Source organism: Diadema setosum, chromosome 2, assembly GCF_964275005.1.
Source record: "Diadema setosum chromosome 2, eeDiaSeto1, whole genome shotgun sequence".
Classification (NCBI taxonomy): Eukaryota; Metazoa; Echinodermata; class Echinoidea; order Diadematoida; family Diadematidae; genus Diadema; species Diadema setosum.
The window spans coordinates 24572527-24692719 of NC_092686.1; the positions used below are offsets into that span (position 1 = coordinate 24572527).

General features: G+C 38.2%; 4 protein-coding genes and 1 pseudogene across 5 annotated transcripts; 3 read left to right on the forward strand and 2 right to left on the reverse strand.

Moving 5' to 3' along the window:
- Positions 1 to 13000: 13000 nt before the first annotated feature.
- LOC140246240 (acylamino-acid-releasing enzyme-like) lies at positions 13001 to 41154 on the forward strand. The gene is made up of 22 exons (XM_072325696.1): positions 13001 to 13151; positions 13824 to 13988; positions 20959 to 21206; positions 22097 to 22187; positions 22742 to 22817; positions 23650 to 23798; positions 24384 to 24613; positions 26374 to 26414; positions 27696 to 27817; positions 28139 to 28196; positions 28969 to 29069; positions 29652 to 29792; positions 30490 to 30620; positions 31401 to 31486; positions 32230 to 32310; positions 33435 to 33523; positions 34094 to 34204; positions 34998 to 35046; positions 36599 to 36629; positions 37057 to 37159; positions 37611 to 37717; positions 38519 to 41154. The coding sequence occupies exons 2-22, from the start codon at positions 13860 to 13862 to the stop codon at positions 38616 to 38618; spliced, it is 2274 nt and encodes a 757-aa protein (XP_072181797.1). The 5' UTR covers positions 13001 to 13151; positions 13824 to 13859; the 3' UTR covers positions 38619 to 41154.
- A 7206-nt stretch (positions 41155 to 48360) lies between these two features.
- LOC140246241 (protein tyrosine phosphatase domain-containing protein 1-like) lies at positions 48361 to 74374 on the reverse strand. The gene is made up of 13 exons (XM_072325697.1): positions 72948 to 74374; positions 66629 to 66832; positions 65820 to 65900; positions 65247 to 65362; positions 64026 to 64126; positions 63459 to 63574; positions 60479 to 60568; positions 59732 to 59831; positions 57030 to 57653; positions 52987 to 53016; positions 51945 to 52046; positions 50493 to 50576; positions 48361 to 49679 (listed from the first exon to the last, which is right to left on the reverse strand). The coding sequence occupies exons 1-13, from the start codon at positions 72965 to 72967 to the stop codon at positions 49200 to 49202; spliced, it is 2148 nt and encodes a 715-aa protein (XP_072181798.1). The 5' UTR covers positions 72968 to 74374; the 3' UTR covers positions 48361 to 49199.
- On the forward strand, positions 54068 to 55465 carry LOC140246333 (uncharacterized protein KIAA1958-like; annotated as a pseudogene).
- An 80-nt stretch (positions 74375 to 74454) lies between the features above and the next one.
- LOC140243448 (uncharacterized) lies at positions 74455 to 86823 on the reverse strand. Its single transcript, XM_072323128.1, has 6 exons — positions 85791 to 86823; positions 84780 to 84908; positions 83606 to 83851; positions 82354 to 82589; positions 79087 to 79329; positions 74455 to 76065 (listed from the first exon to the last, which is right to left on the reverse strand). The coding sequence occupies exons 1-6, from the start codon at positions 86821 to 86823 to the stop codon at positions 75988 to 75990; spliced, it is 1965 nt and encodes a 654-aa protein (XP_072179229.1). The 3' UTR covers positions 74455 to 75987.
- A 5140-nt stretch (positions 86824 to 91963) lies between these two features.
- Positions 91964 to 118595, forward strand: LOC140241095 (solute carrier family 35 member E3-like). Of its 2 annotated transcripts, none has more exons than XM_072320864.1 (6): positions 91964 to 93041; positions 96324 to 96434; positions 97198 to 97356; positions 97804 to 97886; positions 98425 to 98607; positions 118475 to 118595. In XM_072320864.1, the coding sequence occupies exons 1-6, from the start codon at positions 92646 to 92648 to the stop codon at positions 118560 to 118562; spliced, it is 1020 nt and encodes a 339-aa protein (XP_072176965.1). In that variant the 5' UTR covers positions 91964 to 92645; the 3' UTR covers positions 118563 to 118595. The 2 variants fall into 2 exon arrangements, with proteins under 2 accessions (XP_072176965.1, XP_072176972.1); XM_072320871.1 differs by lacking the exon at positions 118475 to 118595 and adding an exon at positions 110161 to 110378.
- The last annotated feature ends 1598 nt before the right edge of the window (positions 118596 to 120193 follow it).

Sequence of the window (120193 nt, forward strand, 5' to 3'; positions counted from 1 at the left end):
GTATATAATTTGGTATATCTCGGGCAGCGAGGGATACTTCAGAAGGAGTTATGGAAGACGGGAGGGAAACATTTTATGGAAAAAAAAAAAGAAAATTTGACATCAATAATTTCCCTGTGCAGTGTTCATCATTCTGATATGCCGAGTCCGAAAAATACAAACTTCCTGTGACTGCATGGAGATGTTTGTAAAGCCAAATGAACCACAGTTTGTTAATCTGAACATTTGTGGCACTATTCTAAAGTTTCGTTAATCTGAAAATATAGAAAAAGATTTGTAATAATGTGAAAAAGAATTACCTGTTTCAAACTTATTCTGCCTTCCGATTAACGAACTTTTAAAATACCGAACCTTATTTTGTCTTCAAATCAACAACCTTCAAATTAACCTAAACTTTCATTTGTTTATATTTTCTCTTTCATTTTTCGAATAACAAACCTTCAAAAATTGATTTTTTCCCTTTTGGGTTAACAATAAGCTTCCGAATAACAAACTTTGAGAGTGACGAACAGTAATGTTTTTTTTTTTTTTTTTTTTTTTTTTTTTTTTTTTTTTTTTTTTAATAAATTTAACGAGCAGTATACCAGTGGGGATAACTCAAAACAGAAATCATTAATAGACCCGCGGAGGAAAAGCCTCATTGGAGGCCGTTCAAATAAAACCAATTTTGAAACATGCTGTCTGACTGAAATCCTGACAGTGGTCTTGCCCATGGTCATAAGCCTACTTCGACATTTCGTCGACACATTGTTCATTTTGTAATTCAGAAATAATAATTTCTTTCCTATCAACTTCATTTCGCAACAAAATGAACTTCGTCAACAAAGTTATTTTGTCAATGAAAAATGTTCATTTTTTTCAATTTTTCAATTCAAAGTTTATTTCATTTTCCGACAAAACATAAGTTACACTTCTTTTGACAACAGAGAATAAGGTAAACAGAACATCATGTATTGAAAAGAATGTACAACAATTGAGGACCTTATAGTAATTATACATTGTTGTAAAAAAAGCAACAGAAGTGATCGAAATGAAGTACATGTATAACTTTGCTTAAAGTGCGAAAAATGGAGAGACCCACTAAAAAGACAGAGCTTGTAGAATGTGGGCCCCTCTGGAAAAATAACATCAGTGGGAAGATTAATTGAAGCATCATAAATACAAAAGGAAAAAAAAAGAAAAAAAAAAGAAGAAGAAGAAGTCTGGAAGCCCACTAAGAATTAGATTCACAGATAAATACATTTACTTTCATAGACGCGAACAAACATAGAAAAAGACTATAGACAACGAAACAACTACTGAAGAAAAGGTTGTACGGGACAAAACGGAATGGACAAGACTAACAAACAGAAGACAAAATAGCAAACGAAAATGCACAACAGAGACAGCGATCTCCGACAGAAGCATGTCAAGAGAAACAGATGATAGTTGTGGAGAAAAAAAAAAGTGATATTGTAACGCCTGAAAGGAGAAAAGCAGGGAAATGAAGGGACGTATGAACAGGAGTAAGACAGAAATTCAATTCTTTGACGCTTTGGGCGATAGCGTAGATGGCAGCAGACATCCACTAAAAAGAATACAATTTATTCTTCAAAGAGGAAAAAAGGTAATTAAGTCAGTAAGTGAGAAAGAAGGCCAAATGGCTAGTTCAGTACTGTAGAGTCATACGATTGCAATAGAAAGGACTTCAGTCTCCTCTTGAAAGAATATATAGATGGGGCGTTTTTTATATCATGATTCAAAGAATTCCAATAATTTGGGCCTATATAAATAAGTGTATTTTTAGCAAGGATCGTGCGTAAAAGGGGTAAATGAAATTCATTGGAACGCCTAGTGGGATATTCATGAAATGATTGGTTTTTGAGGAACATAGAATCAAAAATAGATGGAAGCAAATTGTTGCAATAATTGTACATAAATTGGCCTAAATTATACAAAAACAGATCTTTAATTTTTAAGAGCTTGCTAGAGGCAAACAACGTGTTTGTATGAGAACGTACAGGGGAATGGCAGATAACGCGGAGGGCTTTCTTTTGCAAGAGGGACACTCTTTCAAGTAAATTCTGATGCGTGTTGCCCCAAACTAAAACTCCATAATTCAAATGAGGCAATATTAACGACGAATATAACATAAGTAATATTTTTTGTGGAATATAAAATTTTAATCTATTTATAACACCTATATTACGCGATATTATGTTACAAATATTATCAACATGTGATTTCCAGGAAAGTTTATCATCCACAATGACCCCCAAGAATTTAATATTTGATACTCTTTGTAGATGAGAATCATCTAAAACTATATTTGTGTTTAAACTATCAACAGTATTACTAAAAATCATATATTTCGTTTTTTGAGCATTGAGTGATAACTTGTTAGCTCTGACCCAGTTTGTCACTTTATTCAATTCAATATTGATTTTGTGAACGAGAAAATCAATATCGTTATGGGCGAAAAATACATTTGTAAAGGATGAGGATAGAAGTGTGTGAAGAAAATCACTAGAGATATTATCATGCTCACATTTCAGTAAATCAATATTGAAATCGCCGAGTAAAAAGCAATCCTTATTTCGGAAAACGTGTGAATTTGCCAAATCTGAATAATAGGTTAAAAAATCATTAGCGTTTGAATTAGGAGGTCTGTATACAATGCCTAACATAAGATTTTTACATCCTGGGATGAGAATTTCTATAAACAAAGATTCAACCGTTTCGTCCATTCTAGAAATATCTTGATGGACAATAGTTTCAAAGGAACATGATATGTACAATGCAACACCCCCACCATTCTTATCAGGCCTATTATTAACAAATAAATCGTAACCATCAATTGCAAAGGAATTTTCTGCATTAGAAGTTAACCATGTTTCACTTAATCCAATAACCGATAACGATTGACTTTCATCAGATTCTAATAAGTACTTTAAATCATCAAAATGTTTATTTAAACTCCTAATATTTAAGTGTAACAAAGAAAACGTATCCTCAGAGAAGTTATGAATCATATCTTTGTATTGATTTACTGTAATATAATTGCATAACATATTTTGAGTGAAATCATTACTAAAATCATGAGGCAATTCATTTGCTCCTGTATTCAGGGTATCGGTAACAAAATCATCATAAGGGGTGGTTCCTGTACTGGTTAGCCCACTAACTGGGTCAGAGTCTAACCTAGTGTTCCTAAACAATTCAAAAAAGTCATCATTCGATACGGAATAAAATGGAGCATTACAAAAATTAGCCATGATTAAAGGTACGAGACGAGATTATAAAAGTCTGCGATGTCAACAAAACTAGGATGTCATAAATAAGTGGATGATACAAGAAAATAACCAGTCGCCAGAAAGAGGCAAAACACTGGAGTAATCTACAAGTATAAATGGCGTCAAAATCACGATAAGCAGGAGATCGCTGAGGAGAAGAACGTGAAACGAGAAAGAGCAGAATAAGGTAAGTGAGAACGTTCAGAAGCATCGTCAGAGAAAGACATAGAACATACACAACACAATAAAAAGAATAAATCAAGTGTCTCTGTGGGCTTCCGAAAGAGGAGGACAGGGATGAGAAGGGAAGTAAAAGAACGAGCTCGACCGGCTGTTGTCGAAAAAGGAGAAGTATATACAAAGACGTGAGTTGCGCTAGCGTAAGAATTCAAAGTGCTGCACAGTACGTAAACTTGTGAATTGCAGCATAGACACACCAACTTTTCGTCATGAAATAACTACAGTCATTAATTCATTGCAAATTATCTTTTCATTACGAAATGGCTTTATTTCTCGGGTTATCTATAATACGTAGAATATTATAGAAGTTGTAATTTGCAAGATGCAACCATGTACTGTACGTATATATCCTCTATCAGCCTACAAAATGAGTATGGAATGAAAGCGTTTACCATATCAAACTTATGCAGCTGCACATACATACAGTAGTTCATTCAGCACTAATGCAGGGAGGTGTGACTAGAGACACTCATTAATTAGTTTGCGTCTTGTTCAATAAAAATGCTATATGACTTTTCACATGAATATAATATTCATTCATTTTCTGCTGATGATTATGTAAGGTAGAACCAGGGTGCATTGCTTTAATTCATATTCATTTTCAACAAAGTGTGCCAATGTATATGACATGGTGCGAAGAAAGTATTGAAAAAGCAATATAGAATTATATTTTGCATCGAGCGAAATATAATATAAACACAATGAATTGATGAATAAATAGATACATGCTAATTTCTTTTCAGCAGTATGCAAGAAGCTCTTTATATAGATGAGATAGCTGAATGGTTTCAATATGGGATTCACTAAAATATTGTTAGAACAGGCAGGTGGAAGAGAGTCTCTTCCACCTCCTTTATTGGTATCAGTGCCCTTCATACGACACTGTCAGTGCTGTCAGTGCCCAGAAAGGCTCTGTCTGTCAGTGCCCAGAGCCTTCCATTGCAAAGGCTCTGTCAGTGCCTGTACAAGGGTCGCCCTCAACTCCGTCGTCTATCACGCTGTATCAATGGTTCCATAACATTTTGTTTGCTCCTGCAACAAAATAGCTCCCATATATCTGCATGCAAGCTAATCCAAACATAAATTCTACCAACAAACCTAACTCTAACCCTAATCCCTATTCATACATCAAGCTAAACCTATTAAAACCCTATTACTGTACAACCCTAACCCTTAACTCTAATGACGAAAACAGAACGAATGATCAGAGTCAGACAACCACAGGGTCAGAGTCTTTACTGTGGGTTTCAGGGTCAGAGGACCCTGGACACATTTCGTAAAGTATTTGAACATCCAGAAAACACAGTGTATCCCTTTTTAAAGTGGCTCCTCAAAAATTCATCACTTCTATAGAACAAACAGAAGTCCCTTCTAAACAGGATAATCCTCTTTCTCTAACAAACAATGTTAGAGAGAATACATACTAAATTTTGTTATTACATGTACATGCATTAGGGATGGGTGAAAGTCCTCCGTATAAGTAAATGGGTGCAAAAATTGTCAAATCATAGGCCTATATATCCGTTTACCCAGCGGAACTGTGACTGCCATATATAGCACTTTTATTGACTTGGATAGTAAAAACTGGGATAATTTAAGAATATATACTCGACGGAAAAGTAATTTTCAGCGACTCCTGGAGTCCCCTACAAGCATTATGTAGGGAAAGCACAAGAGGAGCAAGATTCACGAAATTTGGATAATGTGCACTTACGGAGGGAATATATATTTTGAATGAATCCCAAGCCACTGCGGGATCACCTATACAGTCAATAATTAGCAGATTGAGCAGCTAAACTGCTCTGAATCCTTAAAAAAAAAAAAAAAAAAAAAAAAAAAAAAAAAAAAAAAAAATGATTTACATATTTTTTATAAAATTGTTTTAGATGAAGCAGAAATTAGAAGATTAATTGCTTAGTAGATATTTCAAAGAAAAATTGCAAATGGAAAATTCACACTCAATGTTAAAACGTATATTCAAAAAGTTCTTATACAATCATTTTGAATGTAAACTAAGCGAAAGAAAGAAAGAAAGAAAGGATACTACATCAATGACGAATATACCTACTTTGTATAAGATTAAGAAACATCACGTGGGCCTCTGCTCTATACCTATGAAGTCCTATAGATTGCCATATTTACTTTACTGCCCTAAATATTTCCTTCTATGTTTATGAACGAGCTTGATCTATATTTCTGATATGTATAAATCAACTCAAAGAATTCACGCGTAAAATGTGATTGTTTAGTTATTTTCAGAAGCAAGAGATTTATGCTCCAGTAGCTTCCTTTCATGCTCTCCCGTCCTCATAGTGTAATAGACATTATGTATTATGCCCACAAATTGATAATAATGATAATAATAATAATAATAATAATAATGATAATAATAATAATAATAATGTCTTATTTATCCATGGTAGCCTCTTCAGTGTTGCCACTGCTCTACCAGAGGGCCCTGCCATTGTGTTGCCAGGTACCCATTAATACACCTGCATGTTAGAGAGGGACATTGTGGGTAAAAACATCTTGTCCAAGGACGTAAGCACTGGGCGGGATTCGAACTCGGGTCTGTTTTGTTTCTATCATCTATATGATCATCTATACTTTACTTTGTTTTGTTTCAGGTGACAAATCAAAAGACAAAAATTCTTGATGAAGAGATTCCAAGATGCGCCATCTCACTTCCTCTCCTGAGCATCAGAGTGACCTAGGTGCATAAACTGACAAGCCTGCTCAATTCAACGAACTGCACACCCTATAATAGCTCGGGCTGACAGGCCCTTTGTAAAAATTGACCAGTTGGCTTTTATAGAACGTAGCAGATTTTGGGAAATTTTGGTGTAGACAGGCTCAATCAGTTCTCTTTGTTTCGCGTTGTTTCCTCCTTAGTATCGGATATTCAAAATTCAATATTTTGTTTATTGAACTTCAGTATGCGTGAATTACTTACAAGTCTTTGTTTTGTGCATAGATATTTATCATTAAATTTCAAATAAATTGATTAGGCACAAATAGGCCTATGATCACTTAAATCAATGCAATTTAATTCAGTTCAAATTTTTACTTTTTTTCGACAAAAATGCCACTTTCATTGGTAACAGAGAATAAGGCAAGCAAAACCTTATGAAATGAAGAGTAGGCTATATAGCACAATGAAAAGAGTACACAATCAATGTGAAACCTTAAGTTATGAAGTTGCTCCTGAGACAACTGCGCCCGGCAGGCCTTATTTTCTCCAAAATCTTAGGGTTAGGGCACCAGGGTTAGGGCTGCGGTTTTAGGTTTGAGGATTAGGATTAGGGCAGGGAGGTGAGACTCACCTCCCTGATTAGGGTTAGGGTTGCTTTGTTTAGGTAGAGTTTATGTTTGGTTTAGGGGCATTATTTCATGCGAAATATGATATTCTCGCAGGAGCAAATGTCATGGAACCAGTAATATTATACATTTTCATGAAATCTGAAGTGATCATGCGAAAAATGGAGGAACCCACAGAAAAGTCGAAGTTTGCAGGCACTGAGTCTCTGAAAAAAAAAACCAGTGAAACAACATACAGCAACAGAACGGAGAAACGACCTGCATCCAGCCTTCGCCACCCCATGCCCGCCCCCCTCCACCTCGCCCATCGCCGGCCCGCTCGGCCGCGATTCACCACTCGATCCTACTGGAGTACCAGTTCAGACAAACCCTTTCAGCGCGCCGAAACTCTCGCGCCGCGCTGGTCGGCAGCACTGGGTATACGGTACGGTGCTGCGGACCTAGCGGACTCATTCGAGCTTTCTTTAGGAGCCGACTCGTGAGATTTATGTATCACTCACAACGCAACGCACTGTACCCGCTTGAGAAGGATCTGTGTATTTGTGGTTAAAAGAGCGCAAATGGTGAGATTTATCTAAGAAATAACAAACCACTGCAAACTGTGGCGTAGGATCTAAACTGGGTTTTCATCGTGTCTGTACAAGATTGTGCTTTTGTGTAAAACCTAACTTTAGTCCTACATATTGAAAACCATGTCCTGTCCTTGTGTAATAGGAGTGGCCAGATACATTATTGGCTACTAATACCACTTTTTCCACTACTATCAACTAATTACACAACTAATAGTACTCAGAATATCAAGTGTAGTACAGTGATAAGACATTGATTAATTAAAATACTTGGGTTAACGTTAACAATGTTGCAGAAATATATTAGCATAGCCGAATCCGGTCAAAACGTCCCCGTGTCAAAACGTCCCTGCCGTGTTCCAACCAAAACGTCCCAGGGTCAAGTACCAGAACGTCCCCGCTTTTGTCCGCGCACGCTCTGTGGGTCAAAACGTCAGTCTGAGCCCCGCTCTGCCTCCTCTTGCATGCCAGGCCCAGGCCAACGGGCGGAGGGTCGAGGGTCTCGTCTTGCAGCGGCGATTCTATATGGCGCATAATCCAGCGGACTCGATAGAAATGCATGAAGAAAATACACTCTGGCGCATATGGGCGCTAGTGTACTTTCGCACCTGTTTGTCGAATGACCTCCAAACATGCACAAACTCACCCTAGTTGTCCAGTAACCTAAATACTTGCATCTGAGTGAGATTCGAGTCCAGTAGAAATGGAATTTTCACCATTTTTTTTGTCACTTATCTACTTATGGGAATAATCTTGATCGCAACTACTCGCTCGGCGATCACCGCGTTGCATCGAATTCGCGTTGCATAGGAGCAGACAGCGCGCACGGCAGCACAGCTAGCTAGCAGCGAGCCACCTAAATGCTGCTCTAAATAACAAAATTTCTTCACATTTACCGTTATGAATTGATAAGTGATATGGTTGAGGGGTCTAGATATCGCGCACGTAAATTTGTGATGCTCTTATAATAAAAATTATTCCACAATCGTACCTGAATTTCTCAATAAATATCACGAAAATGCAGAAAAATCACCTCCCAGAATATCCTGATGATACGATGACGGAGTAGTGCACTGTCGCCGTTTGTATGTCGGACTTAATTTTATGCGTTCAATTTCTCGGGGTATGTCAAGATCGCGCAGCTGCCCTATGTAGTTTCATGTGTGAAAGTGTCTGCCCCTCTCTGCGGCTGTAACGTGCTTCGGCTTTCGTAGAATATTATAAACGATCGATCGAACAAATTACGAATTCTATCGGCTACGATCATACGAACGAGACAAGAGAGACGACACGCCTAGGCTACAACATCCTTAAAAAAGATTTTAAGCTAAGGTAGGTAAATTATAAGGTAAAAAATTGGAAATTTAGTGAAAAATTTGTTCCCAAAAATTGGACATTTAGTGAAAAATTTGTTTGAAATCAAAATTTCTTTCCTGCTTCCTTCTCATGTTTAGCGGTTGTCAGGTATGTTTATTCCATGGGCGTATCGGCAAATTTTGCGCTTAGTCCTACGCGTAACATTGCTTGCTATACGCAGTTACGCCATGCGCGATCATTAAGTCCCTGCGCAAGACCTAGAACCCTATTATACCGTTAGTGCACCAGTTTTCAACAGGACCCAGATTTCGACACCCAGCAGATAATTCTTATAAAATTTTATACTCAATACAAACGTCTGACTTCAGCAATCAACCAAGTTATCAATCAGATTTCTAGTCTTATATAAACACCGTTTGTCACTTGTCATCATAATCCGACGGTAGAATATTTAGGAGAAAAGCAGCACAGTGTCAGTAGAAATGTTAATGTCTGCCATTTTTAGGGGTTCAAAACAATATGACGCATTTTGTATATACATCGCCGTAAAATTAAATTCACCCGTGCCGGTTATCTTGCTTTAGTATCAGTTTGTTTGCCAAATCTTGATGTTTGATTTCATAATCGTCTTTTTAGTAATTTCATGGCTGAATTCGTGATAAATGAGCAAACTTAGAGAAAGAGTTGGCTTTGAGAATGTGGCACCAGATTTCGACATTCCCATATCAAGACACGTTATAGAGGAAACAACAAGTTCTTGCGCCAGTATGACTGCCAGTTTGCGTCCACAATGCAGTGTACGCGTACTGTACGCGTACTATACGCGCCATGTGATTTCTGTGTGATGCGCGCTGTGATTGTGTCGAAAAATGATGCTGGGTGTCGAAATCTGATGCCAGCGACGGCGTGACTGAAATCGCTTAAAAATTGAACGCGAGTGCATTCAAATGGGAATTCGTTTAAGGCATGTTATTATTGGCTTTGTAGCTGAACTTCATATCGAAATTCCGAAGTAAAACGGTGCAGTATTGATGGTAAACAAGGAAATGTGCTAAAGTGTCGAAAACCGGTACCCTTACTGTACTTAGATTTTATAAAAATTTATGACATAGAACATATTGACCCGAGGACGTTTTGGTGCCAGCTGGGCCCGGGGACGTTTTGGTCGTACCCGAGGACGTTTTGGTCGTACCTGAGGACGTTTTGGCTCGGGGACGTTTTGACGTGGGGACGTTATGACCGGTAAGCAGCATAGCCACTGCTAACCCCGGGGCGCTCCTTGTTGACCGTAAGTAAGTTGTAGTATATGGGAGCACAGTATAGATCTACGCGTATACGCTTCGCGCTGGGGCTGGTCCCAGTTAAGCCATTGCTCATGTGGCTATGCTTATGGCTATGCCCATCCAGGTAAAGTTTATCACAAGTCAGTCCTTTAAATTTGGTATTGTCTGTTGACTGCACTGTAAATTGCCAGCAAACTTTTACTTCCTTTGAGGGAATGGCTGTTTCAATTCAACACTAACAGCATGTCTTGCATGACTTCTTGAAAAAATTCAACAAAATGTTGGTCTAGGGTAACATCCCCAGTATTCGGTCACTTAAAGATATACTATTTTAGTCTAGCAATGGCCTTTCCAATGAAAATATGGGTCATATAGATATCAAAAATGGGAAAGTTCGGTTAAAAATTGTATCCATATTTTTTAGATGAATTTTTCATTTTCCATATTCTGACACTTTACCCGATGCTACGCCCCGCCCCTAAAAATAGGCGATATCGGATTCTCTCGATCATGTGACCTGTGACCTCACAACCAGAAGACCGACGCTTGATCCCAGTCGGTCATCGCGTATGTTACGTATGTTTCGAGTGTTGACACTTTCTGTTTCTTGAGTTGTTTTCGGATATTTAGCGAAAATGCCACAGCGATGTGTTGTTGCAGGATGCAGCAACACCACAAAAAATGGTATTAGTTTGCATCAATTCCCAAATGACGAAAACGTTCGCCGAATGTGGACTGCAAGAGTTCAATTGATAGAGCAAAGTGGAGTGTGCCATCGATCGGAGAGCAGTGTGATTTGCGTGCCCATTTGATGACTTTCAAGGAAGACGATTTCGTCGAAAGTGGGAAGCATTCCCACCAGTTTGGAATTAAAAAAAAAAAAAGCGAATGCTGAAGTCATCTGCGGTACCAAACATCCAGCTTGGAGCTGGACCTAGATTATCTGAGGAAGAAAACACCCAGGAGAGCAGCTGTGTAAAGCGAGAACGAATACGAATGAGGGTAAGTTAGCCAGGCCAGGCCGTGCCCATGCAGTGTCGATACGGGAACTAACACTAGTACGTGTATAATCTCTTATGTCACTGATCGCGGAGGCTGAGTGATTTACTACCGGATCGGGTACGATTGTGATTGTACTGTATACAAATGTATTCGCTATTACTTAGCTCAACTATTCATTTGTGAAAATGACTCTTCATTTAGTTATGTCAGCTTTGTCAAGAACTCCAGCGGTGTTATTGGATAGCCGAACCATACAACCCGAACGCTTCGCGTTCAGGTCGGTGCGGCTATCCTCACCGTATGACTATGAGCAGACAGGACTGGGGATGCATGAAGGCGAGGGACGCGACTGCCGGCGCGGCCCCGCGCGCAGAGCTCTTGCATTCGCTTGCGCTCCTCCGTGCTACTAGCCTCAGCCAACTGAGCCTCGTACAGTAGTCGGCTCAGGGCCTGCTATCTTCCCCTCTCACGTTGAATCCTGCTTTTTGTGTGAAGGTTGCAATTTGAATGGACTATGAATCAAAGCTTGAATTTTGCTCTGGTATTCAATTGTAATAATCTGTTCACCACTTGAATGGTTTAGTAGAGATGTCTGCAGTTACTTGTAATGTTACTAATTTTGCCAGAATGTCCAAAATGCGAGGGTGTGGAATAATGCATGCAACCGTACTTTCATAGACCTACTATAGTGCTAATACATGTAGGCCTACTAATATCCCACGTGTACACATTTGTACTGGGAATTATCTGCTTCATTGAAGGAATTCAATGAAGCAGGTCCGCTTCAGGCATCAGCATAAAATGTATCTTGATATTTCGCTTGGTCTAAATTCAGTGACACATGCAGGGGTGAAAGAATAGACAAAAAAAAAAAGAAAAGAAAAAGAGGGATTTTGCATGTTCTGCTTTGTATGTTTACGTATGCGGTGTGTGTTTGTATGGGTAACGTAACTTTTTCCAAAACTAATGAACCAAAAGTGGTCATAAACATTTCAAGATTTTTAGGACAGTTGCAATAGTCAGAGTGTTTACCATATGCCTCTAATACCGCACAAAACTGAACTGAAACCAGTAGGAAAGTGTAGCACTAATAAATTTTGCATTTGCGGTTACAAAGCTAGGTTACTAAGTAAATCCCGCTTCAAAAATGGGCTAAAGCTGGACTACAGTAAAAGGGATATCAGACATTTTGTGTGATACTCTTGCACTGAAGTGTGAATGCAATTCAAAGGAAACCTACCGTTGATGAATTCCCAAAATTGATTTCATACCTTAGAGCCCCAAGAATTCATTAGCTGGAGGTAGTACCAACCATTTTCTCTTTGATTTGCCTCTCCAATTCATTTTTTGTTCTTGATATCCAGATACGAAAGTCGCTGGAAAGTTGGATGACATCATTTGCAGCACAACTCTTCTCAAAGATATCAAGAAGATGTCATGTGGGCAACAAACTTCCTCTCTGGAATCATTTCACAGTGTGATTGATCAGTTTGCACCCAAGATGAAGTCATGTATACAGATACCATGGCATGCTTTACAGGCAAGTATATTTTTGTTTGTATTTTAATAATTAATCTGTGCTCTTACCCTTCCCCTGCCCTTCCAGCACCCCCACCACCACCACAAAAAAGACAGGAAAGAAATGTACTGACTTGACTTCCCAATCTTTGTTTTACAACAAATATTTGAGTCTTCAGGTGTCTAAACAAGTCTTTCCTTATTTCAAAGACAATGCTTTAATGCACTTTACAATTTCTAGTGACACATTGTTCCTTCCTACAATGACAATGGCCTTGAGAATGAGAAGTAGAATACCTAAATTCACAAGGTAAAATCCAAGTGCCCCTCCCCATCCATTAATATACTTAGCTATGCCATTTTGTCCTTTTATTTGAATGGTTGTTCCAATGTTATGTTACTACTGAACATCATTTTTTCTACATATAACCTTGTGTCCAATGGCTGAATTTCATCACCAAGTTCTTAATATTACTGTTGCAGGCTTCACCTTGCAGCATTGCATCACAACCCTAACAGTGACCGGCAACAAGCCACCACAGGTGAAGGAGAGCGTCATTTCATCATCATCAAGCCCAAATACAAGCCTGGATCAGCGACTGCGAAGCCCATCAAAGAACCTCCCACCTACTGTAAGTTAAAGGGACTGTACAGTACTGGTTGAGGTAGGGATTCATGTTTTGAACATTCCTAAGTGAGATAATGAAAAGCCTCTTATGAAATATGAAAGCGCATGTAATTTTGAGAAGGATTCAACGTTTATTTGATGAAAATTGGTTTTCAAATGGCTGAGATATCCAAAAAAGTGCTAATAATAAAAGGCGACATGCCCCAACTTTATTAGTATCTCTTTGTTTCACCTTGTTTTTGGATATCTCAGCCATTTCAAAACCGATTTTCATCGAATAAACTTTTGATACCCATTAGAACCGCATGCTCTTTGACATCTCATAGAGTGGTTTCTGAATATCTCACAAAACGTTAAAAGCTAAATCTTCACCTCGACCAGAACTGTACACACCCTTTAAAGCTTTGATAAGCAAAATAGGATGCTGTCTAGTTTTGTCGTAGTAAGCCTACTTTGTACATAGAAAAATTATACAGTATATCACTTGGTAATGGTAGTTATAACAGTGCTTCCCCGCTACAAAAAAAAAAAAAATAAATAAATAAAAATAAAGAAATGCAGAAATAGGGAGAAATGTATCATTCAAAATAAAAGATATACTACATTTTAATGTAAAGAAAAACATCTGTGTGTTAATTTGTTTTATATCTTCCCCCTTTTTTTTTCTCTTCTATAGCATATGCTGAGGAACTCATGACTGAAGTTTCAGAGTATGACAGTGAGGCATCTCCACATGCAAGACAGCCATCACCACCTCCACTGTCCAGTGAACACACTTACCCATCAAAAGAAGATGTCATTCAACAGCATCAGACCCAACTCAGTTCAGCCCATGAATGAAGTGAGGTCGAGTGGATAAGAGTTCTTAGGACACAAGGCTACAAAGAAAAAAAATGCTGTCCAGTGGTAATTTATCATAGGAACAACCTTTAGAATAAATAAAAGGACAAAGTGGCTTAGATAGGATATATTGATGGGTAGGGGATGGGGTGCACCATAATTTTTTTTTTCCATTTTTGTCAGCCCAATGAAAGATAAGAGACTGAGGGATTGAAATGGTTTCTATCATCTACTTGTCTGTCATAACTTGTCTCCACCATGCTCAGTTTTGTCCAAACCTTTTTGGTACATGTACATAGTTCTTAGGGACAGTGGGATTTGGATGGAGTCAAAGGTCACACAGGTCAATGACTTTTAGCCTGCTTTAAATTTTTTTTGTGCAAGTTTTTCTATGTGCCAGTAACTGGGTGAGACATCCTCATGAAATTTGTCATTATTGGAAGTAAAAATATGTCACTAAAACCAAAAGGCATCAGTACATCAAGTTTTAGAACCAAGGAAAGAGTTGATTGGATACTTGAATTTTGCAGTATATGTTGTAAAACAAATAAGCATTGTGTACATTTATGATGGAGGACTTACATGTATGTCAAAATATGTTTTTATTTATTTCATTTTATTTATTTACTTATCAATTTATTATTTGTTGTATTTTTGTTGTATTTTTCTTTTATGGGGGGAGGGGGGTGTTAAATACAATGTACCTTCAATAAAGTTACCCCATAAAGGGTCTCCAGAAAGACCCATGGGATGTTTTATTGCACCAAGCATTCTTGAAAGAAGAAAAATACAACGTAGGTGTCACAGAAGTATTTTGACAGTCTGGTTGTTAAGTATTGTTAGTAAGTACCTGCATCACCACTTTTTGTATGCCTGATGGTATGGCCTGTATTGTCTGTCCATTAGCAAATTGTTGTGAAGATAACGCATTTATTGTTTGGTAAAATTCATGCATTCTTGCATAGATGGATCATATTGAAGTGTAGTTGTGTGTAAAGGTGGGATAACTTAGGTAGGTCAAAGGTCATGGATGTGGTATGCCTGAAAATACACATTTCTCAAGATAACCAAGTATTGTTCAAGATACAATTACAATACAATACAATAAATGTACAAAATACACAACACTCATTGAATTAGCAACTGTAAGAGAGAGCTTTTTAGTTTCATCCATGTTTTAGATTTTGAAGTACAATTCAGCTCGTACAGTGGAACCCTGTTATAACAAGTATTGAGGGACTATGAAAATTAGAATTACCTTGTTTTATGAACTATCTCATAATACCTGGGTAGAAAAATAAATGTAAAAAGTTTGCTCTAATTTCTGTTGATATTTTAGCCATTCAAAAACTCATATTTGAACATTTGGTTAAATGTTCCTCACTAAAACGGTATTTGTATCCAGTATCATAAAACATTTCTACATGTATGTTGGTTGAATGTTGATACCTTTGAATCATCTCATAGAAGAATTCAAGCTTACTTCATCCATTGTGAGATGAATAAGCGTAGAAGTACTACACAGCATTACGTAGAAGTACTACACAGCATTACATGGAAGGTGTTCTCTTGATAATTTTAGCCAAATTCTACACAAGTTGTTTGTGTATATGTGTGTGTGTGTGTGTGTGTGTGTGTGTGTGTGTGTTGTGTGTATGTGTGTGTGTGTGTTCTGAATTAGTAAGAAAATTGCTATTTGGGTATTTTCATCATTACGGGGTCTAATTTATAAAACTGGAGTCCGTTACATCTGACAACCGCATGTTTTTGTTGCTTAGAGTACAGATACAGAGAGCTGAGAAAGATTGTAAAAGGATTCTGTAAATGATATTACATCCTCATGTTTAGAATCACTCTGAAATCTCTCTGTACTATTTGCCTCTGTACTTGGCACCACAGAAACATGTGGGTGTCAAATGAATCAGGGCAAGAAACATTTCAAGGGAAGGAGATGGGTTGCTATGTAAAACCAAAAAAAAAAAAAAAAAAAGATTTGTCACTCAAGAATACTTGTCACTGCATTGCATCACTTACATTTATTGTTTGATCATATCTAAATGTGTAACATGTGAGAAAGCCATTACATAACTATAAATAATGCTCCACAAATCTACATTTTCATGGTCAGCAACTTTCACCTCATTTTGAAAGAGCAGGGAACATACCGACACTGGGGGAAAAAGTACAATGTACAAGCATTTCATGAGAACACAAAACTTGTTATTTCCCCACTTCAAAATGTCATAGGAAAATAGGAAATGGATATGAATAGAAACAAGCTACATTAGTGGCAAAAATATGATTTACAGCTTCATGACCTATCACTCTCATTAGGCATTTCCCTTCTCTATTTACAATTTATGCACGTTCAGTCTACCGGTATATGCTCTGCTTGAGTAGCATAAACATACTAGTATTGAATTATGATTACAACAGATTAGGACAAGATAAATACTATGTATAATAACCACATGCAGGAGATGTAAATCAAAGCTACACTGTACAAGAAAAGAAACAAATGCGGCACTATATTTGAACACATTAAAATTTGTATCACTGCAATACTCTCAAACTCAATACGTAGTTTGTTCTAAAGATAGATAGAAAGATACTAAGTAAAACAGAATACATGACAAGCATCCAGAGTCTTGTAGAAATGGTTTCTGAACTTGACTTCTGGATTCTACTCAGAGGTGTAGCCATGGGTAATACAGTGCAACATACAAGAAAAATAATCCCAATCCCAGTCCCTCAAATGTCACACTTGAAGATCCAAGAAACAAATTTTATATGTCCTCGAATCCCCTGTACACCTCGGATGGATAAGAGTAGGGGATGGTTGTGACGGCACATGAAGGAAGGCGAACACGAACCCTCCTGCCCAGAAAACCCCAACACCACTGAGCCAGCTGGCTGCATGCAATGTGCCTTGATCGCCTGCAAAAAAAAAAAAAGAGGAAATACAAGAAAGACAAGGGGGTTAGCAAGCATGTTAATACACTTGCATATTATGTCAATACTTGAATGCATAGGCATAGAATTGTTTTTCCCCCCTTTTGATTTGTTCATGAATACATTATTCTCTTTAAACATCACAGGATTTGATGTCATAGCATTGTGTACATGTAATTACCGAAAAGGCCTGAGGCTATAACATAGCTAGACAGAGAAGATCCCCCCCCCCAAAAAAAAACAATAATAATAATAATAAAAATGAACAGGTCCTAAGGAGGACCATGGAACCATTAAAATTACTTTGTTACATATACTATGGTACAAAAACACAAATTTTCATATAAAGAGCTGGGACCTGCAAAATGTTTAGATACATGTAACGCATTGTATTAGCACTTTGTTATTTTTTTTTCCAACTAAATGAAGTTCCACTGTACAACCTTATAACATGGTTTGTGAATTATACTCTTACTTATCAGCAGTTATTTGCTATGAAAAATGTAACTAAAAGTGTTCATTGTTGTTTCGAACTACTTCCAATTTGGGGACATGTCAATAACATTTTTTATTTTACTGATGATACATAACTTTGTATAGTGTAAACCATTTGATAAACTTCTAAAGTTCAATGGCGTGCATGTAGTAGCACATTTGCACTAGTATAGGTACTCACTCACTCTCAGTTACATCCTTCCGATGGTGACCCTCATACTGCTGTACATACTGAAAATACGCTGTCTCCAGTACCCACTTGTCTAGACATACTGGCTGGAATCCTGAGTGCTCCGTGATGCAATTCAGGTCCTCCTCACCGTCAGTGTAGTCATTCATCTTCCTCACCAGTACAGGAATTCTTTGCAGCATATGGACTCCCTCACTGACTGCATTGGGATACACCCACAACTGCATGAACACCTGTATTATCAAAATAGAAAGCATGAATATAAAGTGATGCTAAAAGAGGTTGTTTATATGTAGTTACTTCTGCAACAGTGAATTGTCTGCACACATTAATATATGAAATAGCCATGCGAGCATGTACATACATGCAGCATACATGTACTATTCACATCCAACATTGCTGGGCTGCCATCTAGAAGTTGAGATGACCTCCCCAAGATGTTGTGTTATACACGCAAAATATCTACAAAATGAGTCTATCACTATACATATACCAGAGGCGTCTCCCATAAAAACACCCCATTGTTTGTGAACGTTGGCTTGCCACCCCATGGCAATGCTCACCACATGTACTGTACTAAGTTTGTGGTAATCATCCACTTTAGTGGAATGTATATTTTTTGGTTGCCTGGCTTATTTCAGTTGAGGGTTTATTCCCTTCAAGTTTACCCAAGAGCTAAGGCTAAACATAGCAACCAAATACAATGTATATCCCACTAAAGTGAATGATTGCCATAATCTCTATGCAGTAAATAGCAGTTATTGGCACTATCATAAAATATAGTAGCTTTGTCACTCCAATGCTGTGTATTTTCTGCTGTAGTGGCAATATTTATACATGATCTAGTAATTTGGAGACTCTACTTCATACTTTTATGAGAAGATAATCATAAAAGTTACTTACGAAGAAATTACAGCTACAATGACGCAATGTGTATATGGCTATAGCGTAGCCGTAGGTCTATCACAAGTACATGTACCTGGTAGACCTCTACTAGTAATAGGCCTAGGCAACTGTTCTTCTTTGTGTCACCAGCAGCCCACTTCCGAAGCTTCTTTCACTTTTGTTCTGAATAATATCTCACTTTATACTATAAAGTATAATGTACAAAATAAGGTAGACTTCGGTAACTGATGTTAGGCCCTATGTTGTCCTTTTTCAAAACATAATTTCAAACTTTCAAAGTATACAAATGTATGTAACAAACGTTAGACTATGGATCAACAAATGAGCATAATACATTTGAAACTATGACTGGTAATGAGAAGTACAAGTTAACTTTAATTTACCAGTTTATTTCCCAGCCTCGCTGTACTGCTCCTGCAGCAGCAGCAGGCGCAGTTGCGTCGCCGTCAAGATCAGCGGCACGAGCTTCAGCATCTTCCCCGAGCCCGCCCGGAGGAGCGTCCACCGACTCGGCCTCAGCCTGACATGGGCCTCCACCTCTGCAAGCGGCTCAAACAAATAGATCTAGGGCCGCTGGCTCGTCTCCACTGTCGTCATCTGATTCCTATATCTCAGATTCGGGTTCAGACCACCAAATCCGACTCAAGCCCCAGATCCATTGTCGCAAGAAGCAGCGTTTTCTCAAATTTTCAGAGCTACAAATTCAGTTCGAACGCAGACGCTAACACTTCGCTCACTGTAACACGTTAGTGATCAACAACGCCAGTCGCGCTAGTCAGTCGTATATTGATCAAACTATTGTGTACGCAAGACAATGCTCGTGTTAGCAAGTGCCCGAGTATTAGAGCGGAGAAATAAAACGCCTGTATTGACGTCTACGTATGCAACACATTTTCGCACTAACAGGTTCGGGAAGAATAAAATAACGTTGACTATAAATAAGATAAACTGGGTAAAATATGGGCCCAAATCAAATTACATCGTATGTGTATGTAGAGTAATGTTCAAATTCCTTAAACATGGGCTTTTCCCCTCAGTTTACAATTTCAATACTTCATAATCGTGCTTTCAAAAGAGGGCAAAATTATCGCTCACACATATTTTTTTAACACGCAGTGCAAGGCAGATATGCGAGCTCCTTCGAAGGCGGGCTGGCTCGTATATTCTGGTTGTGACGTATACACACATCTGTCAATCACCCGCCGCTGAGCCGGATTTTTTTAGGGGCGTTCCCGATAGACTTGGGTTTTGGCATTTTTTCGTGAAAATGAATCATATTTTTGAAAATCCAATGACGGATTCGAACTCAGACGTACACAATACGTGTAATTAGCCTTTGTTTACATGTTAAAATAGTATACCTTTAAGCTTTTTTGCAATATTTTTCAAACTAAAATAATACATACTTACATCATATATACAGCAATGTATGTGAAATATATCAAATTTCTGTAATCTCAATTTTCATTTTGTTAAATATCACACAGAATTTCGCAAAATCCCAAAATATATCACCTTGAAAATTCCCCAGTATACGGTCACTGCTACCAGTATTCGGTCACGCGATATGCGCGTTCAAAGTCAATGCGTGTTCAAGGCAGCTGAAAAATGCGCGCGCGCGCTACCTTGTTGGTGCAAAATTGCATCAGGGACGTTGTGGCGCCCGTTGGTGACCGAATACTGGGGTATCGACACTTGCATTCAACCCTTGTATATTGAGACACTGTATTGGCACATACGGAAATTTTGTTTTTCTTTTGTGTTTTTGACGATACCATCACACTCCGAGCTTGCGATAAGCATAAAATCCCGCAAGAGAACGGCGTATTTCTCGATTTTTAGCGCTTTTTCGGCGACCCGTACTCTTAAAACTGGGCCTTATCCGCGTGCGCTTTTGGAAAGTAGCGTCGATTCTGCACTTTTTACCGAAAAATTGGGGATTTTGGATGGATTTTTGGAGGGGGCTAAGAGAGTTTCCTGTTGTGAACGAGTGTGCAAGTTGTGAATTGATGTGATTTGCGTGTGTTGTGACAGTTGAACTTACTGGCTGGTGACTAGTGATAAGTGACTGAATACCGGTAGCTGACCGAATACTGGTGCTCTTACCCTAGTCTAGAAGAAAAAAAAAATCACCAGCTCTTGCACAAGATTAGCAGTTGTGTATTATATTAATATTTGAGAAATGAAGCCTGGTTGTTTAATAACCGATTGCTTCAATGGTTGTTCAGATAAGGAATAATCCCTATAGAACTCTAATATTGCTATAAGTATAGGGTTCAGCTGGTCTAAGTTTATTACCTTGCAGACCCAGTCCCTGTGAAAAAATGGGTGAAACAGTGTAAATCTAGTCTAATTCTGGTGTGGATTGCACATTAGTAGTTTGGGTGAATTTACATTTATATGATACTGCTTTGCTGTTTACTTTTAGGCTTTTCCATCAGCTGAAAAAGCAGCAGAGGTCTATAGACTGTGTGCCAGTGCACCTTCACTCTCGAGGGCCTCACTTCACAAGACTGGTGATCACATCTTCAGCATACATACGACATGGAGCCAGAGGGATTTAGAGCGAGAGACCAATATAAAGTTTGGCCGCACCTATCTTGCAACTGTAGCAGATGCCACTAGAGATGTTAGTGATGTAACAGACCTTGGAAACAATATACAGCTTAACTCAGAGTAAGTGCTCAAGTTGACGTGCAGTAATCTTTGATAGTCAATGTGCAAAGCTCTCCAAGGTTAGATGTTTTCAATATTCCCCTATTATTATTTTGTTGTAATGAGCAGTTTTGTTTCACCCTTGTTCAAATTTGTTTCCTTTCTCTGAAAAATGCATTATATTGCAATGAATTTTCAAGTACTTTTCAAGTTTATTTTGTTTGTCTTTTTAGTGAAGCTGAGCTTGTTAAGGCTGTACTGCCTTCAATGTACATATGCATGCCAGTAAACAAGCAGGGCACAAAACATGTGTTAACTGGTTGTTTTATAGGCAACCAAAAGAGGAATGAAGGCAGACCCTTTGTGTATTTATAGTACTGTATTGTGGTCACCTCCTTGAAACTCAAATCTTATGTGGTACCTTGGACAAGTGATAATGAGCTCTGTAAAGCTAGAAGTTTGCACAGTCGTGTTGCTTTGTAGGAAGCCAAGCTTTGAGACTCACTGCACACAAACAAAGTTTCTTCATGGTATACATGTCTGCAACTAAGATTTATGACAGTTTTTGTTTGAATGTTTGCCTGTATTTGTTTCAGATTTTAGATTTTGCCATATTTCAAGACTCTGTTATGGGTCGAAAGTTTACCCTATTCTCAAGTATTTGAAGTGGGCAGGTAAACCAGATTGGAGCAGTCATTTCTCCAAATGGGAACAAATAGTTAAGATAAATATCCACATGTCTCTACCTTTATTATTTATTTATCTATTTATATTATTATTATTCTTTAAGTGTTGCCTTTCTGTTTTAAAAAGTGAGAGATGACATGTGAAAATTGTTTACCAGTAATCCCCTTTGTGACAGAAATAGCAATTTGTCAATATGAATTTGTGATTGTGCCTAATCATGACAGGCAGATGGTTCGGTGGTCTCCTTCTGGCAAACTTAAAGCTGTGCTCAGGGCGGTTAAGGACAAAAAAGGGGATGAAAAGCAGTATCTTGAGGTAAGTCCTATCTGTACTGCAGGCTGAAACAAAATATGTGTTCTGTAATAGTCATTTATTTTTTGATAGCATGAGATATAGTTAACACTCTGCATGTGATCTATCAATACTGAATATTTTGACTGTTACAACATAAATGTTACAAGTTGCATTGATGAGATTATCCTTTGGTTAAGTATAGTGAACCACTCATCATGTGAAATCTAATGCTCCTATTTTGTCTGCTTGCATCTTATGTTCACATAAAACCTTATTTCACACATTTCTTATGCATTTGCCTCCATTTAGAGGAAAATTGACTGCTTCTGCATTTATATCGTAACTATGTTTTACGCTTAGATTATCCTTGGGTACTCTGTTGGTTGAATTTATGTTTTGAAGCAAGTTTTTACTAATTAGGGTGCATTCTTCAGATAATATGTGGATGAAATCAGCTATGTAGATGTCATCCTGAGAGTGTCTACCTGGAAATCTTTGTAACTTTAAAAGTCTATGGGCACCCTCACTGGAAATTCCCAAGTGACGTCCATTTCTGTGGCCTTCCCTTTAAATAGGTGTGGAATAATCTTCACAAGAAACATAACATAAACTTGACTGCTCTGGACAAGCATGGCAAAGTTGCTGATGATGGTGAGCCAAGGATAAACATTTCTTACTTTCATTTATAAGAGACGTGTGTGTGTGTGTATGTGTGTGTGTGTGTGTGTGTGTGTGTGTGTGTGTGCATGTGCATATTTAGGGAATCCTACAGGTGAACTACAAGAGATAGAATGTTTCAGAAAATGAATTTTGTCTGTCTATGCATTGTTTGTCCTCTGTTCAGCAGTTTACATCAGTGTTTTATAATTCCTTTCAATTATGACTGTGTTAGACATCCCATAGTGATTCTATGTGATTTATACAGTATCAGCCTATCAATTGTCCTCAAGAATGCACATGTGTGTGTATATGTGTGTTGCCAAAGGCAGAGATGTATAATTCAATACTGAGTTTGCCAGCCACAATTTGAAAAGAAACTGCACACAAATACAGAAAATGGCAAATAAAAGTTCTTTGGATTAAAAAAAAAGAGAAATTGTTGAAAAATAATGATTGAACATTATGAGCAATGAGAACTTTGTAGTCAGGCATCTCTCAGGATATCTTGCACCTTTGGGGATATAGAACACTATTCAGGACAGGTGTTGAGTGTCATTACCGTGTTTTAGGTAAGATACTACCTTCCCACAAAGAGAGTTAAATCCCTCTCTGGTTACTGAACACTCATGCATACCAGGTATAAGGTGCACCCCGACTTTGGACATTGGGTGGAAAAAACAAACAAACATGGACACAGGTACTTGCAATAGTGTATAAGGTGCACCCCCAACTGAAATGGTATACCTTATGCATGAGTGTTCATGGTATATTTTTCTGACTTTTTACTCCTCTACTAGTCAATTTCCATCTTATGTATTTGTAGGAGAGTTTGGCTGCCTTGAGTGGTCGAGTGATGAGACGAGGCTGCTGTACGTGGCGGAGAAGAAGCAGGCCAAAGCCTCCTCCTACTTTGAGAAGTCGAAGGATGCTGACCCTGCCGGTGGAACGAAAGATGACAGTGACTCAAATAAGGTCTGACTTGCCAAAGAAGCAAAGATTGATGGCTAATGTCTCCCTTGAAATGACTGTGTTTGTAGTGTTGAAAGTCCAACATGTCTGGTTGTAGGTGATGAGAACTTTGATCGTTTTCGGTGTCTTACGGTCATTGAGTGTATGTATGTATGCATGTGTGTGAAATGAACAAATCAGGAAGTAACTTCACAGTATGTAAGTGTGAATGTAGTTATTTACAGCATTTATCAGAATAGAACTGTATCATAAGACATAGGTACTACCATACACTATATCGTCTAATGTAAGATAGTACAGGTTGTTTTTGGTAATATGTGTACTTGTATAACTTGGGACATTTAGGTTGTATTTTGATATATGGCATATGTACTCAAAAAATATTAACCGTGTGGCTTGAATGTTCCCTGACGAGTATTGTAAAGTGTTTGATATTATGATATATAATTATATTATGATACATTACATTATTGTTACTTTTTGGATTAATATTATAAATATACAGTGTACATATGATTTTTGCAATGTGCTCTCATTTGTGTGCTACAATCTGGATTCTGACTGTTAGGCAAATATTCTCCCTTGCAGGGCGATCAATTTTTGTATCGTCAGGAGTGGGGGGAACTCCTGACTGGCAGGCACTGGCCGGTTGCGTGCATCCTGGACCTTCGAACAGAGACGGTCACTGTACCGGACGGTCAGCCCGCTGCTGTGTCTGCTGGGCAGGCAGTCTGGACGCCGGATGACAGCGGCATAGTCTTTGTCGGATGGCAGAACGAGCCATACAGAGTGGGGCTAGTCTACTGCAGCAATAGGAAGTAATCACAAACATCCTCCTATGCCCTCACTTCATGCTAATTATGGCAATCAGAATTTTACTGTTCTAATAGTTTGACCCACAGGTTTTTTTAAAGAGTGGACCAGTTGAAGGCCCTAGTTCTTCAAAGGATGATGACAATTAATATTTCACTGATAGGACAGATAAATTGTTATGTGATAAATTATCATGGTATGATTTATTACAACATTCAGTTCACATGTATCTAAAACAAGTTTACATGAATGTGATAAAACTGCTTGCCCATTATACAAACAATGTGTGATAAATGCGGGGCCTTGTCATTGTTCCTTGATCTGAGGTAACTTTTTATGCCTCCGCAACGAAGTGGCCGGAGGCATTATGTTTTCGGGTCGTCCGTCCGTCCGTCCGTCCGTCCGTCCGTCCGTCCGTCCCGTTTTGTTTTTGTCGATATCTCAAGAACCGTGTGGTGGTTTTACATCAAACTTGGTATGAGGGTATATCCTTGGGGGATAATACTTTGTGTGGATTTTAGGGTCACGGGGTCAAAGGTCAAAGGTCACAGGTTATTTTGTGAAAAAAAATTTGAAATTTCATGTTTTTCTCCATATCTCGCAAATGGTTCAAGGTATCTTCATGGAACTTAGTATATATGCTTGTACCGATGGGCAGTGATTATTCAGGGAAGTTGGGGTCATGGGTCAAAGGTCAGGGGGTCAAAGTTCAAGGTCAACTCCTCAAAATATCACTACTTTCCTTAAAATGCAATATGCCGGAAGGTTTTTTTTTTTTTTTAAACTTGATGTATGGCTTGTATTACCCAATATATATTTTTGGGGAAGTTTCTTGCCAAAAGGTCAAAGGTCAAAGGGTCAAAGGTAAAGTGAAAGTGCTAACTTGCACTTTTTCCTCCATATCTCGAAAGTAACTCAAGGTATCATCGTGAAACTTACATATTTATGCATGTTCTACCTAACAGTGATTCTCTGTGGAACTGTGAGGTCAAAGGTCAAAGACCAGGTTTAGATAATGCTGTTTTCCCATTTGATACTGAAATTATACTTTTTCTCAATACCTTGAAAATTACTAAATGCATAAACTTATAAAAGGGTCAAAAGTCAAGTAAAAATCATCAGTTCCCCAAATACCTGCACTCTGACATTTTAATCATTCATCCAATTGAACCTAGTTCTAGGAAAGTGAACATTCAGCACATTTGTATCAAACCTGTCATTTTAATATTTTGCCAATTGTGTGAAACTGTCATCACACATTGTCAAGACATTGTACTATAGACCTATTAGGAGAACCATGCATTATGGCGGAGGCATATCAGTAGCCGTAGCGATATATCTAGTTCTTCATTGTTTTTGTTTTGTTTTGTTTTTTACATAACTCTGTGTACGATCTCAGTGATCATGCCAGGAGTAGTATGCTTCCTACCTTTATATCAAAACATCACATTTTTAGCCTGCTTGTGTAGGGAGCAAAAAACAAAACTCAACAAAATGACAGTCTTATTGACAATCTTGTCGCATAACCTAAAGAGTCACTTTTACATCATATGTGATTTTTTTTTTTTTTATTAAGGAAACTTGTTGCATTTAAATGCTTGTTTTCACAGAGATTGTGTGACATTTAGTCCCCCCTTGATATTTTCCTGGTTAGTATAAGAATACATATATCTCTCCAGTATGGAGATGTTTACACTGGCATTGAGACTATTTACATTGCATGTGAATTTCCAATCTCTTTTTGTTGTTTTTGTTTTGCGAACAGGGGTGCCATCTACCATCTTGACCTTGCAAGTGGAGTTTGCAGTAAGTACGAATCTGTTCGTGTTATGAGATAGTCAGTAGAATTCTCCTTATTGCATATAAATGAGAACATTTTGTCGCTAGTGGTTGGGTACGTAGGTTGGACGTATGCTACATGTATATGGCCGTATGCTACACGTATGGAAATGAATGAGGTGATCTCATGCACCCTCACACAATGTGGAGATCAAGTAGGATCAGACCGTTGGTGTTTATTCACTTTTTTTTTTTTTTTTTTGCAATGCAGGAGTACTGGTCAGCAGGCACAGGCAGAGCATATATGTGGTAATTGCATCAAATTTTTTTACTCTTAATCAAGACTAAAACATTGTTACTTCCCAATAGGAATGCATTTTCAGAGCTTTTAACTTGATATTTCTTTTCCCAACGCATAACAATTGCTGAGAAGTCATAACAATTGCTGAGAAATCTACAAAACTATAGTCATTTGGAGATAGAGTTCTCTATGTTTTTGGGTGCAATCAAATAGAGCTTGCGCTGTGCACGGCACAGTGTTGTTGACACATTGTTATGGAAATTGAATAGCTCCGCCACTGTTTGAGTTTATACAGTTACATACGATAGGAAGAATTTCCTTTAAATGAAGTAAGGTCACTACAGGTGGAAAGTTCTTATGTGCAATCAGGATAACTGCACTGTAGATTAAACTTAAAAACAAATTACAGAATTTGATTTGAAATCATCCTGTTATGTTGACACGAGTGTTAGAGAGATATCTTTACTGTTTAGCGCACTTGAAAAGGCCTGAATTGTTCGAAGAAAATCATAGAATTTGTCAGGAAAATATTTATTCTGCGTCACCAAAACTAGAGGTGGGCTGAGAAAATATTTGAATGTGCCATTCTAGTGTTTTATCTGTTATGAATGGATGGCATTTTATGTGTTTCAAGGAAAACAAAATACTTCTGGTGTTTCGAGACATGTCTTACTTTGAATCAGATATAGTGTGTTTATTTTGTATCTGTTATTTCCTTGTTACATACAGTGTTGATCTGTGAAAACTTGATTAATTGCAAAATTTATCTAAAAGTTGACAGGTGTCCAAAATTGTAAAAATTAATTTTACGCATGTGCAATATTATGTGCTGTGATTGAAACACTTTTTAAAGCAGTTATGTATGTTATGTGTAATTTTGACCAGTGACTATCATGATATTATGATGAACAAACGTCTTTTGTCTTTATGTCCTTTGAAAGCAGTTAAAGTTGTACATTTCCTGCACTAATATCAAGCATAATGGCATCTCCTTTTCTTGCCTATAGAGCCGATCAGTGTGACGGACCAGTCGGTGTCGTCTCCGAGATTTAATCCTGATGGATCAGCCCTCGTGTATCTGAGGAACTCCTGCCATGGACCCCATAGGAAGTGTGAACAGCTTATGGTGGTACATGAAGACAACAATTCTCAGAATACCAAATACCCATAGCAGTTTTGCAAATCACCCAATCCCACCTTCAAAAGAATGTAAACTTTAATAGTGAGACAATGATATCGGATATTACCAATGATTTCCATGAGCTGTATGAGTGTTGGTGTGTGTTAACTGTGTCGGTGTGAACAGTCTATGGGATAATCACATTATATTTGACTGTTGGCCACTGATATGATTGTGTCAAAACTTGCCATGATATGTATTTTTTTTTTTTTTAATGAGTATTTATTCTTTTCAAGTTTGTTCTTTTTGTTCTGTTTCTTTTTGAACAAGTGTGAGTGGAGCAGTAAGGAGACAAGGGTTGGTGTGGATATCGTACAATCACCTACAGGTAAGGAGAAAATCTTTTATACCAGTCCTAGAATTACCCAAGGTGTCTTTGGAGTTTTTGTGGTGGAGGAGAGGGTCTTCATACAAGACTTCATAGAATCTTGCAAACCGTTGGCTCCACTTGTTGTCACACTAAGACTAATGCTGTTTGATAACATTCCAAGCAAATACAACACCCTGTATCAATTTGAGTATTGTTTTTGCCCCTACTGTGGAATCTTAAATTTCACCAGAAATTGCCAAAGATACCATACAATGCTTTCTAGGATTATAAAATATGGCAAGATATTTTTGCAATATTAAGTGAGTTGTGCATGAGATGAATAGAGGAATCAAACTCTTAGGCACTTTCATGGGCGATTTATTTGTAGTGCAGTGAAACCTGTCAATCATGAATGGTGGGTGAATGCAGCAATGGCAGTCATTGAAGCGTTTGCTGTCGATAGCCTGACCTACCTTTGCATGGCTGTAAAGCAGAAAAATAAATGTTGAAATCTGGCTTGGCTGCGGCTATGTGTGAGTACTTGGCTACCATATGCAGTTGATCATCTACCATGGGATACAAATTGGTGGCCGTTGGCCGCGTTAAACAGGTGGCCGCTGTACACAGGATCTTTAACATGGCTTTTTTCATGGGGGGAGGGATCTTTTAGTGGTTACATATGGCAGGTACAATTGTAGCTGCTATAGACAGGTGACCGCAAAGGCAAGTTGGACTGTATAACGTGTAGAAACTCACCTGTTAAGCACGTTTCATTCTGTCGTGTCATCAGTGGCAAACCCGTTTCCTGGTCTGTATGTGGCGAGTCTGGGCCGAGGCTGCTGGCTGGACAATGAGATGCTAATCATGAGCAGTATGTGGAGAAGTTCCAAGGTAAGAGTGTGTGCGCTGGGGAGAACCAGGTGTGTCTAACTTCACACTAGTGAACTATAATGTAGACTTCTATTTGATAATGAGAGAGAGAGTTTGTCTTGTCAAATCTGTTTTTTATTTTCTCATTAGAAAACAGACTATTAAAGTGTACAATGTACATTATAGTTATCATTGAAATTGAGCTGATATAGAACCGATACTATGTGATGGATACTTGATCGTGTCATAGGACACAACATACAAATTGTAATTGTGTTTCTGAGGCACAGATAGACAGTGTGTTTTGCTGTATACAGTTCTGTGTGTAGGTCATGGAAGCATGCCCTACAAAGCCAAGTCATATTGAAAGGGATTCTTCTCCCTTTCTGAAAATGGACTTAACCAATGCAGTTGAGTTTATCACAGCACTGGACTGTCTTGCAATAGGATGGAGTAGTGACTCAGTAGCTTTGAGTGTCATATTTAATACATTTGAGGAAAAGAGGCTTATATGCTTCTAATATATAGATGAATTTATGACATTATTAGAGTGAAACTGGTAAATGGTGGCAACATTAATACAATCCCACACGTTCAATGCAGGCCATGATTACAGTCAACATCAGGACTGGAGAAGTGACAAGGGTGACCGACGACTCCCAGTTCAGGTCCTGGACCTTCTGTGACCACCTGGAAGGACTGGTCCTGGCCTATAGATCATCTCCCGTCACCTCGGGGCAACTGGTCAGTTTGATGAAAGGAACTCTTACCCAATAGCTCACACAGCTGGCAAGGATTTGGGGGTTGACTGTTCCTTATAACCTGAGGGGGATGGGGGGGGGGGGTCGGTTTAGAGACCACATTTGATGTGAGATGATCACTGCTGAGGCATTCTATGGTGTATCCTTAAATATTAACAATGTGTGCAAGTTTTTTTCCCCCTTGTTTGAGGTTCTGGAACTACTAGAAAGAAATACAAATGGATAATTCAAAGCCTCACTTTAGGTGCATTCAGATAGAAATTAGTAGTGTTAAATATCATGGGATGTAATCCTAATGGAATTTGTTGTCACTTTTCTCATTATGGGAAATACCATGGAAATAGATACTGCAGTATTCCAGTTGGTACCAGCCTCATTTATGAAATACTGTGGTATTTCTGGCCCGAAAGAGCACCTCTTGGAGATATTGTACTGCGCATATGCATATTTCCTATGGGGAGAAGACAGGGAGCGTGTTCAGCCACTTGAGAAATACAAATGGTGATATTTCACGACAGGGCTCGCACTTGAATTTCGCTGGGTAATTCGCACGAAGTTGGAATAACCTCCCTAAATACGGCGTTATTTCGCTATCAAAGTCTTTGTGTTCACATCGCAAAGTACCGAGAAAAATACTGTACTATTTCACCGTAAGTGTGAATGATCCTTTTGTTTTATAGGTTCTTGGCACTCTGCCAAAGAATGGCAAAGCAACGAGTCTGGTGTGGAGACCACTGCATGAGGCTTGTGTGAACTTCTCAGACTTGGAGTGGTCTGTCATACAACTACAACCTCAGTCAAAGGAAGGCCAGTATAATAATTAAGGATAGTTAACAGCGCTTATATAGCACATAACACGTAGTGTATATGTCCATATGTGCTCAAAAAAATTGGAAGATTATACAAAAACGTACAATTCCAATTAAGATGATGGTACCAAGCTTCATGTTTGCTTACACTGTAAAAAAACAACAAAACAAACACAATTTTTAAAGCAGACTTAAATCTATTGATATCAGTGAATTGTCTTAAATTCTGGGGTAAATTATTCCATAGGGTGGAGGCATTGTAAGGAAATGTTCTCTCTCCATAGACTTTGGTTCTTCTGTCCTATACTCATTTCAATCTTGAAATAAGCCCTCATATTTTCTCCAAATCTTGATTACAAACTAACCTCTTTTATTCTATTAATTGCGGAAAAGCTAGCATGTTTCATTTTAAATACTGCTAACCTTAAGTGAAGTGTCTACATTATTCTATGACCATGCATCCATTTTTATTGCTGTCAAAATTTTGTGTTATCAAGCATCTGATAAATAGTTTTTAATTTTCTGTAGTAATCTAAGACCTGGTCCTATGAATAGATTAAAAAAAAATGATGATAGTGGTGAAGCTTTTAAGGAAGGACTTTAGTGGCTTGCAAAATGTGTACATTTTATGTCTTATCAAGTAATGACATAGGCATTAAATTGGAGGTCAAATACTGCAAGCATAGGGTACAAAATGTTTTTGAGAGAGCAATACTTTTTTTGTGGTAGTGGTCTGCATCACAATGTTACTAACCAGTTGCATATTTGACTTCTATAGGCAGGGACTTGGACTTTGAAGCCATCATCATGAAGCCCGCAGCAGACAGTTCTTCTCCACAGAAACCTCCTCTTATCGTATGGCCTCATGGTGAGATTTTTTCTGCTTTGTCAATGTCTATTCTGCAACTGATCTTTTTGACATCACAACATGCATTATTCTTTTGAAAAGTGGTTGCCATCAGCCTAATGTCTTTACTTTCTTGGGTCACATTTTAGAAATTGCATGCTGTACTAAGCAACAGTGACACCAAACATTGCCCATGTTGCATGAAAAGTTGTTTTAAAGTAAATGGACACTCTATGTTCCAGGCAACTTTATCGCCCTGAAGTGCATTAAAGGAAAATTGAAACAAAATGCTGAAAGTTTCATACTACAGCTGGTGATGTCACATGCGTCGAACGGTATAAAGAAAATATAAAGAAAATTCAACATATTTTCACTTTCCTCACATAATAAAAGAGCACTTGATTTGCCTCTTTTAGGAGACAGAAGAATAATATTACCCTTAACATACATCAGTATCGAGTCAAAGCAATGTGCACTCTTTTCAAAATATGAAATTTTGTTGAATTCTCTTTATATTTTCCTTATATCATTCTATGCATGTGACATCGTACACTGTAGTAGTCTTCTCATCCAGCAGTGACCGTGCAGAATTTTTCAAGATTCATAACTTTTGAACGGTTTGTCAGATTTTCCACAAACTTTCACTAATGTGTACTACTAATATTGCTGCAGTCTCTCAACCCACATTATGAAGGTGAACTTGTCCTTTAAGTGAATCCAGTCAGAGCTTTTAAATTTTGCCAAACTTCTTGATCATTCTCCAGGGGGACCTCACTCAGTGTATGCAGGAGACTACTTTCTCTTCTCTACAGCTTTCTGTCGCCTGGGATTCGTCATTGCTCTCGGTAAGATGAGGCTGTTTTAGTTTCTTCAAAAATTCACCCGTTTCCTTTTGCAGCTGTGGTAGTGTATGTGAGAATGAAAGGTTGAGCGTAGCCTTTGGCATTTCAGGATCAAATAGCTCAAAGGGACACTACTTCAACATGTTATCAAGGTTTTATTTGTATGTAAAAGAGAGAGAGAGAAAAAAAACCCAAACAGGACCTTTGTGACATTAGGAGATGTCCTTTGCGATGTCAAATTCTACAAGTTTAGAATCCAAGCTGTGTAACACAGTTGTATACGTCCGCTTTTAGAGGTGATAGTACAATTCCCCATGCCTCCACTGATTAATTGATTGCCCTTTCAGAATTTTGGAGAAAATATGAGAGATTGTTTTATTTTAACTGCTGGGCAGTGCAGACAAATTATAATCAAGCTTGTGGTTACTGTGCTGCTCTGTGCAGAAGTTGGAATAACGCTCAATTCTGTTATCAACTACCAATATATCATTTGTTTTTGTTAGTTTTCTGTTATTGACTTTTGTAAGAGTCTGTGGGATCATGTAGACCTTAGTATCATTTAACAGATATGCCAACTGTTACCATTTTTTCCCCTTCAATATTTTGTACCAATTCCCCCCCCCCCCAAAACTATGGCAGGTTTCATGGAAAAAACTGTTCTTCCCAAATTGTACTGCAACACATGCCTATTAACAGGAAAGGTAAAAATATAATGTTTTGACCAAAAATATGCCTATTCAGCCCTCAGAATACTTTAAAACTTTTTACATGGTTGGCATCTTTGATTTAATACCATATAGCATATATGATCATAGATAAGAAGATATGTCTTGTATGTAGACTTGAAGGTATTGAGCCCAAAGTACAGTATCGTGCTATATTAATGACCCATGCTAATATTGTATGCAGTCACGTGCATGACTTTTGCCTATTCAATGTGTATAGTACTACATTCTGATAATCTCAAGGAAGCAACTGTACATCAGTGTTCTGTGTCTTTGCTCTTCCGAGTCTCTGAAACCTTTAAGTCTTTAAAATCCTGTGATGCCATGGAGCAGTATACAGTATGAGTGCATTCATAGTAGTTTTGTTTCATATACATTGTACGACCTCTGTCCATCTGCCAGTGAACTACCGAGGCTCTGTGGGCTTTGGCCAAGCCTCCGTGGACTCACTCCCCGGCCGCGTGGGCACCAATGACGTCCAGGATGTTCAGGTAGGAGATGTGGCTGGCACTAACAGGAAATGTCATTCATATTCCACGAAGTGATTTCTGCTTTGTCTCACCACTGAACATGGTATATTGCTATTCAATATTGACGTGATCATGAGTATTTTTGGTACTCTGGAGACAAATACATGTACATAAAGTTATTCATTTCTTTTTTTGTGGAGAGCAAAATACAGGGATGTTGAGAAATCAGCTTATTTTATCATCAATAATTGATTTGACTTCACTCTGGCGACAGAATGATTCAGTCTTTGACTCATAAAAAAGTGAATGAATAAGTAAAAAAGAAGAAGAAGATATCAATCATGGTTTATATGTATCCCAAATGACTTGTATTCACATATTGATGGCAGAGATTTAATTGTTACAATTGCATGCTCTTCCATTTCGTTGGTAACCAGCATACACTATCAATTGCTCTCACGTACACACTGTATGTGCTTCATATCAATATTCATGCTTTTTTTTTTGTGAGTTAGTAAAAAATGTCCTTTTTAGATTTTGCTGTGTAGAAAGAAATATTCACTATTTACTCATCCACTGTCTAAACTGCAGACTACAGCTGAAGAAGTCTTGAAGCGAGGCTGGGCAGACCCTGAACAGGTGGTAGTCTCGGGTGGCTCACACGGGGGCTTTCTGTCGACACACATGATTGGCCAGTATCCAGTGAGTGGAGTTAATGTCAACGAATAGCGTAAATGCTTGATACTAATTATGAGCATAGAGATTAGTAAGTTATAGAGGAGGCTGTAATCTTTGTGACTTTCTTGAAATAGCTGATATGATCCAGGTAGTCAACCTGACACTGAATGGTATAAAACATTCTAAAACAGACATTTGTAAAATGACATTGAAAACCTTAAATCACAATTACATGTTCATGCTTCTCATTTATCTTGTGCATACACAGGGCGTTACACTAACTTTTCTCCCAGGTCTCCTTCTCAGGCTGCTAAAGTCTTTGACTTTGACATTATTGTGGCCCAAGAAAGAGATGTAGTGGCCCATAATAAAAGGAAATATATATTTAATTTTGAAATTGACCTGGCCGATGGAGCCACCAAAAGATAGCCTTTTAAGAAATTTGATGGCCCAATTTCAATTTTTAGGGGCCCCTAAGGCCACCGGGCCACAGGCCACCAGGTAACAGGTCACCGAGCCACAACTACAATATAATGCTGAGCCTAGCTTACTTGCCTTTTACTAGCTAATCATTGCTTCATCAATCTGTCTTTATTCATAGCATGAGTTACTTAAACCGAATTAAGCCTTTGTACAAGTGTGTATGAAAATGAAAGCTAGTGTGAAAGTTGTCATCTTTTTATATATGTACATCCTTCAAATGTCTCATGTGTCATCACAAAGTTTAATAGTATAGAGCTGTGTAACATGCAGATTATTGATTTCTTCCCTCTCTTACCCTTTCTCCTTTTTACTCTGCATGGTTATTCACAACAAGGATTTTTACAAGGCCTGTGTAACGAGGAATCCAGTCACAGATATTGCAGGTATGAGTGGTCAGAGAGTACAATAAAGGGTTTGGTGTCAGTATTTGGCCTTTTGAGGGGGATTCCTCCTCTGAAAAAAAAAAAAAAAAAAAAAAAAAAATGTTGACTTTGAAATTGAAAAGAGATTGCAGTCAAATTAATAGAATGCTGAAAATTTTAATTGAAATCAGACATATGATAGAGAAGTTACACTGTACGTGATTGTAAATGTTCACATATTCTAATGAAACAGTTACACCAAATTAAGTATAAAGAGAATTCAACATATTTTTATTTTTCTAGCATAATTAAAGAGCACTTGAGTTACTCTTTTCAGAAAAGCAAGGGAAATACTGAAAATATTACCTTTAGCATACATATGTATGTCAATAGCACGTTGAGGAAAGGTGTACTTTTCATAAGAAATTGAAATATGTCAAACTATGTCTGTTTTCTATATATCATTTTATATATATGATGCCACAAACTGTAGTAGTACTCTTCTCATGCAGTGATGGCTGCACTGAAACTTTAAAAATGCATAACTTATAAACAGATTGTCTGATTTTCCTCAAACTTTGCTGCCGTGTTCAACTACACTGGACAGCAAAAGAAAGTATCCACTTCTGTCAAAGGCCGCACACAAAAATTCATCTCCTAGAAATGAACAATTTTTGTACACAGGTATGCTGCAATATCCATTGGTACAATCACATACCCAACAGCAAGTGATTATCTTTATAACAAAGAAAAAATGACATGCACATCATCTTGGTCACTGAATCAAAAGTCACAAAATGTAACAGAATGAGCCTTACAAGCCTTACAAGCCGTGGCATCATTTTCCTGATGAAAGTTTGCTAAACCAGAGTTACGTAATGTCCAGTTTAAAGAGCTAACTGATTTTATTCTGAGAATTAGCATAATCAGGAAAGATAGCATCCCTAAATACAGAATACACTCATTAACATCATTTTGACAAAACAGGTGTTCACTTTGACATATTGGTTGTTTAAAAATGTTGTCCAGTCAGTGGCCATTTTTGCATGGTGGAAAGTGCTTTTGTGTGGGACTTTTGATTTAGTGACCAAGATGCTGGGCATGTCAAGTTCTTCCTTGTTATGAAGACATTCACTTGCTTATGTGCATGTGATTAGTAAGGGGCATTGTAGCACACCTGTGTACAAAAACTGTTTATTTCTAGGGGGTGAATTTTTGTGTACGGCCTTTGACAGAAGTGGGTACTTTCTTTTGCTGTCCAGTGTAGTATTGTAGCAGGTTTCATTCCCCTTTTAAGGATTTAAATAGGTCAAGTGAGTTTACTTGCATTATTAAGGAAGAACAGCATCAACAGTGTCTCCAGATATATTTGAGGGTAAAGTGGGCTGCGATATATATCTCCATCGTGCCATCTCCATCAATCATCCTTACTGTTGTCATTTCATGTGCCCAGACAGAGATATCGTGAATATTTTAACACAGCCAGGTAATCTTGCAAACAGGCTGTATTTTTCTGGCTATCTGATTGTTTCTGGACTTACATGATTATCTGCTTTTTTGTTATTGTTTCCAGCCATGTTTGGGGTCTCGGATATTCCCTCCTGGTAAGACACCCTTATTAATTTTGACTCTTATTTGATTTTTTGTAGTCAGTAGTTCCGAGATAGAGATGATAAATTTTATCTTATGTAGCCACAAGGAAGAGATTAAAAACCTCAGACCGTACTCACATAGAGATTCAGACCTACGTACTATTCCTTTATTTTATTTTATTTTTTTTTTGTTGTGGAAAGGAATATTCCTTTCAGAAAAGAAGGAGCTCTCATTAAACATTGAGTTCCTTGTCGTCTTGGCATCTATTTGATAGCAAAGTATGAGAGATTGATGAACATTCTTTTTCTTCTTCTTTTATATTCACTTGTGTGGAGGTTGATAGTGATTTTCAGAGACTTATCTTTCCCAAGTAGTACTTTACATTTTATTTTTTTTTTTGGCTACAATTCACACACTTTTGCATGTTTATCTATTAAGGTCAATGACAGAGACTGGACATGATTTTGATTATGCCACGCCTCCTTCACCAGAGATGTTGAGCAAGATGTTCAGCTCCTCTCCCATGGCACATGTTCACAAGGTAAACAAAATTATTTTCTGGTTGGAGAAAAAAAAAAAAAAAAACAACCCAAAAAACAAAATCCTGAAACAAAACAAGAAAGAAGGAAAGACAAAATGAGGAAAGATTTTCATTGACTAGTAGTTGAAGATTGTTCCAAAATGTGATGATGGCTCTGGAAGGGACACAACTGAACTTCACATATTTTATGCATCAAATGTGATAACTCAAACATTTTCTTAATCACTGCTCCCAATTGTAAACAGTGGCTTTAACAAGAGAAATGTAAAGCCTCCTTGATTTGGGAATCATGATTGTTTGTTGAGATGCATGGTGTATAACACAAAGGTATCTCCCTGATTGTTCTCTTTCGAACCTGCCTCATTTTTCTATATGAGTTGTGTGAGTGTTTACGCAACCCTGCTTTCACAGTTGTGAGTTGTGACATTACTGAATTCTGTCCTTTCTTCAGGTAAAAACGCCAACACTCGTGATGCTGGGCGCTGCAGATCTGCGAGTCCCTCCTCATCAAGGGCGTCGCTTTCATGAAATGCTCAAAGCCAGGGGCGTGGAAACAAGGTTAGGATTCCTGAGCACTATTTAAAGTAGCAATGACTAAAAATCGAACAAGACATGAACTGATCCTTATTAGATTTGTGAGGGTGTGCATATGGGGGGGGGGGGGGGGGGAGATCATGCTACAGTAGCTAAGATGTTAAAGGACAAGTTCACCTTCATTAACATAAGGATTGAGAGAATGTAGCAATATTAGTAGAACATGTCATTGAAAGTTTGAGGAAAATCGCACAATCCGTTTAAAAGTTATGAATTTTTGAAGTTTTTGTGCAGTCACCGCTTGATGAGAAGACTACTGCAGTGTATGATGTCACATGCGTACAACAATGTAAGGAAAATATAAAGAGAATTTCACAAAATTTCATCTTTTGAAAAAAGTACACATTCCCTTGACTTGTTACTGACATATATTATGGGTAATATTATTCCCATTGTCTTTAGAAAGAGGCAAGTCAAGTGCTCTTTATTATTCTCTCTGTCCTTATGTTAATGAAGGTGAACTTGTCCTTTAAGGGCATCACAGTGTATGATAAACTAAAAAATTGCATGCATTCATTTTTGTAGGACGGATATGAAACAACATGGAGGGCTCCCCCCCCCCCCCAAAAAAAAAAAAAAAAAAAAAAAAGAAGAAGAATGCTCATGATTGGAAGTTGGGCTGTTTAGGAGTGACATGGAGTGAGCTCAGCAGTAATGGATTTGAATGGTGTGTTTGTTATTTGAAATGTAAATTTAGTAGCTTTTTTTGTGTCAAAAATTTGAAGGCATTCATAGGAAGCTGGGTATTTTCTCTTTAAACCACAGACTGCTGATGTATGCAGACAACAGCCATCCCATCAGCAAAGTGGATGCAGAGGCTGACTGTTTCATGAACATGTACACGTGGATCACTACACATCTATAATGTCAATTTGAACCTCCAAGGTGCACTTACAAAGATTAGCGAGAATTTATTATTATTATTTTGACCATCCACTCACCAATTGCCTTTACAAGTAATCACATTTTGATATCTTGATGGGATAGGTAACTGCTAATTACGTTCTAAATCTATGTATCTCTCCCTTTCTCTGTCTGTTTGTCTGTCTGTTTGTGTCTTAATTCAGTTTCTCCCATATAATACAAAGACAGCAATTTAGAATTTCGTATCAAAGCCCTCTAGTGCAGACAAATACTCTGCTATTATTATGGACATGTATGGACATATACATGTATATGATATGACATATGAATTTATAAAGCACAAAATATAATTATATATTTGTGTTCTCACCTCTGCCAAGGGGGTAGGTTATGTTTTCATCAGCGTTGGTTGGTTGGTTTGTTTGTCTGTGTGCAAAATACCTCAAAAAGTTGTAAATGGATTTGGATGGAACTTACAGGAAAGGTTGGGAATGACACAAGGAACAGATGATCAAATTTTGGTAGTGATCCAGGAATTTTTATGGATTTTATGAAGGATTTTCTATGTTTTGGCAGGTAGGGTCAATGAACTTTGGAGTTCAAGCTGCACATTTTTTAGGTTTGCATGTGTGCACTAAAGTGCATGCTTTGCTTGGGCGAAATGTCACGCAGCTTGAAGCAGATAATGTAACAAAAGATTTCTATATTGGCTAATCATTTAATTTTCAGCATGCATGCGTATGAGTGGAAATCACTGATCTCATTTGGAGTAAAGTCAGCTGAAATAAGCATCACAGTGCCTATGTTATACTCTAACCTCACCTGACAAGTGAACAAATTGATAACAGAAAAACAAGTCTTGCGGAACAACACTGTAAAATCTTTCAATTATTGTAGTCATTTTGAAAATTTTGAAAATTTTTCTATGGCAAGAAAAGATGTGGATTGCATCGTGTAACACCTGTCTTGCTAACAAATCATGGAATGATGTTCACAGAACCCAAATTAGATGTGCCGTAAATTCAAAACTTGAAATGAAGTAAACCACTAGACTGTTGAAAAGTTGGAATAATAGAATTTGAGAAAGGGTACCTTATGCACTTCTCATTAGATATTTATTACATGTACCTATCCACCCAAAACGTTTGGGTACATTTCCAAAAATTTGGAATGCATCATTCACCACCTGAAATTTGTTTGCAATACATTGAAAGGGTCTGTTAAGAAACGTTTCTGGCTGATGCGATTTGCACAACTTTTATTCCTGAAATGCCCTCCCCATTGAGTAGTAGGTAGGGTAGAATGTTATGCGATGATGGACCGTTTCCATGGCATTCATATTTTTCAACGAGCTGCATGCAGTTCACTCTGGTTCCAGGAGATTGATGGATACTGCTTTAACCTGATGCATCGATTATCAGTAATTGATTATTAAAAAAAAAAAAAATAGTAACCACGAGTGGGAATGCTCTGAGATTGTAGTATTTCTGGCGAACCTTTTTGGCTAATATTTCACATTTTTTATTGTTTCCCGATTGAAATTGCGTTATTACAGAGGGCTTGTTTTCCCCACACATTCTTTAAAACATGTGTGCATTTTTAAAGCAAAAATTGACAATTCTGCAGGTATATGAGAACTATGTTTTCACTTTAATTATGTAATTTTCTTATGCATATTTTCCCCAGGTTTTCATCTAAATACATGACGTGCAGAATAGAAAAGATGACTGCCCAAACCTTCCGAATTAGAGCTTGCTTTGTTCGATTTTTGGATTTTTGGTTTTTATTTTTCATGAAAGTAGACTGTCGTCTTAATTTGCCATTTGCACCATGAGGTATTCAGGGCAGACATTGCACTCAGGGAAACTTTCTCTGTTACTATGGAAACCATGCAGAAGACACAAGATGCATCCACATATACGTCAGAGGCTGGAAAGTGAAAATGTAAATTCCAGGTTGTATAGAGGACAATACAATAACCTGTGCTTTTTCTTTTTTACTTTAAAAAAAAAAAGAAGAAGGATATTCTAATAGGAAACTTATCACTGTGGTATTCCAGGACACTGAAAGAATCTATTAGATACCACAACAAATGTAATGCTACTCCATTTGCAATAAAGTGAAATATGTCGGCAACAGTTACTATTCACGTCTCAAGATTTTGTGTGGTCGACAAGTCATGAAATTGGATGGGAGTGGTGAAGTTTATACATTGTACTATGAGTGCGTGCATGTTAGCAGGTGTAGCCTTCGCAATGAGAATGAACGACAGATAAAAGAAAATTTTGTGGAGAAACTGTCCTTGCAGACTGAAGGAGGAACATTTGAAGAGTTTGAATGCAAATACTATATCTCCATTCTTATCAACTTGAGGTATTTGAGATGGAAAGCTGCTGAAAAAACAAATAAATTAATGAAAATATATGTAATGATTTTATTAAGATCTTCAAAATATTTTTTGTAATGTAACAAATGTAGTGTCATTCAAAATATTTTTTTTTTTCCGTTGATGACCTTTCTTTTTAGAAAACTTTGAAAATGGCATTTATGTGTTTTTATGTTCACAGTCTTCAATTAAAGTCTGCAGCTGTTTTGCTATATAGATACATGTAGTACAGGCTGTGTGCAAGATGTAGTGTTTGTGTGTGCATGTACAGTGTACCAGAAATTTTCACATGCATTTTAATTTTGCGAATTTTATGAGAACCAAGATTCGCGATACAAAAATGCAGGCAAAAGTTCTTGTCTACACTATATGCATTTAATGCCAGTGGCAATATGTGAAAATTTCATGCTATGAAAATGGTTGCCGACTCAAATTTGTTAAAATTTCTTGCTTTACAGTATACCATTGGTATATCAGTATGCATGTATATCATGTATACATGTGTGTGTGTGCTTGCTTGTGTATGATTGTTTTGATGAGAGCAGAAAGATTACGGAAGATTGCATAAGAACACAAATTGAACATCATATTTTGTTGTTGTTTTGATAAAGAAACAGACATGTATTTATTGTGCAACTTGTGTTACCTATCAAATCAAAGACAGAGACAATACACATAAGTTGATCACAGCTGTATTAATTACATTATAACAAATATAAAATTGTCTACTAACTCCATTCAGATAGTGTTGCCCTCACATGCTATAATTAGTACCTGGAACCTTGATGGCTGTGGTGGCCTTTTTGGAAATTGCTGGGACATGAAATATTTAAGTTTTAGAGAGCCTAATGAATAAGGGAGACATGGCAGCTCTGCAAATAATTTTTTTTGACTCCCATTGCAATTTCACACAACACATGCACAGAAGGTAAAAACACTTTTCCAATGCACTATAAGGAATATGGTGTGCTCATTTTGTAAGAAACACAGGCCATAACGAAATGCTGTTACAACAAAGTAAAACTTCAAGAACTAAAATAATGATATATTTCTTCATATACCTGTTGTACTTAATTTGTTCTGCGATAATGAAATTTCAATATAACAAAAGAAAATTTCCTGTCCTGAGGACTTCATCACAAAGGGAGCCGCCTGTATATACATTGTATGTTCTCACCTCTGGAGCAGGATGTTCAAGTTATACAGCACGGGTGTTGTTGGCAGAATACTCCTGCAGACACATTTGCCAATTTTGCTTTTTTTTTCATGGGTTCTTGATAATTTCTTTCAACTTTTCATGTGACATATTGGGAACTGGAATAATCCTTGGGTGTAACACTCCTAAATTTGTGGTGAAACCAGGAACTTTTGATACAAAGCAAAGCACCTTTGCTCCTCTCTAGAACACGGCTACAAAAAAAAAAAAAAAATTGAGCAACATCGGTGCGCGGGAGGGATCTCTCACATATTCTCTTGCGCAGTAAGTCTACAAACAAAACCCTCAAGACCTTTAAGGTAGGAGCCATCATTCTCAATCTCCACATGGCATGGGCTCACCTGACCAGAACAAATTCTGAATACAAATCATTACAACGTCTTGGTCATCACAGACAATGCATATTAATGTTGGACACATGATTAAGTTCAAGGTGATCTAAAGGTGCCTTATATAGTTAAGGTGCCTTACATAGTTAAACATCAAAGGAAAGCAAAGTATGAGAAGAAATGTAAAGAACTACATTGTACATGTCCATGTGAACACTTGACTAATCTGTGCAAATGGAGCATTTAAACCTTTCTGTGCCATGGACTTAAAGGGACTGTACAGTACTGGTTGAGGTGAGGAGTCAGGTTTATAACATTCCTAAGTGAGATAATGAGAAACCTCTTATGAAACATGGAAGAGCATGCAATTTTAAAAAGGATCCAACATTTATTTGATGAAAATCAGTTTTCAAATGGCTGAGATATCCAAAAAAGTGATGATAATAAAAGGCGACAAGCCACATCTTTTATTAGGATCTCTTTGTTTCACCTTGTTTTTGGATATCTCAGCCATTTCAAAACCGATTTTCATCAAATAAACTTTTGATTCCCCTTAGAATTGCACGCTCTTTGATATCTCACAGAGTGGTTTCTGAATATCTCGCAAAACGTTACAAAAGCTAAATCCTCGCCTCAACCAGAACTGTACAGTCCCTTTAACACAGCCTGTGTGTCGCTTTGGGGTTTTCTGTGCCAATCGGCACTTGAAGCACACAAGGGATTAAGTCTTGTCACATGCTCTCTTGGCACCAAATAAAGCAGAAAAAACTCTTCAAAAAATCTGGAGGACTGCATACATTAAAGGGTCACTAACTTCGCTGACTGATGTGCCGTATCAAGGTGACTCCTGGCATTGATGGCCGAGTGGGGGAACACGCTTCTCTGAGCACAAATGGCGCGTACTGGCGCAAAAACTACCTGAAATTTCCAACTACTGTATATATGTACAAGACAAATCAACCAAAGTCAGCAAAGCAAAGTCAAAGAGTGCCATCCCTCTGTTGGAATCAAAAGACCACTGGCCGAGTATGGTATCTTCTAAATCCATTGCGTTCATACCGACAATGGCTACAGGAATCTTGAACGCTGCCTGATCAGCAAGGTACCAGTGGCAGCTTTCTACCTCACAAGATTGCACAAATTTCATACAATGTCGTTATATACAAAATTAAAAATGACATAGTGACAACAAAAACAAACGAACAAGACAAAACAACAACAAAGAGAAAATAAAGAATTGAGAAAGTCAGAAACCTTGACGCAGGTGCCACTGCACTCATGTGGAAGTGATGCTATTAGAGAGCTGGTATGGCTAGAAAACTCACATGATAACCATCTGTGTCACACACATCTTGATACTTTTCCTGCAAGTTTTGATGGTGCCGCTTCGGAGCTATCACAGGAACTAGCTAGCAGAAATGGTACTTAGATATGAGCGATCTGACAGTGACTGATAACAGTACATGGCCATCTCACCATGGCAACCACATAGGCCGACCTATGATAAAAACAATCTACACAAAATAAATTCTATTACAGTCAAAATGTTACATTTGTCCATGGACCATCACTGAGACATGAAAATTTAATTTATGACTCCTATGTAAGTGTAATCTCCCATAGTATATATCATAATTTCATCATATATACATACTATATCTCTACATTTTTGACAAACCTCACTTAGTCATCTCAAGGTAATATGTGAGCAAGAAAAATTAGGATATATGAGTGACAAGAAAAAATGCTGGAACAGTTTCAGACACACAACGGTAAGCACATGACATTTTCAACAATGCACAACATTACCATCCCTTGCTGGATTTCGTTGTATGCACTCCAACTGCAAATGCAGTAAGGTGACATGAAAACTTCCATGCAGCTCAATTTTCTAACTGCTGTGAAACAACCTATATTGAATATAGAGCCAGGCCAATGCATATTATCTTGAATTGGCTTGATACAGGAATAACTCAGCCTTTGAGAAAAAAAAAAAAAACAGGGAGAAAGCATAAATACAAGCACACAATAGTATTCATCCGTCATTGCCTCAATTGGTAAGAAAATACTGTCTGTATTCCATGGCTGTAGAAGAGAATTTCTACATGCAGTCACTGTATGTTTTGGTGGATGAAATTATTTTTGCTCATTTTGAAAGACTTTACCCCAGATGCATCCAGGAATATCTATAGACATTTCACATATTTACACAATATAACCCAAACCATGAATACATCATCCATTACTGAATTTAATTCAGCATGACTCTACATAAATTAGACACAGCAAGCAGGTCACAGCAAATGTTTTGTTTTGTTTTGTTTTGTTTTGTTTTGTTTTTTCTTCAGCCAATACAATCATCAATTTTTTTGAGGAGGTTCAGCTGGAGATATAACACATGAAAACTAAAACAGATACATGAAACGCACAGAAGGTGGCAAGGTAATCACAGGCAATTCTATTAAAACGACTTTGGTTGACAAAATGAATGGTATTGACATCCCACTTCTTCCGTTCATGTTTTCAAGGGAAATGTATTGTGCTATGAAACATGTACTTCATTGCCTATCATAGACAGACGTACAAATGTATGTCAAAAAGAGGTCTCGGCTTCTGCAACAAAAGTGTCACAAACATGGTGTACATATGTATAAGAAGACTCCATGGCTAAAGTTATATCTTTTCATCTTTGGCTCATCAAGGAGGGATGAGTCGAGACCCCTCCTACTTACCATGTCATGACAATACATTGTTGCTACGAAACCCGCAATCACAGGTTGCGTGGCTGCCATGCAGTGGCAGCAACTACAGACGCGTTCCATCACAAACAGGTTAGTTGTGAAATCCGTTCAGCCAGTAGTAGAGGTAAATAACTTTGTGTATGTCTGCTTCAGAAATGGATTTTACAGTTTAACATCAATAATGCATCCCGGTCGCTGCTGGAGACTACGATAACTAACATGTTTGGTCTTTTGTTTCTTAAAGGGATCATATCGTTGAGACCTAATTTCAGGTTTCTAACAGTTTTTTATGAGATAATGAGAAACCACTTATGAAATATGAAAGGGCATGTAATTCCAGGAAGAATTCAACATTTATTTGATGAAAATTGGTTTTGAAATGCCTGAGTTATCCAAAACAGAGTGATTCTAATAAAGTGTGGGACCCACATTTTATTATGATCGCTTTGTTTTACTTTGTTTTTGGATGTGTCAGTCATTCCAAAACCGATTTTCATCAAATAAACTTTGAATTCCTCTTAAAATGGTATGCTCTGTACTATTTCATAAGTGTTTTCTTGGTATCTCGCAAAAAGTTAAAAGCCCAATTCTCATCTCCACCAATACTGTACCATCCCTTTAAAACATGCGCTTTCCTGGCAGGATGAAGAATTTTCATGCCATTTTAGGTTTTTATCACATGTATATGTAGATACATCTAATGTTGGTGCCACAGACAAAGTAACTCGGCAATTTCACCAGTCAAAGGAGAGAAGGCCTGACAGAAAGTGACTCGTAATAATAATTGGGACTGGAATCCTTGTGGCTCAGCCATTCTCCATTGCAGCAGGTCAACTCAATACAAGGATTTTAAGACATACATATATAGAGCTTAAGACATTTTACTTCCAGTACAGTCTCTGTACAAGTTACCAATATAACATCAGGACTGATATATCATATCATCAATCATAAAGCTTTTATATGTAGATCTGTGAAATTCAAATAATACTCATACTATTAAACAGATATTTGAAAATAGTGTCTTTTATAATTTTCATAAATATTTTTTCCTCTTGGTGTGAAAGACAGTAAAATAAAGCAGTATGTTTTATGCTTCTAACTAATTCATTTTCATTACATATATTTATTAAGTGATAATATCTTTAGTGCTGCTTTTTTTTTCATTTCGAATAACATGTGTTCATATGTTCCAATTTGAATAAATTCATTGATATTCTCTATTTAAAGCATTTAAGAGTTAACTGTTATCAATTTCATAGGACATTCAACAAATCAAACTGAATTCTCAGTTGTAAAACCATGTATATCCTACCGCATAGATATCCAACTTAAAGAACATGTGGCATCCTAAACACACCACAGCTTACGACCAAGAACAAACAATCAACAAACGTGTGTAGAGGAGAGACCAATGAAAGAGAAAGGAGATAATGCTCATCTGCGGTGGTGCGACACTCAAATAAAATATCTAGGAGGATATATATCCCTTGTCATGAAGAACTGGTCCACAGGTGCAATAGCATCAGAATGGATCCCACACATGGTAGCCTAAACACTGTGCAGCGCAATATTAAACCATTTCACAGTTACAGTCTTGAGCATATGCAGATAAAGGCCACTGCGGACCTCTTGAAATTGACTCATAGTTGACCGGTTCCATATTGAATTCTGAAATCCCCATAGACTCAATACACAGGCCACCATGTTCCTGTAGGAAATGGGTTAAGGTACTTGAAAGACTGGAGAGGTCTTCTTGAAAACTATGCAATCAATTGGCATATTATTAACAAGTGCACATTGGTACAATGTATGTACAGGTGAATGTGTCAAATGAACAACAGTTGGCACTTACGTGTAAATCACTGCTTGTCTTGTTTTTCAACTGCTCTTCTATCTATGTTTGGAAAAGTCTGTGGTTCAGAGGTCATTGCAGACCATTGCTAACTGTGAACTGGCTTATAAGATCTAATTTAGGGCAGTGCAACATTACAATATAAAGACAATGCATTTCTGATGAGAGACAGCATGTAAATTTTGTGATCGACATTGATACAACTTAGTTCAGCATCACTGTACTCAATCCTTTCTTAGATTACTGGAGTACATATCCCCCTTGACATAATAACATTGGGCAAGTACAGCAGGGCTTGACACTAACTTTTTTTTTTTTCTCATGGTCCCTATGGACCATTACAATCTTAAAATGTAAACGAAATGTTAAACGAAACATAGTGGCCTTAAATACAAGGAATCATGAAAACCCATTATGAATCTTAGCTGCCCAATTTGACAACCAAAAAAGATATCCATTATGGCAGTTTGGTGGCCCAACACAAATCTTTAGTGGCCCATGGCCAACTGGTCACCGCTAAAGTCAAGCCGTAACTATACTGTATCTGACATAGCAATTATCATTGCCGACAGGAGCAATCTTTTCCTCAAATACATTCATTGGATGATAGGCAGGGAGAAGACTTGGAGCTATGATCTATTTCAGATAAGATTGGCAATCTCGCACTGACACAAAAGCCCACGAGCACTGATGCTTTGGGACACACGTCACTGTACATGAACTCAGACACGCCTCTCTACGGAGGTATAGTAACAGTGAAACAAACTGACCTCTATACAAGCTCAATACACCGGTGTGTGGCCTGGAAGTTGACATATAAATGATGCTCTCTATATATGCTACCCATTCATCGTCATAATCTGTACAGAGGACGGAATGCAACAAAGTGCACATGTAGGTCCACACATCCTTGTGCTTGCATTCTACGGTGCATATTTCACTTCACAGACAATACAGATTTAGCATATATATGTCCAATATCTATGGCCCTTCGTAATGCCTGCCGACTGTTATTAATATTACATTCATGTAATGTTATTCACAGGCCCCAGATCCTACATTCATGTAGGATCTAGGGCCTGGGAAGGGTCACAGTAGCTCGGGCTTTATAAGGTTAGAGAAATGATATTGTGCAAATTATGTATGATTGTGTAATAGATTTATAGGGTGCTGTTTGTGTTCAACATAACATTCATTCGAATAAGTAATTGCGATGTGAGATATGTGTGTATTGTCATGATTATTGTACAAATGTCAGTGGAAACAAAATTTCTATATCCCATCATAGACCAATAAAAGATGAATCTGAATCTGATGAAGTGGGGTTAGCTTTCAGGATAACAACTGATGTTAAAAAAGCAAACAAAAACATCTTCAAATTAAAACTCAAATCTAGGCAATTTACATTATGCTGCTCAAGTACCTACAACATTTAAAACAAAAATCATATGCAGATTAATGTTCATTTGTAAATGGTTTGATATCGAAATGTTTGATAGTGGCTCTACTGAATTACGGGTTTCCTTTGTACAAACACAAGAGTGATTGTGTGCAATATTGTGACTGGATGTAGAAACTTTGCTTGATTGTCAAGTCCAAGTAACTATCAAATATTTTATTCAACATTATTAGAGTGCATACAAATCATAATCCTGTAATCTGCCCAGTTCTTTGACATCTTTAACATTCAGTGCATTTTCGTGCGATGGAGCTACATTTGTAACTTTTCATTATGTACAAGCTTTGATTACAGTGCAATTTTAGGGAAATGTTACTCAAAGTTCCCCACTTCAATACTACGTATTGCACACAATGAAGATAACAGCATTTAGTATACAAAAAACAAACCATCATTACAATTTTATTATATGATCTTGTTTCCTACATTCTTCAGAGTAAAATGATCAATTTTGTTCTGACAAAAAAGAGGACCTTATGTTGTCCTTTCACAGGGCAACAATGTAACATGTCAATCAAGGTTCTAGAGAGACACACATAAATAGAGATGGGTCTTTTGCTCCTTGGCTCTGGAATGTATGCTCACCCACACCGTTGTCAAAAGATGGGAGGTAAGACGTTTGCTTTCTTCTTGGGGACAATGAACTGCCTTGGCTGCTCCTCGTCGGATGATGAATTGTCTCTTTCTTGCTCCCTCTCAGGTAGCTTGGCAACGGGAGGCAGCGTCCTTGGCGACAGGCCTGCCTCCTTCTTCTTTCCTTTCCCCTCCTTTTTCTTTCCTTTCTCCTTCTTCTTCTCCTCCTTCCCTGTCTTTCCTCTCGGGGGCTCCATCTCCTTCTCCTTCGGCTGCCGCCTCGTTCCCGACATCGTGTCGTTGAACCCCAGGGAGGGAAGGTTGCCTCTGACGGCGTCAATGTACTCCTCAACAAACTTGCCGAAGTCGACGTCGCTGCTGGCGGCTTGCCTTTGTGTCGCTGCAGCTATGAATCGCTGCACGAGGCGAGCATTGGTGTGACTGGGCAAAGGTCGCAGGCCGGCAATCGTTTTGAGGATGCATTCCGCAGTGAATCGCTGGTTCTATCAGGAGATAGGGTCAAACATAGTGCATACCATGATGAGGTAATACATACCTGGATGCGTCCTGCTACTTTGAGTATTATGCGGGAAAAATCTGTCACAAATTTTTGGACAAACCCATCAGAATACAACCCAGACCACTTAGTCTTCATAATTATTAGTAATTCAATTTCAAGACCTATTATGAAAATAATCTATAGCATTCCTTGCATCAGATTAAGTTCTCAGTAGCAGGAATAATAACTGTGTAACTGACAAACCTTTGGGTCTTGGTGTGATCAGACAAAATATTTTTTTTCTCATATAGAACTTGATAAACTTGTTCTCTTACTGTGGAGAATATTTTAATGTCCTCTCAAAAGAAAAAAAATAAGCACAAGTATAACATCATCTTTCTCACTTCATTTGATGGATAGCACCTGAAATAAAGATTTCCATTTTAAAGAGACAGTTTTTTTTTTGTTTTTTTTTTTTTACGGCAAAGACATGGTGTACACAAACACACAATGTTGTACCTGTGAACACACCTTTTCAATGAGAATAACACAAATACGTGTACTGTAAAACAAGATATACTTGCATGAAAATTTCGCAATTTGGAGCCAACGGCCGTTCCTGTGGCACGAAATTTTCGAGATTTGGATCCGACGGTCTTTTCTGTGGCACGAAATTTTCGCAAATTGCCACTGGCATTCAATGCATATGGTGTCGACAAGAAATTTTGTGTGCATTTTAATTTCACGAATCTTGGCTCTCGCAAAATTGCAAAATTGAAATGCACATGAACATTCCTCATTTAACATTATTACCTACCTTATCGAGTTGGGTGAGGGCTTTAAGAATGTCACTGTCATGTTCCATCAATGTCTCCATGTCTTCTTCCTTTAAAAGTGGTTCCTACAGATTGTCATTCAATAAAGAGTTAAATGCAAGTTACATCGTGTACAACTGACGGAGTCTGGTAATCTGCACAGATTATGTAGTTTCAATTATGACGTTCTCATCATAGTCAATAATAAGGAGCATACCAAGCTACGCCATCAGTGATAAATGATTATTTCCTGTTACACCATGTTTACTGTTCAGATATGAGTGTCATGCATCTGAAAGTATGTAGTATTTAAAGGTATAAATCAGGGCAAAAAGTTTTGTTGTTGTCGTTGCTCTTTGTCTTTATTTTCTTTAAGTCTACAAATTTTGTAGGTACCAATTTATTTGGCTAGAAAGATACTGTTGTTTAAAAACATTAACTCAATACACATGCAAAGAGGGCTAAACCTGGGCCCTGTTTCATAAAACTGTTTGTAAAGTTATGCATGACTTTGCGAACCACTTAACTATGGCAAGCCAAGTGGGTTCCCTAATCATTGCTAATTTCAATAGCTTAAGTTGAAATTTGCAGATGATAATGATTAATCTTACATTTTTGCACACGTTTTTAGTTGAAAGTGTATTTTTGCCCCAATGTAGATGAAATATTGACATACTGTACAGTCGTACTTTGTTAAAACATAAGAAAAAAAAAATGGGCACACGAATTGGCACTTAATATTCCAGTTGTTTGTAAAGTCATGTGTAAGTAACTTTTAAACAGCTTTAAGAACAGGACCCATATACTGGACTATGTAGCCACTGCATGCAATCAAATATTGACCATGGAAATATATTAGATGGCTATAGGCTGCAATAAACAGGTGGCCACTGTATTGATGGCCTTTAACACATTATATTTCCCCTGGGAAGAGTCTTCAAGACTTACAAAAGCTTGTGGATAAAATACATGAGTGAATGTTGAGACATGTTTCAGCGTGTTTTGATGCATAGCAACAGTCTACACGTACTCATAAACACACACACACACACACACACACACACACACACACACACACACACTCCTTTCCTTTTTCACACTCAAAGCATATTTCAGTTCACACGTGAACAGTAAGTGGAAATCAATCATCTATATTTTTCATATTTTGATGCCCTCTTAAAATCATGAATCAGTTCAACTTAAATTTAATCACTACTAGGTCAAACTTGGCCAATGGCTCCATCATAACCATCAACTTGATATGCTTAGACCACCATCCAAACCCTTGGACAAAGATGCAACTGTAAACGCATCTCCTAAGTAAAAATTATTTATGGAACACATGGGCTAGCTGACTTTATCATGGAAATGAAAGCAGATATGACCGACTGTGAATGTGACAGAGAAAAATGCATGAGTACGCTGCCATGTGATTACAGCTTCACTTTTAATACCTTCAGTTGCTCCAGCCACGACCACATCAACGCTGAGATGACAAACGGATCCTCCTCTGTGGCTATAATCTTCCAGGCGGACTCACTCTGATTCAAATTGCGCTGCAAATGGAGATGGGATGACACAATGGCTTAAAAGATGGGCACAGGTGCAGAAAACTGTCTGAATCAATTACTAGTTGCAAATTACAAACAAAGGCATCATATATCAATGACTTCTACTATGATTTGACCAGAAATTTTTTATTTTTTTTTCCTGATAGGATGGAGGAAATACGTGCATACCATATATCTAATATGCTCACAGATACAGTTTTTCCATAAAGTCATGTTAACCCGTTCCTTACTGCAACCTGGCATACTAGGTTCCCACAATGTTGACAGGAGTGTCTGCATTCGTGGCCTAAATTCATATTAATTTGTGTTATGCTGCCCAGAAAAATGGCTTTAATAGAAAGATTAGAGATTTTTCAATCAATATCTGTTTTCTTTCTGTATGAAAACTGCATGTATCACAGCATTATTTATTTTTTCTCCAATGTAGTGTGTGCTTGTTTTGCTATTAAACTCAAACTCTGTTAAAGATTTACATGGCAATCAAGGTTCTGTCTTTTGTGTATAACGAAAGAGTATGTGAGCACTTCGGCGCATGCCCTATTCAAGCCCTGTGCCCGATCAATATTTCCATCGTTCGATGGCACATGTAGTTGACCATGGAAAGGGGGTACATGTACCACTTGACTGTTTTCGCACAGGTGAGATTACCAACCAGTCTGTTCTCTGTCCAACTGCAAAAAGAATCTCGCTTGGGGGCACTGAAGGCGCTCGGAGAACGCATAAACATACACACGTACTTGAAACATGCGAATCATACTCATTGACAACATGATCAACCACAGAATGTGGTAGGCCTTCCCTACGAATGAATTTTTAAAAGTCAATTTCATATCATTTTGATCGACAAGGTGTTACTTTTCTTGATCTAGTTGATGTGCAATGCATTTTTGTAGACTAAGATGACTTTATGGCTGGAGATACTGACCTGCAGTGATTCCACTCTCTGTTTCAGGTTCTGGAAAAAGGAAAGGAAAAGAAATAAACCATAACAGTATTACAGGTTAAAGGAGCATTCGAGCACATAACAGCTATTATTATACATACAAGCCACTTTTTCGATACAATAAAACCATGTATCAATATTCCTGCAAAGGGTTTGTTTAATGACAAGCAATATTGTTAGCATAATACCTGTCCTATGCATTTTACATTACCCGTATCAATGGAGAAAAAGAGTACAATATTGGTTCATTATCATCTATATAGGACGTTTTAGCGGCGCATTAAAAACGCGTATTGTAGTCCGCTCAATTTTTACCGTTCAATATCAGAGCATATTGAACGAAACGCATAGGCCAACGTATTAATTCCCTATTATATTAATATAGGCTACCGTTGTTACTTGCCGTTCGAGATCATACCATATTCAATTCTGTCTGTCTATTGCGCGAGCGCTTGCTGAATGCGCAAACGCTTGCTACTAGTGCGCGTCATTTTTGTTACAATTCACAAGCGCGCAAGCATCTTGCTAGTTGTTTGTTTCATGTACGCAGTTTTAGGGGCTTCCCCTTTTCAGCGCTGGGACGTGACTGCCGAGTCAACTTCAAAGACGAGTAGAAGCCGGGTAATTTTGTGCAGTTTATGCTTGCTCTACTTGATTGTATAGATGATAATGATTATATTGGATGGCCTTGATTCATGGAATACCAGGGAATATTGCACTCGTTAGGGCCAATATTGCACTCATCTTCGATTCGTGCAATATTGGCCCTAACTCGTGCAATATTCCCTGGTATCCCATTCATAGCCATCCAATATAATATAAATATTGTACTCTGCTGTCAATAACGCACTCAAATGTTTCTTTATACGCATGCGCAGTATCGCTTGCAAAGAAAGCAAAGTGCAGTGGCATTGCGCGATGAGGTTGAGAAATGCCATAGGAGTATATGTAAATCGTCTGTGCTGTCTGCGGCAGTCGCTCGCTGATATGCTCTGTACTGTACTGTACTGTGCGTAGATACACGTCCGTATAGAAGTTGAAAGGTTAGATTTTGTAAACAACAATGGCGGCCTCCACAAAAAGGTTTGCGACTCTAGACTCTGACAAATTCGAAAACATTCTGAAAGAAAAAGACGCCTTGAACACATGAAAGGCAACAAAAAGTGCTCTAGATGTTTTCAGAGCATATTTGACAGAGAAGGAATTGCCGTTAAACTTTGAGCAGCTCGATAAGAACAGACTTTTGGAAATACTTGCCAAGTTTTACGTCGAGGTGAGAAAAACCGATGGTGAGTATTACAAACGATCGTATTTAGTTTCCATCCGTGCCGGACTAAATCGTCATCTGAAGGATTGTTATGATGGTCAAATAGACATAATCAAAGACAGTGAATTTTCTGATGCAAACCAGTCGTTCAGGGCAGCAACAGTCCAGTTGAAAAAGGCAGGGAAGGGCGATGTGGAGCATCATCCCTCAATAGATGCAAACGACATAGACAAACTCTATAAGTCCGGAGTTTTCAACCTAAATAGCCCACATGGGCTCCAGTGGAAAGTGTGGTTCGAATTGATGGTATACATATGCTGTAGAGGCAGGGAAAATCTCCGCGAACTAAAAAAGAACCACTACACTGTGAAAAGAGATTCTAACGGACGTGAATTTGTTGCACAAGCAAAAGATGAACTTACCAAGAAAACTCGGGAAGACAGCACAGCGTCCAGAAAAGACGTGGGCAGAATGTATGCCACTGGTGATGAGCAATGTCCCGTAAAATCATTCAAGAAATATGTTGGAAAACTCAATCCGAGTTGTGATGCTTTCTTCCAGTCAGCTAAGATGAATGCCCCAGAATCTGGACCATGGTATAAAAAGTCCCCATGTGGGGTACATACTCTCGGAAATATGATGAGAACCTTATCTGAACAGGCAAGCTTGTCAAAACCGTACACCAATCATTGTTTGCGTGCCATATGTATCACCATCTTAGATTCCAGAGGATTTTCATCGCGAGAAATTTGCCAAGTGTCTGGTCATGCCAACGAAGGTTCTATTGCGTCATACACTGGAACTGTTAGCGACAACAGAAAGCAGAACATTTCGGATGCCTTATCAAATGCCCTTGGTAAAGGTGATGTCGGCAAAGTTCCACGGATTGATCCAGCAAATATGTCAACTGCGCCGTCAACAGTTAGCAGAGCACCAAATATTGATGTTGAGAATGTAAATCCTGTCTCTGACACAGATTTGTTAGAGGCTATCAACTTTGACTTAAATTTCGCATCATTATCAGGCTCCCAAGAACTTACGATTCATGAGGAAACAGAGCAGACTGATATCTTAGCACCAGTAGACAATAATGTTGTTCCTCGTGGCTCGGTGACTCAGGCATCTAGCACAAGATCTACACCCCATACCAGTCCTACGATGCAGTTGCAAACAAAGCCCATTCATGTTGAATAACTGCAATGTTACGATAAACTATTATCAAAAGTAACACCAAATCTGTTAATACTGTAAATAAGTTGAGAGTTGTATTTGAAACTTTTACGCCAGTTATTGTTGCAAGTGCACCGTGTTACTGAGTTACTGTTACAAGTTACTGATACATGTTGTTTTACATGGAGTGGACTCCAACTGTACGTGTACTTCATTGGATAATGGATCATTTGGATGTTTTGATCACTTTCATGTCGAATCAGGGTAGTCTATTGGATAATGGTGAGTGAAACCCTTATTTTTTTGTTGAAATTGAATGTGGTGTTGTCGTGGAAAGTGGTTTGTATGTATAATAATAATAATATTGGATTTCTTTCGTGGTATATCAGATATATTGCATTCATCAACATGAATATTGCACTCGTCTTCGACTCGTGCAATATTCATGTTGATGAATGCAATATATCTGATATACCACTCAAGTGCATCCAATATTATATAATAATTGGATAACGCCCTCAACTCTAGCTTGGAATAAGGGTAAAAATGAGGTGTACTGCAAAATTTGAAAGTTACTCTCGTCAAACAAATTCATCGTGTTGCTTTTTTTTTCTTTCTCAAGATGATTTGATATCAATGTGCAAATTGTCTAAACCTTTTACGCTACAGTTACACCACGGTCCCGGTGGCCAAGGCAGCCTCGTTGCCCAAAACGTAGTGTGTCGTTGGTAGGAGGGATATTCCCCCCCCCCCCCCCCATATTCTAGTCTTGATCATCCATTCCTTGCTCCAGTGAACATGCAGCTATCAGATGCCGTTCTCAAGGCGTCTGGTTAAGCTAGACTACACATATTTCCCATCATGTCCCACTACCGACTGCCTCTAAGTTTTGTTACGTCCTATTATGTTGTGTCACGTTTTGTTCTGTTAATGTCATTTCACTACAGCCTACTAAATTTCTCATCAACACCAAAACTGCTGTGGTAAATATTTTGACGGTTTAAAAATCTAACACTGCATCCCAGGCAATTACGGCCTGTCACATTTGCCCATCCCATCCCCCTGTGTCATCTCACATCCATCCTGTTTTGTCCACGATGGTCTGAAATGTGATTGCTGTGGCTGCCTGGAACAAGGTGTAAAGGTAGCATCACTTATTCCAGTCATATCAGGGACATGATAAGTGGACTGGTACAGATATCAGTGTCAAAGATACTGATAATGAAGTGAGAAAATGATATCTGTACATGTAACTCTACATGAAATGATGCAGTTAATCCATGACAGATACATTAACTTTCTGAGTGCTTCAAATATGTTATTTAAAAATTCCAGTATCAGAATAACTAGAGTAGTATTATTGACTTCTGCAATTCTGTACTCCTTTTGATGACATATCTTGTTTGTTGAACAATTACAGAAAAAAACCAACAACTGAAGTTATGACCCCATCCCCCATAAGACAAAACAGCACAGAGGCAAGAGGCAACGCAATGACAAACCTTGAGGAAACAAATTTTACACAAATGTTATGAAATCATCTCTACAATCACTGTTAACTGTATGTGTACGTAAGACTATTTCTCACCCTCATCGCTGTGACCGCATCATCTTCAATCCCCAACTGTCCCATTTCCCCATCTTCCTCGTCCTCCTCATCCTCCCTCTCATTATCATCATCATCACCATCGCCATCAGCCAGGCTCGCCTTCATGTCATAGCTAAAGGCCTCTGCAACCAACTCAACCTCTCTGCGATCAGGAAGACTCGCAAGGGTCTCCTGACTCAGCAGTGATGTGCTAGTCCTGATTCGGTTCAGGCCGAGGCCGGAGGGATGCGATCCCAGGCTCCCTTTCCCCAGCGAGGAGCCGTCATCCTCCGAACTCGACACCGCTGTCCTGCCATCGCTCAGCCGCATCTTGCGCAAGTCCAGATTGGGACTCCGTCTCCCTGGAGGGATCTTAGACTCCTTCTGGGCGGAGGCTGGGCTGAGTCCATTCTCTGTGTCGACCAACCCAGTGCTGTTACTTCTCCTACGTCTCGGAGACGAGGACGATTCGCCATTGTCCTGGGCGTGTCTGGAGTCGTGGAATGCTCCAGGCACTGCTGCCTTCATGGCCTCTGCACTGTCTTGTCTCTCCAGGTGGTGTGTGGTGTGCACGTCTCTGATCCTTGCCAGCTGGTGGAGACGAAGGCAGACCACCTTGATGAGCTGCAGAAAGATGAGACAGAAATCAGAGAATTGTTCCGTCACAGACGAGTGGTTGATTCACGCGTCGTGACTTGTGTGTCTAATTAATAACAAGGGATCTGCGGAACACGAGGCTATATAATCATGTGATCTTGAAAATCTGCTATAAATATGGACATCCTCCTCTCTTCATCTTACATAAAACTTTTGAACTGATACAACAAAATTGAGATCCTTCATGTTCATTTGTGTTCAAAATGATGGATCACTTATCAAAATTCATGTGAATAAAACTATCATAATGATTTCATTTTTACAGAAGAAATGACAATCCATACAATTCCGGGCATAAATCGAAGCAAGTGCTTTATTATACGTTCATACCTTCTACAAACACATAAGACATGATGATATCAAAGAGAATATGCATAATTATCATAAGCAAATAATCATTGACTGTGAGAAAGATGGTACAATCTCACATCACTGAGGTGATGTTAGATTGTATCCATTGCTCGAAAAATAAGAGATAATCATTTTCTTTATATCCCACATCGATTGACAAGTTTGAGATTTGATGAAAATGTATTCCATCAACCACGCAGATTTCTATTTTATAAACGAGCTGAATATTACAACACAGGTGGTACAACCATGGTCCACGGCAGGTGAATGAGCAAGACTAACGTTAGAACTAAGATGATAACAAGCGATACTGATGTATGGATAATTGTGAGGAGGCTAGGCCGTGACCATGGATCTCTAAGTCTGGCCACGACGCTTTGCTTTCACATATGACGTTGGCACATCTGCTGGAATTGGCCATGGCTGATACACATGATACCTTATCGATTGCGGGCATAACAAGGAAAAGTAGAAATTACGCGGTGCGTAATATATGTCCCAGCCGGAAGTAGCATTTAGTAGCAAAATGTACAATATAGGTAAAAAGATGAAGGTCAAAGGTCAAAGAAGTCAAAGGTCAAAATTGTATGTAGAAGTTTTGAAGCCCTCACCTAGTGCCATCACATAAAGCAAACGGAATCGAAATTGGGTTAGAAATGGCGAAGGAGTAGCATTTGGTAGCAAAAAGTACAATACAGGTCAAAAATCAAGGTCAAAGGTCAAAGAAGTCAAAGGTCAAAATTCTGTGTAGAAGTTTTGAAGCCCTCACCTAGTGCCATCACTTAAAGCAAACGGAATTGAAATCGGGTTACAAATGGCGAAGGAGTAGCATTTTGTAGCAAAATGTACAATATAGGTCAAAAATCAAGGTCAAAGGTCAAAGAAGTCAAAGGTCAAAATTCTGTGTACAAGTTTTGAAGCCCTCACCTAGTGCCATCACATAAAGCAAACGGAATCAAAATCGGGTTAGAAATAGCGAAGGAGTAGCATTTTGTAGCCAATGTACAATATAGGTCAAAAATCAAGGTCAAAGGTCAAAGAAGTCAAAGGTCAAAATTCTGTGTAGAAGTTTCGAAGCCCTCACCTAGTGCCATCATATAAAGCAAACGGAATCAAAATCGGGTTACGAATGGCGAAGGAGTAGCATTTTGTAGCAAAATGTACAATATAGGTCAAAGGTCAAGGTCAAAGGTCACAACTGAAATTCTGTATAGAAGTTTCAAAGCTCCCATGTAGTGCTATCATATAAAGCAAACAGAATCAAAATCGGGTTAGAAATGGCGAAGGAGTAGCATTTTGAACATTTTGATCACACACGGACGCACACACGGACGGACGGACGGACGGACGGACGGACACACGGACGGATGGACACACGGACACACACACGTACGGAGCCCGTTTCATAGTCCCCTGCTCGAACTCGTTCGGCGGGGACAATAAAAAGTGCTAACGATAAAGTATATCACATTATGTGACAGTACCATGGCATAGATGTTGGAGAAAAACATCTCTCAGTCAATGTGTTCAAAATTCAAGTAATCCCACTGGTCAAACATTCTTAACCCGTTGAGGACAGACTAATTTTGCTATAACACGCATTTCCCATAGATACCTGCCTGAGCATACTCGTGACTCGTCTTCAATGGGTTTAGTGGGATATAATATCATATAGTAGTAGTGCTTTGACTAACCTTTGGTATGTGTTTAAGCTCCCGTGATTCTGGACCATGAAGCATGTGCTTCTGCCTGTTGATGAACTGCTGAAGTGTGAATGGGTACGAACAGGGATCACTGAAATTGAAAAACAAAACAAAATAAGGCAGCTGTCTTAATGATTGTCTATCAAATTTATCTAAACTCACATGAAAGAATGAAAGTATATGTATTTCATTTAAGGATTTATGCAACACCTAAAGATTCCAGCTACCTTCTTGGTTGACTGCTCATCATATGACATTCACTGTAAAGTACCTTATGCACTGTATAATGAACACGTAAGTGATTTACACGGACAAGACAATGTGTGCCTATTTGATGTTGCAAACCAAATAATTTTGGCCAATGTATACCTGGTGACAGAATGAATGATATTGATTTGAACTGAATTGATTTGACAAGCTTATTCCTAATGGGCTAAAACTGTATGACACCACATCATCACAAGCAAAAACAAACACAATAAAGAATAAATTTAGGAAAAAAAGAAAAGAAATAGAAGAAGAAGAAGAAGAGGAAGAAGAAGAAGAAGAAGAAGAAGAAGAAGAAGAAGAAGAAGAAGAAGAAGAAGAAGAAGAAGAAGAAAAAAACAAACTCTTCTTGCCCGTGGGGACGAATCATGCTAGTTTTTATTTATATTATCTATTTATTTACCTTTATTGTGGGAGGGAGGATGGTGGGGTGGGAAGGGCAAGGAAAGGAATCTCAGGAAGGAATCTTACCAGGAGGAGAAGATGACACGTAGCGGGAGGAGGAACTGGGCAAACTGCTGGCAGCATTCCACCTGTCCCTTGGTCTGGATGGAGCCAGGCCTATACAAGGAAATATCATTACATGGTGAGTTTTATTATACTTACTAAGAGACCATAAGTGGGTTATTTCCACAATAAAAGGGGCCATTTCAGGGATATTGGGTTATTTCTGTTTCCATTTTGCATTACTCCTCAATACAATATGATCTTACAATATTCTCATGAGAGATGACTTTGCTCCAAAATTGCTTCCAACAAGCAATCTTCTAGAATTTTTAACAAAATGATTTGTTGTTGTTGCAAACATTCATTACAGTGGACTGATGTCTATGTACTACTGTAAAAGTGGAAATTTTCGCGGTGTTGACATTTTCGCGCATTTCGCGCAACCAGAAACTAGCGCGAAAATAAAAACACGCGAATATTTTTGCTTGCCATACGTTCCTGTGCGTGATGTCTTGATTCCGCGGAATTAAAAACACGCGAAACTCTTCTGACCCGGCCTACCGCGAAAAATTAGTCACGCGAAAATATCCACTTTTACAGTAACGTATGAAGATCAAATGATAAATTATGTTCACAGATTTCTTTTTTTTTTGTTTCTCGACTAAATGGCGTAATATTTATTAGAAAAGATAACATCCCTAAAATTCTATGGAACATTGTGTTTTACACCACTTGAACTGACAAAAATGTGACAGTCTGGTACATGCACTTCAACCTAATGAGTACTGGCATAATGCTATGACTGAAAGTAGTTACAATAAAACAGTTGGAAAACTGGAATTGAATTAAAAAAATATAGATAAATCTACCATTCATCGGAAGCTAGTAATGTATGACAAATTATGTTCATGAGACTACTGTATAATGCCACTAGTGTGTTTTTCACAATGACTAGTTTTAGATGTAACTAGAAATATCACTGAAGGTGATTAATACCCCCGCCCCGTGACGACAGTCTTACCCAAGGAATGATCTTTCCTTGATCTTCTGCCATTTAAATGCCGTTACCATGGCAACGCAGCTTCTGACACGTCCAAAAAATATGTCTTTCACATCTTCCCACCAAGACTATTGTGTGTGCCACATTTCATAAGCTTTTGTCAAAAACTGAGGAAGTAGTTCAATCCACAAGATCTTTCCTTGATCTTCCGCCATTAATATGCCGTTACCATGGCAACGCAGCTTCCGACACGTCCAAAAAATATGTCTTGCACATCTTCCCACCAAGACCAATGTGTGTGCCACATTTCATGAGCTTCAGTCGAATACAGAGGAAGTAGTTCAATCCGCAAGATCTTTCCTTGATCTTCTGCCATTTATATGCCGTTACCATGGCAACGCAGCTTCCGACACATCCGAAAAATATGTCTTCCACATCTTCCCACCAAGATCAAGGTGTGTGCCACATTTCATAAGCTTTGGTCAAAAAACTGAGGAAGTAGTTAAATCCGCAAGATCTTTCCTTGATCTTCTGCCACTAATATGCCGTTACCATGGCAACGTACTTTCGGGTACTGTCAAAAAATGCGTCTTGCACATCTACAACCAAAGGCACACATCTGTACCAAGTTTCATGGAAATTGGGCAAAAACTGAGGAAGTAGTTTGCAACACAAAATTTTCCATCATTTTGGATCATAATATGTGAGCTGTTACCATGGCAACATACTTTTTGTCACTGTCAAGAAATGTGTCATGCTGACCTATATCCTAAGACAAACATTCAATATGAATTCCATGAGAATTGGAAGAACACTGATGAAGCAGTTTTGCCACGAAGCATTTTGCCCTATATTTTACCAATAACATGCCGTTACCATGGCAACGCACTTTTTGCCACTGCGGAAATATGTGTCTTGCACATTAACATATTCAGATGAACATCTGTACCTAATTTCATAAAAATTGATCAAAAACTGTGGGAGGAGTTCGCGACGCAAGATTTGTACCCATTTTTGCCCATAATATGCCGTTACCGTGGCAACGTACTTTTGGGTACTGTCAAAAAATATGTCTTGCACATCTACAACCCAAGGCACACATCTGTGCCAAGTTTTATGGGAATCGGTTGAAAACTGAGGAAGTAGTTCGCGACGCAAGATTTGCAACGGACCGACCGCCCGACCGACCGCCCGACCGCCCGACCGACCGCCCGACCGTCCGCTGATTCCTATATACCCCCTTCAAACTTCGTTTGGCGGGGATATAAAGCACTTTGCTTCTTTCCAATTTGTCACAAAAATATCTTTTAACATATGATTCCAAGAATCTTATCAAGCTGGGTTCAAGTTTTTCTTGGTAGAAAGAAACTGAGGAGAAATCAAGCACAAACATGCACACACACACACACTCAAAAAAACCCCCCAACAACAACCAACATATCATCATATATGCAGAGCTGCCAACTTTTGTAAAAGCCTTTCAGTACTTTGATGGCTGAAAATCAGTAATTTGCACCTTTTTTGAGTGAAAATCAGTAATCCCTAACAGTGCAATAGCATATATCACAGACAATGATTTCTTAAATCAGTAATTTGCTTGTGACCTTCAGTATTCTTTCCCAATTTCAGTAGAAATTACTGAAAATCAGTACCAGTTGGCAGCTTTGTATATGATAACATGTTATCATGTTATCACACACAGATGCATCTTCGTACTCTTTGCAGTTACTGTCAGACAGATGATGTAAATGCTCAGCATCATTTTTTACTCATATCCCTGATGCTGCCCACATAATATTCTTTCTGATGAACTGAAGAGTACCACGGGTCTCATTAGATTTTCACTACCATACTAACAGAGTGAATGCTTAATTGCTCTTCAAAGGTTGCTTGATTCTCTGGGGAACCACACCAGCAACAGCAGATCATCATGAAAAGAAGTTATTTGTCCTCTGTATTATTTATGGAACAGATCATCAATTCCACGTACGCTGTAAATCCTACCTCTTTTCCCGGACAAAGTGAATGGCATTATCCCCATCCAGGCGCTTGGCGTATATTAGGTAGCAGGCAATCAGTACTCCTGTTCTTCCCAGACCCGCATGACAGTGAACAGCCACCTGCACAACAAAACATACACTGATGATGGTTACCGTAGTAGTAGTAGTAGTAGTAGTAGTAGTAGTAGTAGTAGTAGTAGTAAGGAATGTTATATCAACAACCATGATGATGAGGATGAACAACAACAACAACAACAACAACAACAACAACAACAACAACAACAACAACAACAACAACAACAACAACAACAACAACAACAACAACAACAACAACAACAACAACAACAACAACAACAACAACAACAACAACAACAACAACAACAACAACTACTACTACTACTACTACTACTACTACTACTACTACTACTACTACTACTACTACTACTACTACTACTACTACTATTATTATTATCATTATTAAGAATGATAATAGCAATGACGATCATTATTATCACCATCACAAATGCTGAAATGCTCGGAGAATGAAAAGGAAGTGAAAACTCTGACATACCTTCCCCTCTTTGACGGCAAATGACATGACCTTTACCATGTCAAGGATGAAGGTCAGAGACTTCACTCCATAGTCATCCCAACCAAAGTTGTAGAAGAAAACTGCGAACATGAAACACAAGGCAGACAAGTAGACACACCTAAGTTCTACTATCTCAAGAGCATTTTGTCAAGACTTGTCCTTCATGCACTTGTTTATACAGTACGATGCTCACGGAGTAAAACAACACTATATATGATATACTGTGTAAGCTGTTACTTTTACGAGGGTTTAATTTTCGTGAATTCTGCGAATCACAGTTGGACTACAAATTTAACAATATGCAAAAATATCGCTTCAGTGTCAGTTCAAGAAAATAACATCTCTCCAAAATGTCTGTCACCTCCTAATTCGCGAAAATAACAGCTTGTACAGTAAACTGTTGATCAAATAAAATTTGGCATCAACATTGATGCTTTTAAAACACCCAAAATTTGATTGCACACAAATACAGATACTAGTTGGATACAAGCATATTATGTTGTCAGCTTTTCAGTGTGATTTGCATCAAGTTTAAGTAAATCCGTTCAAAAGTCATACAATCTGCTCAGTCTGAAAATTTCAAAATCAATGAACAAAAGTTGCCCCAAACCCATTTGTCTCCAGCAAAAGTCCACAAATCTCCCCAAACACAAAGCTTCAGAGCAAAAAGTATACCAGGGGAATTTATTGAGAACTGTACATCAAATATCTCTCATCTAATGCACAGATGTGTTTGATGTAGATACCGACAATGTGACTTAGATAATAATGGCAGACTTGTGAGTAGATGATGACTTCAACTCTGACAATATGCAGTGAGGTTGCAAACAATTGAACGAATCACTAAAAACATGAGAAACTTCTATACCCTAGAATTTTCTTCTTTTAAGTCTGAATTTAAGAAAGAAATTTTGACTCTCATTCTCCTCATCCAATTATACTGTACTTATTAGATTCACCTTGAATATGGAGTTGCGATGAAATGTAAGAGCATCCAGACAAAGGAATACAAGAAAAATGGAAATCCACACATAAGTTTTGGTAGAAAAGGATGTCAACATTTCTAGATATCCTGATATGTATTTTTCTTTTTTCTTTTCCTTTCTTTACTTTTTATATACATGTACATTTAATGTATTTTTCTTTACAAAAAAGAAAAAGAAAAAAAAAAGAAGCTATTTGCAAGGATGAAGAACTCACTGTCACTGTCCATGAATTCCTGTTGATTGTAAGAGAATCCCCCTGGTTCTAGCCCAAGTCCACAGTTTGCATGTTCACCAGGTGTTTGTAGGTTAATTATAGCTTTGATACCATGCCTGCGTGTCAAACACAGAGGTCACATATTCACTCTCTCACTTACAACTTTGGTATCATAGGCATGTGTCTTGTGGAGTCACAAAATACAGATTATTTCACAACAGTAACAAACAAAATAATACATGGGAATTTGATGCAATAGGAAGCCCCCGAATACTGAAATCAATATTCTATCCACACATAGTTGAAGTAATATCGAAGTAGCATCTTAAAAGAAATATCTATTCTTTTTTTTTTTAACATTGCTGGTATTACTTGAAATAAACGTTGAAGATTTAAAAATATTAATTTCTCCTTCATAAGAATTCTATTTCGTCCTTATTTACCAATAAAATGTTCAGACATAACAGACACCAAATAGCAAATCATAGAAGGAGAGAACAAGATTCCCCTAGTTAGTATGTGTTCCATTTGCACTTGTATTTTATGAGAGATACATGTACTTTATGTACTTACTGCTTAAATTGCTTGATGATGTCATACTTCTTGACCGCATCTGTAGACGGTCTTGACATAGCAAGGATCTTCTTTGTCACCCTGTACGAATAGACATAGTATGTTGAATTGCACAAGCATTATGACCTGCATGATTATTCTAGTTCCATCATTACTCAGGAACAACATCCCTGAGTTTTCATAATTGATGTCTCATTTCGTATGGTTGCTCGAGCCAACAATGTGATTATTTTTCTGTTATGATCTGAAGTCGTATATGTCACGCATGGCGCATCTAGGAAGATTTTGCCTACTTGTAATTCATTATTGGGACAAACAAAATGAGCTCCATCTGAGCTGTTTTGAGACACAAGATAACAGAAATACCTTACCATGGGAAGCACATACAATCGAGTACATACATGAATGAATCCAATCTAAATACGATCCATTCATATTACATTAAAAACACTGAGGTATGACTAAGAAAGCATTGCTGGTTTAATACTTCATCCCTCCTCTATTAGTGAAAATTTCCCACATCACAGCATTGGTAACACTTTAAAAAGAAATGCTTTCCACCTCAGAAAGCTGAATTCAATAATGTACAATCTGAGTATTTAATGGATAATCTAAAATCTGAACATCTACACTAAAGAAAATAAAAAGTAGTTCAGTTTTAGTCTCAGGCACTGTCAAAGGTTTCACAGACATGCATATACAAAGATACACATACACGTACATTGTAATGTATTTATAGGAGATCTACATTCCCTGAAGTCTAGCTTTGCAGCCTCCGTTGCAATGTTTGCAATGCAAACTTTGCTCACCAGTGAGAGAAGAGGCCCTTGATGGCCATCTGGTCCTCGCTCCACTTTGCAGGGTTGTCGTACTTGCAGCCTTTCCCCCCGCAGAACATGGAACACTGCATGGAGCCGGTGGTGAGCACTCGTAGGCTGTCAGTGAGGGCACTGTACTTGGCCGTGGGGCGCTGGGTGGAGCTGATGTGCTCCCCCGTGCTCCTGTCCACCCTGCTCCTGCTCCCCTCGGAGGAGGACATGGTGACGTTGGAACCTTCTGAACTCAGCACAGGATGATGACAAATGTCATCACATGGTGCTCAGAGGATTGAACTCACCCTTTGACGTGTAAGGCATCTGAAACGAAGTTGAATGCATACTCCATAGAATTGGACAAATGTCCTCTGTTTGTACCTTGACCAATCTTTTCATGATAGTGTTCAGAGGCATTGAAAAAAATATCAGTTATAAACATGATACTCTAAAAGATATACTCACCACCAAGGTTTGACCTCCTACTATGCCAAGCATACATAAGCACACAGGTTTTTACCTGTGTGGTCAAATATTGGGGCAGTGTTGTGGTCGAATTATGGGCAGCTTGCGTTTCTCTGGTAATGTCTGCAACTATATTTACAGACTTAACTGCTAGTCAGATAGGGCTAAAAAAAAACACTGTAGGCCTCAGGCCTACAGTGTTTTTTGTTGTTGTTGTTGTTTTTAATAGAGTAGTATCTAGATGTAGGCCTACAGAGCTCTACAAATTTAAGTTAAAATTTGGTCAGAAAATTTACTTCAGTATTTCAGACATCTACCTAGATCTAGGTCTAATGTTAGACAGATCTCAACTACGTTGTAGATATGTACTCAAAAATGTATTAAAACGTATAGACCTATTGGGCCCAGACCTAACATTACAGTCCGTACTTTTATCATTTTAACACTATCAGGTAGTCTACATGTGTATTTATATCTACAGTGGACTCCCGTTATAACAAAGTCCTTGGGACCGGCAGTTTTCTTACGTTATATCGAAATACCAAATTCAATTATAACTGAACAATAAAAGACATAGAGCGGATAATGTTCCAGCCTGAATTTTTACTGTGTTGTAAATGGAATTTCGTTGTAACTGTGTTCACTGAACTTAACAGGAGTGCACAGTATTTTATCACCTTTTTTTTTCTTCCAATTTTAGCAGGGGCAATTACATACTATATGATATGGAACTCTAGACAAATTCGGCATTTAACCTCTGAAACGTTAAAAGCCGAATGAAAAACACAAACAGTAAATGTTGGTATAGATACTGTAGTGTTAGACACATCATAGAGTTGATATAGTATAGGCCTTATCTAGACTTTTGTAAAGCTTTTGACTCTTTTCCTCATGAAAGGCTTTTGAAACAAATTGATATCCTATGGCATCGATGGAAAATTATACTCATGGATTAAAGCATTCACAACTGGAAAGGAACAGAGAGTCATGATAAATGGTGAAAGTTAAGATTGGAGTCGAGTTAGCAGTGGAATTCTGCAAGGAAGTGTAATAGAACCGATTCTTTTTGTTATTTCTTATAAATGATTTGCCAAATATAATGAATAACTCAGTTTTTATGTTTGCCAATCAGTGATGTCAGTACAGCTGCAAAACAGGAATCGCTTAAAACTGACCTGAATCTTGCTGATGAATGGAGTAAAAGATGGCAACGTGATTTCAACATTTATGTAAGATCCTTCAAAGTGGAAGAAATAACCCAAGAGAAAATTACAGAAATGAATGATGTAGAGTTGGAAGCAACCAAGTAGGAAAAGGATTTTGTCGTTATCATAGATGAAGAACTAAATTTCCATCAACATGTTTCAGCAACTGTCTAGAAGGCTTGCAAATCAAACACTCAGGATTATACACAGCTACAGGACTTTCTCACAAATGACGACAGAAATACTTCCAATTTTTTTGGTATCACTGGTTTGACCTCATTTGGAGTATGGCAACATTTTATGGCATTTGAGATAGATCGATATCTATAAAATGGACTCTGACACAGTTGAAAGAGTGCAGAGAAGAGCTACTCAAATGTTTGTCATATGAACAATGCCTAGAAAAACGCGACCTGCACTCATTATACTACAGCCTACAGGAGACGAAGAGGTGATTCTAATATGATTACTGTTTATAACTAGTTGTTCAATGGAAAGGTGGGGATTTCTGGTGACATGTTCTTCGAACCAGCCATTCACTCATCAACAACAAGAGGTCATAGATTCAAACTCTTCACCAAACGCTCATGGTTAGAACTGCGAAGTACATTTTTCAGCCAGAGAGTAGTTGCCGACTGGAACAGATTGCCTCAGGTCCTACTCCTAGTGTTGTTGAAGCTTCCTCAATTAACAATTTCAAAGATTTATCCCTTATTGGATAGACATTCAAATTGGAGCAGGTAGAAATTCAAAACCTCTTCTCCTCCACCATGCACATCGGTTAAAGCAACAAAGTTGAGGTTAATTCTAAATAGATATCATCTAGACCTAGAACTCTATCAATAATGTCTATGCTGAGACCGGAATACTTATAGCTACAGGACCAGTCCTCTACTTCCGTATCAGATGTGATGTGATGTGATATGAGTCTAACGTTAGACCCTTCTCGCTAGCTCGGCTCGGCTGGCACTGCACTGGCACTGCACTGGCTTGTTGTTCAATGCAATGACCATGATGACTGTTGCATGTGGACTGGTTGCAGTACAACAATTTAGGCGTAGGGCCTACACGGCAAAATAAACGAATGGGACTACGAGTATTATGGTGAGTAGCATCTCAAAATACCATTCAGCGCACAAACATCACGAAAATATGAGGGGTACTAACTATCATATAATAAAGAAGGATCTTTTTTCATTTTACAAAACTCACTTAATTTAGTCGAGGGAAACACGAAAAGATTCATCAGGCTGTTAGCATCCATTCACGCGCTCGCGGGATGCTCGAAAAAGGATCGGAATGCGTGCTTGGTTTACTACAGGTACTATGGAGATGAGATCCGCGCTGCATGCATACATATACGATGTAAGTGGGCACGGAGTGCTACAAAATGTATACGGGTAGTTGGGGGGGGGGGGGGGGGCGGTACGAACCACCGCCCACGCTCGAATTTCCTCACCTGGGGGATCGGGTAAAGATGGTTACTGAGTATGTTAATACACCAACAATGTCAATGAGCAAAACCCGTTGACTGATTTGTTATGGATGACACTATGCACTAGACGTTTGTCTGACAAACGTTTCGAGTTCAGTCGCGTTATGGTGATACAGGTGTACTAGTGCGTTCATAAACTTAGCACCTAATACCGAACATCACACAAGGCAAATAGACGGTGGAAGCAGGGAGGTGGAAAGAGACCCAAGATTTTCCTAAATACTACATAGGCGTAAGTGTAGCCCAATTATATCTTCTTTACTTGAATGGAATAAGCCAGATAATTCAGTCGGATCAGCTTCTTCATACATTCAGTATTATAAAGTTGTTATTTGTAAATATCAGTATTAAGACAAGCAAATCTATTTTGTGACATATGGATATATGATTTATGATACTTTGCAATGCAGGACCCAATATGTTTTCTTACGTATATTTTGCTATTTAATGTACATATATTCAACAATATTATTCAGGGTATCACGGAAGACCACTTCTTCTTGGTGAATGGGCTATCGTGACAAAAGATTATGAATGAATGAATAAATAAATAAACAAACAGATAGATAAATAGATAGATAGATAAATAAATAAATGAACAAATAGACAGATAACCAGATAAATAAATTAATAGTTTTATTGCAAACAATAATATGAGCTTTCTCTGCTCTGTTATATGGCTGCTGTGTGGGGTTAATTGTCTACTCTATAACAACCATTTTAACAAATACCGTACTGTGAATTTTTGATATGTTCTTATATTCAAATCATCTCGGGGAAAAACCTGCAATTATTTTCCCTCTCTTTTTATACGGTATACAATCATTTCGTATCTTTACTACAGAATATTCATCTCAAGAAACTTTATTCAACTGCACTATGTCTTGCCAATATGACTCGACAATAATTTATAGAAATAATGATAGCAGTAGTCAATAAGTAGTAAAGGTGATAGTAGTTACTGTAGTAGTAATAATAATGATAGTAATATCAATAAGAATATCTTTATAGTTTATGTTTATGGAAATGATACTAATAATTATCAACATAACAACAATAATTATTAGCTTAAAAGTGATACAATAATTATATATGATATTTGTAAAGGTTAAGCATATTTAATTTCACTTCGATAAACAGTGTTTGTATGGGGACATTGTACACACCACCCTCTGTATCCACACCCTCATGTTTGCTTTCCAATGTAATCACATTTTCAGGAGATGTTCAATTTTGTCAAGTTCAAGTTTTGTTCCAGTTCAATTTTGTCACGAGGAATGCCTGCAGATTTTACACTTCCATTATAGACACACACACGCATGCCCACACACACATATGCTTTCATTGATCAACTGGAACACAGAAAAGGCTAGATTTTGTAATTGCATCACTTGTAGTGTTGTGTAGTGTAGTGTTGTAGACCACTAATATGGTCTAGCGCCCCCTGTTGTTGAAATGTATTGTGAACATTAACACACCAGAAATAGCACAATTCACTCAACTCTACATCACTGATAAAATCAGCAGGTGTTTCTCCTCCTTCTCCTCCCCTCCTCTCCACTCCACTATTTCTCGACCTCCTCATTCTCAAGTCCTTCTCCTCTTCTTCATCATCATCATCATCATCATCATCATCATCATCATCATCATCATCATCATCATAATCACAGTGGACAATGCATGACAAAGAATAGTTTTATATACAAGGAGGCTAGGAGTCATTTTCAGATGAACAAACCGTTTCATAAAATGGACCATATTCCACTTTTGTAAATATGAACCCAATTTCATCTCTAGATTAACGAACTTTGTTTCATTTTTTTTTTTTTTTTTTTAAAGAAATGAACCTTCATAAGAATGAGCATTGTTGTCTTGGGATATTGGTCCAATTTTCCAGCTGCAGAGAATAAAGTTAGTAAGCTTCCTGCTAACTACTGTCAGAGTTCTTTGCGATTGAAAAAAAAAAAAATCCTTGTTCAGACAAGACATACAAGGAAGACACGCTTGAAACAAACACTTGTACATGTCACTGCCCAAAACATTTTTTAATGCAATCAGCAGAATATGGAGGGTACAGACGACAGAAAAAGACCAGTACAAGATACTGTATAAGCTGTTATTTTTGTGTACAGATATTTTCACGAATGAGTTCACGGCTATTTTCATGAGATGTTGTTTTCACAATTTTGACACCGACGCAATCATAAGTGCACTAATGCCTGTCAGTTCCAGATATTTTCGCGTGTTGTTAAATTTGTGGTCCAATGGTGATTCGCAAAATTAAAAAAATTAAATCCTTGTGAAAATAACAGCCTACACAGTACATGTAATGATATTTACAAATGCTTTGTAGCAACATCCATGCATGACTGGTATATGTAGTTGGGACACTGTAAAAACAGTGAAGATATCCTCTTAACACAAGCAGTGGCACACCTGCTTCCAGAATTTCATCATGACAGTGATCACTTGACCACATTTTTGGCACAGAATATTTCTTACCCTCACGACGCAAACTCACCAGCAGCAGGGAGGCATGTCATCAAAACGTTTTGACAGTGATTTTCACAGACAAATCTACTCTCAGCCAATCAGACGTAAGGATTTCAGTAGCTTAAAACAGTGATTGACAAGTTTCCTGATATGCTGCCTAGATCTTCATAAATGTGCAAGAGAATCTATTTCCACTCTCACAACACTCCTGTCCTCATCGGGACAATTTGTCAGTAATTCTTTGATAAACTGTTTGCACAATGATGTGGCAAGTACCAGCTGACAACAGCATGAACTAAAATCATCTACTCTGACATACTGAACACAAGGCCAAACTTACTACAGTACTATCACATTAAAAATACAAAACAGAACAAGTCAAATTGTCAACAAATCTATATTAGAGCAAGTAATTACAACATAGTCTCCTTTTAAATTAGCAATTCAGCAATACACATACTCACTCACATGACAGAAAGCAGGATGATGCTGCTTGCCATGTAGCTGCACAGATGATATGTATCAAATAACTGGAATAATGTTCACTCCGCTTGATAACACTTCACATAATAACTTGAATCATATTCACTATCAAATATTCTATCCACAGATCAACTCACCAACACAAAGATATACCAACATTGCTCCAGCCTATGACCTAGATGCACTAGATGTCATTAAAACCCTCCATCAAGACTTAAAAAGGTAACAGTCACATATTCAAATCCTTTTTGTCTCACAGGAGACAACTTACAGTGTACTTATATGCAGTGTCAGCTCTGTGAAAGTCAAACAAGCACAAAAGCTGAGTTTGAGGAAAAATACTCTCATTTTGATACCTATAAGAGAAAATAATTTGATACTTATAGAGAAAATAATTTAAGTGCAAAAGAACCCAAATAAAGAGCAATCATTAAGAGGAGGATGCAAAAGATTTTCAAAATCTTCAGCATGCCCTACAGTGATTAATATGATTCTAAGCACTTGAAACTTATGTTTTCCTCCCTTGTGATTTTGGAATTATGATGATAATGATGATAACAAATCTAGTGCAAGAAGAAACAAGTAAAACTGACTGGTTTGACAGGCTGTCATTATCAAGTTCTATCTCTCCTATTTACACACCATTCTGGGAGCCAAATATTGTGGTTTCTCTCTTGTTTTGTTGTGTCTTCATTGACTGGTGCTTTCACTGCAACATTTTTACGTTGTCATGAATTTACACACCATTCTGGGAGCCAAATATTGTGGTTTCTCTCTTGTTTTGTTGTGTCTTCATTGACCGGTGCTTTCACTGCAACATTTTTACGTTGTCATGAATGTAACTCACGACAGCAACCACCCTATCAAAGGTTAAATCTTTGTGTGCTGCATTGAACCCCCTATGTGCCACAATTATGGAGACCGCAACGCATATAAAGCACTTCTGAAACACATTCTGTTCTTCAAAGCCATATAACTTTTTATGGAAGCATTTCTGCAAGAAATGTATTACAGGAAAGTTGTAGAGAAAAACTGCCATCTTTGCTGTGATGAGAATTTTATGACAAGGTTATGGCCAGAACACTTTCAAGGTACTGTGGCATACTGTGATTTATCGATTGGTTTGTGTGTGGCTGTGTGCTTGAGCACAATATGGGACTTCAGCAAGCCATTGACTCGAGTTGGAAAATCAAATGTGGCAGTACTGGGACACGAAGACTTCAGTGTGCCAGTGTGTGTGTTTTGATTTATACATGACACCATTAGCATATTATGAAATTTAGTATGACCGAATTTCTATTCACATGTCATAGATGAAAGTATACATAACTATTATAGCATACTGAACTTACAAGGATGTTTATATACCACACTTGTGGGGGTTGTTTAAATATATGAATGTCAGACCACAACCACTGATCTAATGTCCACCAAAAAATACACCTGCTGGGTATTTGCTTGTATGCTCTATTAGCAAAGTATCGTCTACTTCCAAAAAGTCAATACATGAAACATTTCCAGCTTTCATTAACACATGTATTTATTGTGGGTTATTTTGGATTGGTCATAAAAACAACATGATACCCAAATAAGGAAACACATAAAAAATCACCCCCCCCCAAAAAAAAGCAAAACAAAACAACAACACAAATACAGAGATGAGAAAAAAAAAAGGTTGATTATTGAACAAATCTGCAAAGAGATTGTCCCTTCCATATGATTGCCATTGTGCCGCTATCCTGTAAGGAAGCAACTTGTGCACTTTCACATAAAAACATAACTATATGTTCAAATTTTGAGATGCTTAAAAAAATGTCAAAATATGCATAGCACACAGTAATGAAACTGCTCAGAAAAAAAGAAGAAATCAAAAATCGAGGCAATTGTATCAATGAGAGGAACTGTGACCCCAAATTCCCAAATATCCCTTGCCCATTCAGGTTATAGTAATTCACAGGCACATGGTCCTGGTAGTTTAGTCGAATGCGTATGCGGGCGCACTGCGCAAGTTTCCTATAGAGACCTATGCTATTGCTACGCTATTTTGCCTCCCCCCCCCTCGACGTTTCGCTTGATTATTCCGCAACGCGTGATGCTCTCGCCACGACATTTTATGACTTTTTTCTTTCAAGTATCGCGCAACTTTTGAGACCAAATTCGTCACTCCCGGGTATACCGTCTTGAAGCCACGCCCCTTTGAAAAAAATTCATCGACCCAAAAATTGCTCAAAAACATGATTTTGTGTACAAATCCAATGTAAATTGCGTTTTTGCAATGAATTCATATAAAAATCAATATTTTTACTTTCAATGGCTGATAATGATTTATTTTAGCAAGTCCCTCAAAAAACCCGGTGGGATTAGGGTTAAGGGGGATGACAGCTTTAGCAAACTTTTTTTGTGACGTCATACTAAGAAGCACATTATGCACGCACCCTAGCATTACTACAGACTGTGTGATGCACAAAGAAGACAACGAAGGCAACTTTACCTAGCAACACCTACGCGCTTTACTCTTGATGACAGCTCAACTTCGGCAATCTTCGTATCAATGCTAACGGTGATTGGTAGTATCATCAACAGCGCCCTCTTACCCACCGGGACTATGCGCCTTTAAATGGATAAATTTTATGTGACTGTGCTTTGTGTGAACACTTCCATTAGCCAAAAAACTACAGTGGTCAGCTGCCATAACATAAATGGTTCCTCCACAAACCTCTTCATATGATGCATTTTCAGTGACATAAAAGGGTATCATGGTCATGGGTTGTATATTATACACAGTATAAGAGATTTAGGAAAAGGCCAAATCTGTGCTGCAGTAGCCCTCATTTGCAAGTTCTCCAAACTTCTATCACATTCAGTCTGAATACATTTTTTGAAGAAAGGCGAGCATCCATCCAATCTCATGTCAAGCTACCACCACGCACAGCAACAGAAACATGGCTTGCCACATGTGCTGTTCTTTCCCTGGTCAGGTCCTATTTTGCTTGTGGGTGGACGCACTGCTCAGGAAATGACGGCGTACCACCACCAACATGCCCAGTCCTGTAGAGACCATATGAGAACAGTAATCAGAAGCTCGTCGTGCGGCTTGCTGAAGAGCGGGCAAAAAATGGGGGGATGGGCCTTGGTCCAGGAACTACTGGTCAAGGTAGTCCCCCACTGTGGTGTTGCTCAGCTGCGCGGCATCCATTGTTCTCATAGAGCTCCGCTTAGGCTTGTGGCTCCTTGACTGCATTAGATTCCTCCTTCTTGCTCAGGGCTGCCTGGTGTTTACTGTTGCACAAGTGCTGTTGGTGAAGCCAAATTGAACAAAGTGATGCAGCGACACTGTCAGAATTCTCTCTCTAAAAAAAAGTCAGTCTCTATATGTAGCTTATTCAGTATCACATGGCACACATTCACGCAAGATCAAAACCTTTGGCAGTGATGACTTGAACTACCTGGTAGATGTTAAATCCTAAAAATAAGTATTTATCCAATCCTTGACAGTCTACCCCTGTCAGCTTTTAAGGCATTTAAGGGTCCATTAGAGCACTGTCCTAAAGCGTACCATACTTGCTCCAGAGGGGCTCTTGAGTGCCCTCAAAGTGTACAGTACTGTACCATACCAAGACAAAAGTGGACCACTTCCCAAAGTGCTCCAAAGGCATATCATACCATGCCATACCATGCCATACCAGAGAGCACTCACAGCTGTTGGCATGAGAATATACTTAACGTGCAGTACAGCACAGTCCGAACGAAATTCCTGACACAACCTTAACACGTGACAAAAGAACAAAAACTCGCAACTCCAACCGGCGGGAAACATCATGATTGGCTGAACATTATCGCATCATCAAATAATAGTGCAGCTTGCGCTCCACCGACGCGGAACAATGGCGCGCCCTCGAGCATAACGTTCCCTTCCACTAGCACTATAAATAGGCACGCACTGCATCACTCGGTCTACTTTGCCAGGCGAAGGCTAGCAGATTTTGCTGCTGAAACGTATCAATTTTTTGTGTGTGTTTACCTCATTACGAGAGACAGAAGATTAGCATTATTTCCTCAAGGAGGTTTAAGAGATGAAGTTCCAACTGGCTGTAATTATTCAAACAGTTGTCACTATTCTATTGATGTACAAAAGAATTCCACAGGTGCATTTGTGCCTTTGGTGGCGGGGTTTGATGCCGCCGTCTTGCTGAGCAATCTGAAGATTCATTTTGAACGTTAACTTAATGTTGTTATATTTTGCTTGTTTATCTATTAAATGAAACGAAATCTCACTTAATGATAAAGCTCATGAAACAAAGGTCAATTCCATCAAGAAATATGTGCAAAAGTGTAAATCAGAGCTGTATCGTGTGAAAGTGTTTAAAACTGTACCCTCCCGGAAAGCCGGTTTTATCACTTTTCCACTTAATTCCTCCAAATAAAACTGATATGGAATAATCTTCGAGTATAATTCTATATTAATAGATATATCAGATGAGTGGCCGGACACGGCCAGTCGAGTAATTTTCATTTTCATTTCATCATTTTCTGTGCAATTTCTATTCGCGCATCCCCGTGTCTTTACCATCATAAAGACATATTTTCGTTAGAAAGTGGCTGATGGTTATGCAATGAGACACGAGTCAATTGTCTTCCTATCTGCGCGGCAGATCCAGTTTGCCACATGCTTCAAATACTTTCCAGTGGCGGCATCGAACGTGACTTCAAAGGAAATACGACAGTTGTGACTCCATTCTCTTGAACCTCCTTGATTTCCTTAAGAAATTCTGGTTACAATGAAACGTACAAATTCAGACTTCCAACATTATCTGCTCTATGTTTTTTATTGTTTATTGGTTCAGTTATAACAAAATTTCGATACGAGAGAAAACTGCCCATCCCAAGAACTTTGTTATAACTGGAGTCCACTGTACACCATAATACAAAGCATATTCTCCTTGTTAGGGACACCTGTGTGTAGCACAGGTGTGCGAGGTGAATGTGAATGTGGTGAATACAAAACGTAATCCCTGAGTTGGTCCCAAAATAGCTTGTGAGGTATGTTATCTGCACAAAGTGCTACAATGCCCTCACTCTGGCAAGGAATGGTATGGTACGATATGATGTAGTTTGGTTCCGTTCACTTCTTTTTGTCCTCAGACACAGCCTATGATTAAACATTTCTATGGATTGGCAAACATTTTCTTCAGCCTGGATAAATGCAATTCAACATCACTATCAAGGTGACTGTTGCAAAGAATGTAAATCATATTTACACAAAGTAAGGTGCTGTGAAATAAGCACATATTGAGTAAAACAGAGAGTTGCAATTTTAATTTTTTGTGTGTTTTCACTGACTAGTGATTTTGGTTGCAACCACATCTGCAAATTAGGAGAAATAATCTATCCCAGTGGTTTGAGAAATTAATGTCATGAATCATTTTCTGGGGTTTGGTTTATAAAACACAGGCCTACAACTTTTTATCCCATAAACCAGGGCTCGACACTAACTTTTTTGTTTGGTGGCCCGATGGGGCCACCAAAATCCTGAATTTCAAATTTTTGGTGGCCCGAGAGAAAAATTTGGTGGCCCCGAAAAAAAAAAACCATAAAAAAACATTAAAGTCCTGTTTTTTTTTGAATGAGTCAAATATCTAAGTTTTCCAGTCATATAGTAAGAATTGGAAGTTGGACATACATCTACTCATAAAATAACCTCAACAAACTCGCAACACTCACTTTCAGGCACTCATTCAGTCCTTTTCATCCATCCTTGAAACAAATATAACTGCTAATTTCCGGCACAAAAAGTTACGAATTAAATGACGTACTTTTCCCAAAATTTTGGTGGCCCGAGGCGGGCCACCAAATTTGCCCTTTTTTGGAAATTTGGTGGCCCGACTTTCAATTTTGGTGGCCCCGGGCCACCGGGCCACCGTTAGTGTCGAGCCCTGCATAAACATCATCTTCACCAAGTTATAGCAACACCAATCAAAACTGATAAGAAGTATTGAGTGCTATACTTGATTTCCTATAAAAAGACGGGAACTTTCTATGGCAAAATTTGTATGCAGATCTATTACATCATTACCATATCTACTTTGTATGGATGGTTTCTAATAGCAATTGCTTGTTTGTTTGTGTGTTTGTTGTTTTTTTTTTCGGGGGGGGGGGGGGGAAGAGAACATGAAACTTTAAATTCCCAAACTTTCTCTTTTATCTTTTTATTCATGGAATCTCCTGTATTGTGTGTGTCTGATATTATTTTATGAATGCCAATGTCAATGCTGTGTTTCATTGTACTAAAAGAGAGCAGGGGAGGGCAGAAGTACCTGTACAAACTGAGTCGGCGAGTTTATGTCTTCAATGCAGCATACGTCACACTTGTAGAACGCCCGCTCTCTCCCAGTTCGTCCAGGCTTGATGAACTTGGCAGCCTGTATTAAGGGCTCAAATCTGGGGTCATAACTTGGCTCATTACTCTCAGCATTGGATGGCAGATCCTGCGGCTGTATGACCCCAGCCTCGGTCAGCTTCTTCACCAGGACCATCTGGTGTTTCTTGCTCTTCATGTGCTGTTGATGAAGCGATATTCCAAGGAAAAATGTGCACTGACAATTTATTACATCAACTTGCAGACAAACAGTGGAACATTGTAAAAAGAGGTCAGACATCACAATAAAACCCTAGTTTAAAGGGATCGTATAGTTTTGGTTGAGACCTAATTTCAGATTTCTAACATTTTTTGGTGAGATAATAAGAAACCTCTTATGAAATATGAAAGAGCATGTAATTCTATGAGGAATTCAACGTTTCTTTGATGAAAATTGGTTTTGAAATGGCTGAGATATCCAAAACAGAGCGATTCTAATAAGTGTGGGACCCACACTTTTTTACGATCGCTTTGTTTTCCTTGTTTTTGGATGTTTCAGTAATGACAAACCCGATTTTCATCAAATAAACTTTGAATTCCTCTTAAAATGGTATGCTCTGTACTATTTTATAAGTGTTTTCTTGTTATCTCGCAAAAAATAAAAAGCCAAATTCTCATCTCCACTAATACTGTACCATCCCTTTAACAAGTATTATGTGACTTTCCAAGTCCAAACTCTTCATATTTCTTTATTTTTTTACCCCACTATAGTGCATAAACCTGATAAAACACAGTAATTGTTGTAGTTTTAAGGTCCAATGTTCCCTTCTGCCTAATGTATCTGAAGTAATCAGGTGACAGCATTGTATTCCCTTTATTGCAGGCACCTTTCCTTTTAATATAAAATGAAATCACTTTCTTATTAAATCTACATACCTGCCAACCCTGAGACTTAATAAATCTGAACAAACAAAGAAAAATTACTGAAAAATCTGAACTTTCATAAATTTCATATTCTTGACTATTAACAGATACTTTCAAACAAGGCAAGTGCCAAATTGCGTCTTGCCCATTCGCGTACAAGGAATTAATATTTTTTATAACTCCCGGAAGTTAATTGACCTGCTTATGACCTTTGACCTTGTGGTGACCTTCAACACCCCAGGGGACATTTACCATCCAAGTTTGGTCACAAACGGATGAGGGGATCAAAAGTAATGAGCTATAATCGAAATGCGCCATAAAAACTTAACATTGGGCCCTAAAAATTTGTTGACCCCTTTGTGTGACCTTAGACCTTGTGATGACCTTTAACTCCCCAAGGGACATCTACCGTCTAAGTTTGGTCACAAATGGATATAGGGGTCAAAAGTTATGAGCCACAATCAAAACGCGCCCTAAAAACATAACATTGGGCCCTAAAAGTTTGTTGACCCCTGTATGTGACCTTTGACCTTATGACGACCTTCACCTCCCCAAGGGACATCTTCCATCCAAGTTTGGTCACAAATGGACATAGGGATCAAAGTTATGAGCCACAATCAAAACGCGCCCTAAAAACATAACATTGGGCCCTAAAAGTTTGTTGACCCCTGTATGTGACCTTTGACCTTATGACGACCTTCACCTCCCCAAGGGACATCTTCCATCCAAGTTTGGTCACAAATGGACAAAGGGATCAAAAGTTATGAGCCATAAACGAAATGCGCCCTAAAAACTGAACATTGGGCCCTAAAAGTTTGTTGACCCGTCTGTGACCTTTGACCTTGTGGTAACCTTCAACTTCCCAAGAGACATCTACCATCACCCAAGTTTGATTGCCATTGTAGCAACATGTGCTGAGTTACATGTGATAAGAGAGTCTTGCAAGTAAACTTTAGCATATGACCTCAAACGACCTTTGACCTTATCATGTGACCTCTTACGGCACCATAACATGAAGGTTCCCCCAGAGCATCCATCACCCAAGTTTGATTGCCATTGTAGCAACATGTGTCGAGTTACGTGTGATAAGAGAGTCTTGCAAGTAAACTTTAACGTATGACCTCAAATGACCTTTGACCTTATTCTGTGACCTCCAACGGCACCATAACATGAAGGTACCCCCAGTGCATCTATGACCCAAGTTAGGTTGTAATCCAAGCAACTTATGTGAAGTTATTTGTCAAAAGAGAGTCTTGCACATACTCTTTAATATATGACCTCAAATGACCTTTGACATCATCACATGACCTCCGACAACACCATAACATGAAGATACCCCTAGTGCTTCTATCACCCAAGTGTGGCTGCCATTGCTGTAACAGTTGTCAAGTTATGCATCATAAGAGAGTCTTGCAGGTAAACTTTAACATTTGTGACGGACGACGGACGACAGACGGACGCCATTTGGATCCCTTAGTCTCGCCTTCACCTCCGGTGAGCGAGACAAAAATCAGAACACACTGAAATTAATGCATTTTCTTTCACTGAAAAATCTGAATATTCAGATTAAAACTGATCAGTTGGCAGGTATGAATTTAGGTATCAATAATGTTATTAACAGAACCCATAAAACCATCAACAATGAAATGCAGAATACCACCTGACAAGGTTCAGTTTGAGTTAACATGAGTGTGGATCTGATCATACCATAGAGCAAGATATTTTTTCGTGGCATTAAATTTTCATGAATTGGGAGCTGACAGCCTTTTTGTGGCATGAAACTTTTGCGAACTGCAACCGGCATTCAATGCATATACAGCCTGCAGCATAGACAAGAAATTTTGCATGCATTTTACTTTTGCAAATCTTGGCTCTCACAAAATTTGCAAAATAAAAACGCTCCCAAAGTTCTTGTTTTACAAGTGAATGAAAAGCATGACACATCATCAGCTAGAAACAAGTTAAGCTGATTCAACGATATGTAACAGACCATATAGTTGATTTCAACTGTAAGTCTATGGCAGTCTGTGTGATAAGGAAATTTAAAATCGATTTTATCTTTTGATAAAACGGGGCCCTGATCTTATCATGACCTAACCTGGTAAATAAATCAACATACATACATATCAAAAAGGCTTTCTTGATCTTGTTTTCTTTTGAGGGGCATACCCTTATGCGATACTTAGGTCAGCAATTATCTCAAAGCTTCCATGCTTTTGGTTTCTTTTTCTACACATTTATAAGAGGTCAATGCCAGCTGGTTGACTCTTTTTTGCTAATAATCATAGCAAAAGGAAAGTACCTGCTTGTACTGTGTGGGAGAATTGATGTCCTCAATGTTGCATACATCACACTTGTAGAATGTCTTCTCCCGCCCAGTGGGCCCAAATTTCACAATCTTGGCTGCCTCCAGCTCTGCTGGGCTGCATTGAAACTGGGTGGAATCGGCCATTGTGGTGCTGTCTGCCTGTGCCTGTGGCAGAAATTTGATGGGCTGTGGCAAATTCAGCTGTTTCAGTCTCCTCTGATGCTTTTTCCCTGCAATGAAACCAGATTCCAAGATACCAGCACAGAACATTCACATGTCGTATTATTCATACAATAAATCAATCTTAATCATTTTTACTTTTTTGAGTGCTTTTGAGTCACATGACTGTACACTGCAATACAGCACATGCAAGGGAACTTTGATTTAACTTGAGTTGGAAGATCACGGATCTACAAGAAAAAAAAAACCACCAACAAAATAAACAAACACACATGCACACACACGCACCCACACCCCAAAAACTTACAAAACCTTCATCATACCAGTACCAGTTATACCATAACAAAAATAGGTTCTGTCCTTTCCTGGGGGAAAAAAAAAAAAATGTATGTACCCATGGTATGTTCGAGGACAGTAATAAGAAGCGGCAGAGACAAGTTTTACATCTATGTGGATTTTGAACTGGAGAATTAGATAAGCAGAAGCACCATGCAGATCAAGTTATAAAATAGGGTGTGATTTTAGACTTTGACTATAGTCATTACCAGATAAGTCAGCACTGCACAAATACACATGGCACTCCTGGAGCAGAGTCAATTAAAGTTCACCTCATGCATCCTGATGGTTGTGAGATTATGCAAAATATCAGACTCTGATGGGATTTACATTCTCTTTTGATTAGTGATGCATGACCTCATGAGCCAATCAGATCATGTCTATTCATTTTTGTATGATCTTATACCGACGTAAAGCAACCTTGATTCAAGTTGTCACGATGACAGGAGGTATCAAAAACATGGCCAGACGGACAAACTAAAATAGTAACGTCTAATACACTGTAGTACGGCGAAGGTATTCAAAAGAGGACCTGCATATTGGGGCTACACACTAAAAGAGAAACACACTTACAACAGGCCCGTTTATGAGGGACCACTTTTAAAAAGCATTCTGGTCTCTTTTACAGTACATTTGTGATAAGGTAACGTTACACAGAGGTAAAATCGGAAGCCCCAGTGACCTTGTCGTAATGTGGATTCCCTGTGGTGCCATTTCTCACAAAACATACCCTCAATGTGACCATCCAACAGTCCCTGAGATGTCGTCTTGATGTTGCAGATGTCACAGACGTAGAGTTTTGGGGGAGGGTGTGGGGCTGCTTCTGCACTGCCTTCAGACTCTTTCTGGCTGGCTGCGTCATCACCAGCGCCCCCACCAGCTGACTGCTCCTGGCCTTTTTGCTTTTTAGTGGGTGGTTCATCGCCATCTTCCCCTGTCTCAGGTGCGGCTTCTGAGTCACCTTTTTTGGCATCACCTAATGCAGATGGTTTATACAATCAAATTTGACACATGAGATAGAAACAATCACCACTGTTACATTCTGCTACGATGCAGGGAAAAGAAAACAAGATACAGAGACAATTAGAATGAACCAGATATGTAGAAAAAGTTGTGTAGTGTAGACCGAGATAGATAGATAGGTAGATAGATAGATAGATATATAGATAGATAGATTGATTGAATGATTGATTAATTGATTGATTGATTGATTGGGGGGGGGGGGATTTGTGAAATTTGAATGTGTGTTAGGGAGGTAATGCTAATATAAATGTCAGTAATGTAAACAGCAGTTCTTCAGATGTGTCCACAGTATACCCTGCTAGCAAACCTTATGTGTAACACGAAAATTCACAGCTTTGTCAAGTTTTTTATTTTTCACTCATCTCTAGTTGTTTTTGTAACACTGCACACATGAAATACATCCTTTCATCACTTGCACTTTCCCTAAACTCGAAGAATGCAAGTTTCATGCAGATGAACCAAACCATCTGATGAACTGCTGTGAAGTCATGTAAACCCAAACTGGTGACTAATAGCAGTCTGTAGAAAGAGATTACATTTTTTTTTTTTTTAAATGTGATAGCCATCAGAGGAAATCTAAGTGATAGAAGCATAATATACACGCAAACACTTGGTAAAAAGTAAGGCGGAGATACATCAGAGCAATTTGCCACATAAAGCAAATGTTAATGAGGGCAGCTAAAACCTTTGAAAGAAAAAAAAAAAAACTTCTACAATATTCAAGTGCATTGTAGTCTCTCAAAATGTACAATGGCCAGACTTTACTGCAATATCAAACTGGATGCTGTCATGCAAAGTGCCTGGGAAGGATGAATCATGGTTCCAAATCAACATGTCTATCTCAACAAAGTAATAACAAGCAAACTGAGAACTCAACATACCTCCATCAAGATTTCTTTTGTGTCTCGCTCCACCATAGTGTTTCTCAATCTGGTCCACACAAGTAAAAGACACATTGCATAGCTTGCAATGCATGTCCTCCCCATGCAAATCGTACTTGCTTTCAAGTTCTGGGGGTAAAAAACAAAAATCCAGTGCAGAAAGAGAAAGAAGCATGCCTGTTAACAGTTCTACTACTTGTTCTGCATTACATGAAAGCCTATAGACATAAAATGTAGCATTGCACATAAATACATAACTAATAAATCTTCAGTTTACTTATACATCTCTGATTCCCCCCAACTTAAAATAAAATAAAATAAATAAATAGATAAATAAACAAATGAATAAATGAATAAATAAAGAGATAAATATATATACATCTATATGCAAATCGTACTTGCTTTCAAGTTCTAGATACCCTGCTAGCACACATTACACATGAAAAATCACAGGTCTGTCTATTTTTTGTCACTCATCTCTTGTTTTTGTAACACTTCATACATGAAATACATCCTTTCATCGCTTGCACTTTCCCTAAACTCGAAGAATGCAAGTTTCATGCAGATGAACCAAACCATCTGATGATAATAAATACCTTTCTTCTTTTGTACATGTATATATGACACTATAGTGTCATGTATACATACAATAATGTACATACATACATTTTGTACATACATTTAAAAATAGATAATAAATAAACTTTTACACTGTATACATGGAGTAATGTGCCGGGAAATGATGGGATTGTGGACTGCAAGCACGCCATTCACAATACACAAAGGGTGTTTTTTTTTTTTCCTTTTTGAGATTTTCATCCAAATCATATGCATGTCATAACTACAATAAGCGTCAAACCACTGGATGCCTGTATGTTGACTGAATTGTAATGCATTATTTCTCATATAACTCATTTAAAAAAAGCAAACAAACAAACTTGATGGAAAGCAATGGGCACATTCTGAGTCCATCCTATTTTCTACGGGAAAAGGTATGGTGATTATAAATACCTTTCTTTTGTTCAAGCTCCTTCAACTTTCTGAGATGCTGCTTTCCAGAGTAGTGGCTCTCTGCTGTAACTGAAGAATTGGTTTTCACGTTGCAGATGTTGCATACTTTGAATTCTCCAAAGGACTTGGCAGACCTTTCTGGCCCAACCAGCTTGCCTTCAAAATTGTACCCCACAGTGATCTCGGAGGAATTCTTTGTAGTACTTCCTTGATAGGCTCCTCGGTAAGGCCTGGAGGACCATGTGTTCCATGTACCCCGCCCTCTGTCCGTCCTGCCACGGGTACCAGCACTGTCCGTCCTGCCACGGGTACCAGCACTGTCCGTCCTGCCACGGGTACCAGCACTGGTCGTCCATCCTGCCCGCTGGTAGGCACTGCCGCGTGAACCCCGTCCCCGTTGCTGCTGCAGATTTCCCCTCCCTCTGTTGTTGCTCCATTCATGGGACGTTCCCTGGCTCCAGCCTGTATTTTGTGCTCTCCCTCCCCTGCCCCACCCCTGACTGTACATACCTCGCCCTCTCCCTCTCTGGTTCTGGCCATGGCCGAAGCCTGTCTGTCCCGGGTTCCCTTCCTGGGCCTGGTAATTGTAGTAATTGTTTTGGCCAAAAGTGCCTTGATACTGATTGTGGTATGGCTGCTGATCAGAGTATGACTGTGTCCTGTCTAACTGACTGCCACTTGTGTTTTGTCCATATGTTGCCCCAAATGATGAGTTTTGCTGGTGTGCAATACCCCAACCTGGTGCTGCATTGAACATCTGAGCTCCATTATTACCGTTGCCAGGAGCTGAAGCAACGTTATATTGACCGACAGCTGCACTAGCTTGCACAGTACTAGCTGACTGACTGGAATTTGTCGCCACATCCCCAGATGAGCTTGGACTGGAATGAGCAGCAATTGTTTCGTTGAGGATTGTTTGAGCAGTGTTGTACAACTGAGCAATCAGGTCAGGTGGTAACTGATACAGAGCTGCCTGCTGCGTTTCCGTTGATGCTGGGGCCGGGGTCATTGTCTTGTCCTTGTCCTCTGCCATGATGAAACTGTGGAATGCTACCTGTGATATTGAAAAGGTAAAGGACATCCTGGAATGTTTGATTGGCCTTCAAAAAATGAAGAGAATGCCTGAAGATAACCTTGTGGATTAGACCCATACACACATGTTAAAAATTGCCCAATTTCCCACATAACTAACGATAAGCCAGCCTTGTGTTTACGTAATACTTCATCACGACATCAGCTTCCTGCTCCGCGACTTCTTGAGAAGAGCAAACCTCAATTGCATGCAGCTTGAACTCCCAAGTTTGTTGACTCTGTTTGCCAAAAGAAAAAAAAAAATCTTCAAAAATTCATTAAAATTCCTGGATCACTACAATGTATCAAAATTCAATCATCTGTTCCTTGTGTCACCACCAGTTAAAACTCCAGTGAGAGTATTCAGGTGAAGTACCAAGTACCAAGTAAATTTACCAACTTTTGCTGTCAGTGCAAGTTTTATCCAAATGTGTTCTCAACTTTTTAGTTATTTTGCAAACAGACCATTGCAGACAGACAAACAAACCAATCAATGCCGGCAAAAACACAACCTCCTTGGCAGAGGTAAGAATACATCAACAAACCCATCGCACAACAATTAACATGTACTGTCACACACATGATACACTCGGTAATTGAGGACATGAATGCAATTCATCAATGAAATAAATGTGAAAGGCCAGCAATGCCAATAAATGGCGATTGCCTATGGGCATGGCATGCATGTCATGATCACTTGTTACTGTCACGTCAGTGTCACTCTCCAAAAAAGTTAGATATCTAACGTTCGAGCATGGTAAAATTAATTAAAATTTACTCCTATACCTAATATTAAAGTTTAAGTAAAATAGTAAAATAGAGGAGAGGGTTAGGGTCTAACAGCTACAGTTAGGTGACTTTGGTCTAGACCTATGTGATGTATGTAAGACTATTAAAAAGAGGAATGAACTTCAATGGAAGAAGACGAAGAACAGCTGGTCTAACATGAATTCTAACATATTATGATTTAGTCTTTAGAGGGTTGTGACCGCTGACACATCTAGATAAAATTTGCAGCTCCAATTAAAAGAAGAAAAAACCGCCGTACCGCGCCGCGCCATGACTATGCCGTGGCGTTTCACCAGATGTCAAAACATGCCTCCAATTAATCCCCACATACTCAAAATCGTGTATGGTTCATCACGTAATGACTAACGTGCAATTCGCGATTTACTAAACTTGACTGGATCTACGATTAAAGGCTTAAACGAGGTAAATAACACGCTACCGATAGAAAAAATAACACAGATACTGTGTATTTATGATGTTCTGTATCTCCTTGTCTCATAAGCTCACCCAATCTATCGCTAGAGTGCGGATCCTCTTGCTTTGCTGGTAGAGAGGTCTTTGCCTGCCTGTGCACTGTTGCCTTTTGCTGGCCGAGCTAGCTCGAGCTAGCTGCATGACCATGCATGCGCAGATGTTTTTTGCACACTAGCCACTTCTGGCACCTAGTGGCACGCACGCAACTGGGGCTGCTTGTGAGCGAGCATGGACATACGTTGTGGGTCCATCGAGCGAGTCAAGTCGCTGTCAAACCCCATTTCGTTTGCGTTGTTGTTGTGGTTGTTATTTTTGGCTTTTGTTGTTTTTGATGTTGTCATCTCGTCGTCGTCGTCGTTGTTGTTATTTAGACGTTGTTGCTTTTCTTGACGTTAAATGCGCTTTGAATGTCTTCGTTTTTATTTAAGATTGGACTATAGGCCTATGCCAAATCAAATGTTATGGAATTTACCTCAAATGAAAAAGTGCATGGATTCAGTGAGTGCAGAAATCGTATATAAACTGAATGGACAATCTGTTCAAGAGTTATCAATTTTCAAAGTTTTGAACTCTTTAAGTTTTGATTGAATCCATTATGCCGTTATTGTTACATGCCTAGATATAAGATGTAAGAGGACCAGAAAAAAAAAAACCAACTATGATGTCACATATCGACAGAAGGGCAACGATATGGTAAATCATAAAGAATACTTAACATGCTTTTTTATTTTTATGGCAAAGTGAAAGAGCTCTTGAATTGTCTCACCTCGATCATTCAGAATACAATAGAAATAATATTCCACACAAAAATGAGATTATGACTTTCTCTTTATGTTGTTAATAACAAAAAGGGGAAGCTTCCCAACAAATCATACAAGAATTTTGGTTCAGTAATTGCAAAAACGATTATTGAACATGTTGAAACACTCAGCAAAGTCTCAGGAAAATCGCGTCTGGATTTTGGTTCCGACTCCGAAGTTAGGAGTGTAACGTTTTATGTGCCGCTCCTCCACAGCGAACACAGCAAGAAGTTGTGTGTCATATAGGCCTAATGTAAGAATTAAGCACAAACAGGATTGCAGGCACATTTTTCTTCTTTTTCTTTCTTTTTTTTCTTCTTTTTTTTTTTTTACTATGACATTCAACATTTAAGCTGTAGTTCATCCAAAGGAGGCAAAGAGAAGATTACTTACAACATATAAAATCAACAATACCGAATTTGATAAAAATAGATTCTGATTTGTCCAAGGTGCAGTAGTTTTGTTTTATATCTCGGTTGATGAAACCTCGTTTCTGAGTCAGAGGTGCCGTCAATAATTTTCGCTATATAGCCATCTCTAGTGGTTTTTCAAGATGTGCGTATAAGTCTAACGTACGCCGATGTATCAATAATTTAATATTTACCATTTGCAGATGAAACAGAAATCCAGATTTAGTACTTCAAAATAGTTGTACAACGTGAGTTAGGGATAGAAACAACCAATGTTAAAAAAAAAAATTAATCAGTATAACCATTGCTATTATTGTTATAGATACACAAAATTCAAACAACATGCAGCTATAATAAAATTGTTTTTAATATATAAACCGTCTGTAAACTGTTATGCTTTTTCGAGAAAAATAGCTAATAGTAATAGTGATATCTTCTAATATTTTAGGCTATATTGCGAAATTTTATGTGATACTATGTTTTATGAAATAACTGACCTATGCTAGCTCAAGTATGATAACTCAAACATTTTCTTAAATCACTGCTCTCAATGGTAAACAATACCTTTAATTGCGTATTGTGAAATTATACCTTATACCTACAAAGTAATCTCGCTGACCAGTGGCGCTTCGACTTTATTTTCAATGCTTCATTTATTTAGCATAAATATCTTGAAATTAAGTGGGATATTGATTCTGTATAACAAATATCAACTGCTTTTAGCTTTCGTGTAATGGTTTAAACCATTTGCCCTCGATGCACACTTTTGGTAAGATATTCAATTGTTTCTATCAGAAGAGTAAGTAAAGTATAAAGTAGTATTCATGGAAACGGGCGGGGGGGGGGGGGGTTGTGTTTTCAAATTTAAAGGGGGAATAGAAGGGGGATTGGGCCCCCTCCTACACGAGAGAATTTTTGCTTATTCAGAAGTGAAATTTCAGAGGTATAGTGCACACCTACAGTAAGATATTCAGTTATTGTTCCATCAAAAGAGTAGGTAAAATATAAAGTAGTATTCATGGGGAAACAGGCAGGGGATGTGATAGGAGGGGGCTACCGCCATAGACAGCTGATATCAGTTAACTATACTGGCACTGTATTGGTATTTTACATTTTCAACATCTGAACCCTTAAGTCGATATTTTGCGAGCGAGCGAAGTAAGAGAACCCTTAAGAAAATTATGTAGGCCTACAACTGTATATGAGTAGGCCCTTTACAAATCCTAAAAGATAGAATATTAAGCTGTGTTTACCTCTATATAGGCGCTGTATAGGCGGGCGTTCGATCTTGCACGTCATGCAGTATGCCGAAACTATTACAATCATATTTCTTCTTCTTCCTCCATTTTTTCAAATTTCAGTGAGGGGGATGCACTACAGGCCACCCCCCCCTCTTCCAAGAAAGGAAGGGGGGGGGGGGGAAGGTGCACCCCCATAATATAGGAACCCTCGGATTTACAAGTTAAGGATTTCTGACTTTTTTTTAAAATAGTATTTTATATATTTCTTCAACTTCTTTAATATTTCTTGTTTGTGTTTGTGTGTGTGTGTGTGTGTGTGTGAGAGTGTGTGTGTGTGTGTGTGTGTGTGTGTGTGTGTTCAAACAGAATGTAATGGGTAGGGATGGGAAGGGAAGGATCGAGGCAATATTAATGTATGAGCGGGTGGGCGTTTTTTTCTGTGGGGGGGGGGGGGATTCCTAGTAGTATTTGGTTAGGAAGGGTAGTTAGGTTTTTGGGAATGGGTTATTATTATTACATGGAATTATTTTAGATGTTTTCATCGGTAATTGCCGATTTATTTGTTATATTGAAACATGGAAATGTATATTTCGGGTCTTTTATAGGGCAATTACCCCCTGGGCAACCACCCCGGACCCTTCCCCTGACCCTAACTCTAATCCTAATCCTGAACCTAATCCTGATCCTAACCCAAACTCTATACCCTAAACCTAACCCTAACCCTAATCTTTACTCTAACCTTTTTTAACCAGTATTTAGCCAAGGGGTAATTGCCCTTATAAGGAATAATTTCAGTTATCTTTTAAGGAATTATTCTTGTATGTTTGAGCAGAAGGCCTAGTACCGAAATTTGATTGCAAGTAAATAACATAACATTTGAAAAAAAAAATGGAGGGGGGGGGGAGAGTTCCCCTACCCTGTTTCGCGGCCCCCTGGTGGTGACACCTTGGTTAGGTGGTGGTGGTGGCGGTGGTGGTGATGGTGTTGGGGGGAGGGGAGGGCGAGGAGAAGTGCCCATTCAATTCAAGCGTTACATACGAACGCCGTGGCGGTCGAAGCGCGCGCCAGTAGCAGTGATCGTGGCGGATACAATCGGCGTGGCGAGCGCGCGGACGAGAAATCCCATGCCACGTCGCGCGTCGCGTGTAGCGTGTGAGTGATAGCAGAGCGGAAGACAGCTGAAAGATTCCACTTCGGGCCTTGCCAGATAAACTGAATGGGCACCGAAAAAGCATCATTCGTCTCCATTGTAATACACGTACACGTAGTGTACTAACCTTTTCCTGCACCTGTTTCGACCGGCTGGTAACCTATTCCTGGTAGCTGTCACCGGCAAGCAAACCAACTATCGATCGAGCACCTACATGCCACCACCCCATACCTATCCACCCACGGTTGGCATACCCCGCAGCAGCCAGGGGTGATGAAACGGCCACGTACACCGGTCACCGGTCCCTGCTCCGCTGCGCTCTATGTGATTCGGTGATAAGTGTTGCCGAAACGGCGAATTAATTCTGACGAAGAGCTCAAAGCTACGTTTTTGGATGCTCAAAAACCTGGGTATACCATTGCCATGCCGAAAAATTGACTTTGTTGTCGATTATTACCTCGCCAGCCAACTTCGCGTGGCTTCGATATAAGAAGTGGACTCAACTGCTGCGCTGCTCTGATTCCCACCTCCCTGCTCTGACTCAGCTGATGTACCTGCGACAAGGAGCGCTCCGGGGTGAAAACTGGTGTGGTGCATGGTGTCCATCTAGCATCCGCGTCTAAACCAGAAACATTGTTTGCGTATCCGTATCGCACAGTCGGCCCGTCGGTTCCTCTGTATAAAACCCCATCATCATGGTGTGAATATGTCGACATAATACTGTCCACGCACGGTACTGGTAGTCGAGCCTTGGGTCTGGAAGTTGCGAGATTTGAATCTTGAGCTTGTGGCGTGCTGTAGGCCCTACTGTAGACAGATCACTGCTGGGTAATTGCAGGTTGGGTTCTAAAATTTAATCTTAGTTTGTCTGGCCACAGGAAGGAAGGAAGCTAGCTAGTGACCTATCAATTGAAGCCAAGATGGCCGAAGCAAGTCGACCCAGTCAGTTGAGGATAACGGTCTCTCTCATCATCAACCTGTGCTCGTCCATTCTGATCGTCTTTCTCAACAAGTGGCTCTATCGGAACTATGGCTTCCCAAACATTACGCTGACTTTACTTCACTTTCTCATGACTTCGTTGGGTCTGGTTGCCTGTTTAAATTTGGGACTTTTCAATAGAAAGAGCATTCCACTGATCAATGTTCTCCCACTGAGTTTGACTTTCTGTGGATTCGTAGTTTTTACGAATCTTTCCCTTCAGAACAATACTGTGGGTACATATCAGCTGGCCAAAGCGATGACTACACCATGTATTCTGCTTATCCAGACTGTTCTCTATAACAAAACTTATTCCATGAAAGTGAAATTAACTTTGGTAAGTTGAGATAGATAGTAGTATTTCATATGAATTGTTTCCTAAGATTAGATATAGCTGAAGTAGAAATTAATCTTGCAATCAAGACAAAAGATCGTTGCTCTTTGAATACTGTGAGATAAAGTTTTGTGTGCCTATTGGAGGAGTTCAGTACAGTATATCAAAAAGCAGTTCAGAATTGGCTCATGTGCATAGAAATACAAGTGACCTTTTGTTGTTGTTTTTTCTCTCAGTTGGTTGGGCACTTCACTCTTTTTTCAAAGTGACAAAATGTATACACTTGCCCAACATGAATTTATCAGTCATATTCAACTAAAGGATGAACTTGCACTGACGAGGTTTATCTGAATGGTCCATCAAAGGACAAGTTCACCTTCATTAACACAAGGATTGAGAGAATGTAGCAATATTAGTAGAACACATCATTGAAAGTTTGAGGAAAATCGGACAATCCGTTCAAAAGTTATGAATTTTTGAAGTTTTTGTGCAGTCACCGCTGGATGAGAAGACTACTGCAGTGTATGATGTCACATGCGTACAACAATAAAAGGAAAATGTAAAGAGAATTTCACAAGTTTCAAGTTTCAAGTTTATTCAAAGTTTCCACAATACAAAAATTTCATCTTTTGAAAAAAGTACACACTCCCTTGACTCGTTACTGACATATGTTATGGGTAATATTATTCCCATTGCCTTTAGAAAGAGGCAAGTCAAGTGCTCTTTTATTATGCTAAAAAAAATGAAAATATGTTGAATTTTCTTTACATTTTCTTTATACTGTTGTACTCATATGACATCACGAGCCCTAGTAGTCTCCTCATCCAGCGGTTCCAACACAAAAATGTTAAAAATTCATAACTTTTGCATCGATTGTCCAATTTTCCTCAAACTTTCACCGATGTGTTCTACTAATATTGCTGCATTCTCTCAATCCTTATGTTTATGAAGGTGAACTTGTCCTTGAACACTCGGGGAAAGCAGCCATTTCATCATTTTGCATCTTTTTCTATTGATATTGCCAAGTACCACATTTGATGTCAGGTTGATTGTGCTTGCAAGCACCATTTACAAAAATTACTTGAATAATTAGATCATACATCACAGATGCTTGTCTCAGTGACTTAAAACACCATGGCAATACCCAGTACCCAAGTAGAAGATTTATATGTGAAAGCAAAGCCAGCAAAAAGTCACCAGACATGGACTTTTAGTTAAAGGTAGGGAATCCCATTTGCACGCCTTAAACGAAGAGTTGTATAAATACAGTGGTATGTTGAAGAGAGTATCATTTTAGAAACTCCCATAAAGTATTGAAAGTGGAAGGTAACATTTAGTACATTTTTTTGACCGTTAGATTTTGAATTGAATTGTTTTCGGGGCTCACCGTAAATTCCAGTACATTACTAGGCTACCTTTGCAGACCCATGTACTGCATGTGTGTCCATCATGTATATTTTGTGAAGAAAGTTCATCAACACTTCCAAACATTTCTATATACATTCTTGCCACACACTCTATATATGTTATTACATCAGCTCTTGTACTTTTAGATTTGTGTTTATAGATCACAAATACAGAAGAATGCATCAAAAAGGCTTAAATGTGGCTGACACACAGAACTACTGAGTAGTTGAGTTTTGTGCATTATTCAAATTTTAGATAACTGTTGATTTCCAAATTTCTAAGCAGTGGCCTAAGCAAGTCCCCTGAGGTTCATACTTAATGTTTTGCTGCATTTTGGGAGGTCTGTAAAAGGTATCCCCTACCTTTAAGGGCAGATTCTGAAAGAATACACTTTCAGCTTTTTAATGACGTACAACTCAATGCAAATAGACTGTCCTAACTCATCTAAATATTGGACAGATGCACCCTAGAAAATGTTTCCTGAGAAAAGAAGCTTTGAAGTTCTGGATCTGTCACCAAGCTGTGCTCTTTGAAATAAGTGAGACCGAAAAAAATGATGTACAACTCCAAGGCAACCACAATGAAGGGATTATTGGAATAAGCTGTGATTTGGCACACATTATGAATACTCTAATCATGAATAATGCTAACTTTCAAAGGAGTGGCATTATCTTTTCAGAAGTTATTACCAATAGAGTTAAAAGTGAAGAGTGTGTAAACAGTGTTAAAGAAATGATAAGGGGCCCTAAAAACATCCTAATCACACTATTCAGCAGAATGTGTTCTAGAAAAACTTCTAAAACAGTTTCCAATTGTGTTATGATCCCAAGCATTAGGGTTGCTCTTTCAAAAAAAAAAAAAAATTAAGAAGTAAAGATTGACTAGGTGGACCCATTTCACCTGTTTGGGTCCTCACATGAGATTGGGGCATGCAACTTTTTGTTTTGTTTTCTGATGCATAGTCACATAATGTTATTCACTGGGTAAGAGTCATCTTTAAGATGTTGGTATGTTGCTGATTTGCAGTACAAATATACTGGTAGTTCTGTTTGCCTAACGCAGTGTACAAATGTGTTGACACTACTAGTATAGTCACTTAACACACGTCTTCAGGGGAATTTTGTCCCGATACGATGTTACTATGTGTAAAAACAGAAAAATGATCAGAAGAGTAGATCAGTGAACATATGGAAAAGAACTAGACACAAAAAAAGTAACAAACTGTTAAAGTTTAGAGAGAAAACTTTTTTTTTTTTTTTTAAAATGATCAAAATTTTCTTCAGGTCTGTTCTTGATATTAACCCGTTGAGGACGAGTCCCGAGTATATGCGGGCAGGTGTCTATGGGAAATGCGTGTTGTAGCAAAATTGGTCCGTCCTCAACGGGTTAAACAGTGGAGTAATACATTTTTGAATGTTCTTCTCAGTGGAGATGTACTTTCTGTGCCAGAATATTAGAGGAAAATGAAATTGAGTGAAATTTTGTCTGCAAAACAAATGGAGAGCTGCTTAACACACAGAGTTGCCAATTTATCATACTCACTAAACTTTATCAGTTCTTAACTTTTTCTGTGTCTTATTTTTTCCATTAATTATCGCTGATCTACTTCTCTGATTTTTCTGTTTTCATACAAAGCAACATGATATTATTAGGATGGACTTTCTCTTTTCAGTCACTTGACAAAAGGTTCTGGTAGGACTTCACAGTGCACACTGTACTGCTTCAGATGTATTCCCTTGGTGCTTGCTGATTACATTGTACATTGCATGGGAAATATATGAATATAAATCTTTGGTTGAAAAATTATGATCTAATTCAGAATTTGAATTCATACAGTTTACAATATGATGCCATTTTTCCCTTTTCTTTCTTCCCCAGATCCCCATCACTATTGGAGTTATTGTAAACTCTTGCTATGATGTAAAGTTTAATGTCACTGGAACCATCTATGCAGTAGTAGGTGTTTTAGTAACATCAGTGTATCAAGTGGTAAGTTTATCAAATACTTTTTCATATAACAGTGAAATGTATCAATGACAGATGCTACATTTAAAATATCATGTTCATTATTGCTAGTAATTTTTTTCTCTTTAATTTTGTGTCAATAATGCCTGAGATACAGTTACAATGATAAGCTGATCATGGCATTAACTGGCTTGTAGTTTTCTGAGGGTAGTTTCCACATAGCCTTTTCATTGAAACTGCAAAATTCAGTCCACTCTTCTTCAAGCATTTGATATCTCTTCATAGCTTAAACCATGAGTAACTAAAACACCTGCAACTGCCCATCTCATCACTCCCTTAAATGCCTGAAACTGCTGGTTTTTTTTTTAAATAGTTTAATGCTTTATCATTTTTTGTTTTCATATACAATATATACACTTTGTAATTATATGTAATTTGAAAGAGGTCAAAGTCAACAAAAGTATGTCAATTATTTCTGTGACACACCATTCTTGTGGTGTAGTCTTAACAGGCTTTCAAGTGAACATAACTTAAATTGTATATTAGACAAAAAAAAAAAAATGCAGTGAATACATAAGTTTGACTTCATGTAGGTTAACCCATTTCACCTATTTTGAGTCCTGCAAAATCAGGGTGTGCAACCTTTTAATGGTTTTGTGATGCACAGTTATAATTGCAACCTGTTGGTAAACAATGCCTGTGGCACAATGATATGGTGGTCCAGAAAGAAAGAGTATATTATGTTCTCACAAGACCATTCTTTATGTGCATAATTACACTTCTACAGTGGGTGGGCAGAAAGCAGCACGAATTTCAGGTGAACTCTATGCAGCTGTTGTACTACCAAGCTCCACTGTCAGCGGCCCTGCTCCTCTTCGTGGTGCCACTAAATGAACCTGTTGTTGGAGAGGGAGGCTTGTTTAGTAGCTGGCCACGAGAAGTTTATGTGAGTCATTATTGTTTGTTTGTTTGTTTTTTTCTGGAGTGGAGAGTGGTGCATGAGATACAAGTGAAGACATTGTGATATTTATCAAAGTCATAAGATAATTTACGTTGTGATGTTATAAATTTGTAAGTTGTCATCACAACTTTTAATTCTGTGCAATATATTCAGTAATTTGATGTGAATTTGATAAATGCAAAAAAAAAAAAAAACTTTTGAAAATTCTTCTCTAGTCCTTATGCATCAGCAAAGCTTTCATTTTACACATATTTTACATAATGTCGTGTTCAAAATAGGATATTTCGAAGACACATGTTTTTGGTAAATGTGATAGGAAGAATTCTAGTCATGATTGTAAGTGGCATCATCTTTTTATTCTCAAGAGTTCAGGCATAACATTTACCAACTGTTGAATCTATCTTGTTTATTTTATCTCCTTTCTTTTTCCAGTTTATCTTACTGGCATCATGCTGCGTGGCCTTTTCTGTCAACCTGTCCATTTACTGGATCATTGGCAACACATCACCCATCACGTATCCTTGGTTTTAACTCTGTTTGTATTTCATACTATTATTTTAGACACTTTGTAGTAGGCATTGTAGTGGAGTTTGTCTAAATGGTGTAAAATAACTTGTAAGTTATGCAGTCCAAATTGCCAAGATGGTAGTACTCCACAAAATTACACTAACATATTGTTTAGTATTGTTTTTATGTCAAGATTATGGGACATAATTTGGAGAAAGCTATTTTGAGTGTGAGACAGAAATTAATTTGTGGTAGTAGAATCCTGAAAAATCAGCAAGATAGTGATGATTTCTGTGGGTTTTTTTTTCAGAGAGGAAGGGGGATGGGGAAGTGGGGGGCTAGGAGATAGGGAAGCCACATATGCTTTTCTTTTTATATATTTTGTCTAGATGTTAGTACTCACATGGTTAACTGTTCATAGCAAAACAGAGCACCACAAATACGTACATGCACACGTAAGTATATTTGTCAGTGATTATCCTTTCAACTTAGAATGTGCGTTGTAGAGTGTTAGGCCTCCTTGACTAATGCTTGTTCCTCTCTTAGATACAACATGGTGGGTCATGCAAAATTTTGCTTGACACTGCTGGGCGGCTACTTCCTTTTCCATGATCCGTTATCCCTCAACCAGCTGGGTGGTGTCTTGCTGACACTGAGTGGAATCATTCTCTACACACACTTCAAAGTCCAGGAACAGAACCAGGACCAGAAGCTGCCAGATAAAATCTAGTAAGTGCACTCTTTAATGTGTACACTTGTTCTCGTTTTGCTGTCTTTTATGTTAAAGGTCCTGTTTATCTTTGGGAGCAATGATTTAAAAAATGTTCAAGATATCATATTTGATGCATATGTGTAGGTCTGTTGTATCACGAAACATCCTACCATATAAAATTTTTGCTATAAAGCCTAAAATATAAGGAGATCTGAGTATTTTTCCCATTAAACCGTAACTGCAGACGTTTAGTCTGGAAACATTTTTATTATAACCATTGTTCGCATTTTGTGTATTTAACAATACTTAACATCGATTATATGGATTCAAATGTTTACAGAGGTTGTTTCTATCCCTAACTGACATTTTAGAACTATTTTAAAGCACTGCTGCTGTTTTTTGTTTCTTCTGCAAATGATAAATTATGCAGGTTGTGTAAATAAAAGCAGTCAATTACTGAATAGTAGCAAAACTCTGAAATGCTATTAAAAAGCAGTAGACAATAACCAGTTGGTATTCCAATGAATGTCATCCCATGTTCAAGTTGATTCTATTTTTATAGATGGAAGTGCAGTAAAACACACAGAGCTGTGAATTGCCTTGAAATCAAAAAAAAAAAGTTTCATTTTGGTTACGCTTCATTTCATCATGAAAAATTGATGTGAGTCACTGTTACATGGAATCATTTAAATTAAGAGGTGATGATGCCATTGTCTTACATGTATCCCATTAACTTAGACATATATGTCTGTACCAGATATCCTCTCTTGAAATGAAAGTATGGGGAAGAAACTTCACTGTGCCACAGATAATTCTAAACTAAACTTGTAATGGTGTAACAATGTTGACTAATGTGCTCACCCACTTAAAGGCATTATTTACCATTTGCAGATGAAATAAAAACTCAGCTTTAGTGCTTCAAGATAGTTCTAAAATGTTAGTTAGGGATAGAAACAACCAATGTAAAAATTTATGTCATTATAATCTATGTTAAGTATTGTTAAATATGCAAATTGTAAACAATAGTTCAAATATAATTGTTTCTAGACTAAACCATCTACAGTTATGGTTTAGTAAGAAACATAGTGATTATCTCATATTTTAGGCTTTATTGCAAAATCTTTATATGGTAGGATGTTTTATGATACAACTGACCTACACATAATTATATGCATCAAATGTGAAAGCTTGAACATTTTTAAGTCACTGCTCCCAGTGGTAAACAATACCTTTAAAGTGGAGATGAGACTGAGGGATCCAATTGGGTGTCTGTCTGTTGTCAGGCTCTTGTCTGTCTAGCCTCTGTTGTCTGTCCACAAATATCTTCCTTTCAGACTTTAATATGATCAATAACTCTTCTACTACCATGACTCCTATCTACTACTTTCCAGACTCTCATGTGACCAGTAACTCTTCTACCATGACTCCTATCTGCCTTTCAGACTATCTTGTGACCAATAACTCTCCTACCATGACTCCCATACCATCCATGTACGGGTCAGAAGCGCACTGTACGGGATGTCCGTGTCACATGCTAAGTTTAATGGTCAATTCATGTCACATACACATGGTTTACAGATATTGTGTCTTTCTTTATACATAAAAGATTAAAAAGATTTTTTAAAAATACTAAGTTCAGACATGATACATATTATGTTAACACATCACATGCTAAATATTACCCCAAAGACTCTTGACAAATTATTTTGCAACCGAAATGTAGGCAAACATGGATCGGAGATGCAGTTTAGAGGTCTTTATGTCATGGCATTATCAAGGTGGCATGCTCAGGTCCATGTCACATGTAAAAGCTTACCCGCAGAACTCTTATGACAAATACTGTTAACTCTTCAACTGTTATTCTGCGTCCCATTGAAGACCAGCCGTAATGATCATTGTCACTTTTTATGATGGACTCCCCGATGTATTTTCACTTTCTTTGTTCTGTGTAAAGTATGTTGTATCACTTGTACTCAAATCTGATTATTTTTTCGTGCTGAAATAAAACAAGCAAACATTAAGCTGTGACTAGACTTAGGTAAGAGATCTATGTTTGCTATCCACATTATTGCATTTCCTCACTCCCGCCCCCCCCCCCCCCCCACCACCCTCCTTGATTACTTTGGTGAGTCTTGAGTTATGCCTCTTATCTTTTGTGCGCAATTTCCCGCTGGTTGCTTTTGATTTTTTTTCCAGCCATTCATTTCACATTGAGATATGGGAATGCATTCTACATAGTCATAAGTGGAAGAGATGCAATCTGGAGATTGCCTTGTTTAAAAGGTGGAGTTGATGATATCTCCTGAAATTCCTTACTTTCTGTCTGACAGGAGGGAAACTTTCAGAGTTTTGTTATTCTGTTTTTTTTTTCATATAAAAAGTCAACTTTAAGGCGGTGTTCCCTTTTAAATCAGATTTCTCAAATTGGCACTGCAGTCATGTGGGTAGAATGTTATTCATTGTTGCCTGTTGCATCATCAGAGAAACAAATGAATTCTTTTTTTATGCCTCCGCCACGAAGTGGTGCCGGAGGCATTATGTTTTCGGGTTGTCCGTCCGTCCGTCCGTCCGTCCGTCCTTCCGTCCGTCCGTCCGTCCGTCCTTCCGTCCGTCTGTAATGAATTTTGTGGACAAGGTAACTATCAAAACCCGTTGAGGTATCCTAATAAAACTTGGCATGTATGTGTATTAGGGGGTGAAGTTGTGCCTATCAACTTTTGGGTGCACATGCTCAAGGTCAAAGGTCAAAAGGTCAAGGTCAAATACATAAAATTTCACTATTTCCACCATATCTATTGAATGCCTGAAGATATTTTCTTGAAACTTAGTGTATACATGTATTACCCAATTAAGATTCTCTGGTGAAAGTTTGGGTCATGAGGTCAAAGGTCAAAGGTCAAAAGGTCAGGGTCAAATACATAAAATTTCACTATTTCCACCATATCTATTGAATGCCTGAAGATGTTTTCTTGAAACTTAGTGTATACATGTATTACCCAATTAAGATTCTCTGGTGAAAGTTTGGGTCATGAGGTCAAAGGTCAAAAGGTCAAGTAAAATATTAAAACTTTTTTTTTTCTCCATACCTTGGAAAATTGTTCAAGGTATCTTCATGGAACATAGTATATACATATACTGACTGGAAGTGATTATCTAGAGAATGTAGGGTTCATGGGGTCAAAGGTCAGGGGTCAAAGGTCAAGTGCAACACTTCAAAATTTTACTATTTCCCTCCTATCATGCAATGCCAGCAGGGTTATTCTTTTTTACACTTGGTGTATGCATACATGTGTAACCTAATAGAAATTCTCTGGAAAGTTTTTTTTTTTCTTCTTTTTTTGCCTCAAAGGTCAAAAGGTCAAAGATCAAGTGAAAGTGCTGAACTAACTTTTTCCTCCATATCTCGGAAGTGGCTCAAGTTATCTTGAAACTTAGTACATATTATGCATGTTCTACCTGAAAGTGATCATCTTATGAATTTTAGGGTCAAGGGCCAGATGAAAATGGTAACAATTTACTATTCAATTCAGAAATTGCACTTTTTCTCCACACCTGTACCTTGAAAATTACTCAATGCCTAAATGTATGAATGGGTCAAAATCGAGTTAAAGTCCTTAAATCCCTAGATACATGCTCTCCTATTCATCCAATTAAACCTAGGTCAAGGAAGGTGAACATTCAACACATTTGTGACAAACTTGTCATTTCAATATTTTGCCAATTTTGTGAAAATGTAATCACACATTGTCCACATGTACTATCTAGACCTATTGGGAAAATCATGCATTATGGCGGAGGCATACCAGTCGCCAAAGCGACATTTCTAGTTTTTTTTTATATTTGTAACACACTTCAAAGAACCAAAGAGTTTCTCAAGTCATGTGAATTAGTGTGCATCATTTTTCTGTGGAAGAAAAAAGTGTACAAAAACAGTGGATGTGTATCATGAAAAGGGCTAGGATGTAGGGCCTTTTTCTACAAAGGATAGTTTTCTTTCATGAACATGTAAAACTGGTCACAATCTTTTGGAAGATCAATATTTCTCAAAGACATCTTTATCAAATGAATTTGATATTGTTTTCAGTTCCCAGTAAAGCTGTATTTGATTGGCAAACAACATTCCTGGAATCATAGCCTTTTTCCCCTTTGCTTTATGCTCTGTTAGCTCAAACTTTCACTGATATATTTCCTTTACTGCCATGAAACTACTGTTATTCATAACTTTCTCCAGGTGAGATCTTCTGCTTTTAACTCTTTATGTGCCACGTTCGTACGCCTGACTCAGTCGATGGCATGCCAAATTCGCATATCCTGCTCAAATGCACAAACGCGCCCAAACCAATTGATAAATTGCTAAATGCCTCGGTACAATGAAAGCGTTTCTTGCGATTCCTTTCCTGCCATATGTAGCCTGCATTTTATGTGGTGATTGACTATCAAGCAGTGTTCCCTACTGGATTTGTGAGTAAATTACAACTTTCTCTCACTGTTTTGTGACTGTGCAAAAGTCATGCCTCTACAGTACTGTAGCTACTGATCATTTAAAAGAAAAACAATCACAGATTTGTCATACAATTTACATCAAAGCAAAGCTTGGCATTTGCTCTAGAACTTAGCTCTAGAAGGGTTACTAAAATTTATGAAAGTTACATAATGTATTTGAAAAACAAAATGCTTTCCCAAAGCATGACTATGTTGCTGTCTCAGAATAATTTGGCACACAGTGGGTTTACACCATGGCACATAAAGAGTTAAGAAAAGGCCAAACCCTCATAAGCTTGTGCAAGAACAGGCCAGCACAGGTTTAGCTTTAAAGCTTAGTACTTGTACATGTAACCAGCTCAACTCCTTTGCATGATAATGACATGGCAGCTTTGGTATGCCTGAAGATTCCTCACTGTGAGGCTTCAACATGGTGGACCAGTAGTGAACAATGGCACAATAAGATGTGAGTGGGAACAAGATGTATGCGGGGCCTAACAGCAAGAGAGAATTTTCTTTGTCTTTTGTCTTTTTTTTTTCTTTGGAGGTGGGGTAGGGAGTAGTGAAACAAGATTTCGGTATTCTTAAAGGGAGTGAAGAGAATCAGAGTGTTAACAGAGGTAAACAAGAAAATTTTAGTTTAGAGCCTAGTCACATGATGGTAACAATGGCCTACCTAGATGTGCACAATCCTCCGTAGGTGGGGTAGTCGCTTCAGCGGACGCACCCCCTTCATGAAAACCTACCCAGAGAAGGTGTGTCTGTTAAAATGGTACCCCTCACTCTCTCCTATAGTTTTATTGCCCGAGGTGAGAAATTTTGTTAATTGGACAGTTTCGCAGTATAAGGTCTCTCTGTTGAGGACGAGTCCAGAATATACTTGGGCAAGTGTCTATGGGAGATGCGTGTTGTAGCAAAATCAAACTGTCCTCAATGGGTTAAACAGGACTTGAGTGTAAGTTGCCCGGGCCAGCAGACACTTGGACTTGTAGCAGCCTGCGCTTCACCATATGAATACACATCCCATAGATTGAGATTATTCTGAGTACCATTTGCATCATGGATCAACACTGGTAAACACCATCACCAAATCAAGTGCCAAATAAAGAAAATCCCCTAAGAAAAGCAACAATTGCCAGACACCTATGTATACATCCTAAAGAGATTATTCCTCAATTTGACAGTATGACCTACCAGGTAATTTGATTTTAATAGTCATGTACCAGGGTTTTGATTTCTAGCAAAGGTTTTTGTCTACAGTAGCTTTCCATTACTGTGCTGTGTGTAATCTATTGTTTCGGCTTTGTACAGTTTCGTAGGAATTTACGTCATGATTCAATGAGATTATTGTATTTTATCCATTAAAGAAACATCTTTGTCACCCTTGGTAGGGTTTACTAGTTGTGAAAAATGTGAACTTTGTTGCATTTTGTGTGGTGTATTGATTTTCATGATTACCAAGTATAACAATGACAGCAAATCACAGAGCAGATCATGGCATATGATTGTAGTGACTGACAAGAAAATAAATCAGATTAAAACAATCATTTCATTGAAGTGAAAACAGCATGGAAGTATGAAAGTGAACCATGCCACTATCATAAATCAACATAGCATATCTTGTTTTCAATGGAATTAGTGTCCAAGCCATGACTAACTCCAAATGTACATGTACAAACAAAACCAAAATAAGGCAACATAGAGATGAGGTCTATATCTATTTATAAGGCCTTGGACATTTCAGATGTATCAGGAACTGTAATATCAAAGGGTCATAATCAAATGTCAGCAAGATATTATCAAATGTTATGTTGTGGGGAACTCTTTCACGAATTTCATACTCTCATGAATTTGTGTGAAAAGAAACAAAAGTGAATATTTTTAGGAATATTCAGCTAGTATACATAGTGATTCATGTTTTCAAAATTATGAGCAAGTGTACCTCACTGGCAGTGGCCCTGCAAGAAAAAGCAAATAGTGCAAAAGTTTTCACTTTGACTGTAGTGCAAAAGTTTCCACTTAGACTGTAGTGCTTTCAGATGTTTTCAGTGTGAAGTGGGCATGTGCTGATTGTTCCCATCTTTCTGTGTGTGCTGATACAGTGACACTGACTCTACTAGTGTGAGCAACACGAGGAGGAGACTGTTGCCGTCCTAGAAATTTGCCATGTTGCCTCTCTTTCTCTCTCATTCTGCACTTGACAGTCTTGGTAATGGAAACCTTTTCCTTCTATTTGCATGACTGCTATGTAATGCCATCCCATCCATATTAAAGCAGTATTACCCCCATTACCCTCGACCTCAACCCCCCCCCCCCAAAAAAAAAAAAAGAAAAAGAAAAAAGAGCAAAAGCCAGATGTCACTGTTAACCTAATAATGGCATTAATGTTGTCTCCTTTCAGCTGAAGCTTTACTCACTGTCTCCAAAAGAGTTTTTCTTTAAGTAAAAAAATAATATCACTAGATATTAAAAGAAATGAAAATATATAAAATGTTGATGATTTCCATTTATTCATTTATCTATCAATCTATTTATTTATCTATTCATTTATCTGTTTGTCTTTGAAGTTCTTGTCTTCTGCCTCTTCAGCTTTAAGAGACATGTTTGGAATTTAATTCTTTCTCCTTTTAAAAAAGGAAAATATATGCCATGTTTCCAAAGTTAGTCATGAGCATTGATATCACATTACTGCAGTTGTTTGATTAACCCTGCATTTAAAAAAATTAAGCAGATATGACTAGAATACACCTTTACATAATGCCTTTAAGTGGCAACTACTAATGTGGGGCTGAACTAAAATGATCTACTTATTAAAAGATATATCACTGAATATCTTGCTGATACTTGTTCTGGCAAAATGTTGTCAGTCAGTCAGTTGTTAAGAATCTGAAAATTTTTCCAAGGAGCTTTCGTTTACAAGCTTTTAGCTCTAAGAGTTGATTTAGAAAATTTTGGACATACATGGAGAGTAGAGTGTCATTTGTCAACCTATTGAGGATGGACTGATTTTGCTACAACACACATTTCCCAGAAGCCTGCCTGAGTATACTCAGTACTCGTCCATTTGTTAAGTGCACCATCTTTTGTGGAATGTTTTTTTAGTTTCTTGCATGACTTATCTCTGTAACTTAGTTTTCTCCATTGAAGCTTTTGCCATCTCATGCCAAAGAACATTTTGTCATCATTGTGCGTGTTTATACAGGAGCCCCTCGCATCGACGCGCTTGAGCCGGTATTTTACCTCCCGCATGAGCGCTTATTTCTCGTGTTTATACAGAAGTCAAAATACCGGCTCATGCGAGCTGATGCGAGCTGATGCGAGCGGACCTCAGCTGAACCGGACCTCTCGAATTTTGGGGTCAAGCGTAGGTCACGTTCGCAGTGCAGTTTATTGCATGATGGGAAAAAATGAAAAAAATCAAGATGGCACCGGCAAAGTCATCAGGACCACCAAGCTTAAAGGTCATTCTTGTAACGTTCCTCTTGACAACCACCCGGCCAAATGATCAATTGAAATCCAGTTTTTCAGTAAGAAGGAGAAGACGTGGTTCGATCATGACAGATATTAAAATACACGCTTTCCGGTTACCTCTTGAATTTCGGTCGTCTGTATAAACACACAGCAAAATACGCGAGGCTCCTCTCGCATCGGCCACCTCAAAAGATGGCGGACGGAACCTCTCGCATGAGCCTGCATTTGGCGGCGTATGCCGGCATACGCCGTGTTTATACAGAGCAAAATTCGAGAGGTCCTCTCGCATGAGCCGGCATGAGCCGGCATGAGCGCGTATTTTGCTTCTCTGTATAAACACGCTCATTGCCACCCTGCCATTCTCCTCTGCTCTGGTGGCTCTACATTATAGCATGCTCATTCATACCAAACTTAAAGGGTGTGTACAGTTCTGGTCGAGGTGAGGATTTAGCTTTTAACGTTTTGCGAGATATTCAGAAACCACTCTATGAGATGTCAAATAGCATGCAGTTCTAAGGGGTATCAAAAGTTTATTTGATGAAAATCGGTTTTGAAATGGCCGAGATATCCAAAAACAAGGTGAAACAAAGAGATCCTAATAAAGTTGTGGCATGTCGCCTTTTATTATTAGCACTTTTTGGGATATCTCAGCCATTTGAAAACCAATTTTCATCAAATAAACGTTGAATCCTTCTTAAAATTACATGCTCTTTCATATTTCATAAGAGGCTTTTCATTATCTCACTTAGAAATGTTCAAAACATGAATCCTTACCTCAACCAGTATTGTACAGTCCCTTTATGGGGTGTCAAATTTTATATCTGAAAGATCATCTAAGTGTTGCAGGGATTCCATATTAAATTGTCAGAGCTACCACACATTGCATTGCATTCACCATTAGGCCCTACCCAATCCTCTGTACGAAACAAACTGAAAGTTTGCACACAAATTGGCTGTGTCTCATGAAATTGCTTGCTGCACATTTCGAGTAATTAAGACAAAGGGGTCTCATTCTTTTCCTTTTACTTTTATCTGTTCTGCAGTTTTGTTGTTTGTATCTTTTTTGTGTGATTTTTTTATGTAAACTTTTTTTTGTGTGTGTGTGACAAAGTGGACTCTTTCCTTTCCTTTCATCTGTATCTGTTCTGCATTTTTTTTTAATCCAGCATCTGATGGTTTGTGCTAGACAAGGCATTCTGTGTATTCTCACCCTTATGCTTATGCCATACAAACTATTAAAATGCTTTAACCTTAGTGCATGAAAAAAAAAAAATCATTACTTACAATCTCAATGTCATAGGTAATGATCAATTTCCAAAGAATATTAAGACAGATGTGTAGGGGTATTTGAAGAGCATTTTAATTGATACTCAAGCAAATGAAAAAACAAAAACAAAAACACACACCCACACCCCCCCCCCCAGACATGACAATGTATACTTCATGATCATACTGTGCAAAATTCTGCTGTACTTATGTAATGTCATTCAGGTGCTTAATTGGAGTACAATCACAGAATACATTGTAAGTCAGCATTCTGTGTTCATTGAGGTACAAATTATGCCATATTGATGGTAATTGGTGGTTGAAAGTGGTATCTGTGAATGTGAACAATGTCCCGCTTCACAGTCAGTCCGCAGCACCTGATAATTCGCTCATATTTATTCAACTCGTATGCAAGCCCGCTCTAGGCTTGCATACGTAATGAGCTGCATAAGGGGATTTTGTCCTTGGGCTTTCGGCAACAAAAATACACCTTATGTTCACAAATTTGGTATCAAATTCAAGGAAAATATGTAAACTATGGTCACATGTTACTCAAATTATTGTCAATGAAAAATATCATAGGGTAATTTGAGCTTGAAAAATGATGAAAAAAGTAATTCGTGCAGTACACGTTCAAGACGTCAGAAAAATACCAGATTCACCTTGCGTCTCAATGAAAATGCTTTATTTGGTAGTCCTTCTCCTAATCTTTGTATCCATGTAAATATCTTGACAATTTATTGCTTAATCCGGTCAGGAACCAGTAAAATATACATCGATGTCAGTGCTGATCAGCTTGAAACCGTGCAATCTCAAGAGTAAGCTCTCTCATTGGACAGCGCTTGCATTCAGCACTTGCATTGCGTCATTACGCTGCTACAAAACGGTTTCATGCCACTTGCGGTTTCTCGGCACGCGTGTAGTTCAAGCGCTGAATGCAAGCACTGTCCAATGAGAGAGCTCTTTCGCGCCACTGTACACTTTGTGTGGAGCATACTTCCGGCTTAGGAGTGAATTTTACAGACATTTCAAAAGGGAAAAACTAGTATAAATCATGCTTGCGTCTCCTTGACTCTAATATATGATGAGCATCTAAGTTTCCTCTCTACGAAAAAGCCAAAATCAGAAACAACAGTTTCTTAATCCGGTCAGGAACCAAAAAAGAACTTTAGACAACAAAATCTTCCGTGAAAAGCAGGTAAAATTTACGCAAATTCAACTGATTATATAGTCATGATAAGATCCGATGTTATACGCAAATTTAGTACCGGTATCAAAATAAAGATCAAAGTCTGGAGAACAATTTACCGTGACTTGTAGCCATGACGAATGTATGTACAAGTCGCTACACTGTGAAAACCATAGCCCTATCAAAGTCTCGCAAAATCTCGCACGACGAGACACCTTTCGAACGCAAAGATCGTCAACGAGAGTGCTGAATAAATCTTGCCGGATCGGCTCATTAGCATACGTGCTGCGGACTGACTGTTCAAGGTTAATTCACGCTCCTTTCAAGCATCAAAGAGTTCCTCAAGTGGGATCATCACAAGAACTTGAAAGCATGTGCGCATGCTGTATGTATTGAATAGCAATTTTGTTTTGATCTTACGTACCAAAAAAACAATGTTTGAGAACATAATTGCTGAAGATGCAGTACAATAAATGTGTGTATTTGCCTGAGCTTTGGCTCATATGCATGCAGCTGAGTAACCAGTGTGCATTGCCATGTTAGAGCTAGCATTGCATCACTGCTGCACACAGTCAATAGGACTACTATGAATATGTCGGTTGAGAATGATAAGGGCGTTAAGTTGCTACTAAAGCCATTGGCCCAAACTCACGAAGGTGGTACAAATGAAATCATGGTTTTAACCATGGAAAATTTGTATGGAGCACCAAGTGTTACATGGCCTATTTTGTTACGAAATCAGTCATTTCATCGACGAAACAATCATTTCGTAACGAAATGACAACATTTTGTCGACAAAGTGATCATTTCATTAACAAAATGAACATTTCATAACGAAATGGGCCATGCAACACTTGGCGCTCCATACACATTGTCCATGGTTTAAACCATGGTTTCAATTGTACCACCTTCGTGAATTCGAGCCATAGTGTTCAAGGCACCTTAATGCCCTTATCATTCTCAACCGAAGATTACTCACCTCTCTTATGTGTCTAAAGTAACAATGTTTTACATCGTACGTGTCGTCCAATCACCTGGCTTCTACCGGTTTAATCCACATTTCAGTATTCAGTTCCTCCTCCTGATGTTCTGCCCGTATCCTCATACACAGTACCTGTATCCTGGAGTCCTCATCCTACTCTCCTTGTTCTCAATGCTGTAGGTGTTACCTAACGTCATGCTGCTCACCACTTACCACCAGTCTACCCTTCTACCCGCCAGGGCTCTTCTTCCATTTCTGAGTGATACGATTCCCATTCCTTCTCTTCATCGAACATCACCTTATGACTCACTTTCCCAACATTCCATCTGCAGGGTGTAGATTTCTCCTCATATGTTCTTTCTTGTTGTTGAATGGATTGTATTGTTTTGTTGTTGTTGTTTTTTGGTGGTAGAAAGTTCTTTAATGGATTGGAGCAGGTTTTGTGTGTGTGCTAGAAAGTTCTTTAAAATGTCTCCCAGTTGAGCATAGTTGTGCACATGATCATATCAAGGAAAATAATGAGGTTTGATTTTCACATTTTTTTTCCAGTTGAAAGTTATTGTTGTTAAGATTGTGATATCAAATATGTCTTACAGATAGTAGTGATACATACATAAAAGTCCTTCTGATGTTTTTTTTTTCTTTTTCGGAGAACTAGATATGAATAGAAGAGAAAGAGAGGGAGAGCCAATTTGTGAGATTATGCAAAATAAACCAAGCATGATATGTGAAGGCCAGTGAGATGATAATTATACAACAGTACTTCTCAACTAGTGGGCCATGACGCTTTCTCAGGTGGGCAATGGTATCTCCCCAAAATAAGAACAAAAAAGAATTGTTTTTGATTTACAAATTATGTAACTGAGCCTGAAAAACCTTTGTAGGTGCTAAAGTAGGCCTTGGGTAAAAAAAAAAAAGAAAAAAAAAAGGTTGAGGAGCGCTGATGTAGAGAATAAATTTCTGATTTGAAGCAAATGGGGAAATAAGATCATGTTTCTTGTCAATCCTAGTTCTAGTTATCATACTAATAGCAAGAAGAAAAGCTTGATCAAATAATTTGGGCTGCTTTCTGAGGTCTAAGTCAAGACAAGCTACTCGGCTTGTTCCTATGTGGCTTTTTATGGCTCTGTAATGGTGATGGGGATGGTTAGCACATATACACTGAGCTTATGGTCACTGTTCACTTTTCTCCCACAAAATCAAGCACGTTCAAAATAGTAAGGATTTTCTTTTCATTGTTTTTCTTTTTTTTCATTTAAAAAAGAATATTTTAGAGAGGGGGGATTGTGTAGAAATCGTAAAAATGCAATCACAAGCATTTCCCAGAAGATACTCTCTCAGTTTTCTGCTCACTAACATTTCAAGTACATTAACAACTTGCTTTCATGCAGCACAACATATTGGCCTTTCCCTGACTTGAAGACAAGGTACTATGAAAGTAGATATTTTCGCTTGTAATTTTTTTTTTGTGCTGGGCCGGGTATGATCAAGTTCACATGTTATTCTACAGCAAATGTTTGTGTATGTAAATATTTTTGTGCTAGTTTTTGGTCATGCGAAATGCACAAAAATTTTCACACCAAAATATTTCACTTTTACTGTGGACATCTGTACAAAAGGGGCCAGAATTTGGCAACTGGATGTTACCACAATTCTCTCTGAACTCTTGGAACATTTTGAAGTGATTTGAACCCAACATTACTCAGTTTACCATATACTGTATTACGAGCTTTGTGACAAATTCTACAATATAACTTCTCCAATATGTTGAGGTTACTTTTATAGTATTCAGTGTCATAGTCAAACTATACATGTAGGTCTTAGGAATGAGTACAACTATACCTTTCTTTTGATATCAAAAAGCACAAAATCAGAAACGAAGTCAGCAAAATGTTCTCATGAGAGTAAATGTTTGTGTAAGCCTCTTTCACATGTTACTGCCTATAGTCTCAACATGAAGACAGTTTACTATCTAAAGATTCATACATGTATATGCAAAAGAAAAAAGAATACATCTCTTTTTTTTTCTTCTAACTTGAGAATAAGTCAGAGTAACTTGAAACAAGGCTAAACATACATGAACTCATCTACTGTAAAGCTTGGCATGAAATGTTCACGAATTGGAGCTGATGGCCTCTTCTGTTGCATGAAATTGTCAAGAACTGCCACCAGCATTCAAAACGTATAGTGTAGACAAGAACTTTCATGTGCATGTAAATTTTCATGAATTTTGGCTCTAGCGAAATTTGTGAAAGTGAAATGTGTGCGAATATTTCTGGTTTTACAGTTAATGTTGCAGGGGTTATGATGTTGTAGTTGAAATACTGCTATGATGGCTAGGTTAGCCATACCACAGCTGCCCAAGTCTTATTGCCTACCTCAATTTAAATTTCCATTCAAAGCAATAATGCAGAAGTGCTGTGAATGCTATACATGACATCAGAAATCCGTGCAATGAGGTCACAAGTTGCAGAAGAGTTGAATGAAATGATACATATTATGCTTTTGCACATGCATGTATTAAGGGTTTCAAAGTTACCCAGTGGCATCATTATCAAAGAATGTCTTTTCTTTAGAAATGCTAGTACTTTGAACAAGCAGCTTGCGGAGTTTATGTCTTATCAGGGAGGTGACTCACCTCCCTGGTCTTATTTGCAGATGAGATTTGAAGCATCTGCCTTCATGTGTAGATGTTATGATTTACATTTTATGATTCATCTGCTATGATGATGAATTCATCCAAATATTTATAGAAGAATATACATTAAACTTGAGATTTATGGTGATCAACCATTTTTGTTTTTGTTTTTGTTTTTAGCAGCAAATAAGTGCTATTGAAATGACAGTGGGATAAATAAAATAATTTGAGTTTACTTGTGGCCAAGAATGGGCTGATTCTGTGTTCCTTCCTTACAGGTCATTGAGCTTTGACTTTTTTTCCCCTTTCTTTGACTGTTTTGGTTGCATTTTCTTTAAAAGTAAATTATGGTGTAGTCAAAAAGTATAACCTAATCTCTTGCCTCAAAATGTTGTAAGTTCATCTCTTAGTAGCCTTTTGTAGATTAGAACAGTTTGTAAACTTAAGTGGTCATTGACATTGATTTAGAATAAACTCAGAAATCTTGAAACAAAAATAGACATTTGATCAGTACTTTGTTGAATTTGTGGTGTAAACTCCAGGTTATCATGTTGATGATGTAATACCCATGCAGTTTAACAAAATGTTACTTGTTATGACAGCATTTTTTTTGATGATGCCCCCCAAAAGACGGAATTACAACCAGAGAGAAATGGGGAGAGACAGGGAGAGCAAGCGGGAGAGACAGAGAGAGAGAGAGAGAGAGAGAGAGAGAGGGAGAGATAGAGAGAAAGTGAGAGATGTTAAAGGGGGAGGGGCATGAAAGATCTTCCTCTTTCTTGGTGTTTTATATGAATGCCTTCAAATATGGACCAGTAGATAGGAACACAAGCATGCCACTGTCAAGCAAGCACCAATTATAGCAGGTAAAACATAGTGACTTAGACCCTGTTTACAGTGCGGGGCTGGGCCGAGCCGCGGCCGAGCCACGGCCGAGCCCAGCCTCAATTGCGAGGCCAGGCCACGCAATTTTGTCCGTTTACACTGCCAGGCTCGACCACGCTTTTGATTCAAACCTTTCAATATTTTGTTGTAGTGGCGCTCTGCTTGTAAACAAATGCAATTTGGTATTGTCTGGTTTTCAGACCCTTTGCCAAATGAATTCTGTTGCGACGAATTCACCGTTCGGGCAAAGGCCTTTGCCGAAGGAAAAAATCCTTTGCAGGACCAAACCACCTTAAACTGTACTAGTTTTCGACGTTGAGGGGGTTAATATCCTGAATAGCGAAATAGTACAGGCAGAGGGTTTGGAAGCCAGACCAAAATTGGCCGCGTATTTGGCCCAGTTTGCGTTTACACTGAGAAAAGGCCGGGCTCAGCCACGGCTCGGCCGCAGCCGAGACCACCTCCAGAGCGAGGCCAAATGCGAGGCCAATTTTGGCCCCGCATTTGGCCTTTTGCGCGTTTGCACTTAAGCGGGGCTGGGCCAAGCCGTGGCCGAGCCGTGGCCAAGCCTCGCACTGTAATCGGGGTCTAAGGATGTATGGACCAGGAATTTGAACTCGGGATCACCTCATGTAAGCATCCAAGCCCTTGTCCACTTTAGCACAGTACTGTCATGATGTGTTGAAGGCAAATTAGTAAGCATGGCCGGTGCCGCATTTTCAAAAGTCGGTGGTGGGGGGCTTCCAGGTTTCATGAGCTAACAAGCCCCCCCCCCCCCCAAAAAAAAAAAACAAAAAAAACAACACACACAAAAAAAAACACAAAACAAAACAAAACAAAACAAAAAACAAAACAGAAAGCCTTTAGCACTACTTCTGGGACACTTCTTGGTTTCTTCAGCTGACAAAAAAAAAAAAAAAAAGCACAAAACGAAACAAAGGTTCTACGGCTCATCTTTCCACCTCATTAAAATAGGTCTTCAGTGCAAAAAACAAAAAACTCCTTACCACGCTCAAAGGTTTCATTCTATTTTTTTTTTCTAGTGCCACTTCCGGGGGGGCCCAAAATATTGATACTTATGTACTTATGTACTTATGTACTTATGTGTGAGTGCAAAATAAAGTTGCACCTATAAATAGAATTTGAATGGCATGCCACTTAGAAAGCCATTAAATTGATACATTAGTATATCGGCTATCTGAAGATAAGATATTCCTTGCGTCGCAAAGTGTGATGCAGTATAAAAAAGTTTCAAATGAATGCAGCTTCTTAGAAGTAATCTTGTCCACCAATGAACCGTATTGGTTGTTGGAGTTTCAATTGGCATAAATAGTCCCACTTCTGTTTAACAAAGTTGTGTGGTCAGTATACTGTTGCAGGTGTAAAGCCAGACATATTCCAGACAGACTAATTCTTCTTTGCTTAAAAAAAACACACACACAGAGACACACAGCCAAGAAAAAAACACATAAAATCTTGTAAACACTGTCCTTTTGTTATCAGTGTGGTTATTATGAGGACTGTGCCATGAGCTTAGCAAGAGTACATATACTCAGTCTCTGGCTTTTATAGAAGTTTGTGTGCAAATTGCATTATTCAATTGGGTGGACTACTAAGCAAATATATTTTGGGCTTGGTGCTGAAAACCAGTTTGAATCTTATGCATGTTGTCAGGTTTTCTAGTTAATACATGTCCGAGTTTGACATTAGCTGTATCCCAGTGGCCAGGAACCACTAAAAATTGATGTTGGGCCACCTAATTTCCAAAAGGGCTATCTTTTTGGGACCTAATCAGGCAGCTAAAATTAATAATAGTAATAAAAAAAAATCATGTTATTTCGGGCCACTGCATTTATTTTTCAGGTCTCCAAAATTTCAAATTCAAAGATTTTAGTCGCCGGAGTGGGCCACCAAAGAGAGAGAGAAAAAAATATGGTCAAGTCCTGATAATACATATTACAGCATACAATGGAGCACAGAATAGGGATTTTTTAGCTCACCTGAGCCAAAGGCTCAAGTGAGCTATTGCGATCGCCCTTCGTCCGGCGTCCGGCGTGCGTCGTGCATAAACTTTTTACATTTTCATCTTCTTCTTGAAAACCCCATGACCCATTTTCACCAAACTTGGCAGGTAGCATCCCTAGGGGGTTAGGAACTCAATTTGTTAAAATGGGCACCATGCCCCACCCAGCGGGCCCCCAGGGGGGCAAAACCCCCCAAAATTAAGGAATCTTTAAAAATGTTCTTCTCTAGAACCAGAAGTGATGGAGCTAAGTTAATACTATGAGTTAGTACATTGATGACTGTAGTTTCAAGTTTGTTCATGGCAGAATCAGGTTTGCCCCCCTTGGGACCCAGGGGAGGGGGTGAGGAGGGGTCCTAATGGGGCCTAAATTGTACATTTTTATCTTCTTCTTTAGAACCCCATGACCTATTTTCACCAAACTTGGCAGGTAGCATCTCTAAGGGGTTAGGATCTCAATTTGTTAAAATGGGCACCATGCCCCACCCAGGGGGCCCCTAGGGGGGCCCAAACCCCCCAAATGAAGGAATCTATAAAAATATTCTCTAGAATCAGAGGTTATAGAGCTAAGATAATACTATGAGTGAGTACATTAATGACTGTAGTTTTGAGTTTGTTCATAGGAGATTCAGGGGCGCCCCTCTTTAGGGCAGGGGTGGGTGGAGGAGTGGTTGGGAAGGTCCAAATGGGGGCCTGAATTGTACATTTTCATCTTCTTCCTGAAAACCTCATGATGGATTTTCGTCAAACTTGGCAGGTAGCATCCCTAGGTGGTCAGGATCTAAATTTATCAAAATGGGCACCATGCCCCACCCAGAGGGCCCCAGGGGGCCCCAATCCCCAATAATTAAGGAATCTTAAAAAATTTGGGCCCTTATTGTACATTTTCATCTTCTACTTGAGAATGCCTGGTCAAATTTTGGTAGAGCTGTGAATAATTTAGATTAGTGACTGTGTGAAAGGTGAACTTGCGATACTCAGGTGAGCGCTAGACCCGCGGGTCTCTTGTTTGTTGTTGTTGTTTGTATGTTGTCTGTTGTTTTTAATGCCAGCATCTGAGCTGTTACACTGCTGCAAATCAACTGTAGTCTTCACTTTCTTATCATTCTGTAGCTCTTTTTTGGGGGGAACCCAAATATCAAGAAACTGTGTTGAATGGTAAAGGTAAATATATGAAATAGCAACAGACTTTAAATAAATAGACTTGCAGACAACAACAATAAAGGTAAAATGCAAATTTACCTTCAATTTGCATGCCTGAAATTTGGGTTTCCCAATGAAAAACTTGTGTTTCAGAAATTTTAGTAACATTATATTTTTTCATCTTCGTGGCTACATCATCACTACCCTTCTTCATTCTGCTAAAACTAAACGTCCACCATGTCCACCTTGCAAGCGTGCCAGAGTTGGTCAGTGTTGGTGTAAATACCGGGGTGAGATGAACAACCTATAGCATTCTTGTGAGTTCAGTAGGGCAGGTTTCAAAAGCAGTGTAAATGTCATCGAGAGGGTGAATTCTGTGGGGAAACAAGAAGAGTGTACCGTGTGCAAACTAGGGAAAGGAAATAAGGTGTGGCTTATGTGTGAATGCAACTCAAATGTCAATAAAGTATGTATTTGCCACATTGAGGAAGAAAAGGAGGCCTAAGGTGACAATTTCATATGAGATTGAAGTCAAAAGGTCTTTCAGGGTTAAATTGTTTCTTAAATGCATATCTGCAGTATCCAGCTACATGTGATAATGACAGATAAAGAGGTAGTACATCTGTTACCATAGTGATAGTTTTATTTTAAATTGCCCTCAGGACACATGATAAAAACAAACAAACAAAAAGACAAAATTAAAATGGCAGCCACATTGAAAGTTTTCACACATTATGTACATGTACATGTATGTATCAAAATAATGTCTGGTTTTCTTTGCAGTTTTAACTTAAGTACAAATATCATCTGTCCTCTTTGTTCAAGAGATTGTGCAAGCGTTTGAGACACTACTATGTGAAAATAATATAGTAAATCCTTTGTTAAGGGGGGGGGGGTAGTAAAACCATTATTACCAATATTTGGAAGTAGTCTGAAAGCTGTTCCCCTTTTTTCCCTGTATTTAGAACGTATATAGAACGTATAATATAGACTCAATTTTGTCTGTTACTCCTGTATGACAATCTTTTTCCTGATTCACCTCTAACTAATACTTTTAAGTCTTACCCAATGCTGCAACCCTGCTTTTGATTCCATTGGATTAGAAAGAGCATTTGCAGATTTATGGTATTCTTCATCCAGACCCTCTTCCATGCTGTTAATCATCTCATTCTTTTCATCTAAATCATTGATAATTTGATGAATTGTCTTAAAAATGCTCTCCCTCAAAATATCTCCTCCCACCCTCCCCCCCCCCCCCCAACTTCATGCTTCACCCCTTAATCTACTGTCCCTTCATCCTCTCTCATTTAAATTGTACTTACTTCAGTTTACTTCAGTTCCATGGTCCAGGAAAAGTACTTCCCAGTCCTCTAAAAAATTGTCATTCATGCCACAACCCTCTTGCCTCAACCCTCACATCACATTCACGGTATTCACCAGCAAATCTATTACTGTGATGATGGTTTTACTTATACTTATAAGTGTTATAACTTTTTCTTCTTCTTCTTCTTCTAGTCTGTCATTGTCATATGACATTTCATTACTTCTATCTCATTAAAAGTTTTATTTTTAAGAGCTTTGCAAAGCAAGAAATATCAACATACCGATCTTGGTCTCTGTACTCGGGTAATAGTAGTCAAAATACATAGCCCTCTTTTTATGGTCAGAGCTAACCTCCATAAGGATCATTTCAAAAGATTCTAGATGATGATTGCATAAAATTAACAACAAAAAAAGAAAAAACCCAACAACCAACATTTCAGTGCTTTCTGATCTTGTCATTTTGTTTTTTAAATCCCTTGCAGTGAGACAAAGAGTGGTGAGTCCAGTGCCTCCGGTTATTCTGACTTGAAGCTGTCCAGCCTAGAGAAACAAAGTGGTCCATCCAACTGATCAACTTCACCAGGCCCTGATTATGAAAACCCTGTGTATCATCGTACATGATTGTGTTTGTGTGCTGACATTGTTTCCAAATATTTTACACATTGCATAGTATAGGACTCCAAGATGTTATTAGTTTATATTTCATATACTTAATCTCTCTATCGCTTTGTCTGCTGATATATAGTCATGTTGATAATTATGGTAATTTAAATGTGATAAATGATCAGACAAATCAAAGTCTCATCTGGAAAGTTATTGAAGAACCAATATTGGATGATCATCTATTTTTTTGTTTGTGTATCTTTGTTTTTCAGTTATTTATGCAACATATACAGCAGAAAGTCTAATGTTTTGTCAGGCTGTATGATATGAAAGCTAGACCGATAGTGCTGCAGAAGTAGATCCACTCTGCACGTTTGGAACCCATCTTTCTGATACTACAGTGGGTGTCGAAAGACCATTAGAAACATTTGGTAACACAAAAAAAGAAGAGATCTTTTTTGTTCGTTTTGTTTTGTTTTGTTTTGTTTTTAAGAGAACAGTTGTTTTACAGCTACTTGGTTGTAATATTCTTGTATTTTGGCTGGGAAAACGGAAATGGACTACAGCATGTATCTATATCAGACACACCAAGACAACCATGTACAACTGGGGTGACAGAACAGTAGCATTGACATTGGAGAAGTTAGGATGCCACTGGCTTTTATTGTACATTTTGTGTAATTTGAATTAATTAAATATGATTACTTAAACACTTAGAGCCAGATGCTTGGGAAATATGGAATTAAGCAATCAAGCCATCATATTTTTTTTTTCTGCAGAATTATTATCTTGTTGTCATAAAGTTGGCAGCTTTGACTTTTACTCTACCAGTATGCATATTGTCAGTCAGAGACAGGTTATATGAGACTGGTTGAATTCATCAAATTTAAGAATAAGTTATAAAGTTAACAAATATGAGGCTTATGAAACTTTTGTAACTGAAACATACGTATGTAATTATGAGCAACAAAGTGTTAACATGAAATATGTTTATATAATATATTTTTTGCACTCTTCCTTCTGAAACAATGACACTGAAATTTATAAATAAGACAATGTATTACTGTACCATAGAAATGTGGTTTTGGAGACTTGATGGGTTGAAACAAATTTGCTGTCCCATGTTTCTTCACTTACTTGAGAAACGTAACAACATTAATTTTGTTACAATGAAGAGATTATGTGTGTGTGTTTTAACACTTTCTGTGATTTTCACAACTATGCTGGCACAAAGGATATATTGCCATTTTATTGTCCTCCTCTTGATTTGTCCAGTAATTGATGACCTAAAGGTTAATTTGTTTAACCCTAAATCAAGTCAAAATCTTAAAAAAAAAATCTTTTATTAAGTCTCATTCCACAGCCTTAATCATGTACCTTGCTCCTTAACCATTGATTGCACCAATAGACGTGCTATTACGGTTAACAGTAGCAAAATGTTTAAAGTCATAAACAAAGTACTTGCTTTTAAAATGTTATCCTCCACTTTGCATGCCATTGATGAATTTGACTGCAAGACCTTGAGAATTTAATGTATACATACTGTAATCTGTTGTGTGTGAAGGGGTTTGTTTTCTTCTACATTTCTTGTTTGTCAA

Excerpts from the sequence above, each read along its gene's own strand:
- LOC140246240 (XM_072325696.1), top strand. The coding sequence starts at position 13,860 with ATGACAGTGAGGCATCTCCACATGCAAGACAGCCATCACCACCTCCAC. Across the intron at positions 24,614-26,373 it reads GTCTACTGCAGCAATAGGAA|GGGTGCCATCTACCATCTTG; the intron begins GTAATCACAAAC and ends TTTTGCGAACAG. Across the intron at positions 37,718-38,518 it reads GCCAGGGGCGTGGAAACAAG|ACTGCTGATGTATGCAGACA; the intron begins GTTAGGATTCCT and ends TTTAAACCACAG.
- LOC140246241 (XM_072325697.1), bottom strand. The coding sequence starts at position 72,967 with ATGACATCTAGTGCATCTAG. Across the intron at positions 65,363-65,819 it reads ATCATCAAGCAATTTAAGCA|GCATGGTATCAAAGCTATAA; the intron begins GTAAGTACATAA and ends TTTGACACGCAG. Across the intron at positions 59,832-60,478 it reads CGTGTCATCTTCTCCTCCTG|TGATCCCTGTTCGTACCCAT; the intron begins GTAAGATTCCTT and ends TTTCAATTTCAG.
- LOC140243448 (XM_072323128.1), bottom strand. The coding sequence starts at position 86,823 with ATGGCAGAGGACAAGGACAAGACAATGACCCCGGCCCCAGCATCAACG. Across the intron at positions 84,909-85,790 it reads GGAGCTTGAACAAAAGAAAG|AACTTGAAAGCAAGTACGAT; the intron begins GTATTTATAATC and ends TTTTACCCCCAG. Across the intron at positions 76,066-79,086 it reads CGCCGACTCAGTTTGTACAG|CACTTGTGCAACAGTAAACA; the intron begins GTACTTCTGCCC and ends CTTCACCAACAG.
- LOC140241095 (XM_072320864.1), top strand. The coding sequence starts at position 92,646 with ATGGCCGAAGCAAGTCGACCCAGTCAGTTGAGGATAACGGTCTCTCTC. Across the intron at positions 96,435-97,197 it reads TAACATCAGTGTATCAAGTG|TGGGTGGGCAGAAAGCAGCA; the intron begins GTAAGTTTATCA and ends ACACTTCTACAG. Across the intron at positions 97,887-98,424 it reads GGCAACACATCACCCATCAC|ATACAACATGGTGGGTCATG; the intron begins GTATCCTTGGTT and ends TTCCTCTCTTAG.